The sequence below is a fragment of the Bacillus rossius genome, chromosome 3 (genome assembly GCF_032445375.1).
Source record: "Bacillus rossius redtenbacheri isolate Brsri chromosome 3, Brsri_v3, whole genome shotgun sequence".
In the NCBI taxonomy this organism is placed as follows: Eukaryota; Metazoa; Arthropoda; class Insecta; order Phasmatodea; family Bacillidae; genus Bacillus; species Bacillus rossius.
This window is the reverse complement of record NC_086332.1, coordinates 11,547,355-11,691,533: the sequence shown is the minus strand read 5'-3', so window position 1 is coordinate 11,691,533 and position 144,179 is coordinate 11,547,355. Positions and strand designations below refer to the sequence as shown.

Sequence of the window (144,179 nt, the reverse complement as noted above, 5' to 3'; positions counted from 1 at the left end):
ACGGCATTTCTAAGTTGTGCCATTCGGCGTTGTGTGTTTCCGAGTTACGTGTTTTTTTTTTTTTTTTAAAGATATAGAAGTTCTAAGTTGTTGTTTTCCATGTTGTGATAGTTAAGTTACGGTGTTTCTAAGTTGAGTGGTTCGGCAAGTTGTGTGTGTTTAAGTTATGTGTGAATCCCGATTTCTAGAGCGGTAAGCTATTTCCCGTATCATCCATTGTTAAGATCAAAATAATAACCGACCTCCGTAGCTTAGCTGGACGCACTGCGACGCTCGGTGCGAGGGGTTCTGGGTTCGAGTCCCGGTGAGGCATGGACGTAAATTTGTAATCGTCTAAATAAGCCACAACTATTGTCACACAGTCGATACATTTTTATAATGAAACATTTTAATGCCAAATTGGTCATAAATAAGGAATCAAGGGTCCCGTATAGTCGGGTGTATATTTGTGTTAGTGAAGCGGGACGATAAGTGCGACGCTCGCCGGTGCTTCTAGCGCAGTATCGCCCCTAAGCGCATGCCTGTGCACTGGCGCGCAGTTTTCTCGCCGTGCATGTAGAATCTATGATATTTGAGTTTTAACTACAACAGTATATGGCGGAGAAATAAAGATAAAGGTGTAATGCAAGTCCCTTGAGTGCTTTCAAGAATTTGAATCGGATGTTTCATGCCTAAATATTATTCTGTGAATAGGCGTTCTAACCATATCACATCTACTAAAAAATGCAGTTTAAAAACTGAATACGGAAACAGGGTAGTTTTAAATGCTTTTCGTAAAACACTCATCACACAATTATCTTGAGCAGTTTTTAAATCGCGTGTTATTTTGACGTGATAACGTCTTATAAATCGATGAACGCCGGCTGCACGCACGAAATAGCATGACTCATTGTCACGTTCCGCCTGAGCCGAGCGTGCAAGAACCGGCCAACCACCGTGCGAGGAAAACCTTCTATATTATCAAACAGGTTAAGGCGGGCTTTTTTTAAACAAATTGTTCGTGATTATATTTAAACAAAATTATTTAAATTAAATTTGAAAAAAAACTGTAAATAATATTTGAAAATTAAAAAATATGCAAATTTTCATCAATGTTTTCTTATGACGTTATCACGTAAAATTATCGTCCGTGAACCGACTTTACAGACAAACACCCCCCCCCCCCTTTTTTTTTTTTTTTTTTTTTTTTTTTGCTGAAGCTCCGCACACACTATGGGCCGCTTGCAGAGGCAGGCGAGTGAAGTCCGAGCAAAAACTTGGCAGGATAATCAAATGGAAGAATACTCCACTTCGCCCCAAGTCACGACTGTGCAAGCCGGCCTATGTGCGCCGGGCGGCGGGGCCTTAAGGTGGAAAAGGGGGGGGGGGGGGGGTTGGTTCGTTGGTAATGAAAAAAAAAACTTTTAACAAGTCAAATATTTGTAGTATTGAAAAAAAAAAGTGGTTTCATCTTGTGACTGGAGAACAAGAAGTGCCTTTTCCGACTCCCGGCCGGGTTGGGGACTGTGGGAAATCTCCCCGGGTCCAGGACTGGGTGTTGCGTCCTCTCTTCGCCTTCATACCGCAGAAGGCAGCGGAGCGCCATCTCTGAATCATTTGGCCGAGTGCGCGCCAGTCCATGCCAGCCTCCGAGCGGATCACGCAATCGTCTTGAACCTCCTAACGAGCCTTGAACTACCTTCCTTCGCCCGCGAAGGATGACGAAGCACTTTGCCCGAGCCGGCAAGGACGTAGGCTGGTGTTAATAGTCGTGTCTTGAGCAATCTCTTGAGTCCATCTTGGTGAAGACCGTCTTGTTTCTCAAGGCAGCGATTTCAATATCCATGTTCCATAGTCCGTGAACAAGATAAGCTTCATGGAGTCTCCGTGCTCAAGCGACAGCTTGTTTGACGTACTTCCGACTTGACGAGGTCTTGAGCGATCTCTTGAGTCCATCTTGGTGAAGACCGTCTTGTTTCTCAAGGAAGCGATTTCAATATCCATGTTCCATATTCTGTGAACAAGATAAGCTTCATGAAGTCTCCGTGCTCAAGGGACAGCTTGTTTGAGGTACTTCCGACTTGACGAGGTCTTGAGCGATCTCTTGAGTCCATCTTGGTGAAGACCGTCTTGTTTCTCAAGGAAGCGATTTCAATATCCATGTTCCATAGTCCGTGAACAAGATAAGCTTCATGGAGTCTCCGTGCTCAAGCGACAGCTTGTTTGACGTACTTCCGGCTTGACGAGGTCTTGAGCGATCTCTTGAGTCCATCTTGGTGAAGACCGTCTTGTTTCTCAAGGCAGCGATTTCAATATCCATGTTCCATAGTCCGTGAACAAGATAAGCTTCATGGAGTCTCCGTGCTCAAGCGACAGCTTGTTTGAGGTACTTCCGACTTGACGAGGTCTTGAGCGATCTCTTGAGTCCATCTTGGTGAAGACCGTCTTGTTTCTCAAGGAAGCGATTTCAATATCCATGTTCCATATTCTGTGAACAAGATAAGCTTCATGAAGTCTCCGTGCTCAAGGGACAGCTTGTTTGAGGTACTTCCGACTTGACGAGGTCTTGAGCGATCTCTTGAGTCCATCTTGGTGAAGACCGTCTTGTTTCTCAAGGCAGCGATTTCAATATCCATGTTCCATAGTCCGTGAACAAGATAAGCTTCATGGAGTCTCCGTGCTCAAGCGACAGCTTGTTTGACGTACTTCCGACTTGACGAGGTCTTGAGCGATCTCTTGAGTCCATCTTGGTGAAGACCGTCTTGTTTCTCAAGGCAGCGATTTCAATATCCATGTTCCATAGTCCGTGAACAAGATAAGCTTCATGGAGTCTCCGTGCTCAAGCGACAGCTTGTTTGACGTACTTCCGGCTTGACGAGGTCTTGAGCGATCTCTTGAGTCCATCTTGGTGAAGACCGTCTTGTTTCTCAAGGCAGCGATTTCAATATCCATGTTCCATAGTCCGTGAACAAGATAAGCTTCATGGAGTCTCCGTGCTCAAGCGACAGCTTGTTTGACGTACTTCCGGCTTGACGAGGTCTTGAGCGATCTCTTGAGTCCATCTTGGTGAAGACCGTCTTGTTTCTCAAGGCAGCGATTTCAATATCCATGTTCCATAGTCCGTGAACAAGATAAGCTTCATGGAGTCTCCGTGCTCAAGCGACAGCTTGTTTGACGTACTTCCGACTTGACGAGGTCTTGAGCGATCTCTTGAGTCCATCTTGGTGAAGACCGTCTTGTTTCTCAAGGAAGCGATTTCAATATCCATGTTCCATATTCTGTGAACAAGATAAGCTTCATGAAGTCTCCGTGCTCAAGGGACAGCTTGTTTGACGTACTTCCGACTTGACGAGGATTTTTTTTCTAACCTAACTAAAACTAAGTGTATTTTGGAGGGGTCCGGGTTAGGGAGGGACCTAGGTGCGTCTCAGGCCGAAGCCTATACGCCTAGTCATGCTGGGATTAGCCATGCAGGGAGAGGGTCGCATGCTTCATGTGCTAGGAGGGGATTTGCCAGCAATGGCAAAGATTGGTGCCATGACTAACTCCCCTTACTCTTAAATCTAGACTATGACTAGAGATAGGTTGGGCCCAGGTAAAACCTGCATAGACACAGGGAAAACCCTTGGCACATTCATGCGGGATGCAAATTGGCATGTATTACGTGTATGAATTTACAGGAGACAGAGGATGGTCTGGATGAAGTGTTGGACAGAGTAGAAATAAGTCAGCAGAAAAGACACGAATATATACGAACCTTGCCGACTTGACTCGTTCGTTAAATATTCTGCTACTTTTCACACAGAGCACTGAAACTCCAGAATTTGAGTTGTGTTTGTATATTGAGGTGAGGAAGAGTTTTTATTGTTTTAATACTCTTGAATCACACCTGGAAAAACAGGTGTTTTGCAACCCCAAAGATGCACACCTTCTATTAAGAACTTGCTATACTTTTGTCTTTCTTGTGCAAGTTTAACGTTAATACATAATGTATCCAACGATTTAATAATATACTATTTTTAAAATAATACGAAAAATATGTTAAACTGTTTTTTTAAAATAGCTCTGCTACATTTCTATAGTTATTTTCGCTAATACGACATAAGAAACAATTTAACATATTTTACCATATTTTTTATGTTGCTAACCTAAACTAATCAATCTTTTTCACTATAGTTTTAATGTAGTTTTCCTAAATTAATTAACCATTAACTCGGTATTACAATTTTTCAAGTATAACTACACTTAACTAGCATCTCCATAACTGTTAGTACTGAATAACTACTTTTTTAAATAACGAGCCTTAACAAAATGATTAAAAAAAACATTTCAAATAATGAGAAACTGAAAAACTGCTCTTTGTATTTTTTTTTTGTGGAAATGTCACTCTGCTTCAGCTTCAGGATAAGGTACCGTAAATATCAGTTTAATAAAAATATAATATTTAACTACACAGCAAAATAAATTTTAAAATTAAATAAGAAAATTTTATGTTTAGAAATTTAACAATAAGTTTGAACGAAGCTAATAGTGTATGCTACGTAGGAAGGAATTTTAAATTTTAAAATCACTTTTGTTATTTCAACCTCGAACAGTAATATTTCGTCTCATCAAAAATTGTTCAGACAAAATTTTTCAATATTGTTTGAGTACCTACTTTCACACCACTTGCGGTATAATTGCTTACATCAAAATTTATCTTCAACACAAGTTCAACATAATATTAAAAAGGATAAAAATAAATAAGAATGGTTTTGATAGTATACAGAGTACGGAAGTTATATATTTTTAATTCCAAACTTTTTTTCCATATTATTCCTTGTTCTTGTATATGTTCACGTAAACAAAATTGTAAATCAATACTCAGCCATGTTGTATCATGATAGAAATTGTATTCGTGCAAATGGTGATGCCGGACGGCGGCCTCCGCGTGTCTCCCCGTGCGCAACCGGGCGGCAGCATTTGGACTTCCTGGAGGGAGTGGGGGTGTGTTCGGGGTGGGATGGTGGGGCTGAGTCTGCTCTGGGGGGGGGGGGGGGCTGGGTCTGTGGATGCTGGAAAAGGCACGGTATTCCGGCCCGCCGCTGAAGCAGATTCTGGCTGTCTCGGAGTGGGTAAGGTGCCGTTGGCCATCTCCCCGATGGGTCGCCTTGGGCTTTGAATATATATACTGTATAGAAGTCGCCAGCCCAGGTTAAAATTTCTAATACGGTTTTGAGGTAGTTGGTTAATTCACCGCCGCAATCGCCACCATCTCTAGGGAATCGACTTGTGGTGGTCCCTAGCAAACAAGTGTCGAACTCTTCAAACACCCCTTCCCCCTCCCGTTGAACGACCTTGAGCTGCAGTGAATGATGGGTGGGTGGTGCGGGGAATGACAGCGGGCGACAGCGCTGCGCTCTAACGTGTAAATGACAACTAAGACGATACAGGGCGTTACGGCAGCGCACTGCAGCGGTGAAGTTCCCAAGCTGCTCATCATACGCTTCTGAAAAACGTAGAGTAAATCCTATCCACTCGCGACTTCTATACAGTATATATATTCAAAGCCTTGGGTGTTTCCCTCTCCTGAAGGAAAGTACTAGAATAGCCTCCTTCCTACTTCCTGGGGGCTCGGGGTGCCTGGAGGTGGGGCTGGATTTCCGTCTCACTACCGGCCTCTGTTCTCTTGAAGAGGGGGAGGATAAATAGCCAGTTCAACGCTGGAGGGGGGCACCATGCTTGGGACCCCTAGTTGCTGCCGCCCGGGCTAACGGCCGTCTTTCATTCTGGGTAGACCCTCTTGGGACCTATCCAGGATGAACCTCGGAACGAGATTTCCATAGCCCGGATCCATTTTTGTTCGTAATGGTTCGTCTTATCAAAACTTGTTTCAGAAGAAAGTTTTTCTTAGTATTTGAAGATTTACAATAAATTGTAACAGATTTAATAGTGAAGAAAATTATGAATTTATTTCTCCTTTATCCCCTGCTTTTTCCACCCCTTGGAGTTGTAATCGGTCATATTAAAAATATTATGAAAATGATTTGGTATCGCTCTAACGAGATGTAACAACTTCATACAGATAAGATATAGGTTTTTTAAGGGAGTTCGTAAACATGTTACTGTCTATTGAATCAAATGTGTAATGTTATAAAATTTCAGAATTTATTCTAAAAGTACCTATGTAACCTATAATTAATTTTTGATATTTTACATTCTGCGCGTCACTTGCAAACAAATAACTAAGTTGTCTTAGCATTAAAAAATATATTAGATTTAGGGTTAAAGAGATTGAATTTGAAACTTCAGTTACATAACATTAAAAGGATACTAATGAATTGGGTTTTTCTTTAATGTAAGGCTCACATGCACGTAGTTAAGTTCCTATAAAGTGTTCGTTTATTCATAAATAAAATTAGACATTCATTTCCTAATATAATAGGTTAATTTTTCTTGTTAAAGTTACTTGTGATTCTGTAATTGAATCTTGTTAGAAGTAAAACACATATGTCACAAAGCTTACCGAGTATGAAATAACCAAACCCATGGACTTAGCTATATATTTTATTATATTATAACAATTATATAAACAAAAAAATATTATTAATATAATTTCTCTTAAAGTTATATTTGTATTAAATAACCTGTAACTGAAAAAAAGATAGCTTGGCATATTGCAAGATTTGAACCACAGATACAATATCGACTTAATCTTTATGCCTGACATATATTACTTTAACAATAATTACGCTACCAAATATTTAAGGTAATTACTGAGGGAGATTATATATTATTACTCCAAATGCCACAATTTTTTAAAATTATTTTTAATGGATTCTGGGTGTCACGAATGTCGATTTAATTTTTCTAATGGTGATATGAACTTTATCAACCATCATTAAACTCATCGCCTTCCACATACATTGTACTCGTTCTGTAATTGATATGTAAATAAATGGGTCTGTTTAGCACCTGAAAATGTAACCACCGGTCACAAACAAACACTAAACTCATTTAAAACACATATCAAATTGCTTCAGCACTTCATGTAGGAGTTAAGTAAGTTTAAAAATACGAGGTTCCCAAGAGTCAGCTATTTTATACACTGCGATCTGAACAAGCAATAATTGCTTGAGACGTGTCTGCAGTGGTCTTGGCAAAGACGGTCTTATTCGTGTTCTTAAGCAAGGTCTCAGCGACTATGAAACATGCTTATGCGATGGTGTTCTCGAGCAACGACTATGATACAAGAGAATGCCCTCTCGGAAATAAGAAATATGGGACTATCTTAAGATGGTCTTCATCAAGACTGTCTTGTTTGCGATCTCTTGAGACAATCTCAAGCAACGTCTGTGGCACCCACATATTTAAATAAGAATGAATGTAAGAATTTCTTGACGAAGGAATAGCTCGACATAAATATGAATACCACCCGGTCGCCCGATCATCGTAGCCGTCAGAGGGACGCCTTGGGGTATCCGTCGTCACTGGCACCTCTCTCTCTCTCTCTCTCTCTCTCTCTCTCTCTCTCTCTCTCTTTCTCTCACTCACTCTCTCAACCTTCCACGTTATCTTATTTCGACCGACCTATAAACTTGTGAGAGATTGAAAAACAGTGTTGACAACATGTAGGATTTTCTTGCTGAAGAACAATTCAAAACATGCACTTTTAAGATACCTATTTAGACAAGCTTTGTCTTTCTCTTTTGCTGTCGAGTACAAAAACAAGTATAGGAAGTCAATGATTTTTTTTCCCTAAGTTCTTGATTACATGAGTGTTTACCTGTATGCCGCAAGTACATCATTACAGTCAATAAATATTAAAATTCATTACATTATTATATTATTTAATGTAGAATATATTTCAGTTCAGTAACAACTAGTGGAATTATAAGATACTTATTTTTCCTTGTTTCAGATGGAGCTGTTAGTAAAGATTATCTTTAGCATCGCTCTGTGCTTTGCACAAAGTCTCTCCCCTGCTACGGGTTACAGGATACTTGGAGTGTTCCCGCACACTGCTAAAAGTCACTTTATCATGAGTGGGGCCATCATGAGGGGGCTCGCGGAAAGAGGTCATGAAGTTGTAGTCATAAGTCCTTTCCCTGAAAAAGTCGCTCCGAAAAACTACAAGGACATAACTCTCCTTAAAGAAGAGGACACTATAGTTAACGCTTTTGGAATTGATAGTTTCGACGGAAAGGGAATCGTGAATATATATCGTCTGCTATACGACATCGCAGCGCAGATGTGTGAATACACGTATTCGTCTCCGAAAGTGAAGGAGCTGCTGGGATCCGACGAGAGGTTTGACCTCGTGATCGTGGAGATATTCAACACGGACTGCTTCCTCGCCTTCGCCCACAGATTCAACGCCTCCGTCGTCGGCATCAGCTCGTCGGCGATGCTGCCCTGGACCAGCGAGAGGTTCGGCAACCCGGACAACCCCTCCTACGTCCCGGTGATCGTCACCGACCATCACGACAGGATGAGTCTCGCCGAGCGGCTCGCGAACGCCGCGATCCTGTGGTCGAGCAACCTCATGTACAGGTGGTTGTTCAACGCCAAGGCGAACCAGGTCGTGCGGCGACATTTCGGGGAGCTGGCGCCGACGGTCGAGGAGATGGCCAGCAGGATGAGCCTGTTCGTGGTCAACTCGCACCCCGCCTTGCACCAGTCCAGGCCCCTGGTGCCGGCGGTCGTGGAGGTGGGCGGCCTCCACGTGAAGGAACCGAGAGCGATTCCGCAGGTGAGCCCGGGTGTTTACGAGATTGTACTGAATCCGTGGACACGACGAGAGTTTTTTTTTTTGCAGAAACCGATCTAAAAAGGACTATATTGTGTGGGCAGCCTTCTTTTCACAGACGAGAGAACCATAACCCGAAGTTCCCCGAAGTTCATGCTTTTTTTCCGTATCTTTAATGTAGCTATCCTAACCAAATCAACCGTCCACAATTTTTTAACGTATTTATAATGTAGCTAACCTAACCTAATTGACCATTAGTATCATTTTATCAACACCGCCATATTTATTTACAATGAACAAAAAAAAACCGAAGATGCACGATCGGAGGTTTGGCTCTCTCGTCTGTGAAAAGAAGGCTGCCGATATTTTGTAGTTAACTCTGAGGTAACACCGAGGAAAGACTGTTATGTCCGTATAACATTAAAAAAATATATATTTTATAAAAGATTTTGGACAAGAAATAAGATAGCTTAATTCGTAGTTATGTATTAACCACAATAGTAATGTTCATAGTGTTCATGTTAAAGATTTTTTTTTATAATATAATATTAACGTACGCGACAATGGAAGCGCTTAATAGTGGCAATGATGACAGTTGCAATGGTTTGGCGACTCACTGACAACTGTTGTCGAAATATGTCGGTTGTGAATGATGGTGGTGAATATTGTCTTCATTCACGTAGCTCCTAATTTTTTTGGAAGATAAACGTGAGAATGTCCTATTTATGCCCCACAGGAAATCGAGAGGTTTCTAAACGAATCCGAACACGGAGTGATATACTTCAGTCTGGGGTCCACAGTTCGGTCGGACTCGTTCCCGGAGGAAATGCGCAAAGCTTTTCTGGACGTGTTCTCGGAGCTGCCGCAGCGAGTCTTGTGGAAGTGGGAGTCGGGTTCGATGCCTGGACGGCCCGGCAACGTGCGTGTGTCCAAGTGGATGCCCCAGCTGGAGATTCTGAGTATGTTATCAAACAGAGTGAACGAAAACATTCTGAATTTAATGGCTATTAATATTATGAAAAGCGAGTGAATTATTTTGTGGTTTTAAACGTGTAAATTAAAACAGAACCAGCTGAACAGATTTATTTAATTATTTTCCGGTCTTAAAGATACATTGTTCCAGATGAACATAATATATGTTTATCTTCAAGTTATATTAACCTCTTTTTCACCCCTTAGGGGTTGAATTTCGCAAAATGGTCAAAACTGTGGTTGGTAGTTTTCGTATGTTTATTATTGGTACCCAATATCATTTATTACGCCCAATTAATTCTGAGATATAATTATTTATTTAAAAAAAATACCTTTTTCACCCTATAGAAGTTAATTTCGAAAGAGAAAAATTTTAGTTGGAAGTTTTCGTATGTTTATTATTGGTACCCAAAATAATTTCACACACTTAAATTCGGAAATATAATTATATATAACTATAATTACCCCTTTCACACACATTTGGAGTTGAATATTGCAGGAAAAAAATTTTTGTAGGTAGTTTTCGTCTTTTTATTATTGTTACCCAAATACATTTATTACTCTTAATTAAATTCAGAGATATAACTATCAATCTTTAAAACATACTTACCCCTTTTTAATACCTTAGGGGTTGAATTTCACAAAATGTAAATATTTTTGTAGGTAGTTTTCGTCCTATTTATTATTGGTACCCAAATATAATTTACCACTCTTAATTAAAATCGGAGATAAAAGTATTAATCTTAAAAATTATATTTACCCTTTAATTCCTTAAGGGTTGAATTTTGCAAAACATAAAATTTGGGGTTGGTATATTTTATTATTGGTACACAATATCCTTTACTATATGCTTAGTTAAATTCAGGGATATAATTATTAATCTTAATAACATATTTACAACTTGTTCACCCCGTTAGGGGTTTAATTTTGTGAAATATAATATTTGTGGTTAGTATATTTCGCATGTTTATTTTTGGTACTCAAAATCATTTATTATGCTTAGTTAAATTCTTGGATATAATAATTAATCTTTTAAAACACTTACCCCTTTTTCACCCCTTAGGGGTTGAATTTTGCAAAATAACAATTAAAGTTGGTACTTTTCCTATGTTAATTCTTAGACCTAATATATTTACTCAAACTTTATTAGTTTTAGTGATATGATTAATTATCTTAAAATCATATTTACCCTTTTTTCACCCCCATAGAGGTGGATTTCTGTAATTATATATAGCCTATTTTTTAAATTAACCAAAAATATTTATTTAAAAAATTTTCATCAAAATACGTGGAGAAACTTTCGATTGATGCTCGAACAAACAGACAAACACAAAAAAAAAAATTTAAAAACCCTTATATTTTTGAATTCTCAATTATTTCAATAGCCATGTGCAATTTTTTTTTTCATAATTTTATCCAATGTATAGAGTTTATGACTCGAAAATTGTTATCATTAGTACAGATTTCCTTAGAACAACGATCAAATTGACTTCATCCTTAGCTTACGCGAAGTAAGCAGTTACAGATACAGCATTATAAATTTCCATAGATATATACACTACTGAGTCCATGAGAATACTTTGTGATGAAATGGAAATCTAAATCGTCAACGACAAAAACCACAGCTAGCTCTATTAAAAATCTTTATCTGTGCTAGTTTGTACATATGTACTTGCGAAACTCATGTATGTAAAACTTCAATAAAGTAACGAAAAAAAAGTTTTTAACTAGTTACTTCTTGGTTTTCTTGGGTTAAGACCACGTCCGAATATCACGTCCCAAAAAAATGCCAAAAAATAGTTAAAAGCTTTGAAGACGAAAGCCTACGATCAAAGTTTAGTTTTGTATCCGACGTTGGTAGTCATTGGAATAGTTGCTTTTAATCACTGACACGAGGTCTTGTTTTACAGGTCATCCAAATGTGAAGGCATTCGTGACGCACGGCGGACTGATGGGAACAATGGAGGCTGCCTATTTTGGAGTTCCCATGGTGGCCATCCCACTGTTCGGAGACCAGTTCTTCAATGTCAGGTCCTATGTGGAGAAAGGGATTGCTGTGAAACTGGACTACGGTGCCATCAACAAAAATACAGTTATGACTGCTCTCAAGACAGTCCTGGAGAACAGCAGGTATTTAAACATTTATGTTTCCAAATAAAACTAGAGTTTTTTGACGTGACAACATCTAATAAATCAATGAACGCCGGCTACACGCACGAAAAAGGTTCCCGTTACGCACATTGTCCCGTTACGCTGTGTTCCGTTACGCTCATTGTACGCTTGCGCCACATCTACCTCTCTTCCACTCATTAGAACATTCATCGATTTGACTTTTTCGAGGCACATTAAACTTGAAACACTCCCATTCGTTTCCTACTTTTCCTATCATCGTCCTATCCTTAACAGAATAACACAGGTTGGAAGAAGTTAAATAGCAAACATGTATAAAAGTTATAGATAAAATAATCTCTTCGTTAAAGTAATAAACATATTTGAATTAATGAGTGCAAATAAAAGTAAATTTATAAATTAAATTGTATATTTCATTTCACTCCTTCTTTGTATCCATAAAAAATAGTGATAATTCAATAAAAATTATTCAATTTTATTCATAAAGTATGCAATAATTTCATCAATGTTTTGTTATGACGTTGTCACGTTAAACTATCGTCCGTAAACCGACTTTACAGACAAATTATTTTTTTTTCATTGGTAACTAATGTGGAAAGTGACCGTTTCACAATACTATAATTTTTAGGTGTCAACCGCAGCATAAATGCTACAAATCTGAATGTAAACGCTATCACACATTCAAGATAAGAGTTGCCTTAGTTAAACATTTGTTAAAAAAATTAATGCAATTCTTGTCCAGGAAACAACTCACAATCCACAATTCTGGTTGGGCTATACTCGTACAGAAGGCAGTAATGAGCAATTTAATTTTTTTTTTTTTTCAATTTTGGAAAAAATTAACGCATTTTTTTTTCCATGCCGGTCGTCGAAAGTAAACAGGTTGTGTGTAGATATGCCTGCAATGCTGTTGATAGTACCCGACAGCTTAGCTTGCGGGCGTCAGGTGGAGATACCCTCCCTCTAGAAGCAGGAGCGAAGAAATGTTAGTCTTGGAAGTATGCTCCGCACGACCTTTCAAGTGGCACGCAACCAATCGTAGTTTTGGTTTTGAGTCTTCATAGCTTACAATACCTGTGCTGCTGGAACTACTGTGTATCGCACAGCCAATTAGAAAGTTTTTCTCAAAGTAACGCGTTTCATGGAAGAAGAAAAAGTATCCCAGATGAAAACCATTCTTGCAAGCAGAATTAAGGAACATAACATGCATCGAATTACTTAAGAAGGGAAGACGCTTATGTATATTCGATTTAATTTTAATTGTTGATATTATATTGTTATAATTGGTCGAAAAGGGGGGGGGGGGCACGGGCGATTGACTAATAGAAACACTAAAGGTTCAAACAATACATTTATTACAAAAATGTAATGTAATATAAACCAATGTTAGCACATTAAGAAAACAAAACAACCAAACGAGAAATATCTGGAGTAGCTTCATAAAGCGCGGAGCTTCAAAACCATGCATGCCTTTGAACAAAGTTGCCTTCCATTAATTATGACAATTAACATTTAACGTCTTTCTGCAATGGTACTTGAGTCACTTTTGCATCCCCATGCAAAGTTATGAAGAAAAAAAATACATCAAAGGTGATAACTGGGCGTTATTTAGCTGCCTAGAAAACAAACAATATTGACAGAGTTTCTCACAATTACGTGCAATTGAAAATTCCACAACATAAGTGGATGTAAAAATTAATTTTGAGAATCCAAATTCTTATGCGGGTTTACTACTCGCCGCCGGAGAGTGCGGCAGGATTCAGGGCGAGTCCTCGCCTGCCGTTGCGTCGTGTAATGAAGGGAGTCTGATGGCTGGGCACCAAGGAACAGTCACCACTCCTAGATGACTCGTCCGCCGTCATTATCTTTGAAAGATTTGTGCAATGGGAGTGCATGACTTTATGTAAGCTTTTGGACATACGCCATTGCTTAGTACATGTATGTCTGTAGAAAAGAAAACTACAAAAAACCCAAAAGACAAAAACACAAATTAAGCAAAACATTGCTGTTGTCAACAGGATATAAACACCACATAATATTCCATAACATGAATATGGTCAACAAATAAAGAAAAACAAAGAACAATGGACTAACAGAATGAAAAAACCCTCACAAATGATGACAGCACAACATTATTGAACCCCAAAAAAATTCAGCACAACAGTTGAAACGAGACAACAACACGAAAAGACGAAACAAACACAATAGTTTTCCAAAACAGTAGAGAACGAAAAAAAAAAAATAAACACAAATGATGGCAGCACAAAAATATTGAACCCAAAAAAATTCAGCACAACAGTTGAAACGGGACAAAAACACGACAAAACGAAAAGACGAAACAAACACAATAGTTTTCCAAAACAGAAACAAGCGACCTTTCGGGAACTGCTATCTGCTCCCGTCCTCAGGCAGAGACGCACTTGGTACGAGAACACAGGTGCGCCGTCGTCCGCCTCTGCGGAACGGAGCCCAGCGAGTGGCGCCTCGTTAAGACTAGTCGATGACCCCTCTAGTGGGCTGTTCTTTCTGAACCGCTACTTGCTCCGCGAGTTGACGGCAGTAAGGACTATATCCCACCCAGCGAACTCGTCGGTAGCTCCAATACATCCGGGTAGTCTTCCCCCGGTGTCTCTGGTCCGGAGTCGCAACTCGTGCGACGTGTAGCCACTCGTGACTGTTCGGCTCGAAGTCGATTTCCCGGGTTGTCGTTGCGGACAGGCACTCGTCGTGCGAGTGACATGTCGTGGGCGTTGGGACTCAAATCCGTGCTGGAGCTGCGACGTCACTGGTGGCGCAGGCGCGTCGCGGCTGCGCGTGTTACTCGTTGACGGGCTCCCTACTCGCCCAGCGAGTGATCAACGCCCGCGGGCGAATCTCTCGACGCCCGTCTCTGGCGCCGACCAGCGCCCCGACGCCATCCTCCGCGGCGTCGGGCTGGTGGTCTTCGGCCGAATTCGGACGCCGTCGCGCGTCGGTGCGCCTCGCAGCGTGAATCCTGATGAACTGGTCTGGCTGCCACGGTCGAGACCACCGAGAACATTCCAAGCTAGCTCAGAAAAATGCAGGACACATTGAACCCGGGTCAGTTTTATTGTGTCACACTCGCTATCAAGTCTCGTTCAACGACTCAAGAGTCAGGCAACTCGCTCGAAAACTCTGGAAGCGACGCACAGACTGGTATTTGAGCTAAAAAGCTGGCCAAAAATATTTTTTTTGGGTTTTTTTGTGCCCAGGTGTTAATTATTCAGCTAAAAGCTATTTATATCAATAAAGTTATATATATATATATATATATATATATATATATATATATATAGAGAGAGAGAGAGAGAGAGAGAGCTGTTTACTCAAGCACAACCCATATAAATTATACTGGCTACAGTCTTGATTGGGTATATAACAAAAATAAATAATTAAATAATTTAAGTACAAAATTAATAGATATTAAACAGACACAGGTTACCAAAAGTAATAATACAACTTACAGCATTTCATCATCATTATCACTATCATCAATGTAACCAGCTGGTTGTAAAAACTCTAAGACTTCCTTTGATATTGTCTGCCTTTTTCTTTTTAAGTTAGATCTAATGCCACTCAAAAATGGGTCCGAAGTTAACAAGAACCTATTTAAAACGTCCTCATTACAATCTATCCTTGAATTTTCTGGAGAAGCTTTCTCTGTACTGGCGAAAATGTTTGTTCCTCGCTTCTGCAGCCTCTTCCGACAACTGACCAATTGGTAACAAAGCATGCGATATAATACTCGGAGCATGAATTAATATCTTGTGAACTGTTGGTGACATAGGTTGCCAGGCATACAATTCTACATAATTCTTTGCAGTATCCATGGTGTACCTATGTACCAAATTTTTCGACATTTATGTCGTAACCAGAAGATATCACCTCCAATATTATTTTAAATCGGAGAATCACTTCGAGATCTATCCCTGTAATGGCAGCTGCTACATTAACGTCACCGAAAAATCTACGGTATGTATTGCCGTCATTTGTATTGCCATAACCAACTTTAGGTACGTACACCAGCAATCCCAAGTTTTCCTTCAATTGTTTTTGGATTTCTTCTTTGGCGACTTTTATGTTTTCTTTGTCATTTTTAGCTGTGGCGCGACCTTTGTGTACTTCTGCTTTTATCTTATACGATAAATGTAAAAGGAATTCAAAGAATCTAATCCTAGCGTGCAAAATGGATAATCCAAATTTGAAAGTCTCTGGATCTTCCATGCTTCTTATTGATAAATCATTAAAAGTTTTTGACGTGCTACCACATATATAGCAGCGCATTGTTGATGCAGTGTGAGTGGCTGCGTTGCACACTTTTCCGTCCACCATTGTGGGAAGTAACAAGTGTTTTATTTTTATTTTTTCGCTGATATTTGTTTGCTATCAAATTTTTTGATTGATTTTCTATGTATTCAATCTCTTCGTTTGTGATGTCCTTGTTCTCTTAATAAATCTAATTCTAATAGGCCTGCAGAATCTAGATGACGATGGACAGGGATTCTGCCATATGACTTTTTTACCAGACATTAATCTTAAAGGCACAAGAGAACTGAGGAAAATTTTAGCATCACTGTCTTCATTATGTTTAAATTTTTGTTTGTATTGGCTTTGCTGAGATCCCTCACATCCCCACTTAAAGACTAGCACAAAATCTTTAGTTACTTCATGACTATAGGCATCTAATACTTCTTCTAAATACTTGCACAATCTCATTGTTGTGTGATCCACCAAATCTTGCAATTTTACTTCAGCACACGTTTCACCGACAATATTTTTCGGGTAACAATCTTGTTTTGCTTTTTGAACATATTTATAACAGGGGTACACATCTTTGTTAGTTGCTGTATAACTTCGTACTGACTCATTGATAAGTTAGCTTCCACAAATATTACCAAAGCCTCTTCCGGTGAGTGTTTTTTGGTATTAGTACACTGACTACCAGCAGCGACTGCTTTGCGAAACTTTGTTGCTCTGGTTGGAGACTTTGTTATGTCTTTAAGTACTTTAACCACATCTTTATTGCCTGCCGCACGATTACTCATTTGCGCTGCGTAAGTCAATTCATCTACAGGAACATTATTTCTAAGTTCTATTGTTTTTCGGCGCTTTGATCGATCACTTGATTCCCCGAATTCTTTACTCGGTCTTCCTTTCAATAAACTATCTGCGGCAGTAGGTAAATAAACATCTTCATTTAACCAGTCTCGATTATTTTCCAAGAAACTACTTTCTGTACTGTTACATGCGGTTCATTTTCACTTGTAAACAATCTTAAAACTGTTAATAATGTTTGTCAATTCCGATAATAAAATTTCTTAGAAGGGCACTTCGTAATTTCAGCTAACTTTTTTCTAATTCTTTGAGCTTTGCATCAAAGAGCCTTTCTGCACTTCCTCTTATAAGCTAGTGTAGTTGTTTTCGAGTCATAGACATGACTGATGCCTGAGAACCTGAAAATAATCAAAAAAATAAATAAATGAAAAACCGTAATCTTATCTATTTATGGTCATTATTATTTTTTGTGAAAATTGGGGAAAACTTTGACTTCTCATTCTGAAAATAGACATTCTGAAGTATCATAAAGTACAACTTTGAAGTAGTACAAATGAGTACAACATGTTTAAAAACATTCACTTATGTAAAAATTACGAAAAAAATTGACGTGATTTTTGTGAGGTTTGTAGAATGGCATGAACATTAAAAATAACAGTCTTAAATAAATAAAAAATGGTCAGTAAAAAGGTACATACCTTGCTCAAACACATCCATAAAAAATTATTTCACCAAAACCACTTATAACACGAAAACAACACAAAACAAGTTTCGTTAACATACTGTAATGCCGCGAACAAAGACAACCATGCCACGTGAGTGCTGGGTTCCAACTGCTTGTACAGAAGTCTGGTTAGTCCTACTGAAGTGGGGACACTGCCACAAGATGTCATATTTATCTGCCTGTTTTGGGACCCAAGGCCAAAGCTAATCATTCAAGTTGACATTTTTGATTTTTGGCCAGCTTTTCAGCTCAAATACCAGTCTGTGCGACGTAAAGGCCGTACGTTCCGTTTAAAATATCTTTACTTCAGTAAATCATCCTCTTTCGATTTTATTTAAAATTTCTCATTGAATTATGACAAATAAAACCTGAAGTGTGAAGGGAGCTCGTGGTCTCATGCATTGATTGGCTCGTAATAATAGGCGCTTAGTGGGTAATCAGTTGGTCCGGAGAGAACTGTTTGTTAATCTTGCAAGTCCCGTCACCTTAAGGCTCTGCGCGTAATAGTGTCATGTGAAACTCTGTCACACAGATGCGTGAATTGAAGCTTAACTTTTGTACAGCATGGTGGATGTTGTGTCGCATGATGTAGCATGAATACCGGTGTAAAACAGTAATTAGTACACGGCATTGTTGATTTCGTTGAGTAAATCAGCTGAAAACAATTTTGTGGGCTTTGTTTTTTTTTTCAGTTACGCAGAGAATGCCAAACGCATCTCTAGAATTCTCCGCGACGGGCCAATGTCGCCGCTGGATACTGCCATGTTCTGGATCGAGTATGTCGTCAGGCATGGAGGGGCGCCCCATCTCCGCTCCGCTGCCGCGGATCTAGCTTGGTACCAGTACTTGCTGCTAGATGTAGCTGCGGTGCTGCTCTTAGGGTTTGCCGTCGTCTCGACCCTGCTGTTCTTGTTGCTGAGGTCTGCCGCACGCAGGTTCTCTCCCGGCATCCGGAAGCACGCTTCATCGAAGCAGACGATGAAACTCAAAAGTAAATAGTGGCAATGCATACAAGAAAGTATTTACTGTACAAGTTTTCAGCGCACATTGTCAAGACTGCTGATGGTTTCTCCGTGTGCTTCTGAGTAGTATATAAACGTTTCTCCTGGTGCTGTATTATGGGTGAAGAGCGAGGAGATTGTCCGTCATCTTGGATTGTGACATCACGGCGGCCATCTTGGATTATCTTGACATTTGACTTTGAAATTTAACATTAACCTTTGGCTTTTTACCTTGACCAAAACTTTTTGGCAGAAATAGTTATAAAGTACTCAAAATTTGCCAACATTTCCTGAAAATTCGCCAAAATGAATCAAATTTTCCGTTTTTTTAATATAAAAATCCCGATTACAGTCTGCGATTCATTGCGAGAAGTATTTGTGATCAGAGCAGCAATGCCATCGGTCACAGTCTTGTAGATAAATACTTCTATTTCGTGCAACATGCATGACAAGCGCTCCAGCTTATGGGGGGAAATACTAGAGTTAAAAACTTACTATTCTTCCTTTACCACCAATAGGAGAGCAGCGTTCAGCAAACTGTGGCTGCTGTCAAGCCACCAGTAGCAATGTAGTTTCGGTTACTGTAAATTTGTGATTAATAACAAGCAACCAAAGGCAGCGCAACCTTCTTTACTTTACGGTAATATGAGCGGCAAGTTATTTTTTTCTTTATAAATATGGCATTTGTTGGTATCGAAGCCCCTAACAGAAGAACAAGATATGTCACCCAGGATATTATGTTATAGCAAAGAAAAACAAATATAAAGAAATTTACATTAAAAAAATTACTAAAGATGTTAGTGTGCAATGTAAACTGCCTTAGGTATGGAACGATGATTTAGACAAAATAATGATAGAAACACATATGCTTTCTTGTAACAGTGTATATTGATGCATTTTATTTAAGAAAATTGCCATATAGATACATTTATCAAAAAAATCATGCCTCCTCTAATATTGTTTTTAAAGAATATTACTGTAACTCAAAAAGAATACAAAAAAAATTTGTTAAATTGCGTCAATTGCAATATAGTTTTAATGGTAAACAGTATAAATACATGTTTAGGTACATATAACGATTATTATGCTTTTGAATATTTCAGGATGCGCAAGATTTTCAAAATGCGAAAAATCACAAACTCAAAGTAATGAATACAGCTATACACAGTATACTTTTTTTTTTTTTTGGAACTAGATGCCAGAAATATATTTTGTATTAAACAAGCATAGTTTGTTTTATTTTAAGCTTATTTATGAGAATTCCATATCCGAGATCACAATACAGTTCTTTTTTAGAAGTGTAAAGAAATGTTTTCCGTCCCTGGCCGAGGTAAACAAAAAAAAATTATCTCATTGACACTTCGAAGCGGTGACTGGGCCCCTCACTCCCGCATGCCGCAACCAATTACCATCATCATCATCATCATCGTCATCATCATCATCATCATCATAACATTTGGCAAGCCCAGTAATTACGACTTCGAAAACCAAATTCAAAACGACAACTGTACAGTATCTTCTAAGGCTGATACACACACACACTCTGTGTGTGTGTGTGTGTGTGTGTAAACAAACTACAAACTCAGGCAATTAGAGAACAGGGCGGGCAGTACAACTGAAACAGCTCACATTGGGATTCAAACCCGTTTTTTTTCAAAATCTCACTCATTTATTTCCTCCCACTTCTTAAGGCGGTGGACACGCCAAGGCGAGCACGAACGCGAGCGCGGGCGTGAACGACTGGCGATCGAACCCAGTACACACCAAAGCGAACAGAGGCAGTCGCGGGAACAAGGTGAAACACGTCTAGAACATATTTTTGAACCTGTAATTGGCGAGTTTTGGGCCTTTCAAAATCAGAACATATTTCCTAGAATGCCTGCAAATTATGCATTTGAGATTCGCGACAGATTTGTTTCTTTTTTAATGCTAATAATGATAACTAACGAAGTTCCTATATCACTTAGTACGTTCAATTGCAAAACCCTTGTAGTTATGTGTACCAATTGTGTTGTTATTTCTATAACTACCTATAATAATTAAATAATGACCTGGCATTCCTAGTATGATTCCCATTTCATCCCATTTCTTGTTTGTTACTCTGTTGATTTGTATCCTTTCATAGACATATTGTACAGCACTTCATTCACTTTTACAAGTTCTATAAGTCGTTCGGTGATTCCATAATCCATGTTTTCGTCCAAACTGCTCACAAGTGCACACTGGCCGCGCGAACAACCCGGCATGTGCGGTCACCTCGCAGCTCGCGCGTCCTGACCGCGCGAACTGCTCGCTCGGCGGTGTGTGTTGCTGCACTCAATCCTTAATGTTGCGTTGTTCGCGCCCGCGTTCGCGCTCGCCTTGGTGTCAGGGCCGCAACTAGAGTCTCTGGCACCCGGGGCATGAATGGATTCATGCGTTCCCCCCCCCCCTCTTTTTTTGCACATACCACACCAATAAAGTGTGGGGTCCGGGGCCCTCCCACGGAAAAATGGTGCTATTTAAGCATTTTCCATACCTACATGTAACAGTTTCTGTGCTACTGTACCTTCCATGCATGAACCCACTATGTCCATAAAGTAGTCCGTATAATCACTAGACTTGTTCATTAAATATGTTGAGACGTTATATTGTAAATCAGATTAGACATTCCTGGCATGCAAGTTAAAAAAACTTTTTACCAGTTACCAGTTGTAGTAGGAATTCCAAAGCAAGAGATTTCGGCGCCCCCACAGCTTTGCGCCCGGGGCGTATGCCCCGCGCTTGCCCCCCTATATTTGCGACCCTGCTTGGTGTGTCCACCGCCTTATTCGTCGCATTTCCCTCAGCAGCGCGTGGGTTCCGGGTCCCCCCGGCGATCCCGCCAAAGAAACAAAATTTTAACAACACCTTTGAAGTAACCCGGTATCATCCCTCTTCACAGACATACACGCACGAACTATATTCCACAACAAGAGGCAGTGGGCGCCATCCCGCGGCCTTGAACTCCTCGCGGGCCCTTGGTTCGATGCTCGGCTCTGGCGCACGGACCACGAGGCCCTCGATAGCTATGATGGCAATACAGTTTGCGGCACACAGTGTCACAGTGTTGTCCGATTAAGCAAACGGTCGAAGCACTGAAGTATAACATATTCAGTTTTGCAAAACTGGATATTTTTTTTTGGGTGATGTAAATTACTAAAAAAAAAAAACTGATTAATTTTTATTTTACAGATTAAGTTTCAAACTATCAAGTAACAAATTCTGAATTTTTTCCATCGAGAGATTAATGGTGGTTTGTATCAAAATATTAATGCCTAATTCAAGCGACACTTAGGACTACAACTCACATTCGGCAATTGATTTATCGCTTTCATTATAAGTTACATTTTTTTGTGCAGATGGTACAGATCACCTAAAATACAATTTATTAAGGCAGAATTGGATAGTTGATCAAAACAAATGGTCCACAAAAACCCTAAATTATCAACTTTGAAGTGAAATATTTTGAAAATTATGCTTCTAAATAAAAAAAATAGTTCATGCATAAGTCTTTTAAATAGAAATATATAAATATCTGTGATGTATGGCCGTAAAGCTTAGACTACATTTGCGATATCATGCTAACAGCATATAAATAACTCAATTGTACACGCACAGCACAGATGTCCGAAGCTACATTCGCTCACAACACAGCAGTTCAAATCATTCCAACTGATTTTTCTCTCATTCTCTGTATTGATTTATTTATTTTATTTACCCACGTACAGTTCAGCCAAGAGCACTTACACATATTTTAATAATACTTAGTGTACATCAATTTTAAGGGAAACCACCATACTAAAGTATGTGATATTACAGCCTTTCAGGATAAAGTAGATTTCGAAGATACCGACTACTTAATTTTATATGCTCATATTCCAGCAAGAGATGTCTATTTGTGATGAGTACAATATGTTTTATATTGCATTTATAATTTGTATTGAATTTATTAATTTCACACATTATAACTTAAAAATTATTTTCCTTTGTGGTTATTTCCGTTTTAGTACATTATTGAAACCGTATCACACATTCAGGGTCAAGATAAAGTAACCAAAAAAAACTGTTAAATGGTTCTGTCAGAATAAAAAACTATTATACAAACTTAAAAAAATTTCATAAACGTACTTCATCCAAAATTTATTTTATTTTATGTAGCACTTTAATACAGCTTAGGTAGAGCTCATACACTATATTCAATGCAACATTTTATTACAACGATACATTTTGTGAATCGGTATACTCACATTGGTAATAGATCTCTCATATAGCACGGATCATGCCACCAGTTAGCGTACACAGTAGAGTTTTTGACGTGACAACGTCTAATAAATCGATGAACGCCGGCTGCACGCACGAAAAAGTGTCCCACTACGGATGTCCCACTACGAATGTATCCTGTTTGCTCATTGTACGCATGCGTGGCATCTCTCTTCCACTCGATTGGAACAACCATCGATTTGACTTTTCAATCATATTTTCGTCGTTTGAATTATTAAAATTATGTAATTTAACGATCGTCCACCGATTTTCAGCACAATCGGTACGGTTATTTAAAAGTAATGTTGAAACTTCAAATACGTTTTGAACCAACAATGGTGTTTTACAGTTACACATAATAATTCAAATTACACCCGAGATCTTTTGCACAATGTTTTAAAAAATATTGTAACACATTATAAATAAGTTTGGTGTATTTGGGATGCGTATTTGTTATAAAATCGTGTTAATATTATTCCCCTACCGTGAACAAAAATTTTTATAAACACATATATAACATCTGAAACTAGGTTATTTTAGTATGGCCTCGTGGGCGTGTGGTTAGCGTACATATCTCTTGATCTAAAGGTTATCGGTTCGAAATTTGGCTGCTGCGAATTTTTTTTTTGTACTTGTATAAATAAATACGGCGCACGCAACATTTCAAAAGTACTAAATCTATTTGAATTAATGAATGCAAATAAAAGTAAATTTATTAATTCAATTGCACATTTCATTTCACTCCTTTGTATCCATAAAAAATAGTGATAATTCAATAAAAATGATTCAATTTTATTTATAAAAGTATGCAGAGGTAGATTTTATCATGAAAAAGATAGAAAAATTTAAAAAAAATTCTTCCTCAAGAATATAATATTTTTAATGCCTAAATGGTTTGGTTGCAAAAACCTGTTACGGCTCAGTCTCAGGCCGAATATGATATTTCCTTTTCTTCTGGACAATCATTTCATCAATGTTTTGTTATGACGTTGTCACGTTAAATTATCGTCCGTAAACCGACTTTACAGACAACCAATTTTTTTTTTTTAATTTTATGAATTTGGTGCACAGGTAGCCGATATATTTTGGAATAAAAACACATGCTGCATTGCATGAAAACGAAATGATTATTGGTGCTTTGAACATAGGCAGTAGGTAAATTCATATTGCTATCACTATTGTGGTCCGTGTCTCCAATAGTTATTATTGTAAATGGATTTTAACGACTTTTATATAAGGAACTACGAGTTTCAACGGGACACAATGCTATATATTCTAGTGTTTAAGTTAGCCAAACATCTTACGGACAAAACGTTTTAGTATGTATAATTGGTTCAGTAGTTTTCCCTTGACACAGAAAAAAGTAGACAAACAAACATATAGATAGTGATTGCTGAAATTTCTAATAGACACTTGTTTGTAGTGGTATTAGGCTGACGAATTCAGTAGTTCTGATACCTCTTCTCTAGTCCTAGTAGCCTAGTGTTTCCAACACAAATTTTGAAGTGAAACTTCTAATGCGACTTCCAACAAGGTTGCGTTGAACGTTTAACGCTCCTGGGGAGGGGGAATAGAAAGAGACAGAACGAGTGTGTGTCATTTCTCTATGTCCACGAGGTCTCGCCGCGTCAATTTTCTCCTTGGGACGAACCCGTCCGCTTAATTAAATAAACAGCTTTTATCGTTGAATGATTTCATTATTTATTTTAGTTTGATTTGATACAATATGATTTCACTAAAAATCAATTTCTACCCCTTCCTTTTTTCATTTTCACATCACGAAGTTTCACTTCTTCCTAGCGGAGGGACTGCACGCACTTGTTTTTTTAAATAGTTTCAAATTACTTTTCATTGCAGTTTTATTTCACTTTTACATTAGAAGATTATACGATGAAAGGTGGTGGTGGCATTGTGATGCATTATGCGTGTTAAGGATACCTTCACTCTACTCCTAATAGCCTGATACTATCACATCACTTACGTCAATGGAACAACAAAAAAAAGTAAACTAATCTATTTGATTTTTTCAGTTGTTCCAGAACGCTCGATTGTTATATTAGCCATGAAAACCTGATAATATCGGAACCTGCTGCTGTTTATTTGGTCAAAATATTGCTGTCCATGCCATTTTGATATCAGGAGATTAAAATATTTCGAGAGGTGGAATTGTAGTGTATCGTATACCTGTATTATTCAGTGTTGATGTACACCTCCTCCCTGATCCTAAAAGCCTAATACTATCATCTCGCAAGTGAGTTCCGATATTGTGTATCGCCCCCCCCCCCCCCAGCTTGGATTGTATGTAAGTAATAATACCTAGATAAAATGGGACTCAAATTTCCCAAAAATAGAATTTAAATTTCCCAAAAATACTCAAAATTGTCCAAAAACACTCTCAATTTCTTCAACCTGCTTAATTTATAAAGGTGGCTAAGTTTTCCATAAAGTGACTTAATTTTACTACAAGCCGCTGTCGTATTCTCGTTTGCCATCTTTGATTTTAAAATAATGAAGAAAAAACAATAATAAAGATAATAGAAAATATTAAAAAAAAAAAAAAACACTTTCCGTCACAGAATCTGACAAAAGTTTTTTTGTGTCTTTAAAAATAATAAAAAAGTACTTCTGCCATTGAGTCTGTAGTACCGAAATCGAACCCGTCGAGGTCAATGTAATAAACCATTAATAAAAAAAATAAAAAATTCTAAACCACATTTTTTGGTAATTTAATAGAATTTAAATAAAAAAGCACTTACGCCATCGAGTCCGGACCTTTTTTCTAAGCCCGGTGAGAGCAAATTTTAATAATAATCCATCCCCTATGGTGACTGGCAGCAAACTGGTCCCCACTACAAATAGCAAGGCGTATGTACTCCAAGTAGTGTGACTTCACGGAGCCATATGTGATGCGGCCATGTTGGATTCCCTTGTCGCATTCTAGATTGCGCTACCACCATATTGGTTTTTGTTTTCACCCGATAGATCGCTTCAGCGTTAATCGTCAGATCGACAGCTATAATAGCACCGACCATCTTGGTTGCCATCTTGACAATCTGTAATTATTACCCAAACGTTTGATTAATATATTATTAAAACATTTCATTAATATATTGATCGGTTAGATCAATTCCCTTCCTTAGTTCAATATTTACTCGATGCAGAAAAAGAGTAATTTTATTATTATAAAAGAAACACAAATGGCTTAAAGTTCCTCGAACTAGGCAACAGTAAGCGCTGATATAGCGCTCACCATCTTGAAATTAAATTATTAAAAAACCAAATTTTTAATGATTTAAAAAAGTATTTATTACCATAAATATGAATTTCATCAATTTCGGTCCTTGATTCTATCATTAGTCAGCGCTATAAGTAATTAAAACTTAATAATCACTATAAAAATTTAATTTTTTCCCCATTACCTTTTGACGGAAATAGTATTCATCCTCAATACGAATAATGGCTTTATACAAGCCAACTGACAATAATATGTTAATATCATTATGCCTACCACGGAGACTGTTTTCGGCAAACCTTGTGACTGCTACAGCACAAACTGCAAGCATGTTGGCCAAGCATATGGGGCCTTCTTTTGGCATACCTTTCAAATAAGCCATGGCCTACGTCGAGCATACAAGACGAATCCCTCTGAACTGCCAATCCTACAGTACGGGCATAACCTCACGTGCTTTACTATTACTATAAGGTGTAGGTCTTTCAAGCATGCAGGCCAAAAATCTTCGAATTACAGGCCCAACACTACAGAAAAAAATATAATTATTCAACAATAATGATGAGTCATTAGGGCGCATTAAATTGTTTTTGTATCGTCCAGCTTCCACGGGCAGTCGAGGTAGCGATATGCCAGGAAGTAAACTATTCTTGAAAACCGCGACAAATAAGATAGAAACCCTGCAGCAATGGGTGATGAACAAATTTCAGTGATAAATACCTCTAGTTAAATAAAATATTTTAATTTGCGACCGGTAGAGTTTCTGGGGACCCCAAGCGGCAGCAGCCGCGCGTTCGATGTTGCCGAGGCTCCTCTTCCGCGTCCGCAGACAGGGAACATCACCATCAGTTCCCTGTCACTGTCCGTAGGGAGCAATCCTTGTGAAGAGTCCTGTCAACATCTAGGGACGTCGGAACGTTTTCATGAATTGGGGGGGGGGGGGGGGCGAAAAGATGTATCACACTTACCTCAGTCCTAGAGCGGGGGGTTCCCCCGGAAAAATTTGGAATTTTAGATGCAAAATTGTGCTATTTAATGAGTTTCCGAACCAAAATATTAAATATACCGTTCCAAGAATTTGATGTCGTGGTATGTATTAAATACTACTCTGACAGTAGATGTAGTACAATTTAAATAAAATACCATCTAGGAATTTGCAATCATTTTACAGTATATTGACAATCATAAATTTTGATTTTCTAATTAATGTCATCACCAATGCAACGTTTTTAACTACTGGTTGAGAAAAATACTACTAGGACCAAACATTTATTCCAGGAAAAGGAGGGGGGGCGAAATGCTACACTCACTCCCCCCCCCCTCCCCCAAGCATAACAGCACGGGGGCGACACGCCCCTGCTGCCCCCCCTGTTCCGACGTCCCTGTCAACATCCTCGCGTGTCTGACCTCCGCAATTGTTTGTCCCCTCGCAAAAAGAAAGAAAAGGAAAAGAGAGCTCACCTTCGCGCGCGGAGTTGATTGCTTCACGCGCGTCGATACTTGAAAGTTGACAAAACAAATGCCGTCCGGCCGCGACCTGGAAGGCGGAAGACGCACGAGGTAACCCGACCCCGGGGGAGGGGGGCGGACCGACGACGACGGCGAGGGCGGATTCCTCGGGTTGTTTGGTCGGCCGGCGAGCCGGAGGACGCCGCGACAAGGCCGTCGCTCGCCCAGCCGGGCTCCTGGGTGGCGTCAGGACGACCACTCGCCCACTCGCGCGGCGAACACACGGCGCCCAGGTCGTGCCAGGCGTCTCCGAGTCGGACACTGCGATCCAGCAAGCAAGCCAACAGGTGAGCTGAGACACGTGCGTTCTTCAACTGACCCGTGCCATGGCGACTTCTCGGACATGCGCCATTGCAGTTTCGCACTCTTTGCCACGGAAAAAAAAAATTCATAAATGCAAAATAATAAATAAAAAATTGGTTGTCTGTAAAGTCGGTTTACGGACGATAGCTTAACGTGACAACGTCATGACAAAACATTGATGAAATGATTGCATACTATTATGAATAAAATTGAATCATTTTTATTTTAATAATAAAAGGTTAAGTACTTGAAATTATACTAGTAATCAGATTTTTAAAATGCAAGAATAATTAAATTTTATTGCCGAAATTGTTGTTATAATAAGCAATGAAAACCACATTAACTTTTCACTTCACTTTACAAACAGTCAACGAAACAGTTCACGTGTAGATGACTTGTAATTAATTTTAAAAACTGGCTTTTATCTATAAAGTTTAAATATAATTATGAACAAGTTTTCATATAAATAAACTGTAATCAAATATCTCTCATCAATTATATGAATCATCATAATTTTTTAGTCAATTGTAACATAACCTATTATTACTGCACTCGCCGACAGCGTAACGGAACACAGCGTAACGGAACAATGTGCGTAACGGGACACTTTGTCGTGCGTGCAGCCGGCGTTCATCGATTTATTAGACGTTGTCACGTCAGTAAAAATTTTAAAAAACCCGCAGGAAAAAAAAAGCCTATATAAGCTGATGTCAAACAGATAAACCCAACGATGAACCCAAACAGGCATTTTGGGCAACACAAGACAACCGCACAGGCGAACACATTCATATTTAAATATCAGACAGCGCAAGAATTCCGCGGATAAGAGTTTAGTCACGAAAAAAAGCACAGACGAACAGAATGGGCTAACAACGGAATTCTTCTGCTCTCTAACATTTAAGTTTGCATGTGTTCGTCTGTGCTGCCGTCGTTGTTTTGTCCATAATACCTGTTTATATTCATCGTTGGGTTTACCTGTTTGACATCAGCTTATTTTCTGTGGGTTTATGTTTTCATCTCTTATTTTATGAACTTTCCCATGACAAATTATGCAAAACTGCAATGGCGTATGTCCAAGAAATTTTATAAAATCGAGTGAGCTAAGGCTTCAACAATTTACAGTATGAAAGAAAATTCTATTAGCTAAGACTACTGCCGATATATTTAAGTAATACTTCACTCCACCGAAAGAGGGGGGGGGGGAACAAAATAAATACTTCTATCTGTTATAATGCTCTATTATTATGTCTGAAACACTGTGTACTGTTAATTTAAATTATACTAATGCGAATAATCACACGGTGATTTTTTCTTTAATTTTCACATTTTGCTTTTAAAAAGTTATCTTCAATCGTGAAATAGTATTGTGATAGAATAAATCAATCATATGATGTATGTGGTACACAGAAGTGTCGGTAGAAGGATGTGTTGGTAGAAATGAGGTGGAGGGGGGGGGGGGGGGAGGGCTCACCTTATATTGGTTGCACTTGGTTATGAAGAGAAAAATAGTGGTTTTATTGTTAAATCTCCGGCTCCCGTCATCGTAGCGAGATAAAATAGATATGTTGTTTTTAAGTCTAATAATAAGCTTTTAAACACAAAAAGTTTCATCAAAATCTGTCTATTAGTTTTTGGTGCGATGCTTGAAAAAAACAAACAGACAAGCATTCAATAATAATATAGAAATTCAATGAAAAATAATTCAATAATAAACTATTCTAATTTAAACAATTTTTTAACTCGTTTATAAAATGTATATAAATACTAATACCAAAATTATTTGGATTAACTGCTGGGGGGCTTTTGCTAAAAAAAATTGATAAATAATTGGTGCATTTGAGTTCTTATTGTATTAACATGCATTATGCCTAATATTCCAAACAACAAAGAAAGTGTACTTAGATATTATACAGTTTAGGGCCTCGATAATTTGAAAATATTTTGCGAGCTGATCGTACCTACTCCATGCATGCTTCAGGCATATCAGAAGTGACAGGCCCGTGGTTTAAACGAATTAATTGAATTACAGTTACATTAAATACCGCGTGCTTGATGACAGATGTAATCTTTATACTGAAGGTGTACATAATCCTGAAATAAGCCCCGCCCGTTGGTTACAAGCAGCAAACCTTTTTTTAGGTACTTTTTATCTAAATAATTTTTGCGAGTATTAAATTCCTGAGCAAAAATTATGTAAAAAAAATTGGGAGTATAGTAACACATTTTATAATAAATACTCTTTATGTAATTGAGCATTTTTAATTATCGTGAATGTTTTATAAGTCACCTTTTATTTGTCGATTTTCCACCTTGATGATTTCAGTTTGTGTATAAACCCAGTAGAACCAAACTGTTACCGAAGGGTTGGAAAATTATTGGTGTTTTAAAAAAAAATGTTTCTAGTTTCCAGGATGAAGTCTCTGTCACTGGTTGTAATCGTGATTCTGGCTGCAGCTGCCGACGATGACAAAGAATGCCCCACAAAAGTGTTTCTACCCCCTCTAGACATGCTCACCGAACTGAACAAGGTAAACAACTACCACAGAAGTTATTGGCTCTAGTAATTTGGTTTGTCTGTAAAAAAAAAGGGGGGGCGGGGGTTGTCTGTAAAGTCGGTTTACGAACGATAATTTTACGTGATAACGTCATAAGAAAACTTTTATGAAAAATTGCATACTTTTTAATTTTCAAATATTATTTGCAATTTTTTGCAAATTTAATTTAAATAATTTGTTTAAATATAATCACGAACAATTAGTTATAGAAATAAACTGAAATCAAATTAATGTCAATTAATTGTTAATTTGAAATGACGAAATTGGACAAATAAATCAAAATTTTTAAATTGCTGCTTTTAAAAAGCCCGCCTTTACCTGTTTGATATTATAGAAGATTTTCTCGCACGGTGGTTGGCCGGTTATTGCACGCTCGGCTCAGGCGGAACGTGACAATGAGTCATGCTTTTTCGTGCGTGCAGCCGGCGTTCATCGATTTCTAAGACGTTATCACGTCAAAAAAGAGCTAGCAATTGTCATTAGATTACATGATGTGTCGCAATCGAAGTCACTTTCTGCGTCATCATCACCATATTTCAAAATGCAAAATGAAAAAAAATAAAATTCTTGACCACGACTGATGTTATTTAATAAATATGAATAAGGATTTTCGCCGTTTAACACAGTCACTGTCATGAAATAGTCGTTCAAACCTGTTCTCACACGGCAAACACCACCCTTCCCTCAGTGTTCTGTGTGTCTCCCGCAAACATGGCGCAGACCAACAGATTAAATAAAAAGCCACTTCAAGCAGTATCCGCATATTCATGCATGACCACACACAGGTGGAAATGTTTGTATCACTCAGCAGTTCAAGAACTAGTAGCATTGGACAGCATGTTGATGAGTCTGCAAAAAAAACTGCACTTCAATGTTTTATTTTTTTTTTGTTTCGTGTGGTAGCACTGTGCACTGAAAATACCAAAGTCTGCTGAGTTCAGTGATGTACAGGACGGATAATTTGGGACATTAAATCAGTGAAGAACAACAGATTCAAATATCTTATCAATGAAAAAAATACACCTATCTTGTAAATTGGTTTCGTTTTAGTAACAATTACATGTACCTAATTTAAAAGTTAGGGTTTAATACTTCTTTCTTTATTTTATTTCATTCAGAAATAAGTTTTGAAACATATTGTTTAGCAGATATCAAGTAAATTTTAATACAAAAACCATGTATTTTTACATATTTTGTAAATTGGTTTAGTAGTAGTTTTTTTAAAAAATTAAAAATAATAACGGATTAGCTGACTCTTTGCAGTGCCATCACAGTGAACTTAATAAATGTATAAAAAAGAGGAAACATAATGTAACGACAAATAAATCCTCATGAAGAAAAAGTCATCGCAGTGATTTTTGTGATATTATATGTATGACACAGTGCAGCCCGCAATATTTAAGTTTAAACAATGGACCCTTCAGAAACCACTGATACATAGTCTATGTGTTAATCTAGTACACGGGCCACCTCTGTTCCAACTTATATATAAATCCGTTAAGTATTAAAGAGGTGATTAACTAACAAGCCTCCAAACTTTCACACGTACACAGGCTATTATTAAGATGATACGACTAAATAAAGAAGAGAACATCTGACGAATATAATTTGACAAATATTAACTACTGTCTCATACATGCTTTTTTTTTTTCAGATGATGACGAATATTCAGTCTCAAAAATGTAATAATTCTACTAATAAAATTCCTGGAAAACGTTTTGAGATTAAGTTCCATGGTTTCTCTGGCGTTATAAATCCACTACCAGAACCAGACAATAAATCATCGGAAAGTAAGTTTGTTACTCATTTCAAATTATTCCTATATCATTCCCTGGGACTCTCTCTCGCTCTTTCTCTCTTTCCTTCTCTCCATCACTATATATATGTGTGTGTGTATATATATGTATGTGTATATGTGTATATATATATATATCGGCTGTCCCAGAATTCAACGTGAAGTCGTTAACAGTTAATAGATCAATTAATTACGTTTCTGAATTAAAAACTCTGATGTATTAATTTTTTAATTATAGGATTTAAAAAAGGGTTAAAAATCTCCACAATGCTCCAAATTATTATATTATGTGACTACAAATTAACACATTTTAATACTCTAAATGTTGTTACGCAATCTTAAATAATATTGAAAACTATTCAAAATAAAATCTAACATGCAATACTTTTGAAAAAAAAATTTTTTTTTGAACGGCTTATGCGGTAATTTTGACTTTTCATTCTTTAAAAATAATTTTATATGCTACCTTCACAAATTATTTCAACATGTGGCTCATTTAAGCCAGATTTCAAAATAGTACAACAATGACCATTGTGGTAATACATACCTAACATTTAAAATCACAAAGATCGAATTAAGTTAGTCTGTGTGAAGCACAATGAGGACCATCTACTTTAACTTAATAAAATAAATTCAATAAAAGCTTAGTTTAATTTTGAATTTCACCATCTGTTTCACCATTACTCACGTCGAAAGACCTCACTGTCTATCTCACAGGGACTAATTGAATCCAAGCTTTGGATATTTTTTATCTATCACAGTAGATACGAATACTATTTTTAAATGTGTAGTAAGTAGTATATAATAGTTCTTGTTGAGGCAGGGTTCAGGGTGTGGTATAGTGGTGTTGGCCGCCGTCTTGGTTTGTGACGTCACGGCGGCCATATTGGATGACCTACACCTTTGACCTTGACCTTAACCTTCAAATTTTGACAAAAATTGTCAAAAAGGACTCAAAATTCGCCAAAATATCCAGTTTTTGGGGGAAAATCCAGACGAAAAATCTCAAATATCATAAAAATAAAATTTTCCATTTGAGCGGGAAAAATTCCCGTTTTGAGGGAAATTTTCCCATGTTAGTCCTCAAAAATGCCAGTGGCTTGAAATGTCCTAAAAACAAGCCACCCTAAGCCACTTAGGTCATGACCTTGACCACTAAAATGTTATGGCCGTCATTTTGAAAATAGTTTGCCATCTTCAAAATCAAAAATAACTAACCAAAAAATTCGAAAAATATTTAAAATTATTGGAAAAATAATGAATAAAATATGAATTAATAAACACACATATTGGAGCTTGGGGTCTACTGTTAGAACATGGTAAGAGCAAAATAAAAATGGCGACAGATCATTTCTCCAAGGATATCACCAACAGAGAAATTTATTTATATATATTTTTAAATTTTGAAATACTTTTCAGTTTGTTCCCAAAAAAACTGGAAGTTTTGGCGAGTTTAGCGAATTTCAGGCAATTTTTTGAGGAATTTTTAGTCATTTATGACAATTTTTGGCAAATATGTGGCAAATTTTGGAGTTTAAGGTCAAAATCAAAGGTAAAGGTCATCAAAGATGGCATCGTGATGTCACAATCCAATATGGCGGCCGACCACTGACACCACGCAGGAAGAACTATTTTATATTTCTGGAGTACATATTAACAAACAAAACTGTCCAACTTTTCTGTCTAAATAACCTGTCTGTCCATGCGAACGAACTCGCGTGTACAGCTATATATATAAATATTTATAATCATAATTAAATAATTACCACTGAAGGCGACGCTCATATTTAAGTATTGGTTACTGCCGAAAGCACAAAGGTCACTATTCAACAAATAGTAGGATAATAAATCGCTTACACGAAATAGGTACTTCACCAATAGCAGTACTAGACTTTGTGGGGCCCTTTCCCCGAAATACCGAAAAATTTGAAAAATTAACTTTTTCAAATAAAATCTTAAAAATATTTTGTAATTCTTTACTGATAAAAAATCATCCTCGGGTCAGTTTTATAATTACTTACAATCAAATTCCGGTCGAATTGCGTAACAATACGTGGCAATAAACACATTACAAGTTTTTCTAATGCAAAATCATGCATTGAGATTTAGTATTGACCAGTAATTTAGTTTTAAGTGCTAATAAAATTTAAATCTTCCTTTTGCCATTAATGTCCACTTGTTAGTAGGACACTAGACAAACAAGTAGAATAAAAAATTGGTTGTCTGTAAAGTCGGTTTACGGACGATAGTTTAACGTGACGTCATAACAAAAAAATTATGAAATGATTGCATACTTTTATGAATAAAATTGAATCATATTTATTGAATTATCACTATTTTGTATAGATACAAAGAAGGAGTGAAATGAAATCTACAATTTAATTGATAAATTTACTTTTATTTGCACTCATTAATTCAAATATGTTTATTACTTCATCGAAGAGATTATTTTAACTATAACTTTTATAGGCCTACATGTTTGCTATTTAACTTCTTCCAATCTGTACGAATGGGAGTGTTTCAAGTTTAATGTGCCTCTAAAAAGTCAAATCGATGGTTGTTCCAATCGAGTGGAAGAGAGACAGATGCTGCGCAAGCGTACAATGAGCGTAACGGGACAATGTGAGTAACAGTACAATGTGCGTAACGGGAAACTTTTTCGTGCGTGCAGCCGGCGTTCGTCGATTGATTAGACGTTGTCACGTCAAAAATGAACATCGGCGCGGGGCCCCCAGACTTCACATGGCTTCTGTTTGTGCAGCATGTGCGCCGCCGCGGGAAGCGAAGGCTCACGAACCGGAGAGGCTGGGGTACGAGAACAACAACAACAACAACAACAACAACAACAACAACAACAACAACAACAACAACAACGGCAGTTACTACAGGTTCCACGAGGACGGAGCTGATTGGTGGACAGCCAACAGAACCTGCGAGGAGGAAGGCGCGCACCTGGTGGTGCTCGACTCCGACGAAGAAGCCCAGGTCGTGGCAGACATCTTCTCCAAGCATACCAACATGAAGAACGACTACAACAACAAAATATTCGTCGGTGTTAGTGATCAGGATGAAGAAGGGGTGTTTGTCACAGTGATGGGTGAGTATAATATATTTGAGTCATTGTTGTAACTACTGTAGAATATGTATTTTATGTGTGTTTTTCTAATGTTTGTGTTTTGTATGTATATTTAGATAGCTTAATAAATATTGATTATTTTTTTTAGTACCAATGCAGTAAATTATTGCACTAAATGATCAAAGATATTATGTAACAAAACATTTTATAAATTTTTAGTAATATATATAAGTATATATATATGTATATATATATAAGTGTATATATATATATACACACACACGGTATTATTATAGATGAATGCACTTCTAATAATCTGTATAGGCATTATTTTTACAGTGCAAGAATATTGGACAAAATGTTTCTAAATTTTGGTTTTTCGAATACATTATGCAACCGAAGTTCAGTGAATGTTTATTTAATTTTACTGAACCATAAAATAAGCGACAGTAGAATTTTAAGTAAAATAAAAACATTCACGAAAAATGTTCATTTCGCTTAATTCTATAAACATTTAGCATGAGCACGAACGGAAGTTGTAAGTCAATGTTTTTTTTCCAAACCGACTTTTTTATAATAATTAAAGGAGGTAACTTCCCAGCGCTATAATGGATCGAATAATTATCTTAAAATTTTTTGACCCACCTTAATGCGTAGTATTTACATGCCAAGCTATTTTGAACTTTTGGAGTCCGTTTTAGTCTGTGTTGCTGGCACTAAAATAAATCAAAAAATGATATTTTAAAAAATTGGTTGTCTGTAAAGTCGGTTTACGGGCGATAGTTTAACGTGACGTCATAACAAACCATTGATGAAATGATTGCATACTTTTATGAATAAAATTGAATCATTTTTATTGAATTATCACTATTTTGTATGGATACAAAGAAGGAGTGAAATGAAATCTACAATTTAATTGATAAATTTATTTTTATTTGCACTCATTAATTCAAATATGTTTATTACTTTAACGAAGAGATTATTTTAACTATAACTTTTATACATGTTTGCTATTTAACTTCTTCCAATCTGTGTTATTCTGTTAAGGATAGGACGATGATAGGAAAAGTAGGAAACGAATGGGAGTGTTTCAAGTTTAATGTGCCTCGAAAAAAGTCAAATCGATGGTTGTTCCAATCGAGTGGAAGAGAGATAGATGCGGCGCAAGCGTACAATGAGCGTAACGGGACAAAGCGTAACGGGACAATGCGTGTAACGGGACAATGAGTAATCATTTTTCGTGCGTGCAGCCGACTTTCATCGATTTATTAGACGTTGTCACGTCAAAAATGATATTTTAAAAAATGAATGATCATCACTTGATTGTTGTGGGTGCAGGGAGCGACCTGGAGGAAACCGGGTACGCGAAGTGGAGAGGCGACAACCCCGACGACTGGAAGGCCGTCAACAGGACCGGCGAGGACTGCGTGGAAATGGGGCGCGACAAGCTGCTCAACGACATCCACTGCAACGCCAAACTCGCCTTCGTCTGCGAGATGGAGTGACGCTTGCATCCGGGAGCACTGTGTCTGAATGTCATCGCAAGATTTCATCAACCATGCCACAAATCGTGAAAAACTATCACAAGACAGTGAAAGAGAGACCAGACATTGCAATATCTTCAAGTACGGTAACTAGTTTAAAATGGAAATATAAATCATGTGATGTAATACCTATTAATTTTTTTGACTATTGACTTGTCTTATTTAATTTATTTATGAACTAATAAAAAGATTTAAAATGAAATCAATCGAATAAATGGTATTGAAAAATAAACCTTCTGCATCTACCGAGAATCTGCAAAAATGAATTGAAGCATACGCATTTAGATTAGGCTTATCACCCAGTTGACTTATCCTTTTAGTAAAACCAGAAATAATTGTTATCATGCCTTGTAAATAAGATGTTTGTTAGGGTATATATAAAAGTTTATATCTGAGTACTTACATCCCAGTCCCAGATAACAAAATAAGCTCGAATCAAGCTTGTCATGACAAGTGTGTTAGTTTGAATCAAGCTTGAGTCAAGCTACAATTTTTTATACATAACAAGCTCACCACAACAAATTGTCAACAAACTGTGCGTGGTTCATGGTTCAAAGAAGGCTAGAATTAAGCTTGATGTGTCAAGCTTGCACAGCAAGCCTAATTCTAATGATATGACGAGCTTACACGCTATGTGGTATTGTACTAAAAACTGGTAAAAAAAATCTAAAAAAAAAACTCTTTTAATATAAATACAACCCTATTTGTGTAAATTGTACAATAGTGCAGAAACATAATGCTTAAGGGGCCTCACCTAGTCAGTGGTGTATTTGTATTAGTGAGGCAGGATGATAAGTGAGACACTCGCTGGTGCTTCTAGACACAAGGATCTGAACTGGCGTGCAGTATTCTCGTTGTGCTTGGTACTACTATGAAATTCAAGCAGTGTTGGAGAAATTAATATGAAAGTTGCCTACCTGCTGCCTCTTGCCGATTAATGTTGTTGTGTTGGCTAATGTGCTGGAGTGCCAACTAGCGTTCTTGGTTTGTCCACGTGCAAGTCCACATGGCCAGCAGGCAGCAGAGAACTCCCGGATTTTGTACCAACCTGGAAGCTATGATAATGATGGTTGCTTAATACTAATGAAAATTATGGCATCTCTGGTAAGACTATTATTTATTCACACATGGCCATCATGCATGCACTGCCTAAGACATGGCATGTCATGGTCCTGGAGTCTAGGCATATATTTAAGTTTCATGACTTTGACCAATAATAACGAACTTATGTTGTCTATTGGTTTTGAATATTAAGGTAGGTACTCTGATAATGGGACAACAGTCAACGATGCGCTCTATTGAATGTTACTAGTATATTACATGAAAACACACAGGCACATAGGGAGCAACTATGATGCTCGAATTGATTGAACATACACTATACAATACAAAAAAATATGTGGTGGCTACCCCCTATGGCCTCAACACACTTCCACGAACATACCATAATTGATAAATTTTGGAAATAGTAAAGCACCAGATATTCAGAGTGTGTTTGGTTACATTTGAAACAGAAGTTATTTTTATTGGCTATGAGCCGGAAATTAAATGATTTCCATGTGGGCTGCAAATTCAGGCCCCGAAAGTCCTCGGGCCGTATTAAACGAAAAAAGTTTTTAGGGCACTCTGATCACATATCGCGATGGCCCAGTGCAGGCGAAGTCGAAAATTGTTTTTCGAAAAAGTCCATTATGTACAGCTTAGTTATCATCTTGTAACCAGGCCAAATATAGATTTATGTATAAAATATACCACAGCTCTCGAGCAGGTAGATATATTTAATTAATTGAAGAATACAGGGGCTGAGGGGCTGGCCGTAGAGCCGATGACGAGGATTTGGAAAAACTTACATATTGCTGAACATGGTCAGTTTCAAAATCGGTTATGGGGCTCCGCGATGCAACACATGGGCCTAGCCTCGGCAATGATTGATGATGTTGATGACGAATTGGCCAAGGCTCTGAATGGCTGTGCGCTACTAGGTCCTGACCCGCGAAAATTTGCAGTAAACTGCGGGTCATATGTGGGATCATGCTTAGTCAAAATTACTTATTAAATACCTTTGTGATAAACAATGCCGATCATACAATGTCTTACAATTAGCATTTATATAACATCAGTACAACTTTACAAAGGAAAATCTATGGTCGATTGCGCTCGGGTGACATTCTAAATGACTGAGGTGATGTCCGTTCACGGCACCTCAATGTGTTGCGTTACACTACACTCAGAATTCGATTTGGTCGCGCGCACTGATGTATAGGCTCAGTTGAGGCAGCAATGTAGCATAATGGCCTGTGCGGATTGAGGGAGCACCGATGGGTGTCGTTTTATGGTGTGATGCAAGTCTCTCGAGTGCTTTCAAGTATTTGAATCAGGTGTTTAATACCTAATAATTATTCATAAAACACACATTTAGGCATTTTCATTCATAAAAAAATTTTAAATACAGAAACAGAACTATCTGCCCTCAGCATATTTTTTTAATACTTTTCGTAAACCGATCCCACTCAGATAAGTTTGATTTTTTTAATGTGTGATTTCTTCTGAAGCTCTGCACATAGTATGTGGCCTGCCAGGAACCTTGAGGTTATGAGTGTCCATACATTCTTGTTTTTTAGTATGTATTTCTGTATTCTCTGAAAATTGTAGTACATATCACCAGCTGTCGAAAACTACATGTTTGTCCTATAAATACATTACCAACATTGGAATATACTCTAGTTCCAAACTACATTAATGTGAAGTCGTAGTGGTGCTGGAAGAATCATAATGATGGAAGAACTATGGTGATGGGATCTGTGTTTACAATTTCATGCATTAGTAATAACTCAGCTATCATACCTTTAATTAATACAGAGGGTTTCCATTAATTTTGTCACGCAGTCAAACAAAGCAAACATTATTAAAATTGAAAGGTATTTAAAAAGTTGTGTCATATACACTTGAAACTAATGTAACATCTTAAAGTTGACGTACTTCTCTGGGAAGTATCAAAGCCCAGGTCCCAGTACTGTCTGCTGCGTGCCAGTGAGTCTGGAATGAGAGAGGCAGTCCTGTCACCTGCAGCCACCACAGAAAATGGTGACCTGGTCCTGTTGCATGTGAAAATGCAGACAGTATTAACCCAGGCTTGTCCAGGAAGGGGTTTCTGTCATTTCACTGCCCTGAACAGTACCAAAGCCCGGGTCCCAGTACTGTCCGCTGCATGCATACATAGTGGAATGTGCCCACTGGAAACACCGCCAGTGTCAAATGCTGAAGCATGAATGTGCTAGTGGCTAATTTGTTTAGGTTTATTTTGCGAAGGAATATGGCTGGCATAAAAACTAGGGTATTTTATGTATTTGCAAATGACAGCAAGACAGGCTGTTTTAAATTGGTGGTTATGTTTGATATCACTTCCCGCCTGCTCGGGCCACTGTCAGGGACAGACCTCGGGAGATCCAGCATTCCTTTTTAATACACTGATAATTAGTTTCAATAGTTAATTACTGTTTGTGAAACTATTTGTTTTCGAGCTCCACGATTGTTTAGAAAAATTAAAACAGGGGATCTAATCCCCCTTTTGGCGAAAGTTTTTCACTGTGTGGCACACAGCTGAGCATGTTATGTATGGTATCGGCCGATTCCAGACTTATTTTTTGTCTTATGGCCGCATGGTTATGCATTACCAAGTGTTCTTTTTGGACTGAAGAGTGGTGCCAGTTAAGAATCTCCAGAATTCTCAGTGCTGTTGTGAGCGGTCGTGTAGCACACGCAGTTCACCTCAGGAGCAATAAAATTAAAAAAACTCTGCCTTCAGAACTGTGTGTAATCCTTTCATTTATTCCTATCCCGGTAATAGTTTAGGGGAGACAGGCACAGTGTTACTCAGATGTAGGGGTATGCTCTAGGACATGAACATATGAGCCATCGAGTCGTGTCCTCTGGATCCTGTCGCCCGCATTCTCGATGTGAAGGTATCTCTAGTGGTCATTGCGGGCGACCGAACGGTCCATGAAACCACCTCAACCAGATTGACTGCTTAAACAGGGCTGGCGCCGGACAAAGCTATAACAATGACCTCCTTCCACCTGGAGACGTCCGCCACATATATTCTCAAGAGCCGGAAATGTAGTTATATCAAAGTTACATTTTATTAGAAGTAAGAACTCAAAATTATCAGATAATGCATAATACTCTTGAATAAATACAACAACAAAATGTGACGACAGTCGTCGTACCCTCCCAGATTCAGAGGCCGTACCTGGCCACCGACGTGGGCCTGAGGTAGTTTGTTTCCCCAGTGCACCATCGGTGAAGTGCGACGGCCAGGGACGCACCCGCGTGCGCCCTAGCGTGCCAGTGAGCTTCTTTTGTGTCATAGATAATTCTGTGTTTTATATATTTTTCCCAAATGGTCACGGGCCTCAACAAGTGTGTAAATAATGTAACCGTAATTTATTAATTCTTGTGTAAATTTTCTTTTGATTAATGTCTCGTTTAGTTGTGTAAATATTCTGTGTTTCCTCAAGTGTGCTATATAGTATGTAATCGCAGCCTGGCGCGCCGCGGGGTGGGGCCTCTCCCACGCCGGCTGATTTCTCCTCCCCTCCCCCGCAGCCCGCGGGCTCCGGCCCGCGGGCGGGCGGGGAAGGGCAGTTGTGTTCAGGGCTCGAGCAGAGACAGACGTGCACGCCGCTCCGCGCTGCTCGCGAGGCGCGTATCCTGAGCTCGTGGCCAGTCGTACGTTCAAGTTCACGGTTTGTCGCAGCAGCCGAGCTGCCTCCGCGAATCGTTCATCTTGCTGAGTTTACGAGTCTTACGAGTTACGTTACCAGTCGAAAGTTCCAGAACGCGTACGCGCAGATACAGGCTACCGAACCTTCACCGTCTTTACGAGGCCTTACGTAACGGACCGCGCACGTGTTGCGCTTCTTCGCGGAGTAACCTTAATCGGGGCCATTATTACGTGGGAAAATTCCCAATTCGTGTCGGGACGTGTTAACGGACGGGACGGTCTTCCGGGAGTCCGGGTCGCCGCGGGAAGGGCGCTTGTTCCGCGACGGTTCCGCCAGGCTGCGGCAGGCTCTCAGAACAACAATAAAAGGGGCTCGTGAAATCGTCAATGCCGAGTTATCCTTAGAACAGCCTACCACTATCCCTCCTCACCTAACTCTCCCTCCAGGTCCCGCAGTTCCCGGTCCCGGCCACGTCGGCCTGGACCCACACATCACCGACGAGAGCAGTACGGGCATAACAGGACAATTACGTGAACGGGGAATCAGAGACCAGAAGCCGAGGGACGTCAAATGTATTTCCCAAATTCACATTTCAATTTTTCCTTTAAACATGACATTTTTTGTACATTTAATTGTTTTCATTAAATTTTAAATTTGAGTCTGAAATACTAAAATGTATATGGATCTTAGCATATATCTGGCAGCAGAGTACACTGAAACAATGACTGCTTTAATAGCAAATATTGTGCCATTAAAATGAACTTGACAATGTACACTTAAGACATTATATAAGGATTTTTTCCCTAACCTAAATTAAAACTAAGTGTGTTTGGGAGGCGTCTGAGTTAGGGAAAGACTCTAAGTGCATCTCAGGCCGAAGCCTATACACTCTAATCATGCAGGGTTTAAGCCATGCGGGAGAGTAAGCATGCATAATGTGCTAGGAGAGGGATTGGACAGCCATGGCAGCGATTGGTGCCATGACTAACTCCCCTCACTGACTATTATAGACTAAAAACTAGATAAGTTCGGCCCAGGTAAAACTCTGGGCACTTACATGCGGGATGCAAAATTTCATGCATTAATGACAAGCAGGTTGATTACAGGAAACAGAAAGGTAGGTTCCGGAAGAAGAGTTGGACAGAGTTGAAGTAAACTACTAAGCAAGAGGCAGGAATTGGGACATTGCTGTCTACTTTGGTTTGGATGGTGCTGGTTGTTTCGGGGGGGGGGGGGGGGCATTTTGTTGTCTCCCGCCAGGCTGCCAGCTAGCCTATGCTATAAAAACATTACTCTTCGAGAATATATATTAAAATATTTAACTCGTCTGTGGTAAAGTCTATATGATTACATGGCAAGTAGGCTATGTGAAGTAGTTTTTTTCCCCTTCATTTAATTTTTGGTGAAGTTTTTGCTTGTTGAAACAGTTTTAAATTACTTTTTCTTCTTCATGAAAGTGACTTTTTATAACGACTGAGATTATAATAATTATAATCATAATTTATATATATAATTATAATCAGTGTTGTAAATAGTGGGAAGAATGTGTGGTGTTGTTGGGGAGAAATATAGTTGTCGTTTTTACTATTACTATTTTTAATAATAATATTTACTATATTTCATACACTCTCCTACACTCTGTTGAAAGGCTCTCAGTGTAATAGGGTTTAAATAATAAATAGTTTTCTTTGGCTATTTATTGCCCTGTCAAATACATATATATTCTTTAATTATTTTAAAAATTGATATATGGGCGCCACCCTTATGCACAACTTAAATTCCTTACTATATCAAGGCTAATGTAGTGTGGTACATAAGAGAAAGATTAAATATTCTCACACTTTAAATCTTCAAAGGGCATGAGACAAAACAACAGACAAATTGAAATCATGGGGAAAACATACATACACACTGTAAAATAACAACAGGATAACATATGATTAGCACAAATATTCTTTAATCAAATAAAATATAATTAATTTATGGGTGGTCCAGTGGTATACTATTCATATTTTTATAAAATTACTGGAGTTATGTTGCACACATGATGAAATAAAACAAAAGTTCATATAGTTTAAAATTAATTATGCCTGTTGAAATTTCAATTTATAATCAGAAATTAGTGTGAGAAAAATGTTTATTTATTGTGTTCGTGATTAAAGTTAATTTTGATGTACCGCGGCTGAACTCAATAGATAATTGCGGTAAAGCATAGTGAGAGCTCTGTCTCAGTTCACCTCTGGGTGTAGGAACTAAATTAAGCGTAGAACAAGATACGTACGTAATTGTTTTTAATAAAATGATTGTCTCAATAGGTTCTTTAACGTACTCAGCAATAAAATGCAATGTTTATAAGTCTTGACGCCGTCCCCGCTACCTCTGAGTATTTAGACGTGATTTTGTTCAGTTCGTGATCTCAGGGAAGGTTCGGCCTTGTGGCTAGAGGTAGGGGTCAACGCAGTAGGGCCCCCCGAGCTGTTGAGGCCACTCGGGACGCCTGAATAATAACACAAAACCTCTTCAGATAGTTGGTGAATTTAATACAGCACAGCCCAATACATGGTGCTGCCCGTTCTGGCCGTAACGGTTTGCCCGACGCGACTAGTCACACGCGCAGCTCACTTCCTCAGTGGCGGCTCACGATTCTTATGCGCGTGAGGGGCAGACTCGTATACGTGACGCGAAAGTTACAAAAGACACTCTGACATGGCACACGATATTTTGAAGCACAATACACTACACTAATACCTAGCTCTGGATAAACTGGGCTAGCAACACGTAGGCCCGTGTCTCCGGCGACTCTACGTGGTGACTAGGTGTGTCCCAGGGACTGAATCGTTATTAAGTTTGGTGGCGCACTGCAGTACGACGGTGATACATAAGCCCTGACATGACGAATTACACTTAGGCGAACAACTATTCCGCTAACACATTACACTTGATAAACTGGGCTAGCAACACGTAGGCCCGTGTCTCCGGCGACTCTACGTGGTGTCTAGGTGTGTCCCAGGGACTGAATCGTTATTAAGTTGGATGGCACGTGTCGCCTGCTGGCTGCCCCGTGCGGGCCAAAACTAAGTAGCCTGTAGGCTAGGTTGGGCGTGAAGCGCCGACGTAAAAACACATACTCTCCCCACAGTACTTACGTATGACGTAAACACTCATCTCGGAGCACTGATTGAATTAAGTTAAGTACCTCATGGTAAATTTAGGCCGACCGCGGAACTGTACAAAAGGTTGAAAAGAAATTACACTATGGAAAACTACATGTCGGTGAATGCAAAGGTTGAAGGTTCCGCGTTGCGCGCAGGCTGCCGGCCTGGTTGAGCTCTCGAAGGACACTAGCGGTGTCGCCGCGCGCGACCCCCCTCCCCCGCCAGCCCTCCCGCGGAAACGTGTGAATTTCGCGGGAAACTGAACCGGCCAGGTTCGGGACAAATCGCACATTGAAACATGATTTTGCAAAGACTTAATTATTAATTAATAAAAAATAATGTTTAATAAAATCCTGTGGAAAAACATAATTATAACAATTTGTTGTAGTGCGGCGGAAGGATATGCCACACCCGGCCGGATCCTTGCGCCGGTGTAGCACTCGTTGTATGGCGTTCGCCTCGTCGCACGAACTGCACTTTGCTGCGCGCACGGGCGCGTTCGGTGCACACGCTTTTGCGAGACGTTGATGAGGCATAGCGGTCTATGCGACAGAGGAGCATTGGCGGTCGGCGTCAGTCTGTTGGCGATATTACGACGCTTGTAAGTAGAAAGACAGTTCAATTAGGATAGCATCATGAGTCGGTATTTTACTCACGGTAAATCACTCCTAAATACACGTCATTTATGACGTGCCCTAATTAAACAACATGTAATATAGGTTCATACGACGTTTTTAACATCCTAGTAGTAGGATGATCTACCCAGCTATTTATTTCCGTTGATTTTTGAGGGGATTTAAACCCGGGCTATGTAGCCATCATCGTCGTTGTTCCAAGACTCTTACCATTAATTCAGTAGTGACGCTTATCTTAAGTAACATGGCCTCTGATTGGCCGAAACACTAAGATTGTTGACTTAATTACCACGTCAAAATCAAACACAGACAATTAACAATACAAAATAATACATTAAAATGCCTTAAATTTAAAATATGATTTTTCAACAATGAAAGTTTTGTTGTGCAAATTATGAATAAAAAGTTCAATTTGCCGTTTAAGTCCATTGCTCCCTAGAGGGGTCTTGCTAATTGAGCTTCGACGTCACTCAGATCACACCATAGAGTATGGTAGTTGCAGATACGTCCAAATACATAACCATAGAACAAAACATAAAATGTCAACAAATAATAATAACAATTAAAAATGTTATTTAAATAAAACAAAACACTTTCTGTGCGTGGGACAGTCATGTTTCAGCACAGTATTGTTAAAAGTACTCGGAAAAAGTAATTGGGCTCAATTACAATTACTGTGGTGATACTGTAACTAATTACAAGTAAAAATTACTTTATATAGAAGTTATCAGTAAAATTACAATTACAATTACTTTCCGCTACCATTTTAAAACTGACCTTCGATTCAATTTTTTTTCACTTTGTTACATTAATAAGCATACATACATACATACCTATATGTTTTGTTTAAAAAAATGATTTCATGTAATGATTAAATCTATTATCTTTAATTAAATGAATAATATTTGCGTACAAACTTGCTTGAATAACATCAAAATACTTCATACAAGTAGCTACCTGTAATGAAAGTAAACCTCACGGGAGCACTTGACGGTAGCTATGTGTTAAATTTTAAAAATGCAGATTTTAGGATAGGGTAATGTTGGAGACACTGCAAATCACTATGGATCTTCATTTTTGATCATTGATGTTGTGCATACGATCGTAGCACTACAAGCGTAAAATTATAAAATTTACTAATACAAAAGTGTATGATCTTCTTGTTCTTAATTGTATTCATAATACGTTCCGAGAATAAAAGTAACGACAAGTAAATATAAAGTATCGATTACCTTAATGTATCGATTACAATTAATGTTATGTATTCCGATTACAAGTACGAATTACATTTTTTAAATGTAATTCGTTACAAGTATAAATTACTTGAAAAGTTATCGTTACAAGTAATCCGATTACTTGTATTTCGTTACTTAACAACACTGATTATAATTCATACTAACGCACCATCACTGTTATTATACACAATTCCCGCAATGTTTTGGAAGTAACAATATGGCGATGACGAGGTTTAAAAGTGATATTATGTACGTCACAGTATACAGTTTTCTGAAAATTTCTAACTCCGTGGATCTAACCTTTAATTTTTTTTTTAATTTAAAAAAAATCATTGCAGCATGACTCATGTATTTAATCTGATTTTAAAATAGTTGTTTGATTTTATATTACCTTTAAATTAATTGGGAAATAAATTTACAAACAACTGCACAAAAACAAACCTGAAAAATTATTTATTTTCTCATTTGGGTTTCGAATTCGGCCACGGACCAAATATTTAGAAATGTCTCGTGTATTTTTAGCACTACAAAAGTGACTATTTTGCGTTAGGCTCTTTACTGTTCGTTATTTATACTCTATGGTTTCAAATATATATTTTGGCAGGTTTGGTACCACTGCGTATTTGTTTTTTTCTTTCTTATTTGTTATTGTGAAGTTTAGGTTTTAATGGAGTATAGGTTATTTGTAAATAGGTTTTGAATACCAATTTAAGTTCGCAATGTTTGCGAGGATACCCCTAACGCCGTTGCGCGTGTCCAGGCCGACGTCGGCCCTGTCGAGCTTCCGCCGCCCGGCGTCCCGGGACTCCTTGGCGGACGCGCGGGACGTGGTGGTGCTCACCGACGACGGCTCGACGGTCGTGTGCTGGCACCCGGAGCGGCCGTTCCCCTACGAGCTGTCGCGGCCCCTGCCCCAGGAGGCGGCGCGCGGCGTGGCGTGCCCCGCGGAGGCGCTCGGCGTGCAGGCGGTGCGCGAGGTGCGCGAGCTGTACCGGGCGCGCGCCCCGGAGACCACGCGGGACCAGCTCATGAAGATCACGCACACCACCAAGCACATATGGTTCCCGAAGGGCCGGGCGCAGTACCGCAAGAAGATCGAACCTGACCGCGAGTACCTGTAGTGCGTTCACGGCAATTCCTACGTTATAGGACAGCCACTCTGGACACAAATTCAAACAGCTTAATCATGTTCCAACTTTACAGTCTACAAGTCTACATTTGGAACATTAGCAAGGTATTTTTTTTTTGTTGAGAGAAGTTCTTGGTTTAGTTATATAATAATTTATAAGATATGCTTGTTTATAGAATGTAATAATATATCATTTAGGGCCATTTCCCTGTTGGATTTAAGAATTCTGCCAACATAACCCTCTGGAAAGCAAGAAACATTGACAGAAAATCGAAGTCAAGACATTGGTACTAGCTCTACCTGTGCTATGATAAAAGCAGGTAAATGGATGAAACGTCACATCTATCCACCTACAGATTGCTCATTAAAAATCAAGGGTAATGAGTAAACCTAAGATTTACAGGTTTTGGCACAAGTTCAGTTGAAGACTATTCCTTATACCATGTAATGTTATGGTTTTCTCTTGTTTTTGTGAAGAAACATTGGTAATTAGAGTAGGGTGCTCTTCAGAAAAAAATATGATTTGATATTTCTGTATAACATTGGAATTTCAAGTAGTTTAATGGTAGTTGACCATTTTGAACAGTTAAGTAGTTATTTAAGCAACATTTAAAACACTGTAAATTGGTTGGGCTAGTGACATTTAAAATATTTGGATGTGTTTTTTTTACGACTATTAGTGGTTAGCAGTACTCAAACTCACCATTTATGGAAAACTTAATTTTTTCATAAATGCTTGCTGGTGATTGATTTCACTAGTACATGTTATTACGGTTAGATTTTTCTCACACGTTGACTTGTGCAAAAAAATCTTAGGATCATTGTTAACATGTACTTAATAAATATATAATTTATGTAGATGTAACTTAACCAACCTAACATAAAAATGGTGAATTACCTGTATACTACATAAAAATTGCAATGTTAATTTACATAACTATTATGAAAAATGTTTTTAAAAAATTAAAACTAATGCATTTTTGGCTTTTAATTTTATATTATTGATTTTTTTTGTGTGCCCCTTTTCCAGATACTAACCCGCAAATTGTTTGGAAGTGTGTGTACTTCTTTTTGTCGTGTGACCAATCCTGACTGTACAGCTAATGTGGTATAATATAAGTTGTAAATAGTATCTCAGTAAAAAAAATTTGCACCAAGACATACAATGCAACGAATATTTAATTTGTAAGAAATCTTTAAGAATAGTCTTTTAAAATAATAGACCCTAATGGCAAGAAAATAAAATTCAGTATGTGGCATATGGTATTCCAATGTGAATAACAGGGAGACAGTATGAACTTGGATTTTTCTAAGTTATCAGATCACTGTTAGACAGAGCATCTTAAAACCTATGCATGTGAAGTGAATCAGAAGTGGCCAACATTGAATTAATGCATATCGCATGCCACAGCAAACCTTTGGTTCATTTATTTCTGGGATAAGGAAAACAAAGAGTGGAGGGGCACTGTACAGTATTCTTTTTTTTTTCCCCCAGTATATTCTCAAACCTCAAAGATACTATTAAGTTACCAAGAGACTTTTTTACTGTTGCTTAATGGACTGTAAACATAAAATACATTGTTGATTGCTGATGCCATTAAATGTCACTATGAATCCTGCAAAACTTTCATAAACACTCGCATAAATAAACACATGTACATGGATGATTTCTTCTCTTCTTTTGGAATGTGGCAGCAAGCAATGCTTCATGTAAGCACTTTGCGAGTGTTTCAAAATGCTGGATAACTCCTTTCTGCTGCCATTTTTTTGTTTGTTAATGTGATAGCAGGGAGGAATTTCATCAATTTAATTTTCGGGTAGTGATTGTGAACTAGGGGTTGAAAAGAAAAATGAGGGTCATGTATACGGCTACCTGTAGTCTTTAAAACTCCTTTAAGGGGTCCTTAATTATTATGTAAAAATGCAAGAACTATAAGACACGCCGAGTAATTTTTTTAACCACTGTAGACATGGACTCTGTGAAGACTTACAAATAACATACATATTTTCAAATGATATTGTATTGGTTAAAATAAAATATTCAACATTATCGACAATCATAAGAGTTTTATGTTCACAAATACACATTTCCTTGCAAGTAACTTTACATGTATTACAAAAACATTGACAAATTATTAAAAAAATATGTATGTACTTTCTTCACTCAATTCTTCTCTTCTTCACAAGCGATCCCAACTGAAAAAAAGGAAGCAGAGTATTTTTAATTTAATTTGAATGCTCCAAGAAAACTTGCATGCAATTTTATACAGCACTATATATACTTTTTCTAAGAATTGTGAAATACAATTATTTATAGGACAATTACATATGTAGCTTTAAAAAAAACATTTTGTACTGTAGTACTTTTTAAAGGGTTTTGAGACAGAAGGATAAAGCAAAGGTTTATAAATTACCTACAAAAAAGAAATATTACCATAATTTTGGAAGAATAAAAATTCTAAACCTTTGTTCATAACTTATAATGAACTAAAACAATAGCATCAGTATTATTTTGGTTAAAATGAACATTGTTTCTTTAAATTATTCTGATTATTTGTAATAACCATCTTTTACTTCATGCTATTGTTTACATTTGGAACAAAAACAACTTTGTACTACATAATAACCATAGTTTTGTATTTAAGAAATATGTAGCACCATAACTCCTATGTACCTAATTTCTAGGGACTGTGAAAACACTTTGTATTATAAAAGTGTTGTATTAAAGGGATTTTTATTAATGAAGTTTCACTGTATTTGTTTTTACTAGCGATTAACTTATTTACTGATACATATTAACTAAATAAGTAATATTTTATCTAAAATAAAATGAAAAGAAATTTGAAGAATAGGAAGAAGAAGAAAAAAATGAACCAAACTTACAAGAGCCGGTCTAGGGATAATGTACTGGTACTTTCATCATTACTAAATAAATAAATGAAAGTGAGTTTCACAAATGAATCCGACACAAAAGTTCTCTCACCAAGTCAGATATTGCAGGAAGGCTGAGGGGATTTTCGGCCACCGTGGTGGTACTTGTTTCCTGCGTGGTGGCTGTCTGCGTCAGGTTGGCTGGGGGCTTCGCAGTCTTCAGGTTACGATGTTGTGGAAATGTTGGCATCAGCTTTGGGTCACACGCTGTTACAAAACAGAACTTTGTCAGGCAAAGTGATGCTAAAACTTGAATGAATATTTTCACTATAAAAAATATTTAAACTGAATTAATTAATTGAGCAGGTGCCAAGATTGTAAACCCTTCTCACTGTGCATACCTTCTATGCATCTACTTCAAACTTCTTAATATGAACATCTCGAATGTTTTCACAAACATTTAAAACAGGTATGCTGTTGGCCATTCATCATCTGAAAGTTTCTAAATTCAGTGCCTGAGAAAGAGATGGGGGCTATGCCACACAATCTTCAATATCAACTTTTGTACAGTTCTTGTTAGTACTGCTATGTTCAAGTGATATGCAGAACTAATTGGACCTGTGGCATATCCTCTTATCCGTTTATACACAGTTTAAGATAGGAAAGTTTGAGCGGCAGTCCAATAAAACTTAATTTTTCTCAAAACTTTGTTTTTGTGACATAGCCCCTTCTCTTTCTCAGGTACTCAATTTACAAAGAAAGCTTGAGTTGTTTGGGAAGAGCAACCGTAGGTGAATAGAGCAGTTAGGCTAGAGAACCCACAAATAAGAATTAAAGTGTTCTTGACATTATTACAACACTTGGCTCTGGTCTCCAGGAAAAAACCATACTCTGATTACATTCACAATTTAATATCATTCCCTCATATTTCCTGATCTGGCCATTAGTACAATGACAATAAGAGAGTCCTACTGCTGAATGACGGAGCGACTCACGGAGGGGCGCCTCCTTGAAGTAGGAGCTCTGCAGACACTCCTCGGCAGTGGCCCTCTTCTTGGGGTCGTACATGAAGAGGAAGTTGAGCAGGCGCAGGCCGGCCGACGACAGCCAGGGGAAGCGCTGCTTCAGGTTGTTGTAGGGCTGCTGCTTGAGGGTGAAGCTCTGCAGGGCTGGGAGGGACGAGAACTCGGGCCAGATCGAGTCGGAGGGCGTGCCCAGCAGGTCGACGATCAGCTCCAGCTGGCTGAGCTCGGAGCGGCCGGGCAGCAGGGGCCGGTGCCCCAGCAGCTCGCCCAGGATGCAGCCCGCCGCCCACATGTCCACCGAGGTGGTCTGGGTGCGCGCCTGCAGCAGCAGCTCGGGGGCGCGGTACCACAGGGTCACCACGCGGGGCGTCATGGGGCGCAGCGGCAGGCCGAACCACCGCGCCAGCCCGAAGTCCGCTGAGGGGTCATTCGCAAACCACAAACCCTTGACGCTTCCCGCTCAACAAGACACGCACAGAATTCACAATTATTGCCTACTCAAGAGACTACATACCAAAGAAACCTCTAATTTAGAGCAAGAATAAACTATTACTGACTCATTCAATAATTTATAAAATTACAGAAAAAGAAATTAAAATTCACATTATTGAAATACTTATCAGCTGAAACCACTACATACAGTAGAGTTTCGGCCGGACATCAGATGAGCGAAAATGTCGGATAATACGGAGGTGTTAAAAAAAAACCACTAAACATCAACGTATGTTATAATCTTACCCATCAAAACTTACTAACCATGTTTTACAAAAAAAACAATAGAAAAATTTAACTAAAAAAACAGTCCAGGTAAGTACTTAGCTGCGGTAGTCGGGAGCAATAAAAATAGACAATGCTCATGCTCGCAACTTCTTGATGCTGATTGATTTTTTTTTATTTCAATGGGACATAGCAGAACATGAATTTTAGATAAATAAAAAATGAGACACTGCTGCATATAATTTTGACAGAGACATTACATAGAAACTTTACTCCTAACTACTCACGAATAACCCAAACATTTACAAAAAAATTGGTTGTCTGTAAAGTCGGTTTACGGACGATAGTTTAACGTGACAACGTCATAACAAAACATTGATGAAATGATTGATCCAGAAGAAAAGGAAATATCATATTCGGCCTGAGACTGAGCCGTAATAGGTTTTTGCAACCAAACCATTTAGGCATTAAAAATACTATATTCTTTAAGGAAGAATTTTTTTTTAATTTTTCTATCTTTTGTATGATAAAATCTACCTCTGCATACTTTTATGAATAAAATTGAATCATTTTTATTGAATTATCACTATTTTGTATAGATACAAAGGATTGAAATGAAATGTACAATTTAATTAATAAAATTACTTTTATTTGCATTCAATAATTCAAATATATTTATTACTTTTGAAATGTTGCAACACCGTATTTATTTTTACAAGTACAAAAAAAAAATTTGCAGCTGCTGGGCTTCGAACCGACAACTTTGGATTGGAAGTTAGCGTGGCTAATCCCACGGCCACGAGGCCATACTTTTGAAAGTAATAATTTTAGTTGTTATATAACATATTTATAAAAATTTTGTTCACGGTAGGGGAATAATATTATTTCGTTTTTATAACACAATTTTATAACAAATAAGCATCCCAAATACACCAAACGTATTTATAATGTGTTACAATATTTTTTAAAACATTGTGCAAAAGATCCCGGGTGTAATTTGAATTATTATGGTTATCTGTAAAACACCATTGTTGGTTCAAAACGTATTTGAATATTCAACATTACTTTTAAATAACTGTACTGATTGTGCTGAAAATTGGTGGACGATCGTTAAATTACATAATATTAATAATTCAAACAACGAAAATATGATTGAAAGTCAAATTGATGGTTGTTCCAATTGAGTGGAAGAGAGATGCCATGCATGCGTACAATGAGCAAACAGGACACATCCGTAGTGGGACACTTTTTCGTGCGTGCAGCCAGCGTTCATCGATTTATTAGACGTTATCACGTCAAAAAAACTAAAGGATACTGAAGTGTGTGTGACTCATGTAATTTCACTAATTTTAATAGTTCTGTAGTAAAAGATAGTGCACAATAATTAGGGACCCTGAAAAATGGAAAAATAAAATTGATTAAAAGCTGTGTTAAAATAAGGCAAGGGCGGTGGAAAAAATACGAAAACCAACCAAACATTAATTAGTACTCATTAAAATGATACATTTTTTTTAGTATCACAGACCTTTTTGGAAAATGTTTAAAAATGTCAGGAAATTAATAAAAGGCAATTTTATCATTTTTCTTCAGAAAAGAGGCTCTTTTTCAGAGTTACAGATTAAATACACACTTGATAACTATATAACTTTCATAAAATTCTACCAAAAAACAAAATCTTACTGTTAAATCATTGTCACATGGTAAGCATAAAAATAAAAGCATTACACAACTCCAAACATTTGGCATAAACTACACAATGTGTGCATTTCTAGATGATGTATTAACAAACTAAAATGTCGGATAATACGGAATGGGACTAACCTTATGTAACATGTTGTAAACATGTTTTATTAAAACATTAACAATTATTTCTTGGCCTAAACTATGAAATTACAAAAACGTAAAATGTAAATGAACAAGAGGATAGGTTATTTCCGTATTACGTTTTCCGGTAAACAAAGTTTTTCTCACATCAAGTAATTAAAGAAAAGTAACATAAAATGTGGAGTTTCTCTTATAAACAAAGCCATCACTCCCACCATAGAGTAAATAAGGGTATACCAGAGTGGTAACAGCAATGTAAAGCTGTGTGCACAATTGAAAAAATTACAGTAACAGTAGCTCATGAGCACAAGATTTGGTGGTCACCATCCTTGAAAACTGACTATCCTGCTCGGAATCATCATTTTAGGGTCTTAATGAAACAACTGTGAGACCAAGTTTGTGCTAAGACCTAAACCATTCTGAGAACTCAGGTGTAAAAGTAATTTCCTAGAGTAGCACCAAATCCATGGGGAAAAAAAAAATCTGATAGTATGTTTTACAACTATTTTTCCTTGATTATTCCACAAACCTAACCTAATAAGACATTAAAATAATTTTAGAGTACGTATTTTAAATACATCTAAACCAACCTTTCATTTTATTCACAGATAATAAAATACTCTGAATATAGCAATTCTGCCTTACAGAATAATCACGGTATTTCATTTAAACTAATAGAAAGAACACAATTATTTTACTGCGTAAAACATGTTTTTAGAGTATTGCCAGTGAGAATTTACGGAGTTTGCATTCAGCCTTGATAGGTGTTGCACTAAGAGATGTGGACTGAAATAATTAGCGGATGCAACATTCGCAAGCAACTGTAGTTCGATTAAAAACGAGTTCGCGGTAGTAACCAACGTCCGCTCACAAACCACGTTGATTATCAGACTGTCCTCTTCCTGATGTGCGCAGGTGCACCAACCTACTTCCCTGGCCACTCCAGAGTGACCAACCACAATATGCCCTGCAGGGCGGGAAGTTTGAAATGTTCGCAGTCTATACACTACACTAAACATGCTAAAACTACGTACACAACAGATCGGAACAATAGGTGAGAACTGATTCGCCAGCCCCACCGACCAAGTGGGTTTAGTTTCCCAAGTTTAGTTTTTCAAGTAGTTCTTCATTGAAAATTTTTTTGTCAATTTTTTATAATTTCACACACACACGCACCCACGCACGCACACACACACACACACACACACATCAGAAATTATATCCATTTCAACAATACTAAAAGGAAACAAATTTTTTATAAATATTTTGTGTATGTTTAATCAAAGTGTTTGTTATATTCATATTCGGCAGAGGCCCCGGGAGCACCCACCGATCTTGACGCAGCCCTTGTCCGTCATGAGCAGGTTGGACACCTTGAGGTCGCGGTGCACCACGAAGTTGCGGTGCAGGTAGCGGAGGCCCCGCAGCACCTGCAGCATGATGCACTTCACCTGGGACTCCGAGAAGGGCGCCTGCATGTTGTCCAGCAGGCTGGCCAGGTCCTGCTCGCAGTACTCCATCGCCAGGAAGATGCTGCCGACACACGCACGCCGGGCGACTGACTCACGACCCGCCGACGGAACTGTCGCACACGGCTCGCGTGGCGTGGCACGTGTTCACGATCGTTAGGGACCGGAAAAATTTGCGGGTTCAATGACCTGCAGGATGAACTCCATAGTTCTACGTACACTCGGTCAAATGCCACCCACTCATTGGCTGCTGTCTTGTGAGACGTCCTGACGTAGCAGCCTGTGATTCGATAAAGCTTTGGTCGGGCGTTTCTCATCGGCCCATAGTCATCCAAGTGAGTTTTGAGCCAATGGCAGAGGCAGCACTGAGGTATAACTATTTGTATTTTAGCCTATCGCGGAATGAATTCGCGAATTTTTCCTGTCTCTAACGATTGTCACTCTCAACAACACACAAACAAACGCCTTCATCCCGTAGACACACGTTTTTTAAAAGTACGATCGGCAAATAGCCATTTAACGTACGGCCCAAAACTTTTCAATCGCACATCTCATCCTTAGATTGATGGGCAATTACTCTCTCTTTGCAATGATTGATATCCTTGTTTCAGTGTGCTCTGTTTCCAGATATACAAAATTTATATTGTACTGAAAATTTTTCAAAATGTATTTAAAAAAAAAAAATCTTTTTTAAATCTGGAAATTTGGAGTGAGAAAGAGCATCATCTGATTATACACAATTATATCTTCTAAGAAATCATAACCGAAAGGTGCCATTTTGGTTTCAAATGATTGTGTCGTCAAATTTCTATATATCTTTTAATATTAAAAAAATATTTTGGCTTTTTTTTTCGACCATAGGAAATAATTAATACAATGCCAAGTTATTAATAGTGGCTGACTGCTACAAATTAGTTTCTCCTGTAAAATTTATATTTTTTTCAGAATGTATAGAACTGTAACAAAACTATTAAAAGACACTAGTTTATAGTCTTAGAAAACTCAACAAAAATTATTATATGTATTGCAAATTGTGGCTGAATAAGCCATATCCTCAATTTGACAAAAAAAAAATAAAAAAATAATAATGCTAATTTATGCAATATTTCAAAGAAAGGCCCTAGACATATTTTGATGGAAAAAATTACATATACATAGCTCTAGACATATTGAAGAGTAATATAACAGGTCTAATTATATACATGTTTAATTTGTACCCTCTTCTGGAATCACCACTAGAGCTAACACTGAGAAGCAGTTTGTAAACTGAGAGCAAACTTTTTTTTCTGGTACTAACAATTACTTGGCTGATTTATAAAAGTTCCTGCTTAACTTCCCGCTTCAGCTACATTCAGGCAACACTGAACCACACAAAATTTTTTTTAGCCAAAGCTGCTTGCCTCTCCAAACTACGACCGACCACAACCTCCTTCAGATGCACAATGTTTTCGTGACGACAGCTTAACAGGACGGAAATCTCTCGCAATCCGCTGACGGGAAGGCCATCCTTCTCGTGTTCCATCCGCACCTTCTTCAGGGCCACCACTTTGTCTGTCTTCATGTCCCGGGCTCGGTCTAAACGGAACAATAACTTGTCAACCAACGCATAAGTAATCTCGTTGATACACGACACTGAGTAACCCAGTTAGCGATTGGTTCAACAACTACACAACTATCATTCTCTGTCTCAGTATTGCACTTTCAAAATTAATTTCAGAAATATTTTTAATAGCCAAAGTAATGATAATGATTAGAACTGTTTAATAATATACTAAAATTTACTTTATGTGATGAAGACCATTCTTTTTCTTACCATTCTTATGTACACACTGTTTTATATTTATGTTATATATATTGGAGTCATAAGTTAGACCAGATTTTCCTTAACTTGTATTTAAATTTATGTTGATAGTAATTGTGTGTGTATGTGTGTGTGAGTGTATGTGTATATATATTGACTCATTCTGCATCACAGAGCACTCAACTCCTAATTGGATCCAAAGAACAAAATTAATTAATTAATTAATCACTGCTAATGAATAACCTTTTCAACTACTGTATAATATGACAGTTATATTTTGAAAAGCTGTAGAAGTGGTTCCATATGATTACTGCAAATGTTTCATTTGGTACCAAAGAAACATTTTTTTTTAACAGATGAAGACCTTAATGTAATAGTTTGTATTTACGCTTCTAACTTAGGTATGTAAGAATATTTTAAATAAAAAATATTGAAACAACTTGCTATTCATGTTCGATTTCATTTCAAATACTAATACTTCGAAATAAAGATTATTCAATCGTATTCAAAGAGAAGTGAAGCTGTTGCATATCACCTCATGAACCACATAAACATTAAGGTAAGACCATTGTTGTGCAATTTGAAATGAGTTTGTATACAGTTTTAAAATATTACTGTGCCAGTACACACTGAACCACAAATTGACTTAATAGAAATTGTTTTTGTAAGATGAAAACAAGTCATCAATAAGCAGTTTGTCATCATCATGACAAAATCATTAAAAATAAAAGTCATACTGATTTTATAGCTGTGAAACCATAGTTCTAAACATTACATCTAATAACCATTAACATTTACAAAACCATGTACAAGTATCTGTAAATATGATTTTTAAATTACCATTAAGATACCTATTTTAAAAAAAACAGCAACTACATACATATTTTGTCCACTCTTGTTATTCCAGGGCAGTTTTTATATTTGTACTCAAATTTTACTTGAAACAAATATCAGTTATTCATTCACACAGGTCCACTTCACAGTTCCAGCTATGTAAATGATTGACTTCCGCCAACAAGTCACTTTGTTTGCATAACACTACACAGTTACGGGGAAGTAGATCACAGTGTGTCTACATATACCTGGTGAACCAATTTCAGGACATTTCAGAACCTTCAAACAAAATTTTCTTACATATATTTTGTGTCGAAAGGCATTTTCATATGTACCAAGCAAATTATATCAGGATACTATTTTCTGGATTGTGCTGATTTTAATGTAATACATTTGGAATCTTTTAAGTGAAAATTTACACATGATTTAAATGTGCAGTCTCAAACTATTTATTATTTTTTGTGGGACTATAAACTGAAGTAAGGAGTTAATAAACAAAATACAAGTTAGCAAAAGACCGCCGCAAATCAAAGTTTCACAACTTTCAGCTCAATTATTGTTAATTGCAAAGCTTTGACTAAGAAAATAAATCAAAGTTTTTTTTAATTACTATTTACTTCACCAATAAATTTGTTATTTATTTTTATTGAAGTTTCGGCCGTAAAGAAAAGCTTCCTGTCTGATATGAAGCTTCACATTTGTTTCAAAGTTTTAAATATTGGAAGCCTAAGATTTGCTCATGAATATATTTAGTTTTTTTTTGTGTTGTATGTTTTGCTTCAATAAAGTTGGTTACTTAAAAGAAAAAAAAAGCTGACACTCCATTTGCTTTCATGAATGCTCAATATTAATATTATGCATAGTTATTTTATAATTTTTATTGCAAGATATTATAAAGAAGGCCTAATTGGTTAATCATTTAATCAGTTCAAACATTAAAAATGTTAAATTATTATTTTTTTATTTTATTTTAATCCTGCATTTTATCAAATAAGTGTAATACAGCTTCACAGAGAACAATATTCGCAATTCGATTCGACTTAGCATATTTTAAACATTCAATTTGTTATTCACCCTGCATAAAAATATATTATTTGCATAGGCCCAGTTGAAGACACTTTGTAACCAACTGGAATATATAGGTAATATTTTTAACAATAATGCACATCTAAACAAAGAGCCAGATTCTCTCGTCTAAATAAAAAAAAATACAATAAAACAAAGTTGGCAACTGTATGGCTGTAGACAACACAAAATAGCATAAAAGCCACTAGAAAAACTTGAATAACATATTCAGATTAAATATTTTAAATTATTAACAATTAGTGATGGGTTGAATCTAATTACCAAAAGAGTGCCTGGTAATAACATAATAAATGAGCAAACATACCAAAGAAACATTCAATCTATTGAATTTTTATTTAAAAAAAAAACAAACAAAAAAAACATATTAAAGTATTCAAAAATCACCACAGAATTGTAGAGGGTGGTTAGTATGAATAGTTATTAACTTCAGGAGAGATAAATAATATTGTCCTTGTCAACTACACAAGTGCTAGTGTTACAATTTGTGAATTTCTTTTTTACAAATATTTTTCTTAAATTTTTTTTCTCTCCAAATATAAATATTTATAATACTAAATACTATTTGATGGTATTTGAGGCATTGATTGGCTCATTCATAATTAATATCCATGCTTCTAAACATTTTCAGGACTACTACAAATATGTAAAATTTTAATTCCATGGCATTTTAAGGTTTTGGGCCTTTTGGGCTAGGTTCGTTGTACGTATATTTATCTGGTTTTTATGTTTTTCGTAGGTAACTAGGAAAGGTTGTACATGCACCTTTATTATTTAAAAACTAATAATTTTTAATTAAAAAACATTTTTGAAGTGAACAAATATATAATTAAGTATAGTAATAAAATGTACTTTTGTCATTTTAGTAGCTTAGGCAATTTACTGACCAGTGTGTCTTCTTACATCAAAGCCGATGAAAAAGAATATTGTGAACGTAGACCACCATAACGTCTGAACACTAGGTGTACTAAGTTTTAGCTGAATGTATAGTAAAGCTGGCTTCGTGTTATTTTTTTACTCTTGATTCTAAAGCTATAATTTTCAGGAATATTTCATATTTTCCCTGGTCATATTGAATGTCCTTCACATTTCTCTGTTTCCTACACTTGCAGTAACTTTGATTATCAAAGCAGAGGGGATGAATACTCACAGACAATACCATATGTGCCCTCTCCAATCCTATTGAGTTTCTCAAATTCAGAGACAAAACGACAGCGACCCAACTGAAAACAAAAAGTCCACATCAATTATAATTAACAATTAAGTGTTAATAATTTACATTTTAACATTATCAAAGATGCCCGACACTGTAAATTTATTCAAGCAAAATAAATATTCAGAAACCAAGTTATCTTTACTGTTCAGTGTTCAAGAAATTTGCTAAAAAAAATTCCAGAAACTGTAGGTAATCACTATGATAAGTTTTAAAATAAATTTAATTAGAAACGGAAAAAAATTGTATTCATCATCAATGGGTACAATTTTTAGAATGCTTGTGTCAGTATATTGCACGCAAACATTATTTATAAATAGGCTACAACATAAAATCATATCAGCATTAACAAAAGAAGTGAGAAACAGTCAGGGTAAGAGAAAATGATTGGCAGGAGACAGAGATGAGGGAGATAGGGAGATGGTGATAGAGATAAAGATATAGAGGGATATAAAGAGATAAAGACAGAGAGAGAAAGGAAAAAAAACACAAATCAAAGGACAGATATAAAGATAATATTAGGAGGGTGAAACATTTAGAGGCACAGAGACAGAATAAGATGAGAAATGATGGTGGAGATAAGTAAGAAAACAGAGAGGTAAAGTCAGCAAACTTTAAAAGAATGCTATACATAGTTTACGATCTCACAAATTAACGTGCACAGACTGCGAGCCAGCAGCAACTGTAGCGGAATACGCACCACGTCCTGCTCCGGGATCTGCATGGGCTTCCCCGTCAGGAACGAGGTGAGCACCCCTCGACGCGTGATGGGTGCGGACGGATCGGGCCCCGCCTCGTTAGGGGCTTTGTCATCCTCCACCTCCAGTGTCCTCTTGCCTACAGCACGCATTCCAAACACTGCATGTGAGTGGTTCATGTACAGGAGAAACTCTTAAACCCGACCGTTCAGGACCACACCTGTGCAGGACTAGCGATTTCGCCAGATTACGCATGCACAGTATGTATAATAGTAGTACCTATATCGTGCAACCAGCTAGAAAATAGGAAACACTCTATGAAATTATAACACTCAGCAAACTAAAAACACAGGCAGAATATAAACAAACGTTTGAATTCACAAAAAATAATGAATGAACGCAGGCAGCTTAGTCGGTTACAGATCACAGAATGCACCGAACCCAGATGAAAGAGCGCTGTCCAGTGGCTGCCTTAGACTTAGCGGGGCCCTAATACTTTGAAAAGGGGTCTTACCGTGAAGTCTAAAGAGGGGGGAGGGGGGGAGGGAGAGGTTATGGAATAGCCCACCGAAAAGAGGGGTAGAGAGGGATTCACAACCCCACCCCTGAAAAATTTGAAAAATGAACTCTTTAAAAATAATATTTTAAGCCAACCTGGAAATTAAGTTTTGATGACTGGGTTTACTAATTTGTCTACAGAAATTATGATATTCTTATTGAAATTAGAATATTTCATGTCATGTTCACATTATATAATGAACAAAGGCCTACCATTTAATGACAAACATTTTACATTAAAGGTGCGGTTGCCTGGCTTAGGAGTTGCTCCTGGAACTGACTGGGGTAGGATTGTGCTATCAGTCATTTCTGAATATGAGATGCCTTGGACAAGAATTCATTGACCAGTACAGACCTATCGTATTCAAAGGCTTCAAGTAAAATGTTATGTTGCAATCCATTTGAGGCCATGTCATGATTCCATAAAGAAAAAACTTGAGAACCGTACGCAAGAACTTGGAGCAAAAATTTACTTTCCTTAAACAAGGGTAAAATAATTTGTAATACTTGCCACCTCTTACCGAAGCATAGCTGCTAAAAGGGGACATCATGGGAAATAAAGTGTTACAACTAAGCCATTTTGCTTCGCGGAGTGTGAGCAGCAGCCATTCTGGACAAAAATGCAACAGCTGTAATTTATAAACTTGATATAAGTTTATTTTATATTTTTTAATTATTCTATTTTGAGGGATTTTCACAACAAAAAATAATTAATTTTTATAGTTTTCCATTTATGTATTAGTTTATTTAAAGAATTTCACCTCAGTTTTTCTGGTTTTCTTGGCTCTCCCCACGGTAAAAGTTCCATATGACCTACGTATCAACTTTTATCCCTTGATCCTGATGGCATGACCCTGTACATTTTAATCCTGTGGTATTAATGCTTGCTGTGTAAATTTGGTACGTCAATAACAAAAACTTGTGATATAACAATCAGTAAATATGATCTGAAGTTCAATAAAAAGGAAAATATATTTTGTATTCAACTCACAATCATTATTCATTGTTATACCTAAGTTTTTTTGTTGGGTCAGGATCTTTTGAAGTACTAAATTAAAACAGCAAGCATTATGTGCCACAGGATCAATGCATATACAGGATCATGCCATCGGGATCAAGAGATTAAATTAGATACCTGATTTGAGCTTTTACCCTCTCCACTAGTACCTATTGACTTTATTGAAATTTGAAACTGAAAAATGCCCCTTCGCAGTAGTAAGTATGTACTACTCAATATAATACAATAAAATGTTCTGTTTTTATGCCCTACTTTCAACAATCACTCGAACCAAATATATAAGAACTGAAAAACAATAATTATCCAAATTAATTATTTTTTTTCAAAAACCCCTCCCCCTGAATACACTATTACCCAGGCTTCAATCTCAATTAAGCGCTCAACTAAAGAGGTTCACGTGTAATAAGCTTTATTAATGAAGTACCTACAAACTTTGTGAGTGAAACTTCAACATGATTATTGAAAAAAAAAAATTAAATTCTAGCAGCAATATACACACTAAATTATGACTGTGTGATGAACAAAGGAGAACACACGTAACTGAAATAATGTAAAAAAATTGGAGTGGTGGTCATTGGAAAACGATATGAAGATAAATACAAAGACAAAGGTATTTAGATTAACAATAAAATGGAAGATAATAAAGAAAGTTTATTGTTACGAGAGGCAGGAGATAAGGGAGGCTGAGGAGTACAAATGCAGAACAATGACAGGTAGGGGGAAACAGAACTAGCAGATGGTCAAGAAGGGGAGGAAAGTACTAGGGCTGCTGAGGGGAACACGAAGGATAGTCACGGCCAAGGCATATTCCATGGTCGAGACAATGCTAAAGCAGAGTATGTGGCAGCAGTGTAAGACCCAAACTTGGTGACAGAGGCACAAGATTTAGAAACAGTAAATCGCAGGGAGCGAGATGGGTCTTGGGTATGTGGAGACAAAGTGTGAGATGCAAAGCCATCTGTAACTGTCAAGGATCTGTGGTGGGGATCATTACAGGGGAGGTGATGGGTAGAAATGTTGGTAAGTGACTGTTTAGGGTGGTCAAGGGAGAGGGGGCTGAGGAACGTTGGGAAACAAATTGCACAAAGGGATAAAAAAAATCATGGAAGACGGAAACAGAAAGGGAGAAGGACTTGGTTTTGGCTAAGAGAGGGCAGGAGTGGCATGAGCTTGAGGGGAAGGTATTGAAGGTGAGAGGGAAGAACAAACTAAGTCGAAAGCTCTAAGGACAGATAAGTAGGGACGGAAGCCCAATTGCGGATTGCGAATCCAACCAATTAAATCAACTAATTCTTTGTTTCAACAAGCATTAAGTTCAGCAAACATCAAATACAACAAAATATAATATATTTATAGCCAAAAACGTTTTAATGTTTACCACAACGGGAACAATTAAATTATAAATCAAATGTTTCATCCTTACCTATTATTGGTACCGACACCATTCCAATTACGAAATAATTATTGCTTATATAGTAAAAATGTTCTATAATATTTTGTTTACACGCGGTCAAAACAAAGTTACGATTAGTAATGCTGACCAACGCTTTAAATGAAAAAATTCTCGCACGAAATGTTTTTTTTTTTAACAAGTTGCCTAAATATTTTGTGTAAAACATTTTAAACAAGATAATTAATCTTTAGAACGGTTATATAAGTAAAAATTATTACATTTTGCCTTTGATAGTATAAAATGGTTTCATAGAACATAAAAATATCTTGCTACAACGAGATTTTAACGAATTAATTTGTTATTTTGGTAACAATAACGCTTGATTTTAGAATGGAGGAATAGCAGCATCGTTTGCCGCTAACTGTAGGTGTGATTTTAGTGGTATTGTGTATTTTTGTATGCGTGTGTACCTTCGTGTAGAGGAGAGACGTCATAATGCATTTGGTAAGGTTCCTGATGAAGTTGGAAGACGAGACTGTGGTGGTGGAATTGAAGAACGGGACTCTGGTGAACGGGGTTGTTGTCAATGTGGACGGTACCATGAACACGCACATGAAGAACGTGAAGATGACCATCAAGAACCGCGACCCGGTGGAGCTGGAGAACCTGGCCATCCGCGGGAACAACGTGCGGTACATAATCCTGCCTGACGAGTTGAACGTGGACCCCTTGCTCGTGGACGACGAGAAGGACCGGGGTCGAGGTCGCGGACGCGGCCGCGGACGTGGTTTCCGCGGGGGCGGGCGGGGCGGTCCTAGGGGGAGGGGGGGAAGAGGCGGCCGTGGCGGCGGCCGTGGTGGTTTCCGAGGCGGGCGGGGTGGCCGAGGCTTTCCGAGAGGCGGCGGAAGAGGCGGCGGCAGGGGCTTCTCGCGGGGACCACCGCGCGGGGGTGATTGGCGTTACTAAGACACTTGTGGTGCCGCCTTTGTGATGTTCCATAATGAGCAGTGCGGAACGTAAGTTGCCGGCACTCACAGTATTAGTGACGTCCTGCAAACTTTGGTTCAAAACCACTGTGACTATTCTATAGACTTGTTTTAATGTATTTTTTTTACCAGTAATTGTGTATCTGGAAGCTGTTTCAGAAGTCGTTGTTTGTACTCTATAGATTACCCATTACGATATTGGCAATACCAACGTAAAGGATTTGCACTAAATTAAATAGTGTAAAATTGCATTAGTTAAATTGTACCTGAAGTTATGTGGAGGGTTATCATTTTATTTTCAAAGTTGTTCTTTAGTGTAAGCCCAAATACTAAGTCTTAAATTAAGGAGTTTGAAAATTAAAATGTCAAATTATCAGAAACCAATTTGGACATGTGTATAACACTTGTTGGATTGAATGCTGTTTCTGATGGACCAATCGGTATACAAATGCATGTCTAGAATTTTATGTTAAGTTTGTGGCAATTCTGATTAAGTTAAGATTCTGCTGAGTGGTAATAGCATGAGTTGATTTGTAATATGGATAGACAAGTAACTGTCACTTATTAAATTATTTTGTTACGGCAGCTTGAAAAGAATGTTTCATGAAAGAAAGAAAAAATAGTGAATAAAGGGTAAGGCTATATTTGGTTATTGCAGTGTGTAACAAATAATTATTAATTTTTAAGAGATTTTTTTTATCAATACAGTATTTTTCATTGTTAACTAAGAGTGAATTCCACCATCTGCACTAACCTGCACTTGGTGTGACTTGTGAATACCAAGGAATTGGCTGCATAAAATTCGCTAATTTTTTTTTGTGTGTTTCAGCCACAATTCTGTTAAGAATCAAATCATTGTTTACAAGAGGGGCACACCTTCATTTTTTCTAATGATTATGTAAAAAGGCACACCTACCTTTTTTTAATGATTATATGTTATGGTCATTCCACACCAAAACATGATGTATTCAGATCTTGATTTTTTTTTTAATGTGAAATACACCTATCCCTCACTTGGCACGTCTTCAGATTGCGCGGATTCATTTAACGCGATGTTAATTTTACTGTCCCAGTCTTGAATAGCAGGTCTGTAAATTTCAGTTAGTGAGAAATCTCCACAGGAAAAAAAAAGTCGGGCACGACGCTATGAAGTCATTCAATTTCTGTAAACAACAGATGTGCCATGGGATACAGTTAGCCAAACAAGGGGGGAAGAGATGCGCGCGCAGGTCTGACTATGCTATCGGCTGTTGTATGTACATCTGCTATGGCCAATTAAATTGTGGTTATGGAGTGTAAGGGACCTAATGTTTTTACGTCCGCGCATAATGCTGCCGTGCCGTACCGTTGTCGCCTGGCCACAGACCGAGCCGTGAACTCAGTCCAGCCAGTGGCAGGGAATTCACTCAAACAAAAGCAACATCTGCCCATTCAGCTGCTGGTAATTGTACGTGTTTGATCACTCATAATGTGTCGTGTTCAAGTATTTGAGACAAAACTAGAAGTATTACGGCACGCAGATTGTCATGAAGGCCACGCTTATGTTGGTCGCACTTTAGTTTTAAGCAAGTCAATTGTGCGCACAATCGTATGAAATATGGACTCTTATCAAATGTTTATATAAGTCTGATGATGTTGGTTGTAATAGCTGGAATATATCTGACATTAGATACCGGAACAGAAATAAACAGATTATTCACATGAAAAAGTTGTTAAATCAATATTGCAATGAAAAAAATAATCATTAGCCTGACAGGATTGGTGTGAACCAGATGGTGATACGCGAATAAGCACTTTAATTTTGGAAAAATTAAATTGTAATCCGGACAGTAAAGGATGGTTTGGAAAGGTACGCAACGTGCATTGAAGGTCATGCCCGGATGGGCAAGTCAGCCAGCCGACTGACGATAAAGTACATAACCACGTTTCTTCCATTATGCGGTGTCGTATTTGTCATACAAAGTGTGATGGGAGGCATATAAAGATAAATGGTGTGACATACATAGTTATAGTTGAGTGTTATTAAAGATATTTATATTTATATTACGTAAAGTATATTTCCCTACACAATTTTGGAACACATCAAATAAAGCTTCTTATGGAAACTAATGCTTCAAAATATGCAATTTCGAATAACACAAAAATTTTTAGGAACGAATTAGTCGTGCTAAGTGAGGGATAGGTGTAGTATTATTTAGCAGATAAAAAATAAAAAGTTTGATTTTTTTTTCACCTTTGGTTTTTTAGCTATAAATGTTTGAAAAATTAAAAAACTCCAGTTTGTAGGAAAATTTTGATATAATTAAAAGCAAGTAACTTTAAAATGGCTTGTAATAGAAGTATAAAATTTGTACCATTCTCTTTAGAATGACAAGGGCTTTAATTTGACAACTTGAGTGTATCATTTCACTTAATATTTTTTACAAAAAAACAAAAATTTGAATTTTTTATTTTGATGGAAAAAAAATAATAATTTTATACCAAACCTCTTTAGAAAGTTGTGTACAAAGTTTCATGATGGTATTCCAATTGTATCATATTGAAAGGATTTTTTATGTAAATAAATGCTTATGGAAATTCTGGTAATTCATTCCTTGTTATCCTAAATAAAAATTAATCTTTTAAACACTTGGTTTTATTTAAATTTCATTTTACCCATTTATTTAAAAATAAAATTTATTTTACTTTAGACTCAAGGGACAGTAGTAAAGTTCTCTTCTTTGCCAAAACTTTTGCTGCTTCGGCCATCTCATCTGTTGGAACTCGTAGGTTCTACCTTTTGCTGTAGTTGGATTAGGTAATGTTCACAGTGCTAAGGTATCTATCTGCTCTTCTAGGATATGTGAGTGATGGCGATGGTCTTTTGGGTGAAGAAGGAAACTCGCGAGATTTGTTTCAACATCTTTTTTTGAGTCAATGCACCAACCATCACTACTTATCATAAGCACAAGCGACAAAACCCACAATTTCTTCAAATGGAATGTCTTCATCACCAGAGCTGATCTGTACCCTATGTGTTTCTGAATCATTAGTATATTTTGGTTTTGACTCTATTTAGATCGAGAAGGATAAAGGTATGGGATGTTTGAGTCCTAGGGATTGCCACAGCTTTTTCAAACCTTGCTTTTAGAAGTTTTTCTTAATTTATATACTCTTCATTGGTTAGGTACATAAATAAAATGTAATGGATGGAAAATTTTTCACACCCCACTGATAGTTTAAAAGGTGTTAAATATGGTTTTATAATGGATTTTACTGTACCCCAAACTCCATCGCAAACTCCCTTCTGATGTGATGTAGCACAAAAGTACCACTCAGCCTTAATCAAAGTCCTCTTTGTGATAGCAAAGATTCAGAAAATTCTTAAGATTTTTGTACTGTGCAGCTGTAAAATTTGGCAAATAATTTCTCAGAAAAAATAGGATTAACTTTTTCTGGAAAGCATGAACAATGACAGTATTGTGTGTTAGGCAGTCTGATATAAATACAAAACTGGTGAACTAGCTCTTGTTTTCCTGTTTCCTGATAGCTTTTCTTGAAATTGTATACCACAAAAGGGTGCAAAGTACCATAGTAGTGTTCCAATGAAACCCTTGTAGAACAAACAATTTTCGGCAAAATCCAATGTTACTACAGCTTAACTGTCTCAACAGAATTTTTTTTTTTTCCAGAGAAAAACCTTGATTGTTTAGCAATAGTAGTGATTTTTAAGGTTACTCAATTGATTGCCAAATTCTTGAACAAACTCATCAAATAGTTTGGAAAATGTTTCAAAATAGCATCAATCAACAGTAGGTAATTCACTTTTGTGACATCAATCATTTATATTATATATATATGTATATATGTGTATATATAAATTAACAGGGAGTTTTATGTATTTTAAAATTTGTTTCTGTATCTAGATGTACTTGTTCACAATTGAAGGGAAAATTCAGTTAGCTTTTTCTACTATTTCATGGATTTCTGTTTTGTATCAGCATCCTGTTATTTCGCACCTGCCTCTCTTAGTTTTATTCCGTTCTCGCCTGGTCCATTTCACCACTTCACCTCCTTTCCTCTTCAAACTGCTGATCTGCATGATTTTCTGTAGCCATCAGAAGTGCAAAGCAGGTCTTATTTTATGTGCCATGTAGTGTTACAAACATTTGTCAATTAAGTTAAGTATACCTTCAATGAATAAATTCGTAAGTATTAAGTTTTTTATCTTACCGTTAAAGTTGCTTTATGGCTGTGTGTTTCAGATTAAAAGTTGTCTTATCACACTGCTTTATATTTTTGTACTTTACATTGATTTTACCGTGATAACTGGGATTGTATGTATTATGTTCATGATCATAATGCATTCAATATCACCCATAATTTGATTATTAGAGATGGGGCAAAAAAGCCACCAGTTATTATTTAAATTATAGTTTCAAAATAGTAAACAAATAAATTAAAAATTCAATATTTTCTAACCTTGAAAAATTTAGATAAATTTACGGGACCAGATTCTACATTAAATCATGCTCTCTCTATCAATCATGAGATTACACTAATACATTTTTGAAGAGAAACTTCTTTAGGCACAATGGTAGATGGGAGTAAAATTTCAAGGCCTAATTTTAATGCAACGTTTTCTATGAAACATTATTGTAAAATGTTTCTGATGCGAAAAGGACAGAGAATAGGTACTTGGCCAAAGCGATATAGAGAGAGCACTATTTTATATACATTGCTGGGCTTGTTTTCATTATGTGATAACTCTTTTCCTGCCCAAAAAAAAAAAAAAAAAAAAAAAAAGAACAGAGAGAGATAGATGTGAACGAAAGAATAAGACAAAGTGTGTACCTGCACTTATTTCAGAAAATACTCAGCTGTGAGTGCAATGACTTTTATATTTGCTACCAGCATGCTGATGTTACTCCTTGTTCAACCAGTAGTGTACATAGATAGCGCTACCTGTTTTGAATTTCATATTACGTTCTGAGATTTGGCATGTTCCAAATGGCAGAATTATTTGAAGAAACAGTAACACACACAGTTTTTCTTTATGGAGTATTTCAACTCTGAATAATATTTATTTTTAATTAATCATTATTGATCAATAATTATTGATATCCTGGGCAATTATTTTAAAATTACTTATAATTTTGTTAGGTAGTTCATGTTTATTTACAAAATTATTATTTCTCTTTCTCTCTCTCTGCCGCTTGACCACTTACAATATACTTACGAGTTGAGGTTTGAAATCCTAAAGAAGTTTCACTTCTATCATGTGTTCTGAGTTACATATTGTCTTTTTTTTAATTTACCAATTAGAAAATTACATAGATATGCTCATAAAGGAAAACTAAATATTAGGTATCTGTTACATTAACGTGTCTTTTCAGTACTACACTGTTGGGTGCCATTTTTTTGAACTAATGGTTGAATGTTTGCTACTGGTGTAAATGAGAGTAGCAATATCGTAGAATAAACATGTACTTAACTTGACACAATCAGCACACAGAGTGCAGACCACTGCAAAATATGTACACTTACAGCATTTTAAAAATGTTTGAGAAAACAATAGATATGGATAAAAAAATCCTTCGTGCTTTTTTTTTGCATGATAATCTAGATTGTAAACTAACACACACACGTGTGGCTTATTTGTGCATGCAAATGTCAATGTTAATTCAAATATGCAATTGTTGAGACAGATCAGATGTCAAAAGCCAGGAAAGTAGATTTTATTATTGAGCTCAAATTTGATGGAACTGTAAAAGCTTGATTTTCAAGCTGGTTTAAACTGAAGCTTGGCTCTCATTTTGCAACTTCAGCTACATCTGTAATTATATATTTTAAGACAACTCTTATTCAAGGTCACTTGTACAATGAATGGCTATGTTTCAGTATAAAAAATTAATAAATTGCTAGTTTAAATATTATATTCTTTAACTGGAAAAGAAAATCAAGGTTAATCATGTAGAACAAATGAACATTTTTTAACCACTCAAATATCCAATTACCTGTTAAGTTTTTAATTGACGAGTACATAGTTTCTTCTTTGAAAAATTAATTTACTTCAACAGGCAGCTTTGTTTAGAATTAAAGACTTCACTTTGCCACTATTGTGCAGAGCAGAGTCTTCTTTAAAAAACGTTACTGATTTCTAGTTTCTTATTCAGTATTTAAAAAAATTTTTCTACCGATATATAATGCAGACAGAATATAAATTTCAAAAATTTCTTTTTTAAGATTTACATATATGAATAGACAGACACTACTTTATAGTGTGAGAAAATCTCTTTAATATACCTAATATATATTTGCTTTAATGAAGACTAAATTTCAATCGTACATAGTAAAAAATTTACGGCCTCTTTTTTCCAAACCTTCTCCCTGGGTTTCAAGACTGTGTGATTGTAATGCCCGTTTCACCTTCATCCCACAGGAGGCAACAGCAAACCACTACAGAATCATCCTGCTTGGAAAGCTTAGGCATGTCATGGCTGTCATCAACGTGGCTTTCTGTGCTCATGACACTCCGTAATTGGTAAGACTCACAATCAAAACAATACTGTCTATTGACAGTATTGTAAGAGTTGTAGTCTCTCTCAAAAATGTGTAAATTCATAACTAAACACCAATTACTTCACAGGAGAAACTATCTGTAGCAGACAGTCACAATTAAATTTAGACAGTCATAATTTTATTAAATAACATACGCAATATGCTTAAACATAGCCAAATACTTAACCCCTAACAAAAGAAATGGTCTAAAAACTGTTAAAACCATGATATTATTTTTCAATTCTTATCTCTCCCCTTAATGCTTTCCTGCATTTAGTATTAATTTTCTCTGGTTTCCTGAAAATATAAAAGGATTTCTTTAAACATTTAAACTTAACATACTTTTATTAACAAATATGTACAAATGTTATTTTGTGATAAAACTAATTTCCATATTTTTTTTTTTAGGTACACTGGAGGGTTATAGTTAAAATAATTTTAGCATAACATGTAAGCATGCTGGCAGTGTCCATCATTATCTGCATTACCTGGAAAAAGAACATCACAATTAGAACAATAAAATACTAAACAGTTCCAAGTGCAAGAGTTTTTCTTTTTAACTTTTTATCAACAGAACCATGCAAAATCAATACACACACAAAAATAGTGTTCGTGCTTTCAAATCAACTCCATCATAACACAGTTCACAAACTACCAAACACTGTACATTCAACTCTAAAGCCAAGACAACTGTTATCTGCACAAATTGTTGCAATAATAATAAAAATATTTTTAGAATCACAAGAACTTGCTTATTGTTATATTTAATATCATATGGCTGGCTTCCTTATGAAAATAAAAAAATTGAATTTTGTTAAAACAGTACATGTTGAACAAAGCACCACTATAAATTCATTATAACTACTCAAACTTAGCACTGAATTTGAATCTTTAGGTAAATCACAATTTGTAGCTGATTTTTATATTCCGAATTCTGGTGAGAGGAAATCGTATAAAATTTAACAAAATATTATGCAAATAGAGAATTTCCTGTGGAAAAAAAAGTCCACTTTTGAATTAACTTATAACATTGACAAACTTCCTTCTATTTCAGTTCAAACCATTTTTCTTTTATCACTTCTCACCAATAATTTTCAATCATTTTTTTCATGGGTAACAAATTTGGAGTTGTAAAAATTTAGTCAATTAAAGATATCATGCAAAAATTTTTCCTTCATTTGTTGAAGCACCAAGGACAATGGCTGTAGATTCAATCCCAGATCTTCAGTAATTATCATTTGTGGAGTTGGTACAGTGGTTTGGAGCCTACTATAACCTTCAAGGTCCCATTGGCTTAAGCCCCTATGCAAAACTGGGCATTGTACAAGCCTACCTTCACTATACATATTAGTGAAAACTTGTAAGAGTAAGGGATAACATAGTTAAAAAATTCTGTAACATACGTTGAAAGCATAAAAAACTAGCAAAAATATTTACAATATATTCCCTAATGAATGATCTGACCACAATATGAGCATGCATATATTTACTACCTACTATATGCATATTTGTGAAATTAAGAAATACCTGTACATGTTTCATTCATCGTCATTTCTGACACTGAGGCGTATTTTGAAATCTTGATCCTTTGGACCTCCCAATGCATCTTCCAAATTACTCTGTAAGCAAATCAAATTCAAATGACAATATAATTCAATGATAAAACTTAATCTTCGTGAATTTATTTATTTATTTATTAAAAGTTGTATATGTAAATGAATAAATGAATGTCATTGTGTGTGTTTAAGAGAGAAAACTTCTTGGCTCTTTGTATATGGTATGAAGTAGGAGCAATTTTGTGAAAACGTAACGGAAATCAATGAACGAACATGTGTAAACAAGATGGTGGACCCACGTCTAGCAACATAAAACCATATAGTCAATTTCCTAAATATTAGGGGACATACCGTGAAATCTCATTACAATGTACTTGAAAAATCCCACCTTTTTGGTACATAATGATGAAAGTACTTTATACTGAACTGTTACTAAATGTTAAATATTTTGTTGGGACCTAAAAATATATAGTTTAAAGTGAGAAGTTTTTTATAGTGAGGTATTTTGTAATGAAGTTTCACTGTACCAAATGTATTGGTGGGTCAAATGTAACAATGATTATATTACATCTCCTTAATTCCCAATAGGCTTAGTAGCTCAGCAGTACAGCATGTGCTGGATGACCTTAAGGGACATGGTTCAAATTTCATCACTGGGAGAATTTTTCCTTACTTTTTATAAACATAATCGACTAGGGACAAGCACAGCAAAGCACTCGACACTGATGTGATGACTGATACCTCCGTAGTGTAGTCGGATACATACCGGCTTAGTTTCATTATTCAAGTGAATTACTCAGTATCTAGTTTTAACTAGTTTAATTTGATCATAGAAGTGTCACTTTACACTTCTAACTCGCATGTCAGCCAAGCAACAATTTTTTTTTTTACTGGATATTTGTTATCATATACGCACACAATTAAAAATCTTTAATCCTGCATTCTGTTTTTTGACACATTCTGTAATCAACTTCAATCAAGTAGGTCAAAGTTTGTTGTTAATGTCAGTTTTAATTTCAGTAAAGCGTCTCCTGTTTTCTAGAACATTACACTACACTTTTCACATTTGGTAATCCCTTAGAAACTATTCTCACGTTCGATAATACAGCAAAATCACTAATCTAGCAAGGCCATAGTCCCAATCAAGCCAGATCAAAGATATGTATTTTTATGCACCCTGCAGGATAAACAGTCATATGTTTGCATGGATGCGTTAAATCTACATATGCATGCATGCTAAGGGCAATATTCCAAGACATTCGGGTAAGGTAGTGGGAAAAAAAAAAAAAAAAAAAAAAACAACAAAATCAAACTACCTTGCTGGGAAACAACTGTAAGACTGTAACCCAACTCACAGGCTGTATTTCAGAACATGTCCAAAATGAATCCCAGAAGGTAAATAAATCGTCACCCGTTTTAATAATCTGTGCCCTGCGTGAGGCTAGAAACTAGTTACAACGCATTTCAGCAGATGTTTCACAACCATTGATACAATTTTAATGGCAAAAATAAACTAGAGATTGCAGCACTATCACACAAAAATAGATCAGTCTTTCTAATATTCTCAAGTACATTTTAAGTTGCAATTATCATTAAAGTGTACAAAATGTATTCCAGGATAGTTTTGCTATCATAAAGTGTTATTTGGCATACCATTATGCTTGGAATGTCCCCCAATGATCACAAAAATGACTGTAGAGGAGTTAATGACGCCAGACGCGCCATGTGGACAAAATCAATGAAAAAGTGAGCTCCGCGCATACGCGAAATTTGGGCAACAGAATGGCAATGGATCAGACAGCAAAATCTGCTCCCTAATAAGAACGGACAGGTCGTGTCCTATCACGGACTAGGAATACGGTCAGGGTACAGGTGTAGCATATTCAACATATAAACCCTTATTTTTGTGTCTGGGAAAATCTGCCTAAATTAAGGTTATGAATTCACTTTTACTACATTGCTAGCAAGGTGATGGCATCAAACCAGTAGATATGAAACAGCTTCTAAGATCAGCAAGAATCTTTTCCATAAACAAAATTGTACTCTTTCCCTTAAAAATCTACAAGAATATTAAATTTAAAACCAGAACATACATGCCTCATACAACAAATGTTAAGTTGGTGAAGAATGAAAAACGAGGAAGAATTTAGCTTTATATACCAAATTGAGTTCAATCAATAAACTAATACTTACCTTTGTTTTCTTGGACAACATTATCACAACTTTCTCAAATTTCTCCTTTGCGAAGATCACTTTGGGAATTAGCTTTGTCTCATTAATGGCTTTGTTTTTCATTGCGAGTGGGTCTAAAGAAAGCTTTTTCTTCTTTTTTTCTTGTTTTTCTACATCCTTGTCAGCACCATCCTGCACGTAAAAAAAAAAAAAAAAACACCTGACACTTCACATAACTTAGATTTGCTGTGTTGAAACAAAATTTAAGGTGATAACACTATGTACTATATACCTACATATTTAATAAAATAATTTTTTTTACTTAGCAATTACATATTCAATAAACAATAACATAGGAGTTTGTGGTTAAAAAAAAAAGGTGCTATTTACACGTATAAAAGTTGTAGGAAAAAGAAAACTCAAGTAATGTATAATGTTAGGATTTTATGTTCAAAAAATGTTGATTTTTACTAAAATTGTTCTATTGTTATTGATACATCTTGCCAAAAATGAAATGGATTCTAATTTTATTCTGAGAAGTATCAAAGTCCCGGGACTTTGATCGTGGGTTGTCTCCAATGACCCCAAAGTCGTGAGATGTTAAAAATCATTCATTCATTTAGTCATGTTAATTTATACAACTAATAAAAAAATTTCCTATAACCTAAATAAACTTTCATTAACATTAAAATGTTCTCAGAACAAAAATATTACATGCCACTGAAAAATTCTAAGTTTTATTGAATTCCATTGAAAGAATTTCATATTAAAGTTTAAAATTAACGTTAGTAATATTTTGGTATTAATTTCACTGCAGAATAGTCACACAACCCAACATATATAATAATTTTCATCTAACTCTGCTGATGAAATAATGTACGGGAACTTACAGACTGGGAGACATAGTGCGTTAGGTCAGTGAACCGGGGCTGCAAAACTTTCTTTATCACACGAATCACACCTTCCAACCTGCAGGAAAAGACAAAATACCTAATGTCAATGTGTTGTTAGCTAACACTACATGTGTGTACGTGGTCAACAATATGTTGGAAATTGCAGCATAAGTTTTTTACATTTGGATTTTGGTTAAATTGCTTCATGTGACCATTGACCACACTGACAAAAAATGAGGCAAAATAAAATACACAGAATAGCTGAAACTATCCTTAAAAACAATTTTTTGCAATCTAATTAGAAAGTTGACAGATGATGGCTTTTTTTTCCAGATTTAAATAAAATAAATATGAGTTACCTAATTTTAACCTGTACATGTAAAATAAAAATTCCAGTCAGAAGCAATTTAACAGGTACAATTTGACTATTTTATTTTTGAAGTAGGATTAATACAAATTTGCAACATTCCTAAACTAGCAAACCAACAATACACAAAAAAAACTTGCAACTATTCTGTGAACAGAAATGTCTATGTAATAAGGCAGAAATTAATAAAGTCTTGTAATGAAAACTTTTGTATTATCACCGCTTTGTTTTTCCTACATTCAACATTCTTCATCAACTCTTATTTTGTTTATGACTGTGTTTCATGGATCCAGACTCTAAAACTCAAGTGAGGTTGAGCAAGTTGAATTCATTGTACTTGACCGGACGAGACTTGACAGTATTTTTCTAAAAAAAAAACTTGTTATATATTTGACACGTTCAAGGAGCATAAAATCTCGCACCACTATTTTGCCGCCACTTTGCACTGAAAACTTGGTATTTACGTTCTTCCTAGTTGCATTTTCCTGCAATTTATGGAGTTTTATTAAAATATGGTTTAACATAACTGGACGGTAAACGGGTAAACGGGAACAAGTCAAGAATTCACTTTTTGCAGGAGAAACAAAAAAACTCTTAGATAAAAAATTTAATTTAAATACTTAAATTTTACTTGCATTATTCTTTTATTTACCGAAATTATTTACCAACATAGTTGCCAATGATTAAAAATGCATTACATATTCTAAGTATACTTAAGAGTTTAAGTGACTTGTTGACTTAAAACAACCAAAATGTGACTTGTTAACTTTTTGCCCGGAACATGAGTCTGAAAACACTGGGACGAGAGGCCAGCGGCATGCCGACTCACTTGGCGTGCCGGTGCGCCTGGTTGGTCCGGGTGCAGCGCAGCGTGAAGTACTTGGCGACGAGGTGCAGGGCGTCGTAGAGCAGCAGCACCGCGCGGAACGTGGCGGTGGTGACGGCGCCCACCGGCACCCTGACGGCACTCACCTGGGCCAGCTCCTGGATCACGTGGCTGAGGTGCAGGCACGTGGCCCGCTCCTTGTCCCGGAGCTCGTCCCAGCGACCTGCGCCGCACAGCCGACATCACAGTGCGTGCGCGTTTCGTGTTGTTCTAATAATACTGCCTTGTGTGACTGTCACATCACTTCTTAGTTGTGTGAATTCATTTACAAGTGTATATCAAATACAAAATTAATTTTAATTATCTTCGATTGTCTTTATTCTTGTTATACTATAATTATGAAACTTGTTCATCTGTTAGTTGCCTGCTGTGTTGTCTTGTGTATACACATGTGCTATTATATAGTATTGCCCTCAATGTTATTCATTTTGTTTCATGTGTTTGTTTTGTCTATGTATTTTTTTTTTACGTTTATCGTGCCTACCACCCATGGCCTTATGCCGTCGGTAGGCATGTAACCAATTGATAAATAAAAATAATTAGATTTACAAGATTTAAATGTATGAGATTACTAAAAGAGATGTAAAATAACTTCGGAGTATTTTTAAAATTTTATTTTAAGATCTCCTTTTTATTAGAGGTAATCTTACAGTTTAAGTCCTTTTTGGTGAGTGAATTGTAATCTTATAATTAGAGCTGTGCTGATACAAATCAGTAGAAGCCAATTTCGCCAATATATTTAGTTGAATCTGCATTCCTGCTGATTCACGATACGCTTGTTAATATTTGGTCGATATTATTGCAAAATGAAAGTGCCTGTCATAACCTAAAAATCCACCACAACCCCTTTCACTTTTCATACTACTAAAATACTTTGAACATCATTTCTTATCTACGTGTGCCTGCCGTACATATAAAACTTAAACATCCTATGTTTTAATAACGTTCTTAAAACTAATACATTGTACATAAATATGTCACCAGTACGGTACAGATAGATAAGAACAAAAACTTGCATTATTTAGAGGATGGCTACCACTACAAACAACGGAAAAAAATCAACTGCTTGAAATGCAAAGAAATGTTCATATCGTGACAAGAGACATTTTTTAATTGACTTACGTAAAGTTATTAAAATTGAATAAAAAAAATAATAACCAAATAATATAGGACTTTACATAACTTAAATTGTTAAATTACTTTAACTGTTTCCCATGCAAAGCGACCACATGAAGTGGATTTCCATATAAATGTTCGGTACCTTAAATTTTCACCACCGCACGCGTTAAGATGGTATTGAAATTCCCGTTCTTGATTTGTAAAGGTGTAAAGTTTTGTAATTTTGCCCATTTTTAACTTCATATTTTGTGAATCATAATATTTCATGGTTAGTTGGTTACCTATTATTAAATAATCTTATTTTTAGGGGTGTGCGGGAATAGGTTTTTGTACTGCGGGAAATTTTCGGGAAAAATAAATTATTCCCGCGGGAAACGGGATGGGATCGGGAAAATTAAAAAAAAAACAAATTGTTAATTATAATATGAGAAGATGGCCATTTAAACGTTTCTTGCAAAGTAAGTTTTTCTTTTTGCTGCTATTTCTTTTGTCTGCTTCACTTGCCATTTTTTCAGCGGCGACTTCATATTTTTTAGCATACTCAAATTCTTTTTTATTATAGCCAGACGTGCTACCATGCTCGCATCTAAAAAAAATTTTCACACGAGAGACACTTTGCCAGGGATTAACTGTCTGTCAAACGTTCAAAATACTTCTAAACACTTTTAGGTTTACATGTAACAAGCTGATCGGTTGCGACATCCATTATTTGTAGGCTGCTAGTTTGTTTTAATATACAACGGCATCGAAAATAGGAACAGATACTTTGCACAAGCCTTAATAACGTAACGTCAGCCGACAAAGCCCGCCAAACTAAACAGTAAACAACTATTTTTTTCTTCCAAAGCAAAATCATAGATGTTTAGATACTCGTGAGCAGTGGTGTAAAACTACGTGATTTCATATTTTTCAAAGTGCCAACACAGTTCTCTACATCGCCACTGCTATCAAGTAATGAGAACGGTTACGCTTCATTATGTAATGCAAGTCTAGTATTTCTTATATCTTTGGCGAAAAGGTTGGATTGCGCATGTGTTTTGTTTGTGTCTAAGGACACACAGTGGTTTTAGGTTAAGTATTCGATGGTGACGGCAATAACGTTATATAACTGACTATTCACGTATCTTGCAAATTTGTACCCTTGAAAAATATATTTATAAACGCATACAATATTTAAGGTACTCCATGTACGTTTTTTATATTCCAATTAGATATGTGTAAACGATTATCATAATTCACTGCACACCACAGCTGTCGTTACGATCGGCATACATTTAAAAGATGTTTTGCGTTTAAATAGTACGGAAACCCGTTAAAAATGTACGAATCCAAAAAAAAATATTGTTGTAAAAACAGTTTGAATTGATAGAAAACATTTTCACATGATTAGTAAATATTTGCAAATTTTTAAACAATTTCCCGAAAAATTCGGGAGTAATAAAATTCCCGCCCGGCATTTCGGGAAGCCTATTTTCCCGACTTTTTTCCCAAAGCGTCGGGATCCCGCACACCCTTACTTATTTTATATACCGTATTTACTCGTGTATAGCGCGCCCTCGTGTATAGCGCGCACCACGATTTTTGCAACTAATTCCAAAGAAAAAAAAAATTGAAATTTTTTTTTCCCATAAATAAATTTTACTAAAATTTTGTGGTACCTGATTATTTAAATTGATGTGTGGTGATGCGTCAGGAAAATACATAAACTCTGCTGTCTAAACGGAAGATAATGAAGCGCTATATCGCCACAACTGGTACGTGGGCGGGCGGGAGGGAGGAAGGGAGGGAGGGAGGCGTGCCGCGCTACGTTGCTAAGCTGGCGCGGAGAACTATATGACTCACCGGTGAGGAATGGAGGAAGCGAAGAAGTTGGCTGGGGGGGGGGGGGGGAACTGGTGACAACATTCTCTCTTTCTCTCTCTCTTTTTACTAGCTTCTGAGCTGGCTTTCTGTAAAGGGGGGAGGTCTAAAAATAAACAAGAGACCATGATGTGCGAGCTTGCGCGCGCGTGTGCGTGTTTGTGTGTGAAAGAGAGGCCTTGTTGCTTGTGCGTATGTGTGGGGGCTGGCCAGAAACGTCACCCGTCACCCGGCAGTTAACGACTTCCACTCCTCCCCGCCTCCCCCCCAAACTTTTTTTTCCCGTGTATAGCGCGCATCCTTATTTTTTTCCTTTACTTGAGGGGAAAAAAAGGGCGCGCTATACACGAGTATATACGGTAATTACATATTAAATAATTAAATTTTCCAGCCTCCTCCATTAGTAAATTCACGTTTCAATAAGCTACTAACAGGTCGTCAACAAACAAATGAAAACAAGCTAAATATGTATACGACTTATAAAAAAGAGGGGTTAAGTTTAGTTTGTCAACTAAAATACATGTGCATTTGTACTTCATGCTTTTCTTAGAATGAGGTGTTTTGGGCTATTTAGTAAATTTATAAATATATTTTAACCAAAATGTGTTTTCTCTTTTATCGGTTTGGAATCTATGAATCAGCAACAGTTTTATAGGCATAATGGCAAATTGACAAAATTTTGTGAATCGGTACATCTTTACTAATAATTAAAACATGTTTTACACTTAAAGATGTCTTACTACACTTAAAGATGTCTTACACATACGGTAGCATATGATAATTGAGATCACCTTAGAATTGAGGTTTGAAATGTTTTGTGTCACCCTACAATTGACAGTATCAATATTTCAAGGCATCCTAAGCACAAGAAGCCATGGACATCTAACATAAGTTGTGAAATAACCATTTAAAGGGTAGGATGTTTCAACACCATAGTTTACATTTTTCATTCATTGTACTATATTATTTTATTTTTCACCCTTGATAACTAGATTCATATTAGAGGGATATATTTGAAGTAATCTCTAGGATTCAAATTCGGGATATGGATTTAAAAAAATTGGGTTCTTACCCATCATTAGATTTCATATAAACTAAATGAATATTCGTTAGACACTTGAACATTCACTTAACTCCAAAATATTTGTATCATTGACTTTCATTCAAAGAATTTATCAACATTCAAAATAGTTTCAAATTTTTTTAATATAAATACCACAACAAAATATTTGCACAACCCTACGAAGGACAGATCACTTGAACTAATCTGTAGAGCTGCTGTGATGCTATGATAATTAATACAGACAAACTGTAACTACCTGTGTCATCGCACACCGTCACGCCAGACTTCATCTGCGAAGTGCACTGAGCTTTCAGCCAGCTCACTGTCCATTTCACATCGTTAAGGGTATGCATGATCCAGTTGCACAGCATCCCATACGTGTGCACTTCAACTGCCTTGGAGATCATCCTGAAGGTGGGTCCATCTGTTGCTGTTGGCTCCTAGTCGACAATAATCATACAACACACTACACTTAACATCATCCAACTCACTTAGCAATACTTGCAGTACTTGATAAGTGTTGAAAGAAGTGGCTCATTGAAAAAGTGAATGAACCAACAATTTTTTTTTCCCCCAGAATCTACAATTTTGTAATGTTATTTTTCCTAACAGCATTGTGAGATTACAGGTATATAGTACTTTACCTTTAAAGTTTTACACAATATTATTTCTGCTTGATGATTATATTTGCCTACCAATTTGCCATGTTGATGTCTGAACATAGAATCAAGCATTAGATTCCAAACACCAGATGGATGTGAATTTTAATCTTTACATCTGATGACATGCAAAATTGTTGTGTGCTGTGTGAATAAATGTGACTCAAAACAATGTGTTTCGCCAGTTTTTTGCCTTTAATTAATGGTTTGCATTTATGTTGGTTGTGTGGGTTTTCTTATAATTTTCTTGAGAAGTCTAGGTCCGTTCTGCAGCGTCTAGCCTTTTGCAAATCTAGGTAATCACAACTTCACAACTAAAGTGAACAGTAAACCAACTGTTGGATTGCAACATTTTAATTTCTCTCAAAATGAATTAATATTGAAATGTAATGGTTGCCACATTAGAATCACAGGGCAGTGTTATAACAAGTTGGTGAATTTAATTTGTATGCTAGATGTAGGCCTGTACAAATATTAAATTAGTTGGAATTGAATTGAGTACGAATATTAAAACTAAAGAATTTGAATAGTTAAGAGTCTAGAAAATAAGTTTTTTTTTCTAACATTTCGATGGTAGTTTGATAAGAAGTATTTTAACAAACACTTGTACATGGTTTGGTGCAACAGCAACAATAGATATTTCGCATTAATGGTTACAAAAGTAGCATTGCAGTATACAAATCTCCTGACCGTCGCAACGAGGTTTTTCCGGCGAAAATTACACCAAGGGAAAATATCTCAGTGTCTGGTGACATAATTTTTAACCAACCACAAAAATGGCAGTGTACAACTCACGTCGCCGACCGTGCCCCGGGAAGAGCACAGGAACCTGGCCATGTTCGCCAGCAGAGGACCTCGCAGCTTGCAGCGGTGATGCAGCTCCAGCAGCAGCGAGACGGCTGCCTTCGCCGCCTGCACGTTGCTCGTCTCCTTGCTCTCCACCAGCTCCGTCATCCACACGTACATCTGGACGCACACAATGGTCGCTCTTTCACTTGCAACCACAACCACCCTCCCACACCAAGCAAATACGAGGGATGACAAAAAAAATAATCTACTCAGGGACACATCTGATCTTTTGAGTTCGGCTCAATTGTTTTTCCATAACATGTATTAGTTTGCATTTTCCAGATCTACTATACTGAATGTAATTTTTTTTAACTTTGGTACCAGAAAAAATGAGATAGTAGCAATCATATTTTCAATAATTACTTTTCAAGAAATTAAAAATGTGTTTAAATATAATTTCTATGAGATATTATTTTAAAAATCCAGACACGACCTTTAGCTGGAAGGTATTCAACGCCACTTAAAAACTTATTGTATATCCCCCCCCCCCTCCACCCTAAAAATATTCACGTGGAGCTGGGTCTACCACTGCTGGTAACACAAACACTGCTAAAAAAATCTTTTGTTCAACAGTTTGTTTGGGCAGTTTCCTTGGAAAATAGTCAACCACTGTAAACTTTGCAAAACCAATAGGTACAAATCAGTGTGTGTGGGATACAATACGTATAACTTTAAACTGATTCCAAATCAGGAAGTAGATGAAGATAAAATGGACCAAACCATTTCCTATGGTGTATAATGTTAATAAATTACTAACTTTTAAGAATCACAAAAGTTAGAAAAATAATAACGCTAAAATAAATAATTGCTTTATTTATGTGCTATAACTATAAGTTGTACAAAAAATTCTGGTTTGTAACTTATGTTTTGTTTTATAATACATGATTTGTTGTTCTTTTTTTTAATATAGTTGGCTCTCCCACACCACGGAGGACCAAAACTAATATACATACCTGCTCCAAACTCTTCCCTGGTAGTTGTCTGGCAATAAGAGTAAGCGTTTGAATCAACAACTGGGTGGATTTTTTCAGTTCCGGCTCCTCCTCCCCTTCCTCTAGCTCCAATGACTGCTCCAAGAGCACCTTGTAGCGCTCAATCAGGGCACCTAGCTGATCATCCAGAACTTGCGAAGAGTTTAAACCTGTTCCGAGTACACGATTGTTCAACATGCGCAAGAAAAAATAACTGCAATACTTTACTTTTAAATAAAACTTTTTTTTTTTTTTTTTTTTTAATTGTCAACATTTACCTGTAAGAATTAAAAGTCACTGAAAGTAGTGGCAAATAGTAAGGAGCTGAAAAAATTATAATCTATTATTTTGAAACTAGCATTTTTAAAACAACTTATTTGAAACTTAATATTTACATTCTAAATGTTTGAAAAGTACACATTCATATAAATAAATGCCTACTAAAAAAAATTCTAATTCAGTTTAGTACAAAAACATGTAATTAATAAATAAAATTACACTATGTAAGTATTCTAGAAACTTAATTTGTGAAACAACCATTTAAAGGGTAGAATGTTTCAACACAGTAGTTTATTATTTTTTTTATTTTATTTATTGTGCATTATTTTATTTTCGACCCCTTAATCCTAGTTTTGAATTCAAGGGGTATAATTGAGGTACTCTCCAGGATTTAGATTCAAGAAAATTGGTATTTGACCCCATCACTACTAAAAATTAATTTTTAATTTTAGAAATCAGAACCAGATTATAATTTATTACTTTTCTTTTCCAGTATAATGTGCCATGAAGCCTTTTAGTACATTATTTTGTTATATTCATCATATAAAAATCCCCAGTTATGTTGATATTTTGATCTATTTTTGTTCTTTAAAACTACCGAATTTGTATGGATGAGCCATCTAATACGCATTGCCCTGCAGAACTGAACAGTTTTTAGGTCCTAACTTGGAGTGTTAGGTACATTAAAGCATTAGACTGCATTCAGAATGATCAGGCTCAAATCCTGATTTCAGTTTTAAATGGCCTACGAAAAATTTATGAAGGCAAATGCCAGGATCATAGGCTGTAACTGACTCCTCCTCAATTTCCTTCCATTATGTTTCTGTCTGTAGTAGCCTCACAGTCAACAAGACATATAAACAGAATTCTATCTTAATCATCCTTTATAACAAACTGACTGGCAAAAAAAAATTTCATGCACTGCTGATTACAAGATATTTAAAATAAAATAAAAAATTGTGACTGTGTTACGTAGTGCAGTTAATGCAGTTTCTTGGTGTGTTTAAAAAATTTAATATTACGTATTACTATTAATGGAAACAAAATCACCACTTACCAATTTCTGCAAGAAATTTTGAGCAGGTAGATTTCAAGTGGGTGAACACTGTATGGAAAATTTCATACAAGCACTCAATAGCAAGGGCTGCTGTTATGTAATCAAACGCAGCCGTCTCATCTAGTTTGGTAACAAAGTTTTTGTACAGCAACCTGTGAAAAAACAGTTACAGACAGTACACACAAACATTTTCAATATCAACTATAAAAAAAATATTTTCATACTACGAATCATTTTGCAAGAAATATATGTATCTCTAATTCTCTACCCACTAAATTCCAGTCAAAGATGTAGGTATACAACTTGAGAAAACCAGATCTGTGTATGCATCATCATTTTGAAAGCTTTGCCACACTAATGAAAAATATTGTGAATCATCGATGGAAAAACACAAAATAAAAAATTCCCAATGAACCTGTAATGAATTTCCAAAATGGCCTCAATTAAAAAACCAATTACATGACCCAGAAATTTACGGCTGAAGGTAAAGTGTATAGAGTTTCATATTATGCTAGTTGTGAATATTGGAATATTGTGAAACAAACAATCAAGGAGCTGAATGTCTTAACACCTTATTAAAAATTTACTTTTTTGACTCTTTGAGGTACTGTTTTGGATTTGAATTTGAGATTCAGATTCGAGACGATTGGTATTCGACCCATGACTATGTTGAACACTTTAGTTGAAATGTATGAAAATGCCAGAGGTCGACCACTTTCAACCACCATATCCCCACACCAACATAGCACCCTACACGCGACCATTATAGTGCACGATGGGAGACTCGAGGTTACTACCACCCTCTCCGTGAGTAGTTGTGCTGCAAGGTGAAATAAATGGACACACACACACAAACACACTCACAAATATATCATGCATGTGTGCCAAAGTAAAACCGCAACACAAGGTAAAATTTAAATTTGAAAGTATGCCAGTATCAAAAATAAATTAAAGCAATGCAAACAACGCAACATAGTTTTTTTTTTTTTTAGGGATTTTCCAGCTGGGGCACTCTCAAGTAGCCTATAGTAGCATCAGTAACATGGGGTTTTGTTTTGATACTTAAAATGTGTAATATGCCAAATTTCAGTAATTTTATATTTTTGTTTGATATTAATAAATTGTAAGAATGATAGCTACAAAAAATTAAATATTTTTACAAGAAAACATACAAAAATATAAAGCCACAAAATCTTGGCTCTAGTACTGGTATCTCCTCGTACACACCTGCCACACTTGGTGATCTCTGCAACCACCGGACTGTTCTTCATCTCGGCCGGCTTGAGCGCCTGGAACTGTGCGGTAAGGCTGAGGATCGCCTGCATCACGTACCGCCAGAAATGTCGCTTCCCTTTCAGCTCGTTTGCAGCCTCTGGACACGACCAGCTCACGGGTCCACTAAAGTGCAGAAACAACTCTGCAGCGCAACCAACTAAACAGTAGGTACAGTACTCTTTAAAAAAATAATTTATCCACTTGTAGCAATATGAACGTAACACTATAAACTAACAATTAGATTAGATATTAAAAATAATTTATTTCTTCAATATTATTTACTGATTTAACAAGTGGGACTCATTAACAGAGAGTTTGAATGAAAATAGGGTAACAAATATGAAGCCAAGAAGATTTATTTAGAAGTTTTTGTTTTTGGCAACATAGTAATAACATACATGCATTTTGCATCAATTTTTCTTGGACTCCTGTGAAGTGTAAAAAATATGCATATTAAAAGGTTGAAAAAAAATATTTGGTATTGAAGAAAAAATTAATATTTTCTAATATTGAATTTGGAATTAAAATGGAACATAAAAAAAATAGAAGCCTAACACCATTATACTTAACCATACTTTCAAAGATAGCAGCACTCATGTCAAGTTTTCATGTTAATAAAGATGGATGCAAAATTAAAAGGTGTAATGTAATGAATAATTAAAATTCATAACATTTAGATACTAGATCTTAACACAGTACTGGGTATGTAGCTTGTTAGGTTGAAAATACAACCTCCTAAATATGAATGATGCATGAATGAAAGTTAATAATTTGCCCCCAATGAAAAACTACTTTAGGTGACTGAAAAGTAAACAAAAAATAATAATTTATAGGCTATAGATACAAGTAACATTGAGAGTACACTAAAGCAATAAAATGATCTTACAAAAACTTCCAACATCCATTATTTTTCTGATCTCTTAAATTATAATTATTACCGACCAAATCTGCAGCAAATTCTAAATTTGATTAAAAAAAACTATTTTCATAAATTTAGTAGTATTTCTTTGTGAGAAAAAAAAATAACATTAAGTCCACGTGTGTATTTTGCTCAAGCTGATGTAAAACAGACCAATCTCACTCACAGCTTGGAGGAGGGGGGAGGGGGAGGCATCACTATGTTCCCAGAAAAAGGTTTTACCACATTATATATTTTCTCATTAAAGAATAGAAATTCCAATAAATATGAAATTAAAAACTGAAAACTTTGAAGAAAAATTACTTAATAATCTTTAAACATGTGCAAAAACTCTAAATAATCAAATGCGAAAATTTGACATTTAGCACTTGCTGACTAAGAAGGGAGGGGGGGAGAGAGAGAGAGAGAGAGAGAGAGAGAGAGAGAGAGAGAGAGAGAGAGAGAGAGAGAGAGAGAGAGAGAGAGAGAGAGAGAGAGAGAGAAAAGTATTTATTGTTGCAGCTATACATCAAATCAAAATTAAAAACAATGAAATAAATCTACCTTTCAATTCTCAGCTGCTCAATACCTCCAATAATAAATGTAATGAATTATCAAGGAATGAAATTAAAAAAAATTATTAAAAAATATTTAAAAAAAATTAAAATTGAAAACAACAAAGTCCTTCTATGAACCGTGTAAGCAAATTTTGAAGCCCATACTAACAGAATAAACCATAAACTGTAAGTAATGATAATGACTTACCTTTGAAAGAGCTCCAGCAGTCTGTTTGCGGACTCGAAGCTCAAAATGGACGATGGCAGCTTGAAAGGCGTACTCCTGGCGGAGGCAGCGTCCACCCCAGACCCACGCTTCCTCTTCCCCGGCTGCGTCTCATTGTTATCCACTTTCTTCGAGGACTTTGTGCTGGTCTAGCGGACAGCATCAACATTCATACCCATAACACAACAGCCGACAACGGCTAATGCCTAGAAACTAAATTTTATGGATTTATTTTTAAAACAATTTCGCTTTTAAAACAAAAGTTTTTGGTGTTAATGTTTAAATTTTTATACAATTTTTTTTTAATATGTATTCTTAAAGATAGTGACATATATATAGCAAATATGACACTAAAATGTTTCTTAACCCTTGCCTTAGTTCACCAAATTTAACACATTCTGACTGATACATGATACAATTTTACAATATAACTTGTAGTAAGCATGACTAATGCAGACGAATGCAAAATAAAAATAAATTATCCAGTGTTTGTGAGTTTAAAAATTTACTAACATCAGCAATGTAGATATGAGTTACTGATAGATAAGTAGAGACAAGAGTTGTTTTATTTTCAGGCCAATTTCAATTATTAAACAGGAGATTTCGGTGTTATTGTTTTTATTTTTTATGAACTCTGTTTATTCATAAAGATAGTACAAATACAACACTTACTTTTCAATGATACTTACTGTACCAAAACAGTGTCGTTTTGACTGATACATGATGCACTTTGACACTATAATAATTTGTATTAAAAGTATGTCAAACAACTGAGAACAATACAAATAAATCAGAAAGTATATGTGCATTTGAAAAATGTACTATATCATTATGTAAAAATTAGTTACTAATAACAGTTCGAATATAAAGAAATAAATTTTTTTCCAAATTATTTAGTACATACATTTTGGTACTACCTCCATGCTAAACAATTTACATTTACTGATTTTAATATATTAAAAGATTAAATTTTTTGAATCTGAGTTGAGTTTTGATTAATTATGGAAAATTACATTTTGGTGTTATTTGGCGTATTTTCATGCAGTTCGATGTTTTTTTCCCCAGTTTTATCGCAATTCACTATATAATCTTCTCCCTACTGATAAGAGATTCAAGCTCATGCAAAAAAAAAAAAAAAAAAAAAAAAAATTAAATTTTTTCAATCCCATTAGATGATACATTTTGGTACAAGTTTCTTGCTGAATAAATTACATTCAATGAATTTAATACATAGAAAGATTTAATTTTTGTAATTTGAGCTATGTTTTGTAAAAATGGTGATTCATTTCATGACTTTAGTTCCATTTCAGTTACTTTATGGTGTATTAATTTGCATTTGGATGTTACAATGTTCATCGGTGTTAATTAGGTTTTATCACAATTCAACACATACGTTATTTTGACCCTATGACTTAAGGAAATATTTATCTATATACTATATAGTTAACAAAGATTTTAATAGGCAATGACAAATAAGATAAAATACTAAGTTACAAATATAAAATATATTAAACATAATTCTAAAAAAAAAGTGAATTTTTTTTACAACAATACTCCAATAACTTCACAATTTAGCACAGCTGCCGGTGATCAATGAACGTCAAGTATGTACATAGAACAAACATGGTTACAATACTGAATACTGTACTTAACTGATAAGTGATAACAGTATAAAACAGTAATTAAAAAAAAAAAGATAGTGTTCCGCAATGTTTAATGAATTAGCCCAATGTGGCATAATCAGGAAAAACTGGTGCATTTACCTCCACTACCACTATCTTTTATTGGTCACTTCACCAACTTAAACATATAATATTAAAATGTACGTAGAATGTTGACTGTTCAGATGCCTTGCCCAAACTACAAGCACCAACTCACCTTAGTAAAGTCGACGATGCTGGAATAGCTGTCGTACAGACTGGCAATGGTACTCCCTTGGTCTCGGGAATCGACGCCCCACGAATCCACACAGTAGCTTATGAGAGCCTCGTACGTGTTCAGAACCATTCGCAACACCTCCTGCTTCCTCAGACTCTCGGGCAAGTTGTCTGCGAGGAAATCGGGAGGTCCCTGCACACAATACAATACACCTTCACTAGAATGAGCAAGCCAGGCAGGAAGTTTCATATTTTCTCGCACTGGTACACCAGATCCCTTATTTTCAGTATGAATGAAACAAAATCGAGAAGAGAGTAAGTGTATCCTCGAAAATCAAGATGAGATCTAACTACTATAACTGTTAAAATAACTGTCACTACAAAATTAATGTATTGTTGAGTCACTAACTAATTCTTCAGAAACTACAGCATGGAAATATTATATTTACTGGGGAGGAAAAAACTAAAAACCCAATTTTTCATTGATTTTCAAATATTCTAACTAATGAAAAAAAAAAAAAAAAAAAAAAAAAAAAAAAAAAAAAAAAAACCTTTGGCCTGATGCAAAATATTCACACAACTGAACATTATTTTTTATCATTCTTTTTAACAGCTGGTTGGAAAAAAGAGAGGGGAGGGGGGAAGATATCAGTGTGTCTGGTTGGGAAGAACAGTAGTGCCTGTTTACAAGAGTCAAGATAAGCAGTTAGCTGCAAATTTGTTTCCATTATTTTTTTTCTCCTTTTGAAATATAAAATTATTCTGAATGTGATGAAATGGAGAGAAAAAAATAACACTAAAGAAAATATTAAGTATACTTGTCAGTTATCAGTGTTATCAAATAAGTAGAGTAAAAAAAAAAGACATTGGGAGGTACCTACACTTAGTTTCTGTTTTGCTGTAATGGTAGGTCTTAAGCTTAACAAGACTCAATATAATCTAGATTTTATTTTATTCTGTAAAATTCAATTCTCTTTTATATGATATAACATCAAGTATTTATGATTATTATTTTTGAAATTGGTTTATTTAAAGAGCAGGAATACAGAAAACAACAGAAGCTTGGTATATTCTATTGTTTTTTTCCATTAAATGAATGCTACATGAGGCAACTATTTTTTGTCAGCCAGGCAGGAAAAAATAATTGCCATAACTGGCAGATAAACACCTCCTTCCCTGTCACTAAACTAGAGGTGAGGGTGGGTAGACATCTGGTTGGTCGCAGTGAACCATCTTCACTTTCACGCTGATGCTGAGTGATGTTTTAAAAATATGTGTTCAGCCTTTTCAGCAACTTGGTTGGTTTTCTATTCCCAGTAAAACATGGTTAGCTGATAAAAGGTGTTATTTATGTCTGTAAACAAACTCTATAAATCAGGCTTTTGTGCATTCTCAATAATTTACGAGACAAAAAATTATTCCAGAGATGAGGTCGAAAAATTTCGAATTGTTCTGAATGATGTCAAGTATGACTGTAACCTTTTTACGCACTTTAAGAGGCGTAGATCACTGCAAATTGATTAGTAGCAAAGAAGCTAAAAATAAAATTAACTGCCAACATATATCACAAAAATAAATTTGTGTGTAAAGAAATATCAAACTTATTCTAGTATTATGTATCTACAAGCATTCGTTGAGTGCACACAGCGAGAAATAACAAATACACATAAGCTTGCTAGAAAATAATGTTAATAAAATTTACGTGATTAACTACAATTATCATTAAAACATAGGCCTAAACATAAAAGTTAAATTACAAGGAAATGTTTACAAGCCATATTTTAGGTATAAAATTAAATATACTGTCTGTGAACTCACAAAATCAAAATCTTCCAGTTTGGTTTCCACCATGCGGGCACAGAGCGAATTCAATATCCTCTCGTGAGGTTCTGTGTCGATAGCCTGGGAGTCCAAGAGCTTGAACGCAGACATTCTCTGGTTCACGTACACCAGGTGAGCAAGGGGCTCCTGCAAACACAACGTTAATGAAACACAACGTTGTGCGCAAGCTGATTATTCCTGGTCGCATGAAACAGCAATACCTGAATAAATAATCATGCAGAGAGTTCAAACAAGGTTAAAAATTGCTGGACCCAAGCAATGTGGCACAACAGTAAACATTTGAATCTATCTGGAATATTCGGGAAGGCTTCTAGGAAAACTGGTTTTGTTTCTTTTTTCTTTTCTTTTTTAAAAACTCCAATCAAATATGATATTATCCATGACTATTGGATATTTTCGAATACCTGCACCTCTACTCCCGAGTTCAAATAGTGCTTCCACTTTTTCACATTTTCCCAAAAATCACTCAGGCAAATGTTGAAATGTTTCCTTCTAATAGCCATTACATATTATTACGGATTCCTTACCCAATTTTCCTGTTGTAAAAGTGAAACCACAATGAGCCTAATTATAAAACACCAAATTATACTAGTACAATTTGAGTAGCATCACTCATGTTTAATTGCTGCTTTGCCGCTTTGCTGCTTGATGGCTGTTTTGAAAAAAAATTTATCAATTTTTAAAGTGGACTAAGTACTGATGTAGCAGCAAACCACGTTCTGATTACCATTTTTGTTTTGCTGGGTGGATCTTTAGGTTTCACAATGTTAGTTATTAGTAATGAACAAAAACAAGGTGTGATTCCTTCTGAAATATAATTACTCCATACTGAGGAAACTTATAACAGATACAAGAGAATATTAACGTACAATATTAATTACATTCTTAAACAGCTCTCAGGTATGTTCAGAAAAAAAAAAAATTATGGGCCGGCCCTACATGAAATTATCAAAAGTTTAATTTACTAAAAATACATAAACCACTAAAAAAATACAAATATATTTAAATAATCCCAGTTGAGTTATGTAAAGTCCAGAAATTATGTTTGTATGATTAACTTTGTTTGATGGCGTAATTTAAAGAAAGTTCAAAAAAAGGTAGAACAATACAGTGGCGCTGGAGGTCGAGGCTTCGTTTCGGAGATCACGCGGGAACATGATGCCAGGGCGCTTGTGTCCTGTTGAGGAAGGGAGATGAAAATGCCAATTCGGCGTCCGGCTCTCGGACCCTGTCTGGAACAGTCCGAATCAAAACTGATCAGAACTTGTACACAGACAGTATACGGGGCAGAAAATGCCCGGAAAAGTTAAGGGGAGGTTGAGGAAAGTCGCGGATCGTCACTCACCAGACAGGGGAGTTGGCTTCTATTTACCGATGCGTCGCCCGCCAGGAACTGGAACACGCGAATGCGCGGGTGGATGCGGATGTTTTCTTCATTTCAAAAGAAATAATTTAAAAGAAAAATAACTATTACTCTTGTTCTAAGCAGACGGACTAAACTACTTGAAAAAGATTATAGGGATAACATCCCTGATTTAGGCGACTACATAGTCGGTTGCGGTCGGATGGAAGTCTTGCAGAGTCTCGTCGACTCGCCGATAATCAAACGATCCGTCTGCAGTCGCGACGCGAAGTGTCCCGCGGAGAACCGCGTCTCGTAATTAAAAGTAACTGTTCTATCAAAAGTGGTGGGGGGGGGGGGGGGATGGAAGTCCGGACCGAAAGGTTCCGAAGTTCCTAGAGTGGGCATCATAAAAAAACTCTGACTGATGTCTCGAAGTTGGTAGCACTGGCCGACCTTAGCGCTACCTGTTGAGAGGTGTCTGAAATAAAAAAGAATCGACTCGCCCAAGGCGTCTGCTTAAACCAAGGGTTAAAGGGGCAATCAGGTGCTACACTCTAGCGGCCAAGATAATACGTTACTGTTTCTGCCGCGAGATGTTGTGGGGTGGTCCATCTTGGCACACACATTTTTTATGCGAGTCGTCCTTGACGCTGGCCAACACTTGGCGGGGTTAACGGCAGGGCAATGCTCTGAAGGTGAATTCTCAGAACTGAAGGGGGGGAGTGGAGTAAGTGGGGAGGGGGCATAAAACGCAACGACGCTGGGAAAAAGCGTCCATGACGTGCTCTTCGAGGAGAGAACCTAATACGTATTCGTGACAGTAAAGGCTATGGTCAGCTCGTCTCTGAGAAATGGTAACAGCTCGTCCAGAGCTGCTGTATACAGTTTTAGTCATGAAGTGAAGTAACGTTACAGGCATGGGACGTGCCTGTAAGCGAGGGAAATGTTAAACTGGCTGCCAGCAAAGTATTAGATCTGCAAAATATCAGATACGTCCCTGGGAAAGGTGCTTCAGACTACTGGCACAAACATTAACTAAGGGGGATACACCAGCCTAACAAAGAGTAAATCATCCTTTAGAAACCAAATTATAAAGAAAAATAAAATTTCCAAAAATAAATTTAAAATTATAGTAAAATTAAAAAAAAGTGTCGAAATACCAAATTTACGGCACACTGATTAATGTGACAATGTTAATGTTATAAACCACACAATTAGCAGTGTTGACTGTGGTGCATGTATAAGAATGTGTGCATATTTATTTAGTATTATTCTAATACACACACACATGTAGTTGTTCGCTACTCTACAAACAAAAGTATAAATATGTATATGGTTAAATAACTTCTGTAATACTATAATATGGTTGGGTGCTGATGCTAAGATATCCACCTTAGAGCGCGCGCACACACACAAACGCGCGTGTGTGTGTGTATATATATATATATAAACTTTATAAAGCTAACAAAACACCACAGTGCTCATTCCTGTTACTGAGACTAAAAGCAAAATTAATTGAAATATTGTAAGTACTGACTGTTTCAAAAGTGTCATGTAAAAGACAAAACAAATGGTTTAAAAGAAATAAATGCAATGATTTAAATACTGAATTCAAAACTTAATTACTAATACGTATATAGGTATTTAATCTCATGGTTCTTAACATAAGTAATGATACAATTTTAAGTGATTTTTAATATCTTTACATATGAACTGACACTTAATTTGCATTTCAAAAATAGCAAATATTAAGTAGAACATTAGAACATTCAAACTGCACTGAAAAATGGTCTGTATATGTGAATAATACATCAAATAAATGTCTTAAAAAAATGTTTCAATGTTATTCAAATGACTTACTTTGTCTCTATTTGTTTTATCAAGAATGATTAAAATGAATGTATAGCCACAAGTTAAGTCTTTGAGCTTAAGGTCTTAATTCTCAGACCACTAGGTTTTAAATGACTCGACTAATGATGATAATTCAAGCGCAAATGGTATCCTTAATGACCACATACGTCTTTACGTTATGCACAAAAAAATTACATTGTATCTTAATGTGCAACATTAAAAAATGTTAATATCATATTGCTTTAGAATCATGTTCTTTATGTTACAAAATATATTGTCACGCGGTAAAATTTTACGTGTAGAGTTTTTTTTAATTTGGCTTTGTGCTTGTTCTGCTTTGTGAGCCCGCGTGAGTTCCTGACACTTGTTTGCGACACTCGGGCTTTGACGGTTGTTTTCCTGGCGCGGTAGATTGCTAGCACTCTCTGTTTTTCTGGGGCGGTGACGTGGTTCGCCGCCCGGGAGCCTGGCCAGCTGCGCGGGCGGTTGCGTCATCCTGTCCTGGAATCTCCGGGAGTGTTGGCTGCCCTGGTTGGTTACGCTGCGTTGCTGTTCGTGCGCGTGACGCGCTGGTGTTTGTCGCCACCAGGTGGCAGAAGTGCGAGTCTGGCATGACCGGTGGAGGGGGGGGATAGCGTCGGTTGGCGGAATGGCGGTTGGTTTGTGGAATCGCGGCCGGGATTTTTGTTTTCGCGTGGAGGGTTCTCGACGTGATGACGTTGTGAAGTGGATTTAATAAAAGGGGCCACCCTGGGTGCGCCGGGGTGGTTCTTCTCGGTGAGGTGCTGGAGGTCTGTCGGAGCCCCGGCCTGGCGGGTAGCTGCGTGCTGCCGTTCGACGGTGTTGTAAGTAATGGCGAACTCGTAATTTTCTTTCACCTCTTGTAACATCTGGGGGCGTATTTCAAACTTGGGTTAGGATGACTTAACGTTTTGATTCTTTCCAGGAGTGCAGGCAGTGTGTGGTATCCAGTAATGTAAACCTTCTTTCGTTAATTTAGCTTAAGGATGGGTCGAGGTGTGCGTTAAGAATAATCATGTTATTTTAAAAGGAAGTAATACTCGTTCTAAGAAGAGGATAAATTATTGTGTATTTATTTATTTTTATTGTTTGTTACCAGAGATATTTTGACATGATTGACTTTATTTAATTATTTAATTAGTTATTTATTTACTTTTGTGTTGGTCACAGTTTACCATAAATAAAACCTGAAACGATGTGGGATAAATAATACTTTATTTTCTTTCAGTCAACACCCTACACCCCCTGTCCTAAGGAGGTTAGACCATCCCTGTACCAGCTCTACTGCTACCACCCCCCCCCCCCCCCTAATGTTTATTTTGAAATAATAAGATGTTATCTTATTTTTTTTATTTTTGAGTGACATATTGTATATCACACAAAGACTCACTTCAATGTTGCACACATATGTGCTTATTACATAAGAAATAGCCCTGGTTAAAACACATGAATAGTTTGACTTAATACTTCAAAATATGACATATCCTAACTTTGGATGAATAAAATCACAATTCACATCAACAAATCTTGCTTGAACTAATTTTCTTTGTAGTCGAACCATTACTAATATTCCAATGTTTAAATTTTACACACAAGTCACTAGGTATTTCAGAGTTAATATACATATCTGGTAAAGTTCTACCTATTATATAAGTAACATTAATAATTTTGTGACATTTGCACAGAGTCTTTGCCACATAGAAAAGTTCAAACACCTCTCCTTTTCCCACACATATCAATATTAGGTAAAACAGTTACTGTAAATAAAATAAACAGTTTAACAACTCTGTAACTCTGTGGCAGTACTTATAGTTGTGCTTGATAGCTGATGCATCCACTTAATGCATACAGTAATAGGTATTTACGTATTATATTTGAAGGACGACAACATTAATAAAGAAGAGAAAATAAAATTTTTAAAATTTTAAATACCGCTCTTAAACAGCTGTAAAACCTAGTGAACATGACCAATAAAATTAAATGATGAGACTGTGATTTTAAGTTTAAAACAATTACTCGATAGACAATGCAGTGAAAGAGCACAACAAATAATTAATAAAATTATAACTAAATACATAGGTAATTAGCTAATTTTCTTCTTTTTACATGAACCACATGTTTACCTTAACCACTGTCTTCATTCCTTGCACAACCACAGCTTTATCAAAGCTAAGAGGTGGCAACTGTGCTTCATCAGACTCAAGATATTTCTCAAGCTGAGACCACAGCAACTCTTGCACAGCTGGCAGTAAGTTTGTGTTCTTGAAAACTGATGCATCACACAACCCTGAAAACATTTAAAGGTTAAGCAAAGTGTGTGCACGTGTAAAACACTATGTATTGTAGGTAGAGACAAGATTTTACTGTTTTATATTTTCAGGCCAATTTCATTTTTAAAACAGGAGTTTTAGGTGTTATTGATTTTAATTTTTATGAAATCTGTTTATTAAAAATTATAGCATATTACTGAACATATATAATCTTAAATGTTCTATTATAATAATTTCTCCATTTCTGTTTTTGATTGATTTTCATTGATAGATGATGCACATTTTCAATATGACAACTTGTAATAAGCATGTCTAACTTTTCAGAACAAATAAAATAAATCTGTTAAGAACTAATGTTTTTGAAAAATGTTCTAAAGTTATAATGTAATATAATTATAATATAATTAAATTGTAGCACAAACAGCATGCTAAATAAACTACTTTCATTGAATTTAATATTTAAAAGATCAGGTACGTATTTGTCATTAGAGTTAAGTTTTGTTTGAAAATGCTGATTAGTTTATTGAGTTTAATTGCATTTCGATGGTGTATTAACTTGAATGTTGGTGTTATATGGTATATTGACAAGCAGCATATAATCTTGTTCCTAATTATAGATCATTGCATCATAGCCTAATTTTACAATTTCCTTTCTCTTTAACTCCAATCTTTGGAAATAAATATAAAAATTTCCAACTAAACTTTGACAAAAAAAAATGGGTGTGTCACCATTGGAATCTGAAGTAAAATTTTAACTGATAAGAGGGATAGGAAATGTGTATGGTGCATAAATATCTGAAGCACATTTGCAAGTACATATACAAGTGTATGCAAGTGTACAATAAAGTGTGCAGGAAGTATCCAAGTGCGGAACTACGCGAGTATGCAAGTGCACAAGAATGCTAGTGTACAAGTTCACACATACACAAGTATGGAAATGTGCTATAATGCAAACATGCCAACAAGTGCTGCTGCTGCCATATTGTGTTTCCAGCAAGCAATTTGCTAGCACAAATATGATACATATTACCTAAGAACACAATGGAGGTTCACTATCATAAAAAAACCTGGCTGCAAAAAAAAAACTGCAAAGAAGATTACAGTTGCCTAACTCTCTACTCTATTCGTTATTCTGCCTCCTCCTTATTGCACTTTTAGTCTTTCGTTACGCTCTGATCTAGGCACACCCTACCGACTGTACAGAAGGTTCAGTCTAACACTGATACATAGGAACTATGCTTTATGGGTTTATTTTTTGGTCAATCTAGTTTTTTTTTAAACAGGAGGTTTCAGTGTTATTGTTTTTATTTTTTTGTATTGAATTTATTCTTATTAATAGTCTATTACTCAACTAATATGAAACTAAAATATTTCTCAATATTTCACCAAAATAGTCTTATTTTGACTGGTACATGATACACTTATACAGTAAAATCATTAATAAGTAGTTTTAGAAAGGAAAAAAATAAAATAAAAATTGTGTTTGAAAAGTGTGCCGATATCATCGATGTAAAATCATATTAGTTACGAAATGCACAAACAAAGTATGTAATATTATTTTTTTTCAATCCATTAAGTTTGGTACAAAATTCTTGATTACATTCAAAAGAATTATTGTAAAAGTTAAGATTTTTGTAATTTCAGTTAAGATTGGTCAAATTTCTTATTTATTTCATGTTTTTAGTTACATTTCGGAGCTAAATAGTGTACTAACTCGCATTTCAGGAGTTATACGCTGTATTACCGTGCTTTGTGGTGATATTTTGGTTTCATCGAAAGTCACCGTGCAATGACTTGATGTAAGCTTTTGGACATACGCCATTGCTAAAGCACATGTATGTCTGTAGAAGAAAACTACAAAAAACACAAAAGACAAAAACACAAATTAAGCAAAAAATTGCTGTTGTCAACAGGATATAAACACCACATAATATTCCATAACAGTCGCACCTGTGTTTTCGTACCATGTACGATTCTGCCTGAGGACGGGAGCAGATAGCAGTTCCCGAAACGCCGCCTGTTTGTTTTAGAAAACTATTGTGTTTGTTTCGTCTTTTCGTTTTGTCATGTTTTTGTCTCGTTTCAAATGTTGTGCTGAATTTTTTTTGGTTCAATATTTTTGTGCTGTCATCATTTGTGGTTTTTTTTTTCGTTCTCTTCTGTAATTTGGAAAACTATTGTGTTTGTTTCGTCTTTTCGTTTTGCTGTGTTTTTGTCTCGTTTCAACTGTTGTGCTGAATTTTTCGGGTTCAATATTTTTGTGCTGTCATCATTTGTGAGGGTTTTTTCGTTCTCTTAGTCCATTTTCTTTGTTTTTCTTTGTTTGTGACCATATTCCTGTTATGGAATATTATGTGGTGCTTATATCCTGTTGACAACAGCAATTTTTTGCTTAATTTGTGTTTTTGTCTTTTGTGTTTTTTGTAGTTTTCTTCTACAGACATACATGTGCTTTAGCAATGGCGTATGTCCAAAAGCTTACAAGTCATGCACTCCCATTGCACAAATCTTTCAAAGATAATATCACCGTGCAATCTTGTCCCTACCGACACAAGACTCACCTGAGTAGAGAATGATCTTCTCTGCTCCTTGCTTCTGGAACACAGTCTGCAGGATGTTCAGCACCTCCTGGCAGATTGAGCTACTGTCTGCACTCACCTGGCTGCTGTGCTGAGAAAACGGCGAATCCTGCACAACGAAAACAAACACAATACACATGCAATACATGGAAGCAACACGAGAGGGAGAAAAACGGTGGAAAGTTGTCACCCATTTTTTTTTTCAAACTTATATTTTAACTTCACAAAAATAATGTGAGTACAAAAGGAACATCTTTGTCACACTGACTATTGTCATGATTCCGGACAACACTGAGAGAAAATAATAAAAGAACAATGAAAATATATATTTTAATTATGCTAAAAATTTTCCACGTTGAAAAATAATACTGCGCATGACATTTACATCATCACATTGCTTGATATGCTGGTGGTGGTGGTGGAAGCGAACTGCAGTTATTATGCTTACAGTGTTATTAGGGCTGTGGTGAAATGGATTTTTCCAAATTTTGCAAATCTTTCAGTAGGAAAGAACTTTTCACATGGGAAATACAACAGGTTCTGAAAAGAAAAAAAAATTAGTGAAATTAACAGTGCTAACTAATTCTATAGAATCAAGGTAGTTCCTGAAATGTCCAACGCAACATAAAAAATGTACATATTAGGGTTTTTGGGTAGTTCGGAGGTGTTCTAAGTTCACACTGCTGGAGCAAAATACTAAATTTTTAAAATAAAAATTTTTTAAGTTTTGATTCGAACGTGAAAATTTAAGGTTCAGTTTGTAAATAAAACTTTACAGGCAGATACAGGATACAATTTGTGAAACAAACTGATGTAGAAATAAGCAGTTGTCCACCAATAATACTCATCTGTTCCTGAAAACCAGTCGCTCAACTGGAGATTATTAAATCTTATAATTGAATTAGTTCTTTCTGTGAAAATTAATTCTCTCTAATTTAAGATTGATTATTTTTTTTTTTTAAGTGTAAGAAAACTAGAGAAACTTAATATGTCATGTTTTATTTATCTGTCCTATGTATGCTGCTTGGGTAAAAGAAATTACCATTTTCTTGCAACCTTTTTTTTATGTCAACCCACTGGCAAGGATAATTGGCTGTCGAAATAACTGGCCACAGTTACTTCACTAGGGGAGTGGGGGGCAGACGTGCATTCAGTCACTGTGTATTATCTAAGTGAAAAAGATGTCATAGCATCTCAGGATACCAGAGTCCTTATTCCTTAGTGTAGGGTCTGATGTTTTCTAACAGATCTATAAAAGTTTCTTTTACCACATTTTTGTAACCACCAGATGGGCAAAGCATTGAGCACTGTTTTACAAACACTATAAAACCTTACTTATTTGCAGACAGTTATAACATTGTTAAAAATGCCAGAGCTCATGTTTTCGAATAACCATGATAAATCAGTACTTTTCCTTATTATTTTCCTCTTAACTTAAGTCGCTCGCTGTACATAATGAAAAAAAAAAAAAAAAACCTCCACATAAATAACCTTAAAATAATCTAGAAAATGTCAGGAATTGTTTCTTCCACCTGACAGTAAAATTAAAAAACCCTTAGGAATCCCAAAACAATTCCTGAATTTTGGAATCACATACAGTCCTAATTGTACATATCTACTACACATACTCTGTACAAGCAAATTATATGCATACAATACATATTTCAAAACATTTGTTTTCTTCCACTCACATAGGCATTATTTTTCATGGTAAGTGTATACTTATGTTATTATTATTACTTACAGCAACAAAAAAAAGTTGTTTATTAATTAATTTTTTTCCATTTTAATCATTTAAGAAAGTCAGAAGCAGATAGCAAGATATACAGCTTACATAAAAAATTAATTTATAATTAAAATCAAATTTATAATTAAAATCAAATCAATAGGCCTTTCATTTAATTTTGTTTTGCAGCATAATGATACAATATGAAAATTTACCATGAAAAACGAACAAAAATTAAATTCATACAATTTGAGAATTTGTATTCACACACGCAAATTACAGTGGCTAATACATATGTCAAATTTACTACTAAACTGTGTCTTAAAATTTGCTATCCTATCACTTGTGTCACAAAGAAAGACATCTGGCTCGGCTTAGTATACACTGGCTTTGTGATGGACACTTGTAATGAACAAGTAGCACACTGACTGTCTGTTAGCTCCAGAGCTAACTAACTCACAAGTGCTACAGACAGGAGACAGAACAGAGTTTTATCTGTCTAGGCAGTCCAATTGTTCGGAGCCCACTAAGTCATTTTATGGATATCCTGTAATGTCTAGAAACCTTTCCAAATAAGCACGATAAGAAGTGTTATGTTGCAAACGCAATGCAATACACAACAATGAAAATAAAAAAATAGTACATGTGAGCGAGTCTATTAGTACTTGCCATAGATGTGTAACATCTAACCATGCAACAAGCAAATTCATGTGTTCTTATGTTGCAAATAAACTTACAATATGAAACTCGAACACAAAATTTAACATAGAACTCTTTAAATTAATAAAGAGCATTATAAATATAAGCAAATAGTGTTTTCAACAACATTTCTCAACATGAATAACACGTAGCTTCTGCAACCGCTGCTAGAATTTTTGTCAAAGCAGTTACATCGATTATCGAGTCATTTGATTTGCAGACCGAAATTTAAACTATACAGTAGACTCATGATTATCTGGGGTATGACTGGCAAGAGGTCCACGGATAATAGAAAAACACAGTTAAAGCAATGTAAAACAAAAATTGATTGAAATTTTTTCATCCCGACTATTTAGACAAACACTGTAATACTCGTCTCTCAATGTAACACCCTAATATGTTTCAGTAAAACAGAGCGCTAATCAAAACATAGTCACATATGTTTTTCTACAAGAGAGTATTTTAATCAAAATATTTGGTTTTACAAATAAGAAAGTGTGATTGCTGACTACCAATTTAATCAAGACACTACTCCCGTTTGAATTAATTTATAGTACTAGTACGTATCTAAATACATTTGAAGTACTTTAAATAAATGTTGAATAACATTTAGAGATTAGAAAACCTAAAATTAAACTTAAAAATTCACTGTATTAAAAAAAAGTATCGCATTTGCATAATAGGGCTTGGGCATAACATATTTTTTTTCCTATGTAGGCACTACCAACATTTCTGAGTTACAAAATAATAATGTTATTGATACAGGAGACATATTTTAGTTCTAATAAGAATTTAAAAAGCATAAACTTATTGTTTTGTATTATTAGAAAGATTATTTAACTTGTTAACGTAATTCCCGACTCTGTTGTTTACTAACTGCGATTTGCTACTCGCGTAATCTAGTTGCGCAAGGTTAACTAGCTCTGAAAGCTGGCTTTTCTCTCCAGAGCTGCTGTTGACATGCAAGATAGCGGAACATAAACGTCTGCTCTGTTGGAAATAATTATGCAATGAAGGAAGCGAATAACTATTGAGAAAACCAAAATATTGTTTGTTGATACATCACATTATTAATTCATTGCATTGTATTTAATGCTACACATGTACCGTTACCATTGTGGATGCACGGAAATAAAGTCAAAAATTATTTTAGTTTTTATAGTTTATGAAAGTGAAATATGGCACAGTTAATCCGTAAACCGGATAACCTGCGTCCGGATAATCGGGAGTCTACTGTATTATGAAATGATTTCGATAAAAGCGAAAAAGACTTGAAAAAATACTAAACCCTGGTTTTGAACCTGATTTTTGACAAGAAACTCACTAAACAGTTAATAATATAGTTTGCCTTTGGCTTTGTGAACTTTGGTTTGAGCCATCCGCCACAGATGGCAGCACCGTGGTTAGACACATTTACGTTCCATGCAACTTCCAATCCATTCACGAAATTACTCCTACCAAATGCTGTATACTGCAAGCTAAAAAGTTACAAATCAAAGAAGTGTTGACAACTACATATAGAAACAAATTAATGCAACAAGTGGTACTTACATTCACAGGGCTAAGCAGGCCTTCCGGGTGTACAAAGTTTTGTGTAAGGACAGACAATCCTCTGAGGCCTTGCTGTTTAAGCAAGTCCAGAATTCCACGGACACCCATTTGTCTCTTCGCAGAATCACTGAAAACATCACCATTACGCATCATTGCGTTATCCAAAAATAACATATTAATATCTTAGTTATTCTACTACTACAACAATTTAACTCCTGTCAAATGTGAACAGAAACACTTTTAGAAGAACATTTAAATATTTTAAATTATTCTTGTAAAAGCCATGCCCAGACCTGGTTCTATATACATAATACTATTGCTTTCCTCAAGGCTCGAAGGCTCCGTCTGACATTCTGGGTTGGTAATTTTGTTTTCTTGTCATTATCATCAATCAAGGGATTGTCCAGTGATTTACTCAGATAGTACTGCTGCATGCCCGCACCACAACCAGTTCCCCTGCTAAAGCCCTACATGAGCACAGGGCCTTGTCGGTGCCTGGAGACCAGCAACCCACCACACACCCAGTTGCTCGCCACCCCTCCAAAACCTTGTAGGGAGGGGTAGGCCGAGCCGAGCCAGAGTACACAGACTTCTGCCGAAGCCCTTCAGCCCTCCGCCGTGCTAGCCATGTTTTACGGTGAAGCATAACTCGACAACACAGCTGAAGGATACTGGGAAGGACTCGGCCGTGGCCTACAATAAGTGACCACTGCAGCATTTGCACGGAGTGGTTTCCAGAAAACGTAAATAACCAAAGTCATTACGTCTGGATCGGAAATCAAACAAAATCCCCCGGAATTAGGGGTTACTGTTTCAACACTGTGGTCCCTCACTCTTGTAATAATTTTTTTTTTTTCACGCTCTATACAACCCAAACACGATGTAAATAATACCAGTTTAAAATCTTTTTCCTCCATCGCCACGCACACACAGGTGGGAACACGTGAACATTATTTCAATATGAGAAAGACAGTATTTTGTAATTTCAAGAAAACATTGACCACCTGCCATCTAGTCAGCATAGTCGAAATGACAGAAACTTTCACATACAGTAGAATCCCGCCGATGCGACCCCGCTCTGATGCGACCATTCCGTTTATAAGTCCGTTTTTCCGGAAACCGTGAGGGGTCGCATCAGCGGGATTCTACTGTATCATTATTTGCAGACGTCTCCCGACCACATCACACCAGAAATGTTTCTCTGAACGCGGCAAGGCAAAGAGTGTTTACTTGACGTAGAGCGCCTTGCGCAGGGCGATGATGAGGGCGTCCTTGATGGGCTGGAAGTGCTTTGTGAGCGGCATGAGGGCCTTGACCACGCCCTCCGCCATCTCGCTGCGCATGTACAGCAGGTTGCTGACGAACTGCGCTACCTCCTTGCGGCACTCGTACACTTCCTTGGGCACCCGCAGGCACAGCTCGTGCAAGCAGCCTGCACATCACCACGCCTTCATCATTCTTCTCGTTTAAGTTTATGAAAAGGGCATTAAAAATACATTGGTTGCGTATGAATCCAAACCATCACAGTATATCGCTTCAACTCAGTCTCTCCCTAAGGACATTACGCTCACACTTTACATTAAAACTTTTAATGCCAAACTTCATATTTAAGTATTAAAAAAATATAACATACATATATAAATTGGTAGTTTAACTTAGCATAAACGTACCATTGAAAGAGCTTCATAAATTCTACACAAAACTTTATTAATTTTTGAATTACAGCATGGTGCTACTAATATTTCAAAAAAAAAAAAAAAAAAAATACACATAACCGCATAGCATTTAAATGCAAGTTATATCATGGAATTAATAACAATTACACAAAACTTAATCCAAATCATAAAAAAAAAAAAATCTTTTAAAGTTTGAAATTCAAGGAATATATTTATTTTCAGACACAAAATCATACATAAATGCATGGAATAGAAAAATTAATTTTGTTTTATTTTGCAAACCTTTGATGAATCACTTTAAAACCACAAATGCTTGCAAATTTATTTTTATTGTTCAGAATGTATCAGTTTTAGACCAATTTTATACACATTTATTGGAAAAATGCAGTATATAAATTTTACCATTATTTTGGTGCAAGGAGAACAACAAAACAGCTTTTATAAAAATAAAGAACAATAACGCAGAGATTGGACGTAAATGTCTCCCGCCACTGCACCCAGCCCTGGGAGCGGTCTGATCACCGGTGTAGTGGGGCAGCTCCTCGCTGGACATGATGAGGCCGTACAGCCTCCTGAGGACGGGGCCGGCGTTGCCCCGCACCGACTTGGCCAGGCTGACCACCACGTACGAGCCCAGGCTCCACAGCTTCTCGGGGCCCGAGTCCTTGCCCGGGACGCACTTCACGGGCCTGATGCTCAGGAGTGCGAAGCCCAGGTTCAGCATCCCGCGGAGGACTATGCTGTTGCCGCTCGACCTGCCCGCCCAGGAACAAATAATATCTCCAAGTTATGTTTGAGTAAGAGCGCCAAAAATCAAACTCAGGTTAAAAGATACGGCCTCACAAAAATGTCTAATTACAATTAGGCAGGTGAAAAAATCCTGATTAAAAGTTAGTGGTTGAAAAAAAAAATAAACTAAAAAAGTTAAGTAACTTGATTCTCAGGGATAATGATGTTAAACAATGTTAAATTTGTTTAACGAATCAAAATATCACCATTCATTTAACCATGCAACTTCGGTGCTGAAAAAAAAATCACTTTAAAAAAAAAAAAAAAAGTGAATTTGTTGGGAAGGCATTCCACTCTTTAAATGAAAATGAAAATTAAAGAGAGTGTGAGTGTGAGTGTATGTGTGTGTGTGTGTGTCTGTATGTATTGCTTCTTGCCCTTTCTATTTTTTCATAAAATATTCAGATCTGTAGGAAAATCCAGCCATCACAAGAAAAAGGAAGGCCATCTAATTTCTCACCGCTGCTGAATAAAGAACGAAACTGTCAGTTCCGCGCTGTTTTTCTGCGGAAACATACTTGTCAACCACTGAGATGCCATTTTTCGATTTTCTTCAGCATGGCATCTCAAAAAAACTTTCTTGAAGAGGTCGCACACCTGCAATAACGTATACAAGTGTTAATTCCATGAAAGTTTTGTGTTAACCTAGAAATGGGTCTTTTGCATGCATCAGACAGATAAATATTTCCTTACTTCATAGTTCACAGGTTTCAAACGGTTAAATCTTCTTCAGCAAGAACTATCAATCTGACAATGTTTAAGGTAGATTTATGTTGTAATACACACTTCTACTGGTAGGCCTGTGCGAAGTTTTGACCAAGTGAATCAATTGAAGCTCTTTTTAATATTCAACTTGACATCACCACAAAATTTGCTGTACATTTTATTTGAAGCTTTGGTTGTGATGCAAAGCTTCACGTCTGATGTAAAGCTTCACAATTGTTGCAAAGTTGAAACATTGGAAGCCTAACATTTGTTCGTGAAAATATTTAGTTTTTTTTTCTGTTGTACATGTTTTGCTTGAATAAAGTTGGTTACTTAAAAAATAAAAAAAAGTGCTCCATTTTTTATGAATGCTCTATGTTAATATATTATGCATAGATTTTTTTATAATTTTATTGCATTATGTTCTTTATTGGGCCCATCTGTTTAAACAATCAGTTCAAACATTAAAAATGTTTAAGGATTATTTTTTTAACGTCAATCTTGTACCTTATAAAATAAGTTGCAGAGAAAAATATCAGCAATTCGATTTAGTATTTTGAGGGGTTAGGTTTTGCAAGACAAGGATTCATTTCACTATTTCATGGATATAAATATCTACTAGCTTTTGTTAAATATTTATTAAATAGGTATTAAAATTAGCTTCTCTGAAAACACTTTGTTGTAAGTAGGGTATAAGAGGGATAATTTTTTTTAAATATAATTGCATCTAGTGACATGAGAAACAACTGTGCTACTTGGGGCTATGTGGCTTGTTTGTGGTCTAATTATGGTTACTGTAAGTGGTGTGCTGATGAGTCATTTATTAGGGCATACTGTATCTTAGGCGTGACTTAAAATTGGGTGGAGGTTAACTTAAAACTGAGAACCGAGAACCAGGAAAAAAGTAGAACAGACACATCACTAATTAAAATTAATAAATTCTAGGGAAGAAAAATGCATATAAGTATGTGTGTATGTATTATACAAATATAATACAACAGATAAAATGAAGGAGGGAGGATACAATGCCATTACTAACATAAGACAAGTTCCAGGTCAAGTAAACAAAAAAGGGGAAAAAAATGTTTTCACCAGAAGCAGTGAAACAGGCACCACTTGATAATTTTAACGAGAAACCAAGCAGGGTTGTAATCAATGGATATAGTTTTACTTTCAAACTGTCAACTGAAAGAGGCATAATATATACTGTTTCAACTCACCTCTCCTTTAGGATATGTGTTCTAATATGTGTTCACCACCACTTTGATTCTTAGCAGCTAAATGGGTAAATATGTAGTTGGGCGGTATTTGCGAAAACAAATGTTACAAATCCGAAAATACCTTTATTTTATGCTCTTCAACGTCCTCTTTTCATTAAAAGTGGCGGCGGTAATAAATTCCAAATAATTTAGGAGATAACGAATTTTTAAATTTCATCATATGTAGTTGAGCGGTATTTGCGAAAAAAAATGTTAAAAATCCGAAAATACCTTTATTATATGCTCTTCAACTTCCTCTTTTCATTAAAAGCGGCGGAGATAAGAAATTCCAAATACTTTAGGAGATATCAAATTTTTTAATTTTGCAATACAAGACCTGTGGAACCATTTGAGCGACGCCATTTTTGTTATTTTGCCGTGTGTTCGTGAATACGTGAATCGTCAATGCGTAATTAATAAAATGGTTGATTAGGTCAGGTCAGTTACATTATTAATACTTTAAAACTAAGCTGACATTAAAAATATTGTGAATTAATTTTAATTATTCTTTAGTTTTAAATTATTTATAATGTAACTGACCTTACCTAACAAACCCGTAACAAAGGATGCACAGTAACAACTCACGTAAATTTCTTTTGTTACTTATTACTTGCGCAACAATTTCAAAATAACAAATAAGACTTTAAAATTAGAAACGTTAAAAACTCACCTAAGTTGGAGGCTGTAATTAAACACCATTTTAAACAATAAATGAACTAAATAATCACGTATTGGTTCGTTTGAATTCTGGCCTATCACGAACAATCACGTGACATCATTATCCAATAAAAAAAGTAGATACTCGTACGTAAACAAGAAACAATGATAATCGCCACATCAATGCACTGGTATTGTGATGAAATTTAAAAATTCGATATCTCCTAAAGTATTTGGAATTTCTTATCTCCGCCGCTTTTAATGAAAAGAGGAAGTTGAAGAGCATATAATAAAGGTGTTTTCGGATTTTTAACATTTTTTTCCGCAAATACCGCTCAACTACATATGATGAAATTTAAAAATTCGATATCTTCTAAAGTATTTGGAATTTCTTACCTCTGCCGCTTTTAATGAAAAGAGGAAGTTGAAGAGCATACAATAAAGGTATTTTCGGATTGTTAACATTTTTTTTCGCAAATACCGCCCAACTACATATTTACCGCTAAATGTTGTTACGAATGGTTGATAGAATCCATACAAAAAGTAAAGTACTAAGGTTCCCAAAAAAAATGTATTTAAGTGTGTGCATTTGTTTTAGTGAAGCGGGATGATAAGTATGACACTTGCTGGTGCTTCTAGCACAGTATCGCCTCTAAGCGCGAAGCTATGGACTAGCGCACAGTCTTCTTGTTGTACATAGTACTACCATGAGATTTGAGTGGTAATCGTAAAATTATATGGCAGAGAAATGAATATAAAGGTGTAATGCAAGTGCTTTCAAGAACTTGTACCGGGTATTTCAAGCCTAAACATTATTCTTAAAACACATGTTTTAGCCATTTTTACACATTTAAAAATAGTTTAAAATTAAATACAGTAACAAATCTACTCATCTGCCCTCAAGAGTATTCTTAAAAACTTTTTGTAACACGAGATTGGTATTGTTATTTGTTGAGAGTGACATACTTCCTCCTTCTGCTGTTCCACAGTAGACAGAGACATGAGCAAAGCAAACGTGAAGTGCTTCAGGAGCAGGTCTGGGGCAGCCAGGATGATTTTCAAATGCCGGAACAGATCATTAGTGTTGACCTCAGGGAAACAGATCTGAAGCAGAACTCTCTCTTCGACATCTTTCACCTCGGTCTCATCTAAAAACAGCAAATAAATAACATAAACTGTGGATAGTTCTTAAATTGTATTATTTTTTAATACTTATACTTACAGTCAACCAGCAAAGAATCAAAATGTATTTTACAGCCGGAACAAACAAAAACAAAATGATGGCCTTCCGTAAAAGGTAGGGATGGGCTAATCAAATCGTGAAATACCATCAAATACATACTTAGTATTTGAAGGATTCAATATTTGTACAAGGAAAAAGATTTTATAAATATATTGGAGGCAAATTAACAAATTAAAAAATTCATCACTGGTTTAAAGGGTTAAATGCTTCAACACAATAGTTAATATTTTTCATTTCTTGTCCCGTATTTTATTTTGGACCCTTGAAACTCAGATTTAGATTCACTGGTATACTATCAGAACTCTTTGGGATTCGAATTTGAGATTCGGATTCGAGAAATTTGGGATTTGACCCATCACTAATAAAAAGAAATCAACTTTCACCATTAAAACTAAAACTGAACCAATTATACAAATATCAACAAGAATATTTTAGGATACATCTTTCACAAAAATTGTATGTAGTACAGATCCTTCTTTTATGTTTGTCAATTTGCTATCATTTATGAAAAACATAGTATGACAGCAGATAAAACAACAAGGTTATTAAATTTTTGCTAAAGTGAGATCATTAGGGTTGGTAACACACAATCCAGAAAAGGATTACCTATAAGGAAAGCAAATTGGCAATGGCTATTGTAAGGAATCATCCCAGAATTTGACTGGAGTGATTTGAGAAAACCATGGAAAACTGAAACCAGGATTGGAAGCCAGATCATCTGAAATGCAAGTTCAGTGTCTTACTACTGTGCTCATAACATCTATAATGCAATGTATCCAACCCAAATAAACAGCCAGGTACAAAGGAAATGACAAACTGATGCTTATGGTAGATCGACAAAATGAAGTGAGGCTTGCTACAGCATACTTCATTCCTAGATTGCAGGCTGCATTTTAATGGGCATTTAAATCTCACTTTACAATGCATGATATCTGCTGTTAGTGCTCTTGATTTCAGTATGCTCTGTTGCCAAATATACTCGCAAAAATAATTGAGACAAAATTGACAATGTAATGATTTTTTGTAAACACACTTAAAAAATAATTTATTTTTAAAAGAAAAATTTGGTAAGATAATTGTGCAAATACATTTTCTTGTATTTCATCAAGAGCATAGTATTAAATAATTACTTCTAAAGAAACGTAACAGAAAGATGCCATCTTGATATTAATGGTTTTTTATCTTTTAAATATAAAAAATTTAGACTGTGTTTGACCATAGGGCATAATTAATAAGATACCTTGTTATTAATATTGAAAAACTGCTACAAAGAGTTTCTCATGTGAAATAATAATTGGTAGAGAGAAGATTTTATGGTTTATTTTACACCAATCCCATTTTTAAAACAGGAGATTTTGATGTTATGGTTTTATTTTTTATGAACTCTGTTTATTCACAATGATAGCACAATTTTCAACAAACATGATACTTGTTTAATGATACTTACTTCACCAAAACAGTGATATTTCGAATGATATATGATGCACTTTTACAATATAATAGTTTGTAATAAGCATATATGTAATAAGCAATAAAAATAAATCAGCCAGTATATGTGCATTTGTAAAATGTTCCAATTTTGAAATGTAAAAATTAGTTACTAATAAGAGTTGTAATATATTATTTTTTTTTCCTATCTATTTTGTACATACATTTTGTTACAAACTAATTTACACTGAATTTAATGTATTAAAAGATTACATTTTTATAATTTGAGTTGAGTTTTGATTAAATTTGCTGATTAATTTCATGATTTTTGTTGTATTTCAGTGCTTTATTGCGTGTTAACTTACATTTCAGCGTTGCATGGAGTATCGACACGCTTTTCGGTGTTATTTAGACTTTATCGCAACTCACAATATAATCTTGCCCCTCATAATTAGTGTTTAGTATTGATGATTTTTTTCTTTCAGGATGTATACAACTTTAATAACACTATCAAAAGACACTATTTTATGGTATTAGAAAATTCGACCTATAAGACGATTAAAAATGTGCTAAAACTTATAATTATTGTAAGCATGGAAAATAAGGAGTTATAATGTTGACCACTGCAAACCAAGCTTGAGACATACCTACTACAAGAAGGAAATGCACCGACCTGCCTCCATGTCATCGCAACCGGGGCTCTCCGAGTCGGCGAGCAACCGGCTGTGGAAGTACTGATCGAGGTTCATGAAGACAGGGATGCTGTGCTCCCGCCGACACAGGATCAGCAGCTGGTACGTGTACAAGGGCAGGTCGGCCGGGGCCATGCGGTGCATGCAGCGACACAGCGCCGTCACCAGCTCCAGGTGGTCCCTCGAGCTCAGCACCACGTCGCTGCGGCAGAACGAACCAACCAGGGTTGTGCGTCGCCCGAAGCCGAGGCCACCAGCGACCACGGAGCACCGCCCTGACAGCATTCGTGGGTGGGGCAGACACGACCGGCTAAAAAGCCGACTGGCCCATGGCAACACTTGTAATCATTTTTGGAAAAATATTGAAGGTTGAACCTCTGCCAGGAACTGAACCCAGTGCCAGCAGTGACGTAAAGAACCGACAGAACTGTCTTCATGAAGAGATAAGGTTGATCCAGTTGAGATTTTTACCATGCCCCTATGATTAAAGACTTGTTACGAAATTATGGTTAGGAGATCACCTTTCTTTTGGCATTTTAAAAGTAGCTTACATGAAATACTAAAGCAGAAATTATTTATCTTTAACATAAACTTTTTTTTCGGGCTTTTGTGTCTTGTGACAACACAAGACAGCAAAAATCAGGGATATCACCATCCCTCCATCCTGATTTTTGTTTTGTTTTGTTTTCATAGAGGCAAACTCATCAAAAATAAATATTAATCCTACAGATAGGAAAGATCATATATAAAATGTCACTTTACCACGGAATAACGATTTAAAAATAGAAAATACATTCATTTGCCACCGTTGTTTCTGTATGTACCAACACTAATCCTTATCATAATATTTGTTTAGTATACGAGATTTTTTAGAACTGACATAAGCAAATAATGATAATATTAAAAATTTGTTTGTATAAAACGAAGTGTGTAAATCAGGGATATCACCATCCCTCCATCCTGATTTTTGTTTTACACAGTTTCCCAACACCACAACAGGTGGTTTCTATCATTAGGCCATGGTCGATTCCTTCCGCAATTGTGATGGATATTGATATGTCTTTGTTTCTGACCAACAAAATGCAAAGCCCAAGTTAAAAATTAAAAACACTACACAAAAATGTCAGAAGGCATAAACTATACTTATAGCTACATGGGTGAAGGCACAGGAGAATTGAAGAAGGGTTGGGAGAGAAAAAAAGATTTTTTTTTTTTAAAAAACCCAACAACCATTATTTCTTTTGTTTGAACCAGCTTTTTTCTATTAGATTAGTTATTTTTCGTTCTCAGCATGTTCAAATGAAAGCCACGTAACATCCTGCTTTCTGCCACTCATGTTGAACCAGAAAAGTCGTAACATCAAAGAACTGAATTTCAACAAATCTGCACATCTGACTGGGACTTAACCACAGAAAGGGTATTTCCCCACAGGAAGAGCATTCTCCATAGAATGGGTATTTCCCACAGAATGGGGATTTACAGTAGTCAAGGATTCCCCACAGGAAAAAAATTAAAAAAAAAATTATTCTATTTCCTCTTTTTTTTACACTTGGACTACAATTCACTAATTAATTTAATTTTAGAGGAGTATTTAGCTGGGTATAATTTACAAATTATTCAGATAATTGAAATGATAATATTTTCAATAGAATAGTATATAAATTTGTTCCAATAAATTAATGAGCAAACTATTGTTATTAGAGTGGAATTAGACCTTTCATTAAAATTTATTAAAATATTCTATTTGAAAATACATTATTTAAAAAAATTTTATTTTTTTTTTTATAAAAACCACTAGATTTAAACCATTGTGGTTTAAATCAGCCAACCCTGATTGACAGCAATGAAAAGTAAGAGTATTTTAATAGACCAACAGAGCTGATAAAGGAAAATGGGTCGGAGAGCCTAAAGGACAGAAAGCAGATGGAGAGACTAGATAGGGTGTATCAAGTATGGAACGGAATTGGAAGATGGGGAGAGCTGGTGTAAACAGTTGCGAGGGGAAAGCCTAGAAAGAAAACCCTAAGAAAGTTTTTTTAAGGAGAGACAGAGAACAAAGCGAGGAAAAAACTTGATGGTAGTGAGAACGATGGGAACATGTAATGTGTTGGATAAGGAGTTGGTGATGGCAAGGAGTGTGGCTCAATTTAGGAGAAGAGTGGTGAAAAGAAAGAAGGGCGAATGCTTGCCACCGGGCTTGTGCCCAATCGCAGCATTTTTCAAAATTAAATTAAATTAAAAAAAGAAAAAAATGCAGTAAAGTCAATCTAAAAGTCAATGCAATATTCAGCTTTAAAACTGCAAGAAACCACAAGCCAAGGAAAAAAAAAAAAAAAAAAACTTGAAGCCCCCCCATGGCTTAGCCGGGCATTAAACCCGAAACCCCCAGTCCCTATCGCTATCGCCGCTACAGCGAGGTTGATTTTGAATAGAAAAGCACTCACCAGAAGACGATGGCGAGATCCGTGAGCACGGCCGGCCTCCACTGGACGGCGCTCAGCGACCTGACCGTGTCCGACAAGTAGGCCGCCCCTGACTTGGTGTCTCCGTCCTCGCACTCCACCGAGGTCTTCCTGGCCAGGAGGTTCAGCAGGTTCGGCAGCAGCAGCTTCCAGCTGCACACGCCCCGCAGGTACATGGCTCACGTCGGTGGCTCGTCACACAAACACTGAACATCCAATTCTTTTAGTTATATCACAACCTGAATGTTTGTGAATTATTTTTCTATTTGGTTATACAAGGTCATAACACCAAGAATTTTGGGCATGCTAAGTGTGTCCACAAGCTTGAAAAAAAAAGCCATGATTTTTTTTTGTAAGCCATTGATATCATTGTCCAAGACAAGTTTCCTGCCATTATTTGGAGTAAAATAAATTTATCAGCTATTCTTTAACTATATATTAGAAAAACACAATGGAAGGAAATTAGGGATGGAATCCATCATCAAAAACATGGAAAACCGGGATCAGGATGTTTGGACAGGGATTTGAATTGGACTCCTCCCTAATGTAAGTTCTATGATGAAATACACTAAGTTAACTGCATCTCGTTACATCATCCATTCAAACTATCCACCATGTCTTATGAGTCACGTTCACACTGAAACCGTCACACAAGTCAGACCACACCTGCGGGATTGAACAAACATGTCTGCACTTAATATAACCTGCGAAACTGCCATTTAACTTGTCACTCATGTATTCCACACTACAAAAACCATCGCCTAATACATTCCAATAAGCAGAATTGTAAGATTGTACTTTTATTAGTTTTACAGTATGTTAAATAGTAGGCTACTTTTTATCTGCTGTAGCAGCATTTATTTTATCACCTCAGCATTTTTTTTATGAAATTAAAGGAAAATATTTTTGAGTTTCCCTCAATACACAGTATGTTCATAAAATAATGTCCAACTTATAAATTTTAATAGAATCAACATAAGCATTGCAGAGCGTTGGTTCAAGGTCACAATTAAAGAATAATTCAAACAGTTTTAGATAAACACTGTTTTGTTGTTTTTTCACTTGCATTTTGTGTTCTGCAATTTACTGCGAGTGAATCTGTACTTTCAATTCAGCGTGCATTTTGTTTAATGTTTAATTGTGATCCCCCTGTGGCAAAAACATCTGCTGATGGTCCAATGACAAAGCTCTTTTACGTTGGCCTCCACATTTACCTATCATAACGCCATGTATTTTTTATTCCTTCGAGGCTTTATAAAAGTATGTGTCTACATTCCGCCGCTAACTAATGATTTGCCAGAGTTAAGACACAGTATTGAAGAGGCTATTACTTTCATCACTCTGGACTTGTTAACCAAAGTGTGGGAAGAATTGGACTTTAGTTTGGATGTGTGCAAAAAAATAAATAAATAAATACCCAGTTCTTGCAGGAGATCCGTTCTGGGCCCACTCGATACAGTATTCCGTGAGGTTGACCAAATACTTGCTGTCCATTTTCTGTAGCTGTATGTTCACAATCACAAATATGTCGTTCTCCTTGTAACACTTTTCCCCATCCTTTCTCAGTTCATTCAGTAGTTTTTCAATCACCTGAGAATAACAACATGTATTGTCCTAATATGTAAAGTTAACAAGCTAATTTATTTAAATTTTAAAAACATAAAGCAAAAACTTAAATAACAATAATGTGCCAAAAAAAATTATTTATAGCTTTCAAAAATTACAGCTGTTGGACCTAGCCAGCTTGTGGTGGAGTGGCTCTGAAATGAATGAATGAATTAATAAATTAATGGTTGGATGAATGAATGGATGAATATATGAATGAATGAATGATTGAATGGATGCATATATTAGTGAATGTATTAATGGGCCCCCTAGTCAGGAATGTATTTGTCTTAATGAGGCAAGATGATAAGTGCGACACTAGCTGGTGTTTCTAGCACAGTGTCGCCTTGTTAGTACAGTTTCTAGTCGTGCCTAGGGCAACTATGATATTGAGAGGTGACTATAACATTTGGCGAATAAATGAAGATAAAAATATACAGCAAGTCCTTCGAGTGCTTTCAAAAATCTGTACCGGAAGTTTCCTGCCTAACAATTATTCTGAAAACACATTTTTTAGACATTTTCACTCTTCAAAAAAATACAGAAACACAACTACTCGCCCACCCTCAGCATATTCTTAAATACTTTTCATAGACAGACCCGCAATCAGATATCTTATGCAGTTTTCAAAATTGCGTAGTTTTTCCTGAAGCTCTGTACACTGTATTTGTAAAAGGTAGGCGGGGCCCTTAAGACTTAGCAGCTCATTAACAAAGGATTAATTAGAGGCAATAAAGGGTGATGAGATGAGACTGGAGCATCGAAGGAACGAATTAGGGGAGGGAGGGGGTGGAGCAAGAATAGCGAGAACACTCACCAGTTCAGGACAAAGACAGACCGCCATGTTTCCCACTTGCAAATTATCTAGGTTCGACAATGCCGGGAATGGAACCCGGTGCACCTCGGTGGGAAGGCGAGAGATCTGACCATTCAACCACACTGTGGCCCCTTCGACACGACAGTGAAAGCTTGGAGGAGGGCTTGCTCCCAGTCCATTTATACTAAACCAGATAACGTGATCACAGTGGTCATAAAACTGGTCAATTATAGATTAAGCCTCCGGAGAAGCCTGCAACATCCTACAGATGTACGACAAGTTATCTTAGTAACTGACATAAAGGGTGAACTCAGCTGACAGTACAGTTTCACCTCATTACAAAGTATCTTACTTTCAAGGATATAATTTCAAACCCCTTACAAGATGTTTAACATTTAGTACCAGACCAATATAAAATACTATCATTACTAAGGACCAAAAATATGCGTTTGATCATCTCTAAAAAAACATTTTTAATTACAAAAAAAAATTCCTTTCAGGCATGAGCCAGCTTTATACATTCTAATACTGAGAAAGAGGTGATCTGCAATGGCAACAGAAGATGGTTAACCAAACCCTTGGCCCGAGCCAGCGATAAGGGTCATTGTTCCTTACTGCGTACCGTATCCCGTTGTAATTTAGAATAAAATGTTAAAATAATAAAAGGAAATGGTTGTGTTTGTGGTGCAAAGCTGAATAATTAACAAAATATATTTGATTTTGAAAATAGGTATAAAACATTGATGAAAATTGTTTTTGTAAGCAATTGTTCTGTGCAACATATTTAATTTAATTTATTTCAATGTAAAAAATTAAAATTAATTAAGCAGTTGAATGTATTCATTATTGGAAACAATAAAAAATGTCAAAATAAATTCGAATTTTAAGATATGCATTATAAAGCTTTGATGTAAACGTGATAGGTGAACACGGGAGTCCATGGGAGCAATTGTTCGTTTAATGTATCCAATTGATTTGAACGTAAAGTATTAAAATTAATTAAGCAGTTTGTTTGTAGTACAATTTTGTTCATAATGCAAAACTGTAGTATAAACAATAAACATTTTACTGTGAAAATATAAATTGCAAACTTTTGTTATAAACTGGATACAAAATAATTAACTATTACCCTCATAAACATAACAAACACAAATATGTTCTAACACATTGCTTACCTTGTACCGTTTTGCCTGGCATGATTCAGATGAAGAAAGCCCAGCAAAAATATATCGCAGTACATCGCAGATATGTCTGGCATAAAGTGATGACCCAACTATACCACACAACTGAAAAAAATAATAAGGCTGTTAGTTAACTTAATTTTTTGGTAAATATGTAGAGTAGCGGTATTTCCGAAAAAAATAAAATGTTAAAAATCCGAAAATACTTTTATTACATGCTATTTCACTTCCTCTTTTCATTAAACCCGGCGGAGATAAGAAATTCCAAATACTTTAGGAGATATCAAATTTTTTAATTTTCATAGTTGGGCGATATTTGTTAAAAAAAAATTTAAAATTCTGAAAATACTTTTATTCTATGCTCTTTAACTACCTCTTTTCATTAAACCTGGCGGGGATAAGAAATTCCAAATACTTTAGGAGATATCGAATTTTTTAATTTTCATCACAATACCTGTGCATTCATGCGGCTGTTTCTTATTTACGAGTATTAATTTTTTTTTTTTTCGCGACGTAGGTGAATGACTACATCATTTTCTACTAATGGCAAAGGAATTGTACACGCCTCTAGCTTAGGTGAGTTTTTAACGTTTCAAATTTTAATGTTTTATTTGTTATTTGGATATTGTTGCACAATAAGTATAAAAAAAAATATGGGAGTTCCTACTGTTCATCCTTTGTCTTGGTTTGTTTGGTCAGGTCAGTAACATTATAAATACTTTAAAACTAAACAACCATTCAAATTAATTAATATTATTTTTAATGTACGCTGTAATTGACCTGACCTAATCGACCATTTTAATTAATTAGGCATTCACGAACACACGGCAAAATAAAAAAAATGGCAACGGTCGAATGGTAGCACAGGTCTTGTATTGCAAAATAAGAATGGCGATATCTCCTAAAGTATTTAGAATTTCTTATCTCCGCCGGGTTTAATGAAAAGAGGAAGTGAAAGAGCATATAATAAAAGTATTTTCAGATTTTTAACATTTTTTTTCGCAAATACCGCTACTCTACATATTTACCCACTTTTACCATGAAAAAATCAGTTTAAATTCTCCCCAGCACTTCAATATCTTTTACACTGTACATAACTTGTTCCATCATACACGTAAACTAGCAGCGAGATAACATGACCACACAACATGCAGCCATTTTATACCTATACTTTTCATTTCCAATCAAGATGAATTTTAGTAATAATTATCAATAACTAAGTAAAAAATTTAACTTTGTAAGCCATCAAATATATACTCTTGTACCATATCAGCAATATATCTCAATGAAGCAAAGTGACTTAGTGATCAGAAAATGAGCTGACATTTCAGGGCACCTGGATTCTATTCTGAACCTGCAATTCTGATTTTAGTTTTCCAGGGTTTTCCATATCACACCAGACAAATTTTCGGATGGTCCCTTACTACCCATAGGTCAAGGCCGCAGTAAAAAATAATTTTAAAACTTCATATTATTTTTTTACGGAAATGATACTCTTAAAATTACCAATAACAGTCAAAAGGCCCAACTGTAAATAATTGTATGACATGACACTATAGTTTCTGGGTTATATTACAATTTGGGCATCGAGTATACTAATAAAACTTTTGCAATTCTCTTGAATTACCGATAATAGACTAAACACCTTACTACAAATAAACGTATGACATGCCACTAATTGGCTAATTGATTAAACATAGCTTCTAGGTTATATTTAAAAAATAATATATCTACCGTTTTGGCATCAAGTTTACTAATAAATTTTTGCAACTCTTCGGGGGATTTCCCAAGTTTCAATAACTTTTCAACTTTATCATCCATTATTTTTCAAAACATGTATTTTAACTGTGTATTTTAATTAAACATCTCCCTTTCCCGCCAACAACATTCCTTCTTCACAAACAATCTCAAGGAGTTAAAAATATATACGACAATTACACTTGTGTCTCGGAAGTACACAAGGGATGCTAGCGCTAGCTCCAAGAATATTGCTGTGGCACTACGATTGTAGTCACTGCGACTCTTTTATCTTTCTCTGTGTAACCAACCTGCAGTGAACGTTTAGAGCATGAACTTCTTACCTCCATGGTTTAGAGCTAGTACTTTATTTACTCTATGGTTTGGAGCGTATTCCATAATGTAAAGTAAGAGTTGTGTTATTTCTGTTATGTTTGGAAATAATCTTATTCCCGTTGTTTACTTTTTAAGTATACATTATTGATGCTGACTAGACAGAAAAACGTATCACTTTTCTATTGCAAAGCAAAATTTTGGCGACAATAATTTAATATGATTGAGATTTTCTGCTTGTATATTAAATCAACTTCGTTTTCGTTTTGAAGTTGGTGTTACTGGGATGATCTGCTGTATTTATTAATTTTTTTTTAATTGAAATCTTCAACTAAAGAATACAAATAAGTGACTATGGTAAGGCTAGTTATGTTAGTTTTCAATTGTGAATTTACCTTTTATTGCTTGCATATTTAAATTTAATTTAGTGCATAAGATAATCTATAAAAATGTTTGTAAAGCCAATCTGTCACCTAGAAAATATTTTTTAACCTGCCCTGGAGGAGAAAAATTAATAACATGGTAGGTTATCTGCTTTAACACTGGTAAAATATGTTACGTAGTCATAATCAGAATCGAATATTGCTGAAATAACTATATATGTAATGATTGCTCTGAAATAAGACTTCTTTAATACACTCCACATAGGCACACATTAGGTTAACTTCAGTTGTAAATTAAACTCAACCGTTAGAGATCCAATGGAACTTCATTTATTAAAGGAGCTTTCGATTTCTGTGCTATAGCTTTTAGTTTATCTCTGTCGAAATGAAACAGTGGGAATTCATGAGGGAGATCATTAGAGCCCATTTTATTGCCCAGTTGATACCGTGCCTTAGTCTGTGTCCAAATTTAAGTGGGCTACACAGCTACGTGCATGTTATTCTGCAGACTTCACTTTCTCTTGGGGTTACTAAAGCGTTTGGGACAGCTAGATATTGAACACGTCCAAATTCGTCAAATATGCCACAAGGGCAAGTGAAGTATGCAAGTACACAACTACATACTTTAATTTGGACACTGCATTAGTCACATACCTGTAAACGTCTTTTCTGATTTGGACATCCTTCATGATGTCTTCCTGGGTCAAGTACGTATTCGTATATACTTCAGGCAAATTTGGACATAACCTTATAATCCATTTTATTTCACCTTCCTATTTTTTCTTACTACCGTATAGTTTTTCTAAATGCATTCTAAAATACTCTCACCCCATGCTTAAAATAAGTTCTGGTGGTGTAACTAAGTAATCACTCTTCTCACCAGACTCTAATAAACCAGGGCATACGATTTTATTTGTATTTGTTTATTTCAACATCCTGAGTGTGACGGCGTATGGGATGCCGTAAGAGCCCACTGCATAGGTGAAGAGCGTACCCGATGCTGAGAGCGGACCAGTAGCGAGTACTAGGATTGGCTTTAGGGGGGTTAAAATCACGCCTCACATGGGCGACGTCACGGTCCTGAAAAAGAGTCTCTCCCGGGTCTGTGCCCCTTGCACGGTGGCGCCCACAAATTAATCTCAGTACATGTATCGACGTGAACCCCCGCTTAGCATAAGGACAGTTAGGCCGCTCCATGTCAATAGTTTAGTTTCTAAGTTAGCCAAATAGCTTTTCATTAAAAAAAACTTCCTCTAAATCCATTCAGTATTTTACGATTGATGCTCTAACAAACAGACAAAAATTTTAAAAACAATTTTTTTTTGTTCTCAATAATGTAATTGCAATTTGTTTTTCATCATTTCATCCAGTGTACAGACTTGTTGCCTTGAACAGTTTTGTTATTAGTTTAGATAAGTTGGATAGCACATTATTTTTGAGGACAGTTTTTTTTGTTGGTTCTACAAAAAAATTAATGCATGAATAACCTAAATTAACCCAGGTTTCATTTGTTAAAAACTATTTTGATTAATCTTTGTGTTTAGTTTGTTCCAAAAACCAATATACAGGCATTTTTAACTTACTAGATTCAGTACTTGTTTTTCTTTTGAATGGTTATTAATATATGTATATTTTCAGTGGACATAGTGTTATCGAATAAATGGTATGACATTGCCATATCTAAACAGTGTGAATTTTTTAAGATAGGTGTATTGAAATAACAAAGGAAATTTTTTTATGACGTATTTGATTATTTGTATTAACTGTAGAAGGGTACTACGTCGGTGTAGTAGTGAAGTTTTTCCGTGTCGTGAACAGGGTCAGAACCAGTCGGGTGGAGGTAGTTCGGGAGGGGAGAAGAGAGATGACAAGGACAAGAAGAAGAAGTACGAGCCCCCCATCCCCACTCGAGTGGGGAAGAAGAAACGGAGGACCAAGGGGCCCGATGCTGCGATGAAGTTGCCTCAAGGTAGACTTGCACTGAACGTTACCCCACTGGTCCCGTTTGTGGTTCTGCTGGCATGTACAAGTACTGACAGTGTCTGATGTAAAAGCTGTTGAAATGTCAATGAAGATTCATTTTTTAAATTGGGGATTACACCAGGTTGTCGGCGAAGTCATTAGAGAAATCGGAGATAATTTTTGGGGAAAGACACACCCGTGGGTTTTAAGTGGGGAGCTCTCTCAGATTTTGTCTGTCGTAAAATTTTGAAAACTGAGATTAGTAATGTTTGGTCAGCATTTATCTTTATTTAATTTTAGTAATTTTATATTTTATATTACATTAAAAACTTTATGTAAGTTCATACAAGTAACATTATTCATGAAGGTATCATCAGAAGGATGCATTATTTTGTGAACCATTAATTAGTTGTTCTTTTTAAAACTGCAACCAAATATTTTTGTAGGACACTATAGGAAAGTATTCAAAAAACAGGAGACACATTATGCAGTGCATTCTAGTGCATGACTACTAGTTGAGGTACTGAGGTTTGATTCCTGTTATTTATATTTTTTTTTACTTTTCGTAATGACAACATAAGATATTTAAAAACCACCCTCATATACTTTTCTACCCCTTAAAGTGGAATTTAGGTACTTCTAGATGAAATTTAGCACAGCTGATGTTTAAAATACTAGTAATATTACTGTGATATTATTGTGGAAAAAATGTCTACAACCTTTATGGAATCAAATCTAAATTACACCACTGAGTACTGATAATTTCTGCAACATGCAATGTTTTTAAATTTTTGTTCTATTTTTTATTGATACTTTTTTTAAAAAGGTTTTTTTTTTCTTCCAAAATGTTATATGGTAATTTTTTAAAATAGGTGCTCTTCTAAAAAAATAAAACAAAATTCTGAAAATGGTATTTTTGAGTTTCTCTCATTCTCTTTGATGGCTGCTAAATAGCGTTGCGATATTTTACCAGTAGTTTACCAGTAGTTCACCAGTAGTTCATTCTTTCGAACAATTGATTAGGTTAGGTTAGCTACATTTAATATATGCTGTAAATTGTTGTATATGATTGGTTGGTTGGTTTAAGTTAGCAAGATTACAAATATGTACTTAGCTGTATTTATTAGGACAGTAGTAGTAAAAAATACCATTTTCAATTTTAAATTTTCAGAGTTTTCCTTTTTTTTCAGATAAGCACATATTCTAGGAAATTAACTATTTTATAATGTTTCAAGGAGTAATTTACGAACTAAAGAATTTACAAAAATTCAGTTCTGATTTTAAGAATGATTCATTGTTAAAAGTTGTATGATCTGTGTCCTTTTGTTGTCGTTTTTGAAGTTAAGTAATTTTTCTTGATCTTAAAATCAATATATATTTGTTGAGTGCAAAAACATGTTTTGGTTATGAATAGATGGTTTTAACAGAAATGTATAGTGTAAATCATTTCCCTACAACAACAATTTTTCAAATAAGAGAAAATCTGTGCTAAGATTGCCCATTGTAATATACTAGGATTGGAATTTCACAGGTGTTCTTCAAGCTGAGCCGCTAGGATCGCTGCGGTCAGGTGTCTCCAGTTTTTACCATGTTATAAGGCATGAGTGTCTTATATTGTCCTACTACAATATGTTCTCCAACTTTGAGAACCGCTTTGTTAATTATATATATAGTATTTATGTTAGGTATCTACCTCCACTACTTTGTTAGGTTTTCTAGGGTTTCAAAAACAAGTATAATGTTTATAACATACTTGATTTGTATGATACTTAGAAAATGAAAGATGACTGTTAAGCAATACATAAAGCATCGTTAATGCTTAGTGCAGTGATAATGTACGGTATAGATAGTAATTAGCATGCTTTGGAAATGCCATGTTAGCAGCAGACAAGTTTAAATAATTACATATTATTGTACCACATTTAATCATTTCAGTGACCCCACATACAAGATGCAGGCTTCGCTTACTGAAACTGGAGCGCATAAAAGACTACTTGCTAATGGAAGAAGAATTCATCCGTAATCAGGAAAGACTGAAGCCTCAAGAGGAAAAGATTGAGGTAATTTTGTAGTATTCGACTGCTGACACTACAGCATTTTGAAAAACCAATATTTATTATTATTTTTTTTACAAAAGATTGATAACTTATTAAATGTACTAAATAAATTTAGTATACTCTAAAGAAAGAAAGATATCTTGTATAGTTTATGAGAAAAAGGTAACAGAAAAGAGAGCTTTGTGTGTATGTCATCTATGTTCAAAACATGATGTAACATATAAGCAATGTCTATGTTTATACATTATTTCATCTATTGCATTGATGATTTTAAATAAAGATCTGTTGTCTCATGAGAAATTTAGGTTTTTGTAAACTTATGTTGTAAAGCAAATAAAATATATTTATACAGATAAAGATGAGGTGTGAAGAATAACTAATTAAGGTATTCATTAATGAATATTTGAGGAGAAACTACAGGAAAGTGTATATACAATTTTTTTTGTATAATTTTTTTTTTGTGAATTCAGTAATAATGAAGGATATGATTACGTCATGGTGGATTGCGATAAAACCGAAATAACACCGAAAAGGATGTTAATACACCATATAACACCGAAGCACTAAAATGCAACTAAAATCATGAAATCAACCAACAATGTTAACAAACTTGAATCAAATCATAAACGTGTAATCTTTTATTTAGAAAATTCTATGATTGTAAATTATTAAGCATGAAGTTGGTATGAAAAAGTATAAACTAAATTAATTTCATGAAATGAATTTCATTTTGTCTGAGCCGGCATCTCTGATTGGTAACTCGTTTTACATAATATTGTTGGTACATTTTTCAAAGGCATAAAAATTGGCCACTTTATTTTAATTTTTTTTTGAGTATTTGTGTATTTGTATACATGCTTATTTCAAATTAATTTATCCTAAAATTGCATCATGTATCAGTCAAAATGTGAGTATTTTGTTGAAATAGGTATTGAGAAATATTTACATTCATATTTGTTGAATAAAATGTTATTTTTATGAATTAAGGAAAATTAATGAAAACAGAAACAGTAACACTGACATCTCCCATTTTCAAAGCAAAATTGACCTAATATAAAACCTTAAAATCTTGTCTCTAATAATAATGTGTCGTGCCCACCGCTAAAGCCCTCGGCTGTTGGTGGGCATGTTGCAACATTAATAAATAAATAAATAAATAAATAAATAATATACTCACCATACTTTAATGAACAGGTAAAACTTAAAAAAAATTTCAAATCTAGCCGAGCCCTAGCATATTTGCACGGTGTGTTTCTCACGCGGGGTGCAGGAGGAGAGGTCGAAGGTGGACGACCTGCGTGGGACGCCCATGTCGGTGGGGACGCTCGAGGAGATAATCGACGACAACCACGCCATCGTGTCGACCTCGGTGGGCAGCGAGCACTACGTCAGTATTCTGTCCTTCGTGGACAAGGACCAGCTCGAGCCGGGCTGCTCGGTGCTCCTCAACCACAAGGTGAGAGCTGTGTCGCTGTAGACGACGCAACAGCTTTCTTTTGTAGGCTAAGCAATCTTTGGGTAACTGAGCTGATGTCTTATATGAGTCAACAGCACTTTTGGTCCTGATAAGGAATATTAGTTTTGTAAAGTTATATTGTGACAGATAAATAAGATATTGTGAAGGATAAGTTAATATTAATATCGATGGAAATTTCTTCAATTTGTTTGTGGAACCTCTTAATTAAATTTAGTGATGGGTCAGATCCCAAATTTCTGGAATCCAAATCTCAAAAAGTGCCTCAAATCCACCCCTCGAATCCAAATCTAGGTTTCAAGGGTCAAAATTGAAATAATGTACTAGAAATAAAATTTTTAACTAATATCAAATGTACTTGTTTGTTGCCAAGATTGTTAGCTACATTTTAAATTGGTAATTTCCAATTATTTTACAGTATTTTAAATGTTGCTAACCTATAACAATCAACCTATTTTACATTTACACATATTTATACCTAACTTAAACCATTTGATAAAATTTGAAGTATCACAATGCCATCTTGCAGAATGATTTGAAAACATGCTGGGAAACTAACAAAAAATCTTTTCAAGGTTTTCTTTCCACCTCAGTATTTAGAAAGTGTTTAAGGCATTAAAATTAATCTAGATTGACTGCAACAGTAAATTGCAGAAGTTCTTCAGTAGTCTGGTTATAGTCACATAATATAAACTCACACTTTTAAAGTATATTATTATGTTGAGAGTATTACTCATGTTTTGTGTGCTTTGAGAAATTTTTCCATTTATGTACTCTTATAGTTTTCAAAGGTTATATATAATTTTTGCAGTGTCATTTACTATTTTGACCTATCAATTACATAATCAGGGATGCACTGCTGTGAATTATGTCTTGTGTGAAAAATCCGCTTTTAGTGAAAAAGCAGTTAAGTTTTTATGTTAAGAACTCACAAAGTGTTACATAAACTTTTTGATTGCTATAATGTGTATTTATCTGCCATGCAGATTATGGGACGAGACATTTATTTAATTGTGCTTCTTATTTTAGGTTCACGCTGTTGTTGGAGTTCTTTCAGATGACACTGATCCTATGGTCACTGTTATGAAGCTTGAGAAAGCGCCTCAAGAAACCTATGCTGATATAGGAGGTGAGACAACATTTTAAACTATAAAAATAATAATAAAATTAAATTTTGCACACAGGAGAGATAACTTATCATTAGAGCCAAGATTATATGGTTTTATTTTGAACCTGATTTCGTCATTTAAAACCACACATTTCGTCGTTATTTCGTCTTTTAAAAAAATATGGGTTTTTTAAGATATTCATGGTACTTACAAAATATATTTCACGATTGTGACATAAAAAATAGCAGTTGGGCCTATTGTGTTGTTTAGAATCACATGTAATCAACATTTTAATGTTCTGGTTAAACATTTTCTCTTAAAAAGTACCATCGCTCATCAGGTCATCACAGTTCCATTTTTTTGGATGACACATTAAAATAAGAAACTGCAGAAAGTTTTACTATGCACACTTTTACACAAAAATTACGAAAATGCTACCATTGTTAAAAGTTCTGCATTTTCTGGCTTCAGCGATCTTCTTCTGTCACTAACAATTAAAGAGTATTTTGAAAAAGACCGTTCAGAATCGACATTTGAGGTTGGTATCCAGAGCAACTTCAAGGCTGCTGTTGCAAATTCTGAGTAATCTGCTTTCATTCGACACAAAATCTCCATCACGTCGATGTGGTTCACGTGTGGTTTTTGTTGTTCTTCAGCGACTATTTTTTTCAGGGCTACATATCCGCCTGCCAGAGTAAGCTTTGGTACCTGCTTGATGAAAGGTAGGGTCTGGGTGTGCTGTAAGAATTCTTTATCTTCCACATTAATGTTTCCCATATTCTGAGGGTCAAAAAGTGCTCCAATATTTGTAAAAAGATGCCGAGAAGGATCACAAGTGATCAGTTCATTAAGTTTCAGCAGACTCAAATTTACTGTATGCTTGAACTTCTCTTTCAGTTCTGCAGTATGTACAGTTCTCATTGTTGACAAAATGTTGTCAACTGATTCTGGCAATATACCTTTTGTCAGCACCTCAATTACAGACTGCAATTTGTTTAGTCTGGATGACAGATGATGAGCACAAGGATATGAGCTGCCTTCCAACCAGTTGATAAAGTCTACAAAGTTAGCACAGCTCTCAGCCACAAATAGGCACTGTGCTTTAGTACTCTGTGCTTCTTGTGCTCCCAAATCCTTAATGAATTTAATCCCAGCATTGTCATCACTGAGTTCGTCAAAAAAATCAATGATGTCATCAAAGTGGATGGCCAGGTAAGATACAGACTCGAACCAAGTGTTCCACCGTGTAATGACAGGCATGGGAAATAACTTCACTAAACCACTGTCTTCCCCATGCTTGTTCCGTAGAAAGTCAAGGTAGGCATGTCTTCTCTTTCGTGTGTTTTGGAATGCATTCTTGACTTTACACACAAAAAGGTTCAGTTCTTCCAAATTATTCTGCCATATTTGGCCTACAATATTTATTTTGTGTGCCCAACATTGTACATGGTAGACATGTTCACCAAATATCCCTCGTAGTGTTGCAGCAGATTTGGTCATATAACGTGCACCATCTGTTACATATGCCACTATGTTTACATCCTTGACGTCATATTTTGAGCAAATGTCAATGACTGCTCTAGAACAGAAAGCAGCATTAGCAGACTCAAGTACACAAGAAGCTCCTAGAAGAACACACTGCTGAGCCCCTGGCACAAGTGGTTTAAACAAAATGTTGAAAATACAATTGTTACTTTTGTCAGTTGTTTCGTCAGCAAGAATGACAACATCCTGACCATTCAGCTTCTGTGTAATTTGTGCCTCTTTCCTTTCTCGTAGCAGGGGTATGTATTTCTTTCTCATCCAATCAGCTGTTGGCAAGTCCCCTGCACCAAATACATGTTTCCCCATCCATTCCTTCAACTTAAAATTGTTCAGTGTTTCAATAGCTATGCCAGCTCCTAAAAATGCTTCTACTGTTTCCAGTACAAAGTATTCCTTTTCTTCTTTAGCACGTTTAAGCACTGGTCCTGCTTCTAAAATACTGAGTTGCCGTTTTGAAGCAGATTGTTTTTCTTTAGAATTTTTGTGTTTTTCACTCACTATGTGCTTGTTTAATGTGTCTTTATGCTCATGTTCCAAGCGGCAATCACAGTATTTGCACATCAATATTTTTCCATCATTAACAAAAAATCCTTCACTTTTAAATTCGCTTGCACGAGAAACAGCGGTTGATTTATTCTTCGGCATATTTATTTTGTTTGCCGAGATGCTTTACATAACGTTTTGTGTACATAAGCCTACAATCCCTAACAATGTGTTGGTAATTTTCACAGCAAATAATATTTAACGCCTCACTTTTGCTACTATGTTGTATTCATAACCAAACAAAAACGTCAACAATAATTACGTCACAGATGCCACAATACTGAGCATAGATACGAAGGCACTGGAAGAGAGAAGAAATTCAACCAGTGAACAATGAGTGCAATCCAGTGCAGAAGCAGAAAACGCTGTGATTCGGCCTTACGTGAGAAGTATCTTGCTTAGCGAAACTCTTTGGCATGACACTAGTAGCCGTTTATCTTAGTATAACTTTTTGGCGTACTCAACTCTATGTTGTTTACAATGATAGTTAAAATGGCAGCGCGGTGTTGTGAAGAAGTGGTTTGCAGTGAGACTTGTATTGTGTAATTTCGGTGTTATTTAGCGGTTTTTCTTAAAAATCGCTTTTTTAGCATTTTCCATTTAAATTCGCGGAAAATTTCGCGATTTCGCGATTCACCATATAATCGTGGCCCTACTTATCATACATTTACTCTTAATTTGCTAACTGTTTCAGATGTGAGATTCTTGTAAATTCAATTGATTCTGAGATAAAATTCTTCTTTAAGTCCTTACTTTTCCTGAGAAAACATGTTTATGTTAATGCAAAGAGAGACTTAAAACAATTTCTATTTACTTAAAGGTGGAATTTATTGTTATGTAATTCCTTGATTTTCATAAGTTTCCAAGTTTACCAACCCCACTGGGTTTACTTGGAAGGTTTTACGTACCATTTGTACCATTTGACCTTGACCACCTGTACTGCACACCTTCAAGCCTTCTTCCCCCACCCATCTGTTTGCACAAAAACTTACAGGACTAGCTTATTTCACTTTGTCATGTCCGTCGTCTGGTCACCCCCAACGTTCCTCATCCAGACCATGTCAGTACTGGCACATATTAGTGGTAATTTACTGTGGCCTTATAAAGATTTATTGTGCTGATAGTTTACTTGTAGTGCTAATTCCTGAACCAAACTGAATAATAGCTAAATTCCTGTGCTATTTATACTTTCCCTGCAAGTGTAGTACACCATTATTGTTAAGGGTTCGCCCGTTTTTATTGCTGAGGAGGTTATCAAAAACTCGGTTTTTGAGGGTTGAATAAATTTAGTACAGGTATATTGTGTAAGGATCATGTTTGTTCTATGTAATATCAGTAATGATTTTTTTGTTCCCTAGCTATTGCAGTTTTCAAATTAATCCAAGGGAAAAAGTTTAAAATAGGCAATCTAGACCTACCACTCATAAGTTATAATTAACAAAACCTCTTATGTTACTTAGGTGTACCGTACCCACTGCCCCTTCAGTTTGGATGCAAAAACATTTTTCTTGATTCTGATTTTGCATGGTTTGCGGAACCAATATTTAGCTTTGGGTCACATAATCTTTGAAAATTTCAATCTTCTATCGACCTATGTACATGAAAGAAGCCTGTGATGCATGGACAGAGTTGATAGATCAATACAGGAAACAGGACTAAATGTTTTCTGTTGTAAGTAATTCAGTATACCTAGTTCATATTAAAATATTTGACTAACTATTTGTTGGTTTCTGAAATGAGGCCAAGAAGTAGTCAATGACTCTGGCCACAAAAGCCTACAATCTAGTCAAGTGTTTGACTAATGTGTTTGTTACTTATAAAGAAGAAAGATCATTGTCATGTGTATGCCTCCTTAATATCCTTTAAAAGTTCTTACTTCTTAGTGTTATTTATTTTGCTTAAGGGCCCTCAAATGACTTATAATTTTATTATGGGTCATGTAAAACTCCTTAATAAATGTTTTATTCCAGTCGCATAAAACCATAGTGTGTTGCGTAATTTTTTTAATTATTTTGTATTGGATTCTGGCAGTGAGCACAGTTCTCACATGCAAATCCGAAGTGTTTCACTGTGTTTATGTATAACGACAAAAAAACTTTTTGTTCCTGCATTTTGTTTGTAAATGGTGAAGTCAAGGAATTTTCATAAGTTTAATTTTCTGATAAAAATACTTTTACGTATAGTGAATTATGGGTGAAAAATAGGTATATTATACTCATGCTCATCTAGTCATTAAGATTCTTGAATGGCTCCTTAAAAAAACCTTAGTATTTACTAATTTGTGAAGGTATGTCCATGATTGTGCTAAATACATGTAACTGTAGGTAATTTGTGTGAACAATTTTGCTGGAAGGATTATTTTTTTTAAGGAGAGTTGCTGTTTATTTGTATTTTCAGGTCTGGATACCCAGATCCAAGAGATAAAGGAGTCCGTGGAGCTACCTCTCACGCACCCCGAGTACTACGAGGAGATGGGAATCAAGCCTCCGAAGGGGGTGATCTTGTACGGTCCACCGGGAACAGGGAAAACTCTGCTTGCCAAAGCAGTCGCCAACCAAACCTCTGCCACCTTTCTGCGTGTCGTCGGCTCGGAGCTTATCCAAAAATACTTGGTACTGACTTGTTCTTCGAATGTGTAAATATAATTGTATTATTTAATGGTAACCAGTCATAATTTTTAGTGTTGGGATGATACAAATTTCTTTCCATGCTTTACAAAAATTGAGTTGAGAAAAAAAAAAGTTTATTGGATTGCAGTTCCCTTGTATCCAAATTACTTACCAAGGATACTGTAAAGTTACTTGAAATAATTGTGTTTATGTTGCAGTTCAAATTTATTTTAGTAAATTATTTTCAAACATTAACTTATAATTAGGCCTGTGCGAATATTCGAATTTTCGAATATCAAAACGAATAGTTTATTATTCGTATTAGATTCGATTTCGAATACTAACACTTCGAAAAAACGAATATTCAGTCATTTACGAAAAAGGCTGAGTGGGATCACTGAAACCGGGAAACATTTCGGGATCACGGAGGTTTCTCTTGTTGGGCGGGGGCAAAAGTTCCGCGGGATTTTCGTAATGTTTTAGAGTTATGTATGTGGAGTTATTCCACTACATCTGGCCACGTAAAGCCAGTTTGAACACAGTAATTCGGGGACTAACGTATTTTATGTAGAAGAATGTCAGGTCGTTTAAAATAGATTTGAACTGTCAACATACTGATAAAGGTAAATACGTGTCTGTGAAATCCGGGATGTTATAGGTGACAGTTTTCATATTTGAGGGTGAAACATGGTTTGTCGGCACTGTAATTTCGTTCCGAACGTGACGGCGAAGAGAAAGAAAATTGTACAGACCATGTGGAAAACATTTGGCCGCATACTCACAGCAAAGACTCCAAAAGCCTAACATGCTACGTCAATGTTTTTCAATAGGATAATACACAGTAAACGACCGGATGCAGGCGGCAACCACCACCACCACCACCACCCCCCCCCTGCCCCCCCCCCACATCATACCCTTCCCACCCTTCCCAAATTCCTCGCGTAGTGACAGCTCAGGCAATTATCCTGTCCCGCGCATCAAAAAAAAACTCTTGCCAAAAACTTACTTAGCTTGCGATCACGTTACATGGTGTACCAAGATTGTGAAGTAAATGTGTTTTCTATGATGGTAGATCCACGGTTCAGAGATTCACTAATTGAGGATGAAAATTAAAAAAAATATGGGTTGAAAATTTGTGCAGGAAGGTATGTAAGCTATGTAAGCTGAACACAGTAGCTGAAACTATAACTGAGACAAGTGAGGCTACAAGTGAAATGCCTATTAAGAAGTCATCTCTGTGGGCCTACGTGAAACCTTCAACAGCAGCTCAGTCTACGCTTGCAAGCTACGAAGAAACTATCCAAGGAGAAGTAAACGAATATCTGGCAGCACCCTTAATCCCAAAGAATAAAAATCCTTTCAGTTTCTGGTCAGAGAAGGGGCGCACTTGTTTCCGAAACACAGCTGTGGTAGCAAGAAAGTACTTGCAGACCTGCCAACTCTCACGATTTTGGTGTGAGGCTCACGATTTTAAGGTCCATCTCACGCCCTCACGCCAAAATAGTGTTTCCTCACGATTTTTTGGGGCCCCAAGATTTTGTTTGTAAAAGTTACAAAACAAGTTTTACGAAAGCTTACAGTAACGAGTTTCCATCAATACTCGAGTCACGTAAAGGGAGCAATTTTGCGTTTTGTAGCGTGTGCCGTGCTGATTTTTCTATCTCGCATAGTGGAAGAGGAGACATTGTGAAACATGTCACTACAAAAAAACACAACTAACATGTGAAGTGTATTGCTTCCAATAAAAAAAATAATTTTGCTGTGAACAGTGATAATAGTGTTACACGAGCAGAATGTTATTTTACATCGTTTTTAGTTGCGGCCCTGCATGATCACTACACGACTGCGCTAAATTATGTTCAACTAAATTAAATCTGCAACCTATAATTTGTTGAAATAAATTTTGAAGCAGAGTCCATGTAACATATGTACAGGTATGTCACTTAAATTTAAAGATTCTCATTTGTTGTTTTTTATATCTAACGTGTATTTATGGGCCTGAAAATTTTTATCGAGGACCTCATGATTATTTAAATTTGAATGTTGGCAGGTCTGTACTTGCCTATACCTGCCACACATGTGTGCAGTGAGAGACTTTTCTCAACAGCTGGCAACATTGTGACGTGTAGAAAAGAGAGTCTACTCCCCGAAAATGTAGAGCAGCTTGTGTTTCTCTTCAAAAATTTAAACTAGCTAATATGTAGTGATGTGACAAGACTCTTTTTAATACGAAATAATTATAAAATTGGAGAACCTTAAAATTTTAAGTACTGTCAGTTTTTTGATTCTACATACATTGTATCAGTAAATATGTACCTGTTATCATATTGTAATGTGATGTGATATAACATGTTTTATGGGATTTCAATTCTCATTCCAATTATTCGAACTCAATATTCGTATTCGAGAATAATTTGGTATTCGTATTCGAATTCGAGAATAATTTGGTATTCGTATTCAAATTCGATTCGAACTAAAAAACTGATATTCGCACAGGCTTACTTATAATGTATTGCAGATAAATCTTTTTAAATCAATACAGTATATTCTTTTATTTTTTTTTTTAAATCCATTTATCGAGGATGATCTCACTTACCTATTTAATAACTTATCAATGCATTAAACTTTTTTCATTCATTATCTATATAACACATTTCATTTCAATGTATTTAGAACATTTGTGTCCCATCATACTGTCTCTTCTTTCATAAAACAAAAACTAAACATTAGGGATGGATCAATTCCACATTTCTTGGATTCCTATTGCACAATTTCCCTCAATTACATGTTCAATTCTGATTTCAGTTCCAGATTTTACTTTCTGAATGAAACTATGGAAATTCAAGCACAAAACAAACCTAAATAATAACACTTAAGAAGTCTAAATGTAACATACATTTTCTGACATAAAATTAGCTCAATGAGCCTTAAATTATTTCCTCTTGTAACAATTTTTCTATTGTTTTTACTTACACAATTTATCTATATATAACCTCTGAATTTTTTCTTCTGGCATGATATATCAATATGTGGAAAATTTTGCACCTTTTTTTACTTGCACAATTTATCTATATTACCTCTGAATTTTTTTCTGGCGTGATATATCAATATGTGGTTAATTTTGCAATCCCTAGATGTCAAGGCATTGGCTAGATGTCAAGGCATTATCAGCAAATTGTACTTCAACAATCAACTTGCACTCCAGCAGTTTTTGTGACAGCATTCGGAATCACTACATCACCAAATAACATTCTATTTTTACGAGTTTAGTTTGCCTGTAGATGTAGGACACCATTACTCGTAAACCATTAATGATTTTAGAACTCAAATGTTAAGAAATACGTCATACTTGAAATCAAGAGTGGTGTTTTACAATTTTTTTTAACATGTTGAGTGCTGTTGTTTTAAGGTCACCAGCTTGTCTTGATTACTAAACATTTAAGGTTGGGAGATTACTTTTATACTATGGATGCTATAGTTAGTAAACAGTGTGTAAACAGTTGATAGTTAAAAAATGATTCTAAATTTATTTTGGAACTGAGGCTGAAATATTTGATAGCTGGTAGCTGTAGACCTTGCAAAATAAACAAAAAGAAAGCCATTCAGGGACAGTCCATGATGACCCTAATATTTTTCAGGAGTTTGCTAAACAATTGATTAAAGCTGAATGATATGTATTGGATAAAGTACAGCATTGAAATAAAGAGATGTATTTGTGTTTACTGCTAAGCATGGCTCATTGAGATACTTGTGTGTCCGCTGCCAGGGCGATGGACCGAAGCTGGTTCGAGAGTTGTTTCGCGTGGCAGAGGAGCACGCGCCTTCCATCGTGTTCATAGACGAGATAGACGCCGTCGGCACCAAGCGCTATGACTCCAACTCCGGCGGCGAGCGGGAGATCCAGAGGACTATGCTGGAGCTGCTCAACCAGCTGGACGGCTTCGACTCCAGGGGCGACGTCAAGGTACTGCCATTGGTCCCGGTTTGATCAGTTCCATCGAGAACTTATTGATACATCACTATTCATCATACAATAGGTACATCGCTGTTGCATACATTTGACTGTTAACGCTTTGGTGTTACTGTCCCACTCAATTTTTAATTTAGTTTTACAGTAAAACCTGTGTATAACAAAACTGAGGGGACTTGATTTTGTTATGTTTGTAATAGAGAGGTTTCTTTATAAAGAGGTGAAACCCAAAATTATAAAAAAGCATGTCATAAATTAACAAATGCATATTTAACGTTGCACCGAATCAAGAGTCATGTTTTAACACTATTCGCATTACATTGCAAATTAAGACATGTATTATTAAGGAAATAACAAATTGTATATAATGTACATACTACATACCTAGATGAAAATAACTGGGCAGGAAATCATATTGTATGTACAGACAGTCGTTGCAGCACTCAAGAGAACTAGTTGCAGCCAATTGTACATTAACTTAAAAATACCTAAACTACAGCATGGACAGAATAAAAACATTTAAACAATTAATATTACTGCTTTGAAAAATAGTCTTTAATAGATGCTTGCTTGGTACGGTTGCTTAACTCATTAGTCAAAGCACACTCAAGTTCTCGCAACATTTTAAGATTTGATGCAGAACTACTTGTATCAGACGTCAGAAATAATCTCTCCAAAACATCCAAGGCCGAATTCATGTCTTTCCTCGATGGCCTAAGAACCTCAGTGTCGACTTCTTCGGTGGTGTCATCAGTTAAACACACATCTTGCTCTTCTGCACTAGGGCCTTCATCCTGAGGGCATGTCTGAACAGCACTATCCACATTCACAAAATCATCAAATGTGGCCGGGACATCAATGTTCCTGGTTACTTCAAGCCACTCATTTTCGGTGCAACATGGCGGGTTACTTAGCTGTTGTTGCTCGTCATCGTGGAACCCTGCTTTGAGGAAGCAATTGGCAATAGCAGTGGATTCAATATTCTGCCAACTATGGCAGAGGTGCTGCATGGCCTGCAGGAGATTCCATTTCAAAGAAGTGTTGCCATTCTCCATTACTGGAGATACTGGACTAGTTGGCGCCTGTAGAGCCTTTTCAACTGAGATATTACCCCTTGGTCCATGGGCTGCAGCTTGGATGTACAATTTGGTGGAAAGAAAGCCACTTTGATGTTGTGCAGTTTAAGTCCATCAATTTTGTGTGCTGTACAACAATCCAAGAACAACACAATTTGCCTGTTTTGTGCCCCCATGCGAGCATCAAAACTACAAATCCACTCGCGGAACAAAGATGATGTCATCCATGCTTTGGAATTGTGTTTGTACGTACATGGTAGATGTTTGGTATTTTTAAAACACCGAGGCTTGGCAAATTTTCCTATGACAGTTGGTGTTAATTTCTCTGAACCATCAGAGTTTGCGCACAGCAGAACTGTGAACCGTTCTTTACTTCGCTTCCCTCCATGGCATGCTTCTCCTTTCAGAGCAAGAGTTTTGTCCGGGAGGAGGTTATAAAAAACACCCGCCTCATCCGCATTGAAAATGCCCCGCGATGCATATCCTTTGGTAAGTCTTCGCAACTGTGGCTGCCATTCTTCTTGGACACAGGATCAACAGCTGCCTCCTCACCAGCAGCTTTCAGAGTACTCAGGTTCCAACGAACCTTGAAACTTTGCAGCCAACCATTCGATGCCTGGAAATTGTCTATCCCCATTCTTAATGCCTCATATTTGGCCTTCTCTTGAAGGATAGATCCTGAGATAGGTATGCTAGCTGCTCGACATTCCATTACAAAGTCAAATAATTTCCTATCAAGATCATCGTTTTTACAGTGTCTCTGTCTCTTTCTCTCGGCACCAAGTACAAGTCCCTTACTTTCAAGATCACTTCGCTGCGAAAGTATTGTATTGTTGACAAGGTAGAGTTCGGAATTGAAAATTTTTTTGCAACATCGGTTTTTCTTTCGCCCAGATCTACTGCATGAAGAATTTCCAGCTTCGTTGATAGAGAAATAGCTTTTCTCTTTTTCTTGTCCATAGTTTAAAAAAAAATTCCGTGTATGTACTGATAATTCCACTTAACCCTCGTATGTGGTTAGAACCGGACGCAATTGAATGTCCAGTTGTTTCTTACGAACAATTGTGTACAATTGTACAGTAAAAAAATTGATTAGGATGCCTAAAACAATAAAATCCAACACACATATACAGCAAAACCCGTTATTTGCACTTTTCATGGGGACAACGTAAAAAAGTGTAAAAAGCGGGACAGTGTAAATAGCGGGAAAGTGTAAATAAAGGGAAAAGTAAGAAATACGTTAAAATTAATTAAAATACAGTCACATTCTGCAGCGTTCAGAACAAATACGGGCTACATTACACATACGCATTGCACCACAGTAAAAAAAAAATTAAAAAAAGGGCCGCAAATTGATGAAAATTTACCGTCATTAGCGCGCCGTGCGCAGAGAAAGGTCATTGTACTCTATCAGCTGTTATTACGGCGCAACGTAGCCGCCGGCTGGCTCTCTCTGTTCTCTGAGTTCCGCATGTGCTGTACGCTCCGCCCAGACTCGTGACCTTTCATCAGCAGCCAGCCAATAGATGCGAGCTTAGCGGAAAAAAAATATAAGCTCCACCTCCGGTGTACCAGTTTTGGTTAGTTCTAATACCAATTTATTGGTATATGCACCAGTTTTCTCGCTGCCGTGACATGTTCATGTTTACGTTGATCTTGATGTCTTGATACCAATAATTAATTATTTACGATCCCCAGAAATAAATTTTTAGTTTAAAAAATACGCGTCAACTGTACAATACTTCCGAAATTATAAAATATGTATAAAACAGTTACCAAGACTCCACTCATTTTATCTTGTGAAGTTTGTCTCGTACCAGTATTTCGGCTAAGTTGTGACATAAATACAGTATCAGAACTTACCAGGTCATCTTTGTTTCGGCTGCTTCTTTGGCGACGTACTGCTCTCTTATGTGTAGTGTGGATAGTTCTATGATGCAGAGCAAGATGGCAGTCCACAATTGTTTATGTTACGTTAATATTTCAGCAGAACTCAAGTATTTCACCGCAAAATTGTGTGTATTTTGTACAGTTCCATTTATTTCGTTAATTCGTAATAGAGGAGTTCTGTAAAATCACACGTAATAATTATTTCGTTACAAGAGGGTAAAAACACATGTATTTCTATAGGATTTTGGCGGGACCAAGACGTGATTTCGTTGTAAACAGGATTTCGCTATACAGGTGTTCATAAAGAACAGGTTTTACTGTACTTCATTTCCTATCTGCTTAAAGATATTTTTCATGCAGACTGTAGGCATGCAAGGTTGTCTCTTTTTTTTTCTTTTTTTTACTTGTGTTTGCCGTGTGCACTTTGGGCCAGTACTTCAGCAGATTATTTTGCCTGTGTGCCTCAGGTGGTGATGGCAACAAACAGAATTGAGACCTTGGATCCGGCCCTGATTCGTCCCGGTCGGATCGACAGGAAGATTGAGTTCCCTCTTCCTGACGAGAAGACGAAGCGACGGATATTCAACATCCACACCTCGCGCATGACCCTTGCGGAGGACGTGAACTTGGCAGAGCTCATCATGGCCAAGGACGACCTGTCTGGGGCCGACATAAAGGTGAGCTCTGTCCTATTGTACTGCTGAGGGCATTTTATATCAGATGATAGTTATACATCACCGGTGCAGTCAAACGTAAAAGATACAACAATTTAATAGACCAACCCTTTTTTTTAGTCTATTTCAATAAAATGAATCATAATGACAAGAAAAATAAAATAAGACTATCAAACAATATGGAATCCTAATTTCTGCTTTTTTTCAGTTAATTTTTTTTAACATTTAGACTAAAACAAGTTCAGATACAAAGTTCAATTTCAGTGCAGTGTTTGATTTAGAATTACTGTGCATGATATTTTCAGTTAACATATGTACTATATTAACTCACTTTAAAAGGTTCATACTAGATTTGGCAATATTTTTTATTCCATTGCCATATATTCCTCTGCAATTACGAAATGAAGTAAAGTCAACTAACCGGGTTTTCAATTAACGGAGTGGTTCTATATTATCTGGGCCAACTTGAAGTGCTATTACTAGGCCTGTGAAAGATAATTTTTTTTTAGTTCGAATCAAATACAAATAAAAATATCAAATTATTATCAAATACTAATATCAAATTTGAATAGTAAGAAATAGAAGCCTAAAGAAATATTTTTGCTACAATTACTATAATTATGTTGAAATAAAATTTTGTTGAAATATTAAAATGAAAATATTAATTATTTTTCATGGTAATCAAAATAGGATCTGCAAAAACAAATATTTTAATAAACAGTACAAAGCGAATATGTAAGGCAATTGCAGTATGTGTGAAGAAACTTCAAGAAGGTGGGTTTAAAAAGAATGTACACTAAACAGTTTTATTCTAAAGTTAAATATGATGTAGGTCTAAAATAGTTTAAAACTTATATAGATGCCATTCATTGGTTCGGCAAATCATGATGTGACGTGAAAGTATCCACACCAAAGAAAATATGGAAAAATATTACCCCTATAAGTAATCCCATTGGGCCAACTTAAAACCAAAGCTATTTTCTTATTCTGTCCACTTCAGCAGTTCACTCAGCTAATTGTGACACTACTATAGTTTCAAGAAGGAGTTGCACTTCTTCTGATGCATTATTTATTTCATGCTGCTGTTTCATGTGTTTTGATGGTGTATCTTTTTTGCTTACAGAATTTGAGCAGAGGCTTTCACATTGCTTGTATTTTACGAGAATGTTAACACATTTACCATTCATTATTATTAAATATATGTAGGAACTTTAATGTGTACATATCAGTAATTGGTAGTTCCTCTCAAAAGAGTAAGTAGGTAGTTATCTTTCTAGCTAGGTTTCAGTTAACAGACAGCCAAGAAGAAAATTCTTAAATTATTTTGTATGGTTTCTAGGCCATCTGCACAGAAGCTGGGCTAATGGCCTTGCGAGAGCGGAGGATGAAGGTTACAAATGAGGATTTCCGAAAGTCTAAGGAGAGTGTGCTGTACAGGAAGAAAGAAGGAACTCCGGAAGGTCTATATTTGTAACAGTTTTGGAATATAATTGATGGTCTTAGTGTCTGTATCTGCAGAGAAAAATTCATTAAATATTGATTTTTTATTACTTTTTTTTTACCATAAAATATTTTAAGCCGAGATTTTTTGAAGCATAAAGATATATGTTTTAATGTTCACTAATTGAAAGCAATTTTTTTTAACTCATAAGTGTTTAATTTTATTATATTCTAGTTTAATTGCAACCATTAAAAAATGTGCCTATAAATTGTGCAAATAAAAAAAAGTTAGTGGCCTTTATTTCCTGTAAACCTTTTTCAGTTCAAGTGTCAAAATGCACAGTGATATGAAAAAAAACAAACAATTAATGGTCAGTTGCATAACTGGATCATAACTTGTATACAACAAACAATACATACGTATATGATTTGAGTTTGTTCACAATTTCGATGTATGGTTTAAAATGTTTTAGAGTTCATCTTATGTTGCAGTTGCATTAAAAATAATTTTTCTTGGTAGCAAGAAAAAAAAGGGTGGTTTTAACTTTTCGTAAAACACTAAGAATCAAAAGCAAAATTGTTATTGTGTTGGGGCTGAGTGTAGCAAAAAACAATTCAGGAAATCAGGATTGGTTAATTAATACTGAATATATGTGTAGAAATGTAATAGCAAGTAAAATATTTTGTATATTAATTATTATTTTTTTTTTTTTTATTTATTTGTATTTATGACATGCCCACCGACAGCTGAAACACTTTTATGGTGGGCACGAAAAAAAAAAAACAAAAAAAAAAACTAAAATACAAAATACAGAAAAAAAAAGCTTATAACAACACAGAAACACAAATACATAAACAAGACAAACAAAGATATATAGAAATAAGAACAATAACAACTAGGTCATTAACAAAAATAAAAAACAAATACAAACATAATTAATACAGGTAAAATCAAATTATTAAATGTTAAGAGATATTGAAGGAAAAATAATATAGCTATGACAGACATAAATCAGAATATATATAATTAAACACTGTTGGAATTCAAATATATATTATTGTAATTTGTTATAAGTCTATAAATAATATCGTTATTAGTAATAAGAGTACACAGAGTAGAGCGTAAGCGGGAATTGAATTGAGGAATTCTTAAGGCAGTATTTTCAAGAAGATAAGGGCATCTGAATTTATGAATGTAACAATTATGAACAAAAAGAGCATCAAGATAGGCCCTACGGTCTACCAGAGGTGTCCAATTGGGGCGTGGGAGGTTCCTTGTAATAATTAAATCTATAACTTTATTTTGAATACTTTCGATTTTTTCAGTATCTGTTAAGTTGATACCATTCCAGATAACAGAGCCATATTCTAATTTTGATCTTATAAGTGCCATGTAAAGAGAGATAAGTGAGTCTGAGTTGGTTGCATAAGAAGTAATAAATTTTATAAGCGCTAGAGTTCTTCGTGCATAGGAATATATGTAATCTACATGTTTATGGAAATATAGTTTTGAATCAAGGATGATACCGAGATCCTTTGTGTAGTGGGCTTGAGAGATGATAGAATTCGCTAATTTGTATGAATATTTAATCGGATGGTATTTCCTAGTGAACGATATAACCTTGGTTTTATCTTTGTTGAGTTTGACCAAGTTTCTTAGACACCAATTATTAACTTTAATAATATCTTCTTGTAATAATTCACAATCCTCTAAGGAATAAATAATTTTATAAATTTTTAGGTCATCAGCAAAAAGAATTCCAGTAGAGTAGCAAAGTACTTGTGTAATGTCATTAATAAATATATTAAAGAGAAGAGGTGAAAGAGTACCTCCCTGGGGAACACCAGAACATGCATTATACTGAGAAGATCTATGATTGTTGATCGATACAAAAAAACTTCTGTTGGATAGGTAGCTTGAGAACCAATTGATATAGTTTCCACAGAGACCAAAATGGGATAATTTAATAAGAAGTAAGGAATGGTTTACAGTATCAAAGGCTTTGGCCAAGTCGAAGTAACAGGCATCGGCCTGACCCCTATTTGTAACTATATTATATACAGGATTAAGAAAGGTAAGAAGATTAGTGGTAGTAGACATACCAGACCTGAAACCATGTTGATTATTGGTGAGAGTATTACTAAGTTGAAAATTTAAAAATTTAGCTATAATTTTTTTCAAAAATTTTGGAGAACCCATTAAGTAATGATATTGGCCTGTAGTTTGAGACGTCTAATTTTGAACCATTTTTATGAATAGGAATCATTTTTGCTATTTTCCAATTATTGGGAAATATATTTGTTTTCAGACTGGTGTTAAAAATGTGATAAAGTAGAGGTACTATAAGATGGGCACAGCCTTTAAGAATAAAATTGGGAATGCCATCAGGACCTGTGGATTTAGTTGATTTTAAGTCCTTAATTGCCCAAAGTATTAGACTTTCAGAAATTTTAGGCACAGCTATAGTCTCAACAGACATGACCGATGTAGTTATTGGGGGAGAAGTATTTGGGGTTACATATACACTAGAGAAATACTGAGCAAACACATTCGTTACCACATTCGGATCATTTGATATATCCCCATTTACTTTAAGAGAAAGTT

The 144,179-nt window shown here is 35.9% G+C and overlaps 7 protein-coding genes across 8 annotated transcripts in view; 5 read left to right on the top strand and 2 right to left on the bottom strand.

Annotated features, from left to right (window-relative positions):
* The window catches only part of LOC134530216 (UDP-glycosyltransferase UGT5-like), a 22,098-nt gene extending 2,261 nt beyond the window's left edge, over nucleotides 1-19,837 (top strand). The window contains exons 2-5 of the mRNA XM_063364882.1: nucleotides 7,880-8,710; nucleotides 9,444-9,666; nucleotides 11,590-11,809; nucleotides 18,302-19,837. Coding sequence (XP_063220952.1) covers nucleotides 7,880-8,710; nucleotides 9,444-9,666; nucleotides 11,590-11,809; nucleotides 18,302-18,608 — 1,581 coding nt within the window. The 3' untranslated portion in view covers nucleotides 18,609-19,837. The remainder of the gene's footprint in view (nucleotides 1-7,879; nucleotides 8,711-9,443; nucleotides 9,667-11,589; nucleotides 11,810-18,301) is intronic.
* Nucleotides 19,838-27,720: 7,883 nt separating this feature from the next.
* Nucleotides 27,721-37,108, top strand: LOC134530214 (homeobox protein 9-like). Its single transcript, XM_063364881.1, has 5 exons — nucleotides 27,721-27,916; nucleotides 30,336-30,460; nucleotides 32,142-32,277; nucleotides 35,044-35,379; nucleotides 36,697-37,108. The coding sequence occupies exons 2-5, from the start codon at nucleotides 30,344-30,346 to the stop codon at nucleotides 36,861-36,863; spliced, it is 756 nt and encodes a 251-aa protein (XP_063220951.1). The 5' UTR covers nucleotides 27,721-27,916; nucleotides 30,336-30,343; the 3' UTR covers nucleotides 36,864-37,108.
* Nucleotides 37,109-47,225: 10,117 nt separating this feature from the next.
* On the top strand, nucleotides 47,226-50,525 carry LOC134530213 (large ribosomal subunit protein mL42). Its single transcript, XM_063364880.1, has one exon. The coding sequence runs from the start codon at nucleotides 47,371-47,373 to the stop codon at nucleotides 47,770-47,772; it is 402 nt and encodes a 133-aa protein (XP_063220950.1). The 5' UTR covers nucleotides 47,226-47,370; the 3' UTR covers nucleotides 47,773-50,525.
* LOC134530212 (cyclin-dependent kinase 10) lies at nucleotides 49,828-64,439 on the bottom strand. Its single transcript, XM_063364879.1, has 8 exons — nucleotides 64,315-64,439; nucleotides 61,318-61,454; nucleotides 60,555-60,627; nucleotides 57,087-57,261; nucleotides 55,548-55,750; nucleotides 51,647-52,093; nucleotides 50,764-50,918; nucleotides 49,828-49,976 (listed from the first exon to the last, which is right to left on the bottom strand). The coding sequence occupies exons 1-8, from the start codon at nucleotides 64,334-64,336 to the stop codon at nucleotides 49,941-49,943; spliced, it is 1,248 nt and encodes a 415-aa protein (XP_063220949.1). The 5' UTR covers nucleotides 64,337-64,439; the 3' UTR covers nucleotides 49,828-49,940.
* Nucleotides 64,440-64,680: 241 nt separating this feature from the next.
* LOC134530211 (small nuclear ribonucleoprotein Sm D1-like) lies at nucleotides 64,681-69,656 on the top strand. The gene has a single exon (XM_063364878.1). The coding sequence runs from the start codon at nucleotides 64,780-64,782 to the stop codon at nucleotides 65,248-65,250; it is 471 nt and encodes a 156-aa protein (XP_063220948.1). The 5' UTR covers nucleotides 64,681-64,779; the 3' UTR covers nucleotides 65,251-69,656.
* Nucleotides 69,657-72,136: 2,480 nt separating this feature from the next.
* On the bottom strand, nucleotides 72,137-120,808 carry LOC134530208 (Fanconi anemia group I protein homolog). The gene is made up of 25 exons (XM_063364874.1): nucleotides 120,507-120,808; nucleotides 118,767-118,877; nucleotides 116,587-116,759; nucleotides 115,152-115,322; nucleotides 112,689-112,909; nucleotides 110,311-110,492; nucleotides 107,184-107,320; nucleotides 106,457-106,689; nucleotides 105,489-105,690; nucleotides 104,259-104,385; nucleotides 100,265-100,391; nucleotides 97,557-97,720; nucleotides 92,193-92,342; nucleotides 90,376-90,567; nucleotides 88,480-88,646; nucleotides 86,769-86,939; nucleotides 85,542-85,693; nucleotides 84,188-84,375; nucleotides 83,181-83,351; nucleotides 81,983-82,166; nucleotides 77,628-77,847; nucleotides 76,429-76,507; nucleotides 75,560-75,730; nucleotides 73,338-73,429; nucleotides 72,137-72,298 (listed from the first exon to the last, which is right to left on the bottom strand). Exons 1-24 carry the CDS (start codon nucleotides 120,591-120,593, stop codon nucleotides 73,349-73,351), a joined length of 3,861 nt encoding a protein of 1,286 aa, XP_063220944.1. The 5' UTR covers nucleotides 120,594-120,808; the 3' UTR covers nucleotides 72,137-72,298; nucleotides 73,338-73,348.
* Nucleotides 120,809-120,877: 69 nt separating this feature from the next.
* LOC134530209 (26S proteasome regulatory subunit 4) lies at nucleotides 120,878-141,681 on the top strand. 2 transcript variants are annotated; one of them, XM_063364875.1, is made up of 9 exons: nucleotides 120,878-121,199; nucleotides 123,044-123,194; nucleotides 125,123-125,247; nucleotides 126,515-126,700; nucleotides 127,748-127,847; nucleotides 132,313-132,527; nucleotides 136,291-136,488; nucleotides 139,928-140,137; nucleotides 141,474-141,681. In XM_063364875.1, the coding sequence occupies exons 1-9, from the start codon at nucleotides 121,197-121,199 to the stop codon at nucleotides 141,606-141,608; spliced, it is 1,323 nt and encodes a 440-aa protein (XP_063220945.1). In that variant the 5' UTR covers nucleotides 120,878-121,196; the 3' UTR covers nucleotides 141,609-141,681. The 2 variants fall into 2 exon arrangements, with proteins under 2 accessions (XP_063220945.1, XP_063220946.1); XM_063364876.1 differs by having other exon boundaries at nucleotides 121,144-121,364.
* The last annotated feature ends 2,498 nt before the right edge of the window (nucleotides 141,682-144,179 follow it).

Bases quoted from the DNA above. Each gene is read 5' to 3' on its own strand.
- LOC134530214 (XM_063364881.1), top strand. From the start codon at position 30,344: ATGAAGTCTCTGTCACTGGTTGTAATCGTGATTCTGGCTGCAGCTGCC. The intron at 30,461-32,141 runs GTAAACAACTAC...TTTTTTTTTCAG, and splicing joins TGCTCACCGAACTGAACAAG to ATGATGACGAATATTCAGTC. The intron at 35,380-36,696 runs GTGAGTATAATA...TTGTGGGTGCAG, and splicing joins GGTGTTTGTCACAGTGATGG to GGAGCGACCTGGAGGAAACC.
- LOC134530213 (XM_063364880.1), top strand. From the start codon at position 47,371: ATGTTTGCGAGGATACCCCTAACGCCGTTGCGCGTGTCCAGGCCGACG.
- LOC134530212 (XM_063364879.1), bottom strand. From the start codon at position 64,336: ATGGTGTCGGTACCAATAATAG. The intron at 55,751-57,086 runs GCAAGCAGCTTT...GTGTGTCGGCAG, and splicing joins GTCGGTCGTAGTTTGGAGAG to CATCTTCCTGGCGATGGAGT. The intron at 49,977-50,763 runs GTGAGAGAACTT...CCTTTTTTTCAG, and splicing joins TTCCTGCAATATCTGACTTG to TTGGGATCGCTTGTGAAGAA.
- LOC134530211 (XM_063364878.1), top strand. From the start codon at position 64,780: ATGCATTTGGTAAGGTTCCTGATGAAGTTGGAAGACGAGACTGTGGTG.
- LOC134530208 (XM_063364874.1), bottom strand. From the start codon at position 120,593: ATGGATGATAAAGTTGAAAAGTTATTGAAACTTGGGAAATCCCCCGAA. The intron at 106,690-107,183 runs GTGAGAAATTAG...CTGGGCGGGCAG, and splicing joins TCGTTCTTTATTCAGCAGCG to GTCGAGCGGCAACAGCATAG. The intron at 75,731-76,428 runs GTAAGTTCCCGT...TTTTACGTGCAG, and splicing joins CGCACTATGTCTCCCAGTCT to GATGGTGCTGACAAGGATGT.
- LOC134530209 (XM_063364875.1), top strand. The intron at 136,489-139,927 runs GTACTGCCATTG...TGTGTGCCTCAG, and splicing joins ACTCCAGGGGCGACGTCAAG to GTGGTGATGGCAACAAACAG. The intron at 140,138-141,473 runs GTGAGCTCTGTC...TATGGTTTCTAG, and splicing joins TGTCTGGGGCCGACATAAAG to GCCATCTGCACAGAAGCTGG.